The sequence below is a fragment of the Toxorhynchites rutilus genome, chromosome 3 (assembly GCF_029784135.1).
Source record: "Toxorhynchites rutilus septentrionalis strain SRP chromosome 3, ASM2978413v1, whole genome shotgun sequence".
NCBI lineage: Eukaryota > Metazoa > Arthropoda > Insecta > Diptera > Culicidae > Toxorhynchites > Toxorhynchites rutilus.
In genome coordinates this window covers 2,210,894-2,355,072 of record NC_073746.1, presented here as the reverse complement: position 1 = coordinate 2,355,072, position 144,179 = coordinate 2,210,894, and the positions used below count along the sequence as shown (strand labels likewise).

Sequence of the window (144,179 nt, the reverse complement as noted above, 5' to 3'; positions counted from 1 at the left end):
AAAGACCAGCTTTTTCTACTACTCCTTTCACCAGCGAATAAGGAGTAGTAGAAAAAGTAAAAGTAGTCTTAAATGTTGAAACATCAAAATAAAACTGAAAACATTCAGAAAAGAAAGTGTTTACGAAAGTGAATTTTAATAAAGAATATTAAGTTTACATTGCAATGAAATGAAAAAATCAAGCTTATTGTTGATTTCAAAAAAAGTGTTCGAACCTTAGATTTAGCTCCATTCATCAAATTCTGCACAGTAGTTGTCGCGACTGAAATGCAGTGGACTGTAAAAACTGCTGAAATTATCCCGCTGCGCGATTCCAAAGCTGTCTCAACGCAGCTTGCCCAGCGAGAGAACCAAATTCCTCCCGTGGGCGCGATGCAAATTGCCTTCATTGCAGTGATGCAGCGGGGATTTTCCATTCGCATGGAAACTTTACACTTCCTTGTGGCGGATTGAGGGACTCGTTGTTTTGGAGACTAAACACAACACACACTTAAACTTAAACTATGTACATTGTAATTGTCTTAACTTTATACTACAAAATATACATGAAATAATACAACTTAAACCACTTAAATGTCTTCTGCCGTTTTCGTTCAGTTTCTGACTTCAATTCGTTTGCTGTTGCTTACGCTTCGCTGTCTTAAATCGAACTGTGTGCCGTCCTTGTACAGCACAAAACTATCCTCCAATTCGTTGGAGGAGCATGTTCGATCCTGTTTGCGGGAGAGCAGAGGATTGCGCTTTAGGGTGTGGTGTCGGGGGAACATATCGCATGCATCTGTACTCTCTTCAATGCCCTTGCGACTGAACAGTAGTCTTTGTGCACTTTCTGGATGCTGCAGACCAATACTTTCCTTCTTGAACTTGGTCTTGACAATTGTCCAGTAACGTGCGATTGACCGCAGCTGGGGACAGTTAAGTGGGTCGAGGTTTTTTTCGACGAATATGATATTGTTTTCCGAAAACCATTGTAGAGTGGATTTGGCATAATATGCCGATGCCAAATCCGCCCAGAATAGAGGAGGAACCTCGTGCTTTCTATAAAGTGGAAGCAATCTCTTCTTCAAGCATTCTTCCACATCAATTTGAGCATTCGCGTTGACGGCGGAATGGTGCCGACATCTGGATACGACATTAGTTTGTGTGAAGCCAAACATTCTCTATCAGATTAGTCGGCCCTAAGGCAGTTTTAAATTGTTAACTTTTTATACTTGCTTTTACATATCCCTCCACTGTACAAAAGAGTGAGTGAACTGCTCAAAAGAACTAGTTCACTTAAGTGAATGGTTGGTCACTGAACGGTTCATTAAAGTGAACCTTTTTGCCCACCTCTAGTGTAAACTCATTCGACATATAATCCACACGTATGTTTCAACTCGGTTTATTTTTTTCAACGAACAACAGCGTTAAGTTAATTGAAAGCCACCTCTGTTCTTTTACCTGTGCGCATCTATCAAAACACCAGCCAGAGCGCACATGTAGGAGCTCATCAAAGTATACTCTCCAGTGAATTTATCCGCTACACTGTAGAGTTTGTGCGCTCTCTGTGAACGCTAGTGAATATTTCACTTGAAGTGCATCTGGCAATTAACACAACCATCCGAGCCATGGCAAAGAGAAAAAAAGAGAAGAGTGCAAATGATTATAGGTCGCTTCTAGCCATCAGTGTTTAGTTTTGTATGTGCTGATTGTTTTCGTTGCACGAAACATGTTCTAGGTTTCATTTCTTGTACATGTGAATAGCACAACTTTAATACTTTTAGTTGCCATTCGAATTTGCTCTCGTGCGTATCGGCTCTGTTCTGTTGCAACAAGCTCCTAGCTTTGACGGTTTTGACCGAGAGTCGAGAAACGATTTTTCATAAACGGTCATTCTCGCGAAGTTTCATTTTTATCGCTGCAACTGTGTGCATCTGTTAGGCGCGTGTTTGATGCTTGTTGCATGGCGATGCACGGAAGATGCCTCTCGTTAAATACTCGTGCAATGCGTGCATTGATATAAAGAAACAAATTGCGACATATGACCAATTAAAGGGTGTGTCACATCAAATTGCATCACGGAAAAAACGCTGTAGAAATTTATTTTGTTGGAATTATATCTTCAGCTTTCGCTTATAATCAGATAAGAGTGTATAGATCACGTTGGCCATGCTTCACTGTCAATTTTTCGTAAATTTGGAAAAATGTCGTCGAACGAAAAAGAGCGTCGTGAACTTATCCTGTGCACTCATTTCGAGAATCCGGAGTTGTCACATCGGGACATCGGTAAGATGCTGGGAATCGTCCAATCCACGGTCAGCAGAGTACTAAAACGATACTTCGAGAACCTAACCATCGACCGGAAGGTGAAGAACGGCAAAAATGGATGCTCCGTCAGTGAAAAAGATCACAAGCGCGTAGTTAAGCAGTTTAGACGTGATCCGAGAAGTTCGGTCCGAGATGTCGCCAATAAGCTGAATTTGTCAAGTTCATTCGTTCAGCGGACCAAGCAGCGGGAGGGCCTGCGTACATACAAGGTTCAGAAGGCTCCTAACCGCGACGAAAGGCAAAACATGGGCAAAACATGGTGAGGAAGACGCGAGCCCGGAAGCTGTACACCAAAATGCTGACGAAGCCGCATTGCCTGGTAATGGACGACGAAACCTACGTCAAAGCGGACTTTCGTCAGCTGCCGGGCCTGTTGTTCTTCTCCGCAGAGGACAAATTCAGCGTTCCGGAGGAGATTCGCAAGCAGAAACTATCCAAGTTTGCCAAAAAGTACATGGTGTGGCAAGCGATCTGCTCTTGCGGAAAGCGGAGCGCACGGTAACGGTAAACGGGCAGGTTTACCTTAAGGAGTGCCTACAGAAGCGCTTACTACCACTATTGAAGCAGTACGAGGGCCCGACCATCTTCTGGCCGGATCTCGCTTCGTGCCACTATTCAAAGGACATGTTGGAGTGGTACGAAGCCAACGGGGTCACCTTCGTGCCAAAGGAAATGAACCCGCCCAACGCGCCGGAGCTTCGCCCAATAGAGAAATATTGGGCGATTATGAAGCAGGCCCTCCGGAATAACCCAAAAGTTGTCAAATCGGAGGCGGACTTCAAGAGAAAATGGATTTCTGTTCCAAAAAAACTACAGCCTGACGTTGTACAGAACCTTATGGACGGGGTAAAGAGGAAGGTGCGAGCATACGGGCTTGGGCTCGAAGTATGAATAAAAAGAAAATGCCAAAAGTTGTTTAATAGTTTTTATTTTACTGTCTAAAATTTTCAAAAGGATCGGTCTACTGGGCGAATTTCTACAGCATTTTTTCCGTGATGCAATTTGATGTGACACACCCTTTAGTGTATTGTTCTCGCAATAGCAAGAAAGAATCATTGCTTCTCGAAATGATTCTACAAAACCACGCAAGCCATTAACCCTTTCTCTACGAGCATCGTCTTTAGACGACATCAGGATGATACTGCACATCGATCACACCAGCGCGATGTGCATACTTCAGCGGTAGTAATCCAACGGAGCACACAGCCGTAGAGAAAGGGTTAAACCTTTTCAGGGTTCCCGGATCATTTTACTAAAGAGTTATTCATGAAATTTCGACGTATTTGCAAATAATATCCGAAATTATAAACCAACAAATTAAAAAAAAAGATTGTGTAGTCCTACGGCCTAAGTGGTCGTGTCTCGGATACAACCCCTTCGAATTTTACATTCAAAATTCCATTACTCTTATTGTGGAACCCATTATTTTCTAAAGAAAGATGCGACCAAAGATTTAACAATTTCAACAGCGTCGGTTCAAATTTTACCCTAATTTTAAAATTTAACCAGCAGCACAAACAAGCATCAAATTCCACCTTATACTCCCATCGAATACCGTGTGACCGACATCATCATTAAACCCGTGCCGACCGCATCGATATCATTCGAAACCCAGCTGAGACAATTCACGTTCATCAAGACTCAACCCTGCCATCAGTTTTCCATAACGGTACTTATGTTTCAAGTAAAGAACAAAGTTGTCCTGCTGTTCGTTCAATGATGCATATCTCGATACCTAAATCTCCACACCGTGATGATAAAACGACTCCGGATTCGTGCAACATTCACGACCATCCAAATAACGAATTTAATGGCGCAATTTGTGAAAGTCAAATCTCACCCTAACGAGTAGACCATTTTAGAGGTTGTGCATGTTCGATTTCGAAAGTTTACATAATACATAATTGATGTTGCATTTTTATCACCAATAATGTATTTTGCAATAAAGCATAAATACAACTTTGGTAAATAAATGTCAACAAAAATTCAATTAAAACATTTATCGTCTTCTACCCCAGTCTTTCATCTTCCGACAGTTGATTACTTCTATTTTCTCTCCATTCATCAATTCATTCGTTTTCGTTGTTCACCTATACATCACAGTCTTTTAAATCTTTGCCTATTTCCGTGTCAGTTAAAACATTATTTCAAGGAAAACGCATTATTAAGAAACTTTTTTACGTTTCTCCCAAGTGGCGTTACGGTCGTAATAACAACGCCATCGGAATGAAAGAAATGTGAATATCGCCACACGCAGAAGACAAGTTTTAACAGCTGTTTTTCTTTCGGGCGAAGAAAAAGAAAAAAATCTCCTCTCATCATCAGCGACTTGATTCCAGATGTGCGTCTTGGAGGATTGAAAGGCCAATCCAGTTCAACTGGGATTTTACTATTAAAATTACTCAATATTATGCGATCAAATGACATACATCATCGGATGGTTTCTAGAGAAGTCATTGGCAAAAATGAACTTAGCCTTCCTATACTCGCGCATAGGTCTGACAGACCGAGAATGAATAAGGTGGCTGAATTAAATGACTATTAAAACTGGATGGAGTTAAAGAAGAAATATTTTCTCTTTCTTTGAAAAAATACACAATAGCAATATTACAGAGACCCGCACAGTCTGTAGCACACGAGTTACCATTTTTCGCGCGAGTATGGGAGTGTTAAACTAGCTCAGGAAAGCTCATAGTGCAGCAGCGACAAAAACATTATGCCCAGAAATATCTACGTCTTCCCGAACGTTTCGCCAATTTTTTTATTTCCTTTCAAAATCTTCTAGTTTTTTTTTTTGGCACAATCCCAAATGAAATGAGAAAAGAAAACAGAAAGAGATGTCTGCACGCATACATCAAACCATTTTTAAGCTTTTAAAACAGCTCATTATTTGCGCATTTGACTCTTCAGCACACAAAATGGCATCATTTCTGCCAAAGATGAAATGTTTTCTGCCAACGTCAGTTTGGGTGTACTCATAACCAATTATATCCTAAGGTGGGCCAACTTAATAAACCACTCTTCAGCCATCTTGGAAGTCTACTGTGTTTTGTTTGTAAACAAAACACAATACGCTAGTGCCGAAGCTCGTTCCTGATCAGTCTGTCTCTTTCACGCTTCAAGCAAATAATTCCCCTTCTGCTTTCTTCCGTACCCTTAGAAAAATCCTCGGTCGAAAACTACTAAATACATTTGGTAATGCAAAATTAGTAGAATGTACAAATTTTTTGTACAAATTGTCAACAAACCCGCATCCCTACCAGAGATTAGTATATTTTACTCGATAACATTAGTAAGCTTGGATATTGTCATATCTGAAAATTGGTAAGAAAAGCGCGTATTAACCATTTTCATTGTTCCCATAAGGCAATACGGAGGTATAATAAGGATATAATTCTGATACGTGCATTTTCGGCGAGAAAATGTAGCCGATATTGGGCTTCCGAATCATGGTTCTGCTTGACATATGTGTTCATTAGTACGGTCGAAAATGACTATAGATTGGTAGTATTTACCAAAAAATTCGTTATATTTACTAATTATTTCTCTCAGTGTACTGTTTTCATATACCGCTCCCCTAACCAACTTAGTGACGAAACGGCCTCACCGAGTACCATAGACCCGTCTTGCTCATAACATTTGTGGGCGTAAATTTAATGGATTTGACATGTTTTTGATATGTTTCTAAATAGAAAAAAGTTAGCAGAACATAATTTATACATAAAAATGTGACGAGTTAAACATTAATAGTAATTAAGTTGTTGGAAAAACTGTCTCCCTTTAAAAGTGCCCATTTTTAGATGTATAGGTGACTTGTTGGAAATTGCAAGGGCTATATTCATATCTATTTTTTTCAGAATTGATTTTTTTACGAAATATTTGATATCATTACATATCATTTTCTAACCAACAGTTTGTAGATCTTATAGTTTTTAAGTTTACATTTTTCTATTTATAAACATGTAAAGAACATGTCAACATTATTTTTAGGAGTCTCCATACAAAAACGCTTTGTATTCCACAAAGTATAAAACATAGAAAGTTGATGTCTTCGATGAAAATTCGTATTTAAATAAAATCTAAAATTTTGTCAAATACGCTATATTGCTATCTCAAACAAGATTAGGATCAGTAGTATTTTTGACGTAGAGCTACGTATTTCATTAAGGGTGCCAAATCAGATCACGTTTTTATGAAATAAAGTTAACGTCAATAACTATTTTTGCCGCGAACGGATTTCGGCGATTTACATACTAAACGAATCGGAAATTCCGTAAGATTTGTTTAATACGCTATACATTAGAATCCCCTGGTTTGTAAATAGTTAAAATTCATGAAAACTTTAAGCGTTTCCATTTTCCCATACATTTGTTCTGTCCATTTGTGTGCTTTCCCGAACAGAGCTGTCAATAACGAGCAACTTATCGACGACCAACGGAGGGGAAATCCTAGGATTTAAAGTCTCCGTGAACAGAGGAAAAGTAGTAGAATGAAGGGGAATACTTGCCTAGAGTATAAACAGTGAATCTCGCTGAGGCAAACTTTCATTCGGCATCGGACTGTTTAGTAATCCAGTTCACTTTGCTTTCGCTGCGATTCGATCTAAGATTGGACCTCACCAGTAGTAATCCAACTTGGATATCGTCATTTGGTTTTTCCAGTTCGTTTGTCGCGTTATTCGTATCGTGTGCTTTTCTTTCCGCGTCATAAATTGGACGCTTCGCGTAATGTGTGATGAGCAAGAAGAGGAAGGCAGACTCGAGCCCTGCAAAAAACGAACGCATTTCGAGGCAAGCGTCATCTAATGATGCACGCGATGTGGGTGTAGTGATAAGCACTCGCACTGAACCGAGCCTTTGCGAGTGTGACACCGCATCGAACAACAGCGAAATAGGCGATTTCGGCGCGTTTGTCGAAAATGTAAACGCCGTTACCCAGGCAGCAACTAAAATCAAGCTCCCCCCGCTGGTGATGAAGGCGGTCGCTCTTGACAAACTCATCAGCGAATTCGCATTAACATTGTTTGTTTTCTGTCATCATAAGGGCTTCGTTGGTGCCTTTGACAATACATCAATGCATTAAATTGACGTTATGGCGAAGCAGGCGTTAAGGCCAAAAAATTATTTGGGGAATACCAAGCATCTTGAATGTCTTACTGGAATGTTATAAGTTATTTGGGTTCGCGTGCCAATCGCAAAACTGCTTTCAACTAGGATTGCATTTGCGCTAATATTGATTATAATGAAGCATTGCTACTGTTATCGAGGTTGTTATTAACAAAAAGAGTTTATTTCGCTTGTTTAGTCACCAAGAAAGCAAATGTCGTTCTGGAATTTTATATGTGATTAGGTTTCGCTTGCCAGTAGCAAAACTTCCTCCACTAAGGGCGACAGCTGCGCTCCTCTCGAGCATGAGAAAGTAATGCAACTTTTTTCGAGGCCAGTAATATTAACAGAAGCGTTTCTTTTGAGAATAGCACAAAATGATGAGAAGTGTTTATATTCCTATGGCGAACTCTTGTTTGGCGCTTGGTTTACGTTGTACGAACGATGCCTAGAGGTGCGATTCCTTTGAGGCAATACTAAATAACATGTAGCATGATATTTGATACTTGCAAGTGTTTTCATTGTTGTTTCTATGCGGTGCCAAAGATATATTGATGTAGTTATGAGATGTGGAATAATGGTGCTGGTGCAACATGTATATAATCGACTGTAGCCGAGTCTATGTCAATTGCGAAAAAGGCCACCGGAATAGCGTTCGAGGTAAATTTTCAATGCATTGGCCTGAAATAAATTGCGACAAACGATCAGCAAGTGTATTGTTTTGCGAGGGCAAGAATTCGTCAATTATCGTCAACTGATTCTACAATGAAAAAACCATTTCAAAGATTATTCTCCCAAGCAGTTGTTTCTAAAATTTCACAGCATTATAGAACAATATCCGAAGGTATAAATAAGCGACTTATATAGAATAACAGCGTAGTTCTACGTCAACAATGCGGTCGTATCTTGGACACAACCTCCTATAATTTTTGACGTAGGACTACGTCTTTCATTTCTATACCGGGGTGTAAAATCAAAGTTTCGAAAACGAAAGCGTTACGCCGGAGACCGAGATTTTGAGTGTTAATAGCTCCTAAACAACTGAACGAAATGGTATGATAAACACTTCATTCGAAAGATAAAATGTCTACGCGTTCTATACTTGTTACTTTCTGATTCAAAAACTTGTTTCAATAGTCTTAAATTTGCTTTCAAAACAGGCTATTGAAATCACCAATCGGTATATAAGCGAGCGCCGCTCGGAAATCCACTCAGTTCTAATTGAACAGCGATTGGAGCATGTTGTCGCTGTTATGGTGAAGCTTATCATGAAAGCGCGGATGAACGGTGTCACCAAGAGCCTGTTTGTGCACCTTAGGCCAGAAGGGAATCCATTAGGAGGAGAGTGATGCCACAAACAGTTCCCCGGGAAGATCTCGAAGCAGCCGCTACACACACACACACACACACACACACACACACACACACACACACACACACATACACGCGCGGAATTCTTTCCGTTTGGCATTCTTTGTGTGGACACCGACTGGACAACATCGTTGCTGGACGAGCTGGACGGCGAGGGATCGAGTGCCTTTCTTAAGGCAAGAGGGTGGAGGTGGTAGCGCTGGATTAAATAGAGTAGAGTTTTCAAAGGGCCTTTCTCAAGGCTAGAGACGAATGAACTGCAAATGTTTAAAGTCTCTCTAATACAAGACCTTCCTTCCTTCCCTTCCGTTTGGATGCCATTCAGCATCCAGAAAGATCCGGAAAATAATCTGCCAGTTCCTCTAGGAATTTAAAAATACATTCATGTGAAAGAGTTTATTTGAATGTTTTCTATCCATGTAACACTGTGACCAAATATGTTTGCATCAAGTGCTATTAACAGATGGTTATCGAGTTAGCATAAACCACTGGTGGGCTTCCAGTATCGAGGAAAATGTGGAGATATCAAATCGTTACTGAAAATAATCTGCCAGTTCCTCTGGGAATTTAAAAATACATTCATGTGAAAGAGTTTATTTTAATGTTTTCTATCCATGTAACACTGTGACCAAATACATTTGGTTTTGTGATTTTTCAATCAATCGCAATTAACAGGATAGCTTCTGAAGATTATTCTTCCCCATCAGTAGGATATTTCCGTATCCAATATTGGATGCATAAAACCTTGTGTCTCCAACGTAACGCTCTCGTTTTCGAAGGTCTCCAAATATTCATTCATTCAGAATGAATTCAGATTCAACTTCAAACAAATGATCTCTAAATCAACGATAGTCCTACGTCACCCTTGCGGTTATATCATAGATAGAACCCACTTCCTGTTTTTTCAAAGAAAACATGAAAAAATTGTTGTTAGAAAAACATTTTTTCTGTAAAAGTGCCGATCTTCCAATGTATGGGTGACTTGTTGAAAATTGTAAGGGTTATTCACATTTTTTTTTTTGAGAATTTTAAAAAATACTACAATTTTTCAATTATTCAAAATACTTTTTCTCGTGTAATTTTTGTTTAAAAATTTTTTGGTTTTTTATGAAAATTTAGGGCCTTATTATATAAATCGAATTTCATATGTTGCGATTGCATATATTTGGGCGTTTCCGAAATGATTCTCGAGAGAATATATCAGGAACGTAAACCAAAACAAAATTAATTTTCTGAAGGTATGCAACAAGCAAACCAAACAACTGAAAAAATTCTGAAAACTGCACCGATAGCTATCACTAGCTCGATGCTATCGAATTGCTCACAAAATAGGACTAGGCAAAATTCTTATCGCCTTGGTTTCTATAATAGGGTCCTTAATTTCCTACATTACATCTTTTGACCAGAATTTTGTAGATATTATAGTTTTTGAGGTATAAATTTTTGAAAAAAAAAGAATATTGCTCTTTTCAAAAAGTTGTATAATTCTTTTTCGAAGATTTCAAGTATGCGAAGTTGCTTTAATGACCAATGCCTTTACACGGATTTTCTAATTAACGCGGTTTTTTTTTACAATAAACGCGGATTTTTTTACGAGGTACGTATCCTGTAAAAAAAGTCACAGGGGGGTTGTGTCCGGGACACGACCGCATAGTTGACGTAGGATTCCGTTAGGCTATCTGTTGATTTCAGATATGTTTGGAGAATTACATCGTTAAACCTTTTGATAATGATTTGGTGACCCTGAAAAGGGCCGTTTTGTTTGGTTGTTGTTATGTATGGATGAAATAAAGAAAAAAAACTCACCAATGCAATATAAAATAATTACCAATACCGAACACAATTATCAATTTTTCTCACCAGTAAAAACATGTTACTTTAATATAGAGAAAACATAATTGATTTGGAAAAGGTAATTTTCTTTTATGACTTTTACTTTCTGAGTGTTTATTCAACCCAATGCGAATTTTGATTGAACTAACAAAACCTTATACTACATGTAGAGCATATGGGAAATCACTTTTTCTAACATTGTGCTAAATTTTTCGCAATACACGATCGGTCATTGATATGAAATTTAATGAAACAGCAAACTCTAAAGTTCCAAATTTAAATTTTATTTACTAGAATTAGTCGTATCACTCACCTTACTTGCAATATATAAATGCCCCCGACTTGCATATATTTGCAATGTCGATTTCCCATGGGCACCTTGGTTTTGATGTCTCTGTTAGGGAATACATTTCGGTAGGAACAAAAGCTTCCCCTACTTTCATGTAATTGCAATGCCGATTTCCTCCAGGCAGCTTGGTTTTGATGTCTCTGTTAGGGACCCGCCGTATGTGTCGTCAATATCGACCAATCAGAAGTGGGTATTTCCGTTAGGATAGGGGTTGAGATTTTCTAATTGTTCGATAGTTTTTTTCATCACATATATTATTTTCTTCAATATAAAAAATTGTTATGGAGTGCCGAAATCGATTGACGCAAAAATTTCATCAATCCATCATGAAATGACTGAGCAATAAGCGTTTGAAATTGGACAATTTTCACGACGTTTTCGATTTTCGATTTTCAATTTGTGCCCCAATATGTTCCCGAAAGACGTAATCCTACGTCAAAACCTGGGTAGTCTTATAAGGTATAGCCTTTTCACCAACCGCCAACTGCGTCATGATACATTTGTGCCGCTGACAAGAGAAGATCCTAAGCCACTGGGTGCTTTTTCGCCAAAAAGCTTATGTTTAGGATTCATTTGAGCTTTGAATTACCAACTTAGGAGGGCGAAAGTATAGATAAAGTTTTGCGATGGGATGATGGTGAACATGAATGGTATTTTGTAGCTATTTATTTCAGTTGTTATTGTAATTCAAAAATATAAGCTCTTAGCTTTCAGTATATATGAATAATTACAGAAATTATCACTTATCACAGTTTGTCTTCATCGTTTTGTTATAACATTTACTAATAGCCCATCTATTCTTAGAGTGTTAATCAATTTTCAAGACGAAATGATATTATTTTTATTCAAGTTGTTGAGAATCGTTTTATGCCAAAAGCGCGGGAGCGCGATAGCGCTTCTATTGTTTTATGTTAACACTAGTTGACCCGGCAAACTTCGTTCCGCCAAAAAATTATTTTTTGTCATCTATACCCTCAAAAATTCACATTTTCTTACTATGCGCACGTTCATGGGTCCAATCGCAGAACTGTTCATTGATTGATCTTATAATCGACCTTTTAAAATTACTCTCTACTATAAAATTCCTAGTACTTCTACCAAAACTCGTCATTATAATATCAGATTATTTTCAGACACAATTCTAGTTCAAGATTTTTCAACCACTTACATGTTTCTCCGTTACATGGAACAAATGTTGGATACAAAAAGTACAAATACAAAAAAAAATACATAAATAAAAAAAAGGCCTAAATCGGACGATTCCTTCCTCGAGTTTTGCTCTTATCAACACATTCAGCGATCCATTTTTATTCATATAGATAGAAGAAGATATAGGAGTGCGTTTTATCGAGCTATGCCGAAATTTGTGTTCCATTCGTATAGCAGCCCCCGCTTAGAGAGGTGGGACGAGTGTTGAACCACCATAGAAACGTTTATCGATCCCTAAAACTTCTATATGCCAGATTTCATTCCATTTGCTTGATTAGTTCTCGAGTTATTCAGCCCCCTCCTCTTTAGAGAGGGGGAATGATTGTTAAACCGCCATAGAAACAGTTATTGCTCTTTAAAACCTGATTAATTCTCGAGTTATGCTCGTCTCGACAGTGACTGAAGCCGACACGAGACGAGGCGAATTGCTCGTCTCGTTTTCTGGAATAGGCCCACAAGCTCAGCAGAGCAGCGGAACGACTCGATGCCCTCATGTTTGGGTCGTGCTTTTGGAAATCAAATCGTACGGCAAGGTGTTAGCACCAGCATCAATTAACATGGCATGTTCAACCGTTGGACGCCATCAAACCAAATATCATGACACTAACAGGATAGATGATTTGAAGCTTTAACTTCACTTTTTTGGAACAACCTCAAAATGCTTCCATGAAATGAACCGATCTTTGCGGCGTTTGAGCACAGCATCGATGCTGATTTGCTTTCCATCGGAGAACAGGACTATCAGTTTTTTCTCTTTTCAACAATGAAAGCAAGCTCACTCGTAGGGCCCTATTCTAGAAAACGAGACGAGCAGACGAGCGCTCGTCTCGTTTGTTTTCATATTCCAGAAGCCGAGCTCGACTAAAAACATAATTTAAAAGAATTAATTATTAAAAATTGCATTTCTCCACCGGCAACATTTGAAAAAAATCAGCAATAGTTTTCGTTTGAAAGCGTGCTGGTAATCCCCCGGACCATTTCGTAAAATGGACGAAGAGTACGATGACCTTTTTCGAATTTGCAAGAATTGTTCAGGTGTCAGTCCATCTATGATGAAACCAAACGCGGAAAAAGTGACAGCTGTCAAAGTGATACACATATCACTACACTACACGATAAAAAAGACTTTCTTTCAATCCATTTCTCTAGGAAAATATATTTGTTGATAGCAGTTTTTTTTATTTCTTTTTTTTTTTTTGCTTTCGTGTTGATCTAAAATTTTTTCTAAACATATTTCTCACAATAACAAATATCAGGTACGATGATTTCGGTCGTTTTCACATCATTAGCTTTTTCTTCGTTTCCTTGTCTTATTTTGCTTACTTCTATTTGAAATTATAGGAAATAAATTTAGAACCTTTTTCCTCAAAACACTTGATTTTTGTTTTTTTTTCTCTTTTCACAAATCAAAGCCAATAAAAACTGCTATCCCGGGATAGAATGACCACAGATGACCATTGACTGAAGTGTGCTTGCAGGCAAGCTTTGATTGGTTTGTTTAACTATTGTCGTTTTTTAATTGGTTGCTTGCTCAGAAGGTTTTTGGTCGAATAAATTTGACCAATACTGGGGAATAAAGTGTTCACGAAAGTGTTGAGCAGATGTTGTGATATGTGTAAGTCATTCGACGCGGCGAAACTTGGCTTTGATTTGTGACGAATCTCCGTTTTTGTTTTTGTTTTTTGATTGTTTTGGACGTTTTGTGTTGGTGTTTTACGTCTTCCGAATGGTTGTAATTGCTGTTTCATCTTTATGTTCGTGTAAATAACAGGTACTTTGAAGTAATTGTTCTCTTCCCGAACTATCTCTATTTGCGAATCCAATTGATGGTTAGAACCGATAGAATGTTTACACACAATGCTATGATACGTTTTGATGCTGAACATAAAGGCATGTTTAGGACTAAATAGAATCCTGTACTTGTATAATCTGCTTAGTACGGAGCATGGCAGTCAATGTCCGAATACTGAAAATACGAATCTAAAATTGCACAATTTAAAGGAGTACTATTTGAATCGGTTTAAGGGAAATTTTACGCGAAGGGGAAGAGCACAGCAAATCTTCTTTTTTCTATCGTTTTTTTTTTATATTCAGATTTCATTTCCCTCGATAGAGATCATATTGATTTTTGCATGAATTGTTCTCTCTTTTCGAATAGTTTGAATTGCTTCATTAACTAGAAGCAACTGCGTAAAAAAAGTTACATACGCTTGATTAGCTCCCCTCTTTTTACTGACCGCTCTTGACAAAAAATATCCAAAGAGGATGAAACCTTATTGATTGCAAATTCAAATTCACATACCGGAGATTCTGTTCATAATGGTCGTAATATATACATAAACTTGAATTACGAAAGGATATTCTTCGAAGCAGCAATAGTAGATCTCTCCCTCTGTGGGCTCTCTATGTTCCTTTTTCCAATTCTGTCAAGAGCGATTTTAATTTTTATCACATGTTTTTTTTGCGTCACATCCTTATTCATTTTCTTTGCTTTCAATTGTTACGCAGATCGACAGCATCTCGATCTCACTTTCATACGTTTAGAGGATTGAGGTTTCCGAAAACTGTTTTCATTTCTTATCCGATTGATGAGCGGGAAGGTGAGGGATCATATTTGTTTGAAAAGGAACTCTTTCATTTAACATCATCGAGAATTAGAGAATGTTGTTCTAATCGTGTGTGTGATACGTTATTATCGTTTTATTGGGCTTGAAGTTGGTTTTCGAAGGCTTATTTTTGATAGCAGCACCCATGTTTTGGTTTTGTACGAGGCACACGAGAATTCTATGGAAGGTCGGTTCTGCTAACAGGCGAATCCGCTGATTTCGGTTTGGTTGAGCTCAATAGCGAAAAAGCGCTGGGCGGATTCGCGCATTATTTACTGCTGCTGCTGTTCGTGGCATTCTCGTGTGCCCCTAACCGTTTTACTCTAGAGAACAAATCCTTCTTAAACGAAGGATCGTTTCCCCATATCTTATCCTACTACTTGTATTTGTTACGGAAACACGACAGTACGGTATGTGTGTGTAATGAACTGTGCAGAGGATGAGAAAATGTCTATTTACGTAATTAAGAGCTCTAATATGCTAAAAATGTAATTTGTGTTGTACTTACAAACAGAAAACCGAATATTACCTTCTTCAACGAGTCGAATAGTGATGGGAATAATCTACGCTCAGTTCATTTCATAGGTCGGTTCCGCAACGCTCATTAAGCTAAGATTGATCTGAGAATTGATGAAAGTTACACCACTGTTTCCACTTGATTCTGCCGCTACCAATGGTACTCATTGATCTTCATGTTTTGTCTAATCAGCAGATAAACAAATAGAACCACATGGTCTTTTTTTCTGTTTGACGGTTTAATGGAGAAAAGTTTGAAAAAGTAATACAAACAAAACGATGAGTATAATATAATCAATCTTGTCTTTTCAGTACAAAATTAGGGAGACAACGATGGAAGATGGAAGATGTAACACACGTTTTATGATTGTAGTAAATGCAATTAAACTGAAAAAATATCTATTCAATTGCCATTTAAACAGTGCTAATGGATTGTTATTATGGTTGCTGTTTTCTTCAATCCAAAAAAGCACTTCTTCCATCGTGCCAACTATTTTGTAACAAAACTGATAACGGTGGAGTGAAAAAAAATCATTGAAAATAAAGGTCAATGGCTGATTGGTGAGAAATATTAATCTAACTTTCTGAGGACCGCGAGAGGTACCTTCTGACAGAAGAGTGTCTAAGATATTGCAGCTTTCAGCAAGATTTGTTTCATACCTCGCCTCTGAAGACAGTCTCTGATTGACTCTTTATCGCTCAAACCAATTTTCTTTGCACTTGTTTACAGAGTTGATCAATCTGTTCCGATCTTTGAAGACTGTTTGTTTTTATTTCCTCCTTGATTTGTAATTCTGCTATAAAAATCGTTCTCATTTCTTTACAATGTTGTGTTGCAGATATCTTCTATTCATTCTTGTAAGTGAGTGGGTGTCTCTCAGATTGCTGCAGCGCAAAAGGCAGTCCTCTTCTTACCGACTAAAAAAAAGTCTAACCCTTACACGATTCTGCTATGGCGAGGATTGGGGGGAAAGAACCGATATCTTGGCGACATTTTTGTCGTCCTTCTGCCCATTCAGATTTATCACGTCGCATTTTGAAAACTTCTATATACAAAACGTTTTTCGTTCATTTCCAATAACATTCCTCTGCATCTGCATCCTACCACTCTCGTTTCATTTCCCCCCTACACGTAGTAGCTTATTTCTAAACTCACCTTTGCCGCCGCTGCAGTTGTTTTCGTTTGCCCGATATATAAAAATGTTGCAGTTTTTCCTAGCTTTTCAATGTTCGCAACATCATATTGCCTCAATGCTTACAAATATCTGTGTTGGATCCACACGATGCACCCTTCTCTCTCTTTCTCGTTCGTCCTTCCACCGCGCTGCCGCCATCCATACAATTCGCGTTCATTCTTGAATCCTCTTAGAAATTCTGATAACTGCATTTTTCTCACGATAGTTTATAGATTTAGTTGTGTTGTAAGTTGTTTGGGGATGTGTACTTGTCGAATTCATCAATCCTTTTCTGTTTTCCAATAGAACGATTTAAAAAAAAAGTTTCTCTTGAACAAAAACTGTAATAATTTGAAGACTCCATTCTGATGTTGTAGTTGTGTACGATACACACACACATAGCAAGCTTGAATTCCCATCTTTTGTTTTATTTTCCATGAAAGTCTTGATGTAGGAGAGGTCGCATGCTTCACACACTTGGAAGATGATACTGTTGTATATTCCGTTTTCGTATATTAAAATTTGCTTTTCCCTTTGTAGTCTCACTCTCTCTCTCTCTCTTTCTCTGGTCGGTATACGATGGGTTGTCCCGTAGGTCTAAATAGTTGTTCTTGTTGGCGTTGCTGTTGGAATAGTGTGTGTGTGTGTATATGTACGTATGTATGACGGTAGTGACTTATTTGCTAATGTCTTGCTCCTCATTTGCGTTGTGCGGATCGTCCGGCCGGGGCACATAAAGTGCAGGATCAATCACCTTGGGTATGGGCTTTATCTCGGTACCAAGCTCCTTTTCGATGCGATGAAGATCGAATCGATCTTCGTAGGTGATTAGATTGATCGCGATACCTGTGTGGGTTAGAAAGGATGAAGGAAATCAGTAAAAGCGCGAAATTATTGAGAAAATTTGTCGAGAAATTCTTAAGCGACTTTTTTTTTGCAGTTTTGTCTCGAATTCCGAACACTTCATTTATAAATGTATATTTACTTAACTTTAATGTTATAATCGATAGAATAATGAAAACCCCAACATTCTTTTGGTCTAGGCTTTTTATCATTTACAGATATATATATAGGACTGTATAGCCTATAGTTTATACAGAGCGGACTCGATTATATATTATATATTATATATTACACTGTATATAATCAAATACTGTATATAATCGAGTCAAAAAAAAATATTTTTATTTGTTTTTTATGAACATATTTTTTGTTTTTTGAAAATAGAACGTAAATGAAAATTACTTCTTTCTGCAAGTGGCGAAAAAATGCTCTAAAAAAATTTGTCTTGAGATGATTTCATATTATAATTATAAAAGTTGTAATGGGAATAACAGAACATTTTAAAAAAATAAGTTAGGATTAAAACCACGAGCTTTAAGCAATTGAATAAGGCCAAGTAAGAATTTTAATTCAAATTTTAGCAATTTCACTGTAGACTGCATCGTAAAATTGGACAAACAAAATATTTTCACTAAACAGTTTTGCATTGAGTGCAAGAACAGGCATGAAATATAATATTTTTCCTATAATTTAATTGATGTATTGTCATGCGAAAAATACCTCTTACAGAAAATTTTACTTTGAATATAATTTCATTTATTTGCACATTCACACATTGGTTTGCTTCCGAGAGACGGTCGCTACCGACGGCGGGTCGGCAACAATGAAGGGTAAGTTCGAGTTATAATTTCGCATTCCCTATTTCGAACGTTTTGACCATTTAATATTCAAAGAGAAACAGATCGAACGGAATACAGAAGTCGTTCGAAATATTTCGAATCGATCGAAATACAGAATAGGGATGATAGTTTTTCGAAATGAATTTTATTTATCCAATTTGGAATAAGCTTAATGATTGTCATTCCTTTTTAATGACAAAATGTTATCCCAAAAGAAACAAGCATCCTTGCGTTCGATTACAGTGAAGCTAGTAAAACCCGGGTTTCCGTGGAATAATCAATATCTCCCTGAATTTATTATCGAAATTCTGAATAATTTCGATCGCAAAGATTCGGAAGACTTTGTAGAATGGGAGTAGTTGACATATGATTCCTTTTTATGACATCAGTTGGATCAATTATCGTCATGTTGATGATTAAAGGATCATATAAATTAAATCGTTTCAGAACTTGATTGCAGAGTGCGATATAAAAACTTATCGAATCGGTCATGAATTCAGCTACTGCGTTGTCTGAAATTTTACATACGGATAAATATTCATTGATCAATTCCTGTGGCGGCACCTACAGAAACATTATCCAAACTGACATAATTTTTCTGATCGAATTGTACCTTGTTCAGATTGGTTATATTTTTCATAGAGTCTGTCCTCAAAAATACTCCTGAGTAATCTTGGAATGCTCGGATACAAAGTGAATACTTCTGGACATTTGCTTTGAAATAATCTGTTCATATTGTTCACCATGCTTAGAGCATAAAACAAGAAGGTCAAATAAAAATCGTCGAAGAGTAGTTTAAACCGTCATAGATCGATCTTACTCGAATCTTCTCTACATGATCACCATTCAAAATAAATCCAAAAAAAACATCGGAGCGGTTCGTAACGCTAAAATATACGTTTGACGACACTTTCTAATGAAAGCCAACGCGTGGCTGACGGATGCATCATTTTCAGGGGTTTCAACTCTAAGAGAGTTTGAATCACAGCAAACTTACTGTTTTATAAAGGACTACAGATCAGATAGGAGTAGATGTACTTATACAGCTGCTCGATTGTGTTCGTGTTTACATGCATATGATGCAAACATGATCATACACATTTTGGTGTGAGCAAATCTGGGCAGTCTTCCCATAGATACGCTCCTAATGACCTTCCGAGACCGATCATATTATTAGCTCCGTAGGACGAATATTGAATTTTTTTTGTTAATTTGTGATAAGAAAAATTAATGCCATACCTTTTTTTTTGGGATAAAATACTACCCCAAGTCATCCTGGCGTTCACCAACAGTGAAGTCAGTAGAATCCAGGTTTCCCTAGACCTCCCTAGATTCATTATCGATTTCCGGAATATAATTTCGATCGCAAATATGTGGAAGATTTTGCAGAAGGGGAACAATTTACATGTGCTTCCATTCTATGGCGATAGTTGGATTAATTATCGTCATGTTGATGAATAATTGATCATTGGAAACAAAACGGTTTGAAACTTGATTACAGGGTGTAATGTAAAGCTTTATCGAATTGGCCTTAAAATCAGCGACGACGATGTGTTAAATAGCTCATTGCAGACAAATATTTATTGATCATCATTTCAATAGCGGCACCAAATATTATCCAAACTGACCCACTTTTCCTGGTCGAACTGAATGTCAATTGAAGGGAGCCAAGTTAATGAAAACCCGACATACCATACTTCTGCGTGCCAGTAAAAAATTTTAAAATGTTGCAAAAATAAAAAAAACTGGATAAAACTGTGAAAATTGAAAAAAACTGGAGATTTTTTGCCTTTGGCTGTTTCACTGGCATGGTTGAAAAAGCTGGCAATATGGTATGCGGAGATGATTTGTCGCCAGTAGTTAGGAAAGCTATTTTCTGGAGCCCTAATAAGTATTATCGTGAATAAATTTCAAGTAAAGTTCGCCAACATATAATCATACGAATAGCTGTAAACTCTCCATTGTATAACTTTGCATACAAATCATTTCGTTTTCGCCGTAAAGTGTCTTTCATGATCAGGCCCTTAGTATAATTTTCAACGTTAAGCAGCCAAACTTACCAAGATGTCCGAAACGTCCGGATCTGCCAATTCTGTGGAGATAGGTCTCCGCCATCTTAGGAAAATCAAAGTTAATAACAACGTTCACAGCCTGTACGTCGATACCTCGCGTGAAGAGATCGGAGCAGACCAGGTTCCGGCACAAGCCGGACCGGAAGTCATGGAAAACGCGATTTCGATGCGCCTGCTGCATCTTGGCGTGGATATAGTAGCAGCAGTAGCCAAGCTCGGTAATCTTTTTTGCCAGCAGTTCGACACGCTGTGTCGAATTGCAGAAGATGATCGACTGATTGATCTGCAGTTTGGAGAAGAGCGTGTTGAGGCAGTGTACCTTCTGTCGCTCCTGCACGAACGCGTAGTACTGGGTGACACCCTTTAGGGTGAGCTCCTCCATCAGGTTGATCTCGTATGGCTCGCGCAGATGTTTCTCCATGAAGTTTTTCACGCTCAGTGGGAATGTCGCCGAGAACAGCAGAATCTGGCGCTCTTTTGGCAATTTCATAATGACATGATCCAGCATGCCCTTAAAGTCTTGCGATAGCAGCTTGTCCGCTTCGTCTAATACTAGCATACGGCAATTGGCCATATTCGCCACCTCCTTATCCATCAGATCCAGTATACGGCCGGGCGTGGCGATGATCACTTGAACTGAAGAAACACGAATGAATGTCAGTTTATTTTTGAGGAAACTCTGTTGAGTTTAATTCCTACCTTTCTGATATATTCTCATAATATCATCCTTAAGGTTTGTGCCACCTGTGGTGACCATGACACGAATGTGCATATGTTTTGCGAGTTCGATGCAAATTTGTGACGTTTGTAGTGCCAGCTCACGCGTTGGCACGATGATCAGTGCCTGAATATAATCCTTCGACGGATCCACTTGCTCGAGTACAGGGATACTGTACGCGCCCGTTTTGCCGGTACCGTTCTTGGCCCTCGCCAAGATGTCCTTACCGACTAATGCGATTGGGATGGCTGCCTCCTGGATCGGCGATGGTTTCTCCCACCCTTTTTCGAAAATGCCCATCAGCAACTCGCGCTTCAGACAGAACTCTTCGAACTCGTTTCCTCGAGTGTCCGTTACATCCTGCGCGACGAATAACATGTGTTTTTTTTCTATGGATTAAATCCGACAGATAATGCACAATAATTTACTTACACTAGTCTTAATCCTAGTATCTTTGGGCGGTATTTTGAGTTTGGCTTTCCATCCCATGTCATCCACTTTGTTCTCGCTGTAGAGCAAACAAGGGAAAAGTGTAAATAAATTTTTTTAATCTGATTATCGAGAGCGAAAGTGTTGCTTACCCTTTCTGGCTGAGGTGGTTATTAGAATTCATCGTTTCAGTCATCATGATGATTGTAGTAGATTGCGTCTGGCTTGCCTTATCCTCTTCGACTGGTTTTGTTTCACAATTTTTTACACTTATTCTACAACTTTACTGCTTTCTTCCTCGAAAGTATAAAAATAACTAGTTGTGATCAGCTCCCTCCCGTAAAAAACTGATCGCCAGATTCTTGTTTCGTTTTTTTTGTTTTGCGTTAAAAACTATCTCTTATTCTTTATGGATTTTCTTACACTTTATATTGATTTACTCACTCACTACTTAAAGGTTTTTGCTTGCTTTTGTGTGAACTTGTGTATGTCCTTTTTGCTTCTTAGTTTCATTTGCTTCGCATTCGTTTTCTTCTTCCGGATACGGTAATCCCCTCTTCCAACTTTGTTATTTTACAGCTAATATATAAATAATAAATTAAAAAGTCTTGTTCTCTTCTTATTTTGCTGTTTCCGGGATGTGTCTCTTCTTATCACTTGAATAATTTTTTCTTCAACACCATGCACTTTGAGTAATGCTAAGTCTTTTCTGTACAGTTGAATGCGCTAGTTTTATGTTATTTATTGTTTTCTTCCGGCAAGCAAGCAAAGTCGCCTGGATTGTATCGTATTCGGTCCAATACGACACACAAACCGTCGAATGGCTTTCGCCCGAGTGTCTTTTTATATATTTGTGTTTGATTCGACAGAACTTTGCTTCACAGGATCACAGCAGATTTACCACGGCTCATTCGGAGTGGCACATGAAACTTGTTTTCGCGTAATGCTCCGACCGAACGCAGCTCGGAACAGAGTTTTTCTCTGGCACACAATTTTCTACGCGTAGCTGCTTCCTCCGATGGGCCCTTCTCTTCTGTTTGCTCGATGAACAAATAACCTTTGGTAAGAGAGAAAGAAAACATTACAGAAAAAGTTGAAACTTGGTATCTTCTGTCCGGACGGCTTTATCTTAAACCTATCACGTTTGCTACAACTTCGTTCTAGCCATGCAGTCCGCAAGGCTAAAAGTGATAACAGTCAACAACAGTTACAAAATAAAAAAAAAAAGAACTAAGCCTAAGAAAAAGAAAACAAGTGTGATAACCGTTCGATTATTGATCAAGTTCACGGCACAGATTTTTCGGGATAAGTGAATGAAATTACATTTGTTGTCCTCGGAATTGTTCGTTACCTCAGTGTCCCAACTCGGCTTCTTTTGATCGTTAGTGCCAGTCTTGCTTCATTTAACACCATACAATAAAACGGATTCAAGCTGACGTAACCGTAAATTATGCAATAATTACTATCCTAAATAAACTATCCACAATCTCTCTACTATGGAGAACAATTTGAATTAGTGATTGACCTCAAACAAGATTGTGTCACAAAAACCTAAATTTGAGAATCTTTCTAGAACTGAATTACATCGCTAATGCTGTACCATTCATCGACAGATTTATTACAAATATACCAATAGTACCTCATTACAAAACTATTACACATAATCAACAAGAAATTATTGTGTTATGCACAAAACTGCCACTACCACTGTAAAAATTGAGAGGTTATGTTTCAGCGTCGAAAATGGAGTACAACAGAAGCTGTGTTGCAGATGACTTTGGGAAAAATAATAAGAAACCCCCTCCTATATTGGGTACATTGATTCAAAATTAAAAGTTAAATCAATTTTCCGTCTTTTTCATGTAATTGTACAAAAAAAATCAACTCCGTAGGGGATAGTGTTTAACCCGCGCGATGTTTTCAACGCTAATCGTGATGTTATTTAAAACGTAATAATCGTTCGTTCTATCGCTTTCATCTCCCTTACTCACTGATAATGTTCCGCGATCACTAGATACAGGTTAAATGGTAAGTTTCCAAACCTTTACCGATTTTCTTTTGTATCGAACTTTCTTTGAACGAGTTTCTTTTTCTTCGTGTTCCTCCCAAGACAAAAGAAAATGTAAATCCCAATGCCACACTTCTCCATTATCCGGAGATGGGACCAATGTTGAAGAAATACAGATACAAATCCGTTCTGCCTAGCGATAAAACCATTATTCCATCCGAAATAGCCATTACCACGCACAAAAACATTTGGAAATTTTACGTCGACGAAATTAAATATGGCCTTCCACTCGGCAGTGGAACTCATTTTTTTTCGGCTGCCATGTATAGCCATTATCGAAACGTGTTCCATTTTCTCGAACGCGTTTTTCAATCGCAATTTTTGCGGAAAATCACCGGAATTCCACGCGGAAACATTCGCCAAAATGAAGAGAATACTTTACGGCATCGAATTTACCTTATTTCCGTTTGATACTGCCACTATTCAGCTACCTGGCTGGATTTTTCTTATTTCAATTCAACTTGCAAAAAAAATCACGTCTTCTCTCTTGCGTTTTCGCTTCTTAACTCGATGCCAACATTCGTGTAATGAACGGTTGCTGCCTCTTTGGCTCTGCTTTCTGATGAGTCCGGCTTTACGGTAACGCGATTCCGTTAAGGGGAGCTCAGTAACGCCGTTTCACGATTACAGGGTGGCATCCAATGGTGTCATGTTGACGCAATCTCACTAAAAATAGGTGGGAATAATGGCATGATAAGATTTAAAGAAAACTTGAATTGAATACCACACTCACAGGAAAAATCGGTATATGTGACGGTTTTTTTTGGTAAATATTACTAATGATTAGTCAATTTTTGCAATACAAATTATTCGCACATATTACACGATAATATTGGTAAACGAATGTCAAACCGTTTCCATAGAGAAACAATTCATCAAAAATAAAGAAAGTTAATGTGAGAAAAAAAGTAAAGGTAAATTCGATCGAATCTCGAAAGGGCTATCCACATACCACGTGGACAACTTTAGGGGACCGGTAGGAGTTACGAAAATGTCCAGGCTTGTCCACGGTGAGAAGGGAAGGTATTTAGACAATGTTCACGTGGACACGTTAAATGTCTTTTTACATAAAATATTCATGTTTAGACGATGTTCTCATTGTAGCGGGACGTCAGCGTGGCTTTGGCGGGGCATGTGAAACTTAGGCCATGTTCTCAATGCAGCGGGGTGTCAACGTGGCGTGAGCGGGGCGTGTTCACTTCTCGTCACGATATTTGAATTCACTCACATTGCACCGTACCAGCGGCGTGTCTTCGGCGTGTTTTATGAAAATTGTCAATGTGTGTTTTTGAATGAAAGAGTGAAAATTGGTTTATTTTTAGACAAACATATGCAAGAGAGAAGCGGAGAAGTACAAATATCGCCGGCGTGAAGTGTTTTCGTTTGCACGCCAGTCACACGCCAAAACCACGCTCACGACACGTCAGACTGGTGTGAACACATTGGTAAGAACACACACGATTAATCGTAAGCGTCACATGCCCCGCCCAAGCCACGCTGATGCCCCGCTGCAGTGAGAACAAGGCCTTACGATTAATCGTATGTACTCTTACCGATTTGTTCACACTAGGCTGTCGTGCCGTGAGCAAGGTTTTGGTGTGTTGCTGACGTGCAAACGAAAACACTTAACGCCGGCGATATTTGTACTTCTCCACTTTTTTCTTGCATATGTTTGTATGTAGTAGTGACCTAATTTATAACTGCGCGCATTTTGGCTAGAAGCAAGTGATCGATATCTTTTGGATGTACGTGTATCGTGAAACCCTTATTGCTTAACTCAGACACCAATTGAAAATACGTTTTTTTCACTGTCGAGGTTTTTACCAGACACGTTCAACAGTACTGAAATATTTCGAAACAAAACCAAATGTCACTCTTTCTTACACACATACATTGACAATTTTCATAAAACAAGCCGAAGAAACGCCGATACCACTGTGCAATGTGAGTGAATTGAAATATCGTGGCGGGAAGTAAATACGCCCCGCTGCAGTGAGAACAAGGCCTCATGGCCAAAATTAAATGAGATCTGCTCTGTATTTACGAGATTTTTTAAACTATACGCGCACCCTGACAACTCTGAACCCTGTATTCATCAATAAAAAGACTGAGTTGCTTGAGAGTACTGCCCCGTCAAACATCCATATGTTTCACATGGCTGAACTTCTTCCCTGAAATGTATATTCTGAATGAAACGCACATGAACTGGGATCGATCAATTTATTCCAATCGGTAATATAAAGGGTGTGTCACATCAAATTGCATCACGGAAAAAACGCTGTAGAAATTTAATTTTTAGGAATTATATCTTATATATCTTCAGCTTTCGCTTATAATCAGATAAGAGTGTATAGATCACGTTGGCCATGCTTCACTGTCAACTTTTCGTAAATTTGGAAAAATGTCGTCGAACGAAAAAGAGCATCGTGAATTAATCCTGTGCACTCATTTCGAGAATCCGGAGTTGTCACATCGGGACATCGGTAAGATGCTGGGAATCGTCCAATCCACGGTCAGCAGAGTACTAAAACAATACTTCGAGAACCTAACCATCGACTGGAAGGTGAAGAACGACAAAAATGGATGCTCCGTCAGTGAAAAAGATCACAAGCGCGTAGTTAAGCAGTTTAGACGTGATCCGAGAAGTTCGGTCCGGGATGTCGCCAATAAGCTGAATTTGTCAAGTTCATTCGTCCAGCGGACCAAGCAGCGGGAGGGCCTGCGTACATACAAGGTTCAGAAGGTTCCTAACCGCGACGAAAGGCAAAACATGGTGGGGAAGACGCGAGCCCGGAAGCTGTACACCGAAATGCTGACGAAGCCGCATTGCCTGGTAATGGACGACGAAACCTACGTCAAAGCGGACTTTCGTCAGCTGCCGGGCCTGTTGTTCTTCTCCGCAGAGGACAAATTCAGCGTTCCGGAGGAGATTCGCAAGCAGAAACTATCCAAGTTTGCCAAAAAGTACATGGTGTGGCAAGCGATCTGCTCTTGCGGAAAGCGGAGCGCCCCCTTCGTGATGACCGGCACGGTAAACGGGCAGGTTTACCTTACGGAGTGCCTACAGAAGCGCTAACTACCACTATTGAAGCAGCACGAGGGCCCGACCATCTTCTGGCCGGATCTCGCTTCGTGCCACTATTCAAAGGACGTGTTGGAATGGTAGAAGCCAACGGGGTCAGCTTCGTGACAAAGGAAATGAACCCGCCCAACGCGCCGGAGCTTCGCCCAATAGAGAAATATTGGGCGATCATGAAGCAAGCCCTCCGGAAGAACCCAAAAGTTGTCAAATCGGAGGCGGACTTCAAGAGAAAATGGATTTCTGTTCAAAAAGACGAGTGGGTAATGTCGGGGACATAACCGGAGTGACGTAGGACTATACAAAGGGGAGACAGCTTTTGCTAAATATATATTTTAAATATATTGCTTTATTTTCTTCTCCTACGTGAATACCTACCTATATAACTGAAAAATGGATTAGTTTAATGTTCTTTATGAACATGTTGAAGATTCTGAAAAGAACTTTTGATGTTGTGTTTTTGCGTTTTTTTTACAAACTTTCTCAATTTTTTCTCACTATCTTATAGTTGCTTCTTGATATTTTTCTGAAGGCTTTGTACTTTTTAAATGTTCAACGCCGGTCATCTTTTGGCGTATGCACATATCGTACAATCAAAATGATGGCTATGATAGGGAATGCATAGTGGTCCTCAGCTTATTCACTATCATATATTTCACTATTGAGCACATTACCGTACCTTAAACTGTGGCTTCGGAGACGAATGAATTGTAAGATTTGTAGTCTCCGCATACAAAATAAATAAAAATGAAAAAGAACTGAAGTTTTGGAGACGAACTCTACGATCTATCGAGAAATAGACGAGCTATAAGCGTTCTGAAAAACCAACAGTGAATACAGGGACGGATGACCTTCGGATTAAAGTCCTTTAAAATAAGAACAGAGCAGCAGGAAATACATAGCTCATCATGTTGCTCCATAACTTCTTGACAGCAGAAACATAACTTCTATACAATGCAGATGTAACCTCAGTCAATTTTCAACATCAGTTATTAACCAAAGAAAGCAGTTCTTGCTACCATGAAAATTCGTGAATGCCATCATGCATACAATGTGTTGTAATTTGAAGCCACTTTTAATTCGGGAACCATGCATGGGTTTGTGAAAACTGAATGATCAATTTAAAAGACCTCAACCACCAATTAGTTCAAAAACAAGCATAAACAAAATAAATCAGTTCATTTTATATATCATATTATGTCACTTTAGAATGCATTGGTATTGTGAATAAAAAATGGCCCTGAAAAGCGCGGTGTTTTACGGTGGCTGGTTTTGCCACCAAAGCAGTCTGTATAAACAAACTTTTTCCTTCATCTACCTGCTGCCGTTTTGCGATTACGTTTGCCACTCGCTGAAACTAGTTGTTGCCTCCGAACCGAATGTGCTCTGTTCTGTAGGCGGGTTTTCTTATTGTCGTGAGCAGCTTTGCAAGCCAACTCGAGCACTCCGGCGGCCGAAATTCTATAACTGCTATTAGGTATACTGGTGCTCCGGCACCAATCCGTTAATGCAATGTGATGTGAAACGATGCCATACAACCACACTGATTTACGGTTTGAAATAGAATGAGATATTTTTCAGCGGATCCGCGCGTTTTGTACTTTAGCGGTACACGCTCACAGGATAGAGACAAATCGGCAGACTCAGTCAAAGGGGCGAGTCCAACGAGACGATCGAATGAGCGTTAAAAGGCAGCGATGGCAAAAAAATACATTCATTACGATTTGTTCGCTCGTTGGATTTACATGCAGGCTAAAAAGGGTCCTTTTCAGGATCACAAAATTATCTTCAATCTAAAGAGTTTATTGTTTTGTTATCACTCGATATCCCCATTTTGTTCGGCTAAACCTTTCTGTTTAGCGATTGCGTTTGCCACTCGCCACAGCTTTCACAGTTGGAAAATTTCTTCCCATCCAGCTTGTGACATATTTTACAGTAAATTACATTCAATGGCACGTCGCATTACCACCACTCAGTATCGGATTGGAGGTAATTTTAACCTGTAATTGAACATTTGCGATGACAGTGGTACAGTGTCGACTTTCAATGTGGGGTCATAATTTGGATCTCTATGTTTACAAAAATGTCCAACTAAATAAGTCGCATTACATGTCCGTCCAATTAGCTAAATGTCGAACTAAATTGAATAATCAGGAAAGTCCCCAACTATCAATAAGCTCAGAACAACTGCCAAATTCACAACTCATCAGATCCTGGCAAACAAATTATGAAAAAATCAATTTGTGTTTTATTATTATTTTGGATAATGTTTTAGAACAGAATTGAACTGTATTTCCTAAACTCTTTTTTGGAAGGTTTAATGGCCCTGAAAAGCGCCTTGTTTTATGGAAAGGTTCCAATTTAGTAAACTTTGTACTCGTGGTTTTGAAAAAAACCATTTCGAACGCTCTCGATGCCGCCTTGTTCTGGATTTGCCACCAAAGCAGTTTGTATAAAGAACAAACTTTTTTCTTCTGCTACCTGATGCCGTTTTGCGATTGCGTTTGCTGCCTGTTGTCTTGAGGTCCACCGAACCGAATGTGTTCTGTTCCGAATGCGGGTTTATCGTCGCGAGCAGCTTTGCCAGCTAACTCGATCACTTCGGCGGCCGAAACTATATAACGCCGGCTAGGTGGACTGGTGCCCTGGTACTAACGCGCTCGGCCTAGCTACCCTTGCGGGGAACTCCAGATCAACACGGTTCGAGCGGGATTTTGCCTTTCCCTTCACTTTTCCTCCTTCACCATGTCCAGACATGGCTGCTTGGGTTGGTTTGTTGATGTGTTGTGATGCGAACCGATGTGGAGTACGATTTGAATGAGAATGATCGTTACGGCAGCGGAGCGGGGATTTTTAAGCTGACTGGCTGGCTCGAGAGTTACGCATGTGTGAGACTGCGACCAATGTTTCGTTCATTTTTTTCTTTTTCCTTTCCAATCGTGCTTCATTCTGTTTCGCTGCTGCTCTGGTTGCCCGTTTTGGTCGGTACGATTTGAGGAGCACAAAATGGACCAATCAAAAATGGGCACATAGTGCATTTTGGCAATGCTTGATATTTCACAATTATTAAATTATTTATCTCAAGAAAAATGAAATGTTATTCGTTATGATAGATGCGTAGATATATTTCCTATCAATTGATGCAAAAACTTTTGCGATCTATTGAGAAATGCTCGAGTTATAAGCGTTCCAAATCTTGCATTTTTTCCTCCTTGTTCAGTGCCTAGATTCCCATTTCACCCCCTATATCTTCCGGTTAGACGTAGTCCTACGTCAAAAAAAACTACAACCTGACGTTGTACAGAACCTTATGGACGGGGTAAAGAGGAAGGTGCGAGCATACGGGCTTGGGCTCGAAGTATGAATAAAAAGAAAATGCCAAAAGTTGTTTAATTTTTATTTTATTTTATTTTATTTTACTGTCTAAAATTTTCAAAAGGATCGGTCTACTGGGCGAGTTTCTACAGCGTTTTTTCCGTGATGCAATTTGATGTGATACACCCTTTAGGACCATGAATTCCGTCAGGATAGAGACATCCAAAGACACAAAGAAGGTTGGAATTTTGTAGTATTGGAATCCACGACTTATGTGTGGGTTTCAGCTTCAGCTCTTGAACACAAAATTGCTTCGTTTTTATCTTTCAAGAACTCCCAAGGTTTTCCAAAAATTCTTGCAATGATTTTTTTCTTTATTGATATCTGGTAATTTTTGGAGTGCGCTTATACGGTTGTCTAGGAAGTCCGTGCTAATGGCAATCAAATCGAGACACTTATCAATATAAATTCTCGGTACACGACACATGAATTAGAAGATTCACTACAGATGTCTATGTTCAATAATCAGATGAAATGAACGAACTATTTTTTTCCTTAAATCAATGCTAGCGTCATAAGGGCCCAACTGACATTTTAATAGAAACTGAAATATTATTATTATTGACGTGTTCTAAACTTAATTTCAATTCAACTTTCTTCTCGTTACTTTTTGCCAAAAAAGTAAATAGACAAAGTCAAAGTCACAGAATCGTTTGTTCCTTTGACGGAGAAAATTTTGATAGTACATGGGAAAAAAAGTTGCAAGTTTTTTTCATGTAAGATGGATTTGGTAAATAAATTTGATTGACTCCATATGACCTAGATTGGAACGAAAAGCTTTCCGCTTGCGTCCTAGTTCCAGACGAATGAAGTGTTCAACACTCTAATAGTAAAAAATAAGTGTTTACAATTGCAGACAAGCGATAAACTTCCATGAAGTTGCTATAAAATCCAAACATAGTAGACATTAAAATACTCATTCTGATATAAGAGTAAATCAAAGAAAAAATGAAACATTTTAGTTCGTGACATGTTTGTTTTTTTAAATGATGAATATTATTTGGAAATATGTAATTGCTTTCAACGTTATTCATTGATACATTCAATTTTGTACCATTTGAGTAACTGACTGGTATGCGAACTTCCTATCTTCCTGCCTACTAATACAATCAAACTTTAACACAACTAAAACCCGTGAATCTTCCCACCTTGTATTCTTCATCTTGGTCCACCAGTATTCTATTTACCATGGAGACTGTCGTGTCAAATGTCTCCAAAATAAAATATTCATATTTGGCATCCCCGCCGTGGATCAAATTCATACGTCAAAATTAGAATGATTGATATACACTGAGGACTCTTTTTCGTAATTTTGAATATGAAATAATTTGTAGTCGAAAATATATTTGAATTATATCTTGAGAGAAGATATAAACTTATCTTTAGTACATGTTATTATATTTTGACATAAAACTATCTGAACGCATTTAACTGATTTGTATATTTTTCATATTTTCGGTGTACTAGATTTAGAGCAAAATTTGTCTCGTAGAGAAATGTAAAATTTTTGAGTTCGTAAACAAAGCTGGTCAAAGGCATGTCAAAATGGTCGAAACGAACAAAAATCACTCGTTTCGGAATGCGCAATGTCACCCCTGTAGTCGTAAAAAACTAATAATGGATTATTTTGTTGAATCGATAGAAATAGAAAACTAGTTTTTTTCAACTTAACCAATTTATTGAAATTATTGTCGCTATAGTACGTCATAAAATGTTCTTATCTAAATATTTCGGAAAAGGCATAGTATCTCAAAGCAGTTCTACCCAAGTGGCTGCTTTGGAAAAGATATCCTTGCCATCACTCATTTCCAATCCCAAGGTATACACATGGTACCATCTGTTAACACCGAATAATATGTTGTAATATTCAAATGAACATTATTCAACTCCAATTCGTTATTAGTGATAAGCTTTTCTAAACATTCAATCATTCGATCCGGCGTCACGGAATCATCTTTGCTGAGTGACTGTAATTGAAATTTCTTAACACAACGCGTGTGCAGATCCCGTTCAACGTATTTATGACGATGGTACGATTGTTGCTTTGCGAGGGATTCCTCCAAATGGTTTGTGAGAAAATCGACTAGTAACGTTCCTGGGCAAGTGGCAGGGACGATCAGCTGCCCCGTAGGGCTCACCATTAGTGGGCCTGCTTCCGATTCAACAACAATTTCGAATTTAGATAAATCCGCGGGCCAGCTTTTGGGATATTTAGCTTTACCTAAATAATCAAGTAAACTAGTAGTAATTCTACGCAGATGAGAAGCGTAAGCCATTGCTTGTGCCTTGGGCATAAATTTACGACGCCCTATCCGTATGTTACGTAACACCTTAGACAGAGCATATTCATATGCCGGAAGCTTCCCTAAATATGAATCATGTTTCTTGATGTTTTGTATAAGCTGAAAGGACAATTTACATTACCAATGACATCCGTAACATTATATCGCATTACATACATCCAACCAATTCTTTTGTACATCTCCAGTAAATAACATTATGTGTCCATCTAAACTAACTCCAGTGAAATTGCCAAAAACAACCACCCTATCATTAAGTGACTCCATCACTTCAGGATGTAATGCCGCTAATCGTTCCAAACTCTTCAAACATCCCCGGAAATGCTCTGCGTTCCAGCCACAATCATATGCAATTTCCTTCACCTTCAGCTGCTTAATCATTGACTCCTTCAGCTTCTCAACCTCATCTTTCATCTCCTGCAAGCCTTTTGTTCTCACGCTGGCGGTGACAATGTGTTTCTGGAGCCAATATTTCAACGATTCATTTTCTCTCGCCTTCTTAATTCGAAACTGAAAAATATCAAATTCACTCTCGAATGGGGATTCATTCTGGTCTGTGCTGTCATCTGTTTTCCTACGAAACGAGTAATCTTGGTCGTTTACAGCGTTTGACCTTGAACGTTGACCTTTTCCGTTGGTTCCAGTGGGACTGCTTGGTGTCATTTTATCGACATATTCAGTGGATAGCTTACAGGATTGAAGAATTTTTCTCAAAACCAACGCTGTATTTGTCGTTTTTTCTAATGGCACTTTGATGAGGGTAAATGTTCCTCTGTGCTCGGGTGCATTTGAAGCCCTCACATAAAAAGGTAACGCTTTTGGTGTGGAAGCAAGTATTCGTCTTTGGTTTAGTAGCGATTCTAGGTGGGCGCTGAGATGTTTCAGGGAATCTTCATTCACCTGGCGCTGCTCGGGATAGCGCCCGAACAAGTCAGGATGCACAGCGAAATAAAACGGACGTAACGCCGTCGCTACGTCCGAAGAGCTGATCATGCGGTAAATTGTGGTGGCACATGGATTGCGAAATGTACTGAAATATACGAATGCTCAACGTAAATGGCATCGATGTGGATTACTGCTAATTACTTACCCATTTTTAAGATAAATATTCATATTACGTTATAATTTGACTGGGGTAATGTTGTGTTTATCTTCGATATCAACAAAAACAAAAACATTAGACGAGCAGTGCTGTAAGATTTGAATTTAAAAAAATCGAAACGAAGTCAAGATAGTTCAATAAACAGGTTTGGCGAACCGGGAACGGGGAGACGGAAATTATAAGCTGGGAAGATTTTTAATTGTTTGTGTTAGGCCTTCTACACATTAGGCAACCACAACCCGATCTATGTTGGCGATGTCAATCGCATCGCCAACTCAGCTCTGCACATTGGGGCAACTCAAACGTGATGTAATCGTTAAGTTTTCATCTGTTATCATAACCTGCATAATCGCTGGCAGAGATGGCATTTCATTAATTGACAAAGAAAATCTTATGAAAGGCGATCTACGGGAAATGTATTAGAAAAAAAATCTACTTCAAGTGAGATTTTTCTTAGCTCTAGCAAAAAGAAAAAAAACATAACTAACTAATTTTGCAAGTGTTACGGACGGAAATGTCAAATCAGGGCCGGTGGTAAAATTTGTTTACGATCTAGGGATAATAAAAGAAATATGTGTTTCCCTATCTCGAGCAACGGCGAGAATAGGAGAAACTGAATTATGAAACACATGTTTTCCCCGTATCTCGTATAGGAGCGAGAAAGGGAGAAAACAACTAGAAAATAGGTACTTAGAATGACGCAGGCAAAAAGAGATTGCCGGATAAGCAGGTAGAACACATGGCAGGAATAACTGAAATGACGCAGGCAAAAAGAGTTTGGCACCAAGGCAAAAGAGAAGTAATGAATACCCTTGCGCACCAACAGGCAGTTATTATTGTGATAAGATGTTCAGGTAGCTTATCGCTATGTGTGGTGAGGGTAGAATTAAGAACTGGGGAGATAGTTTTAGTATAAAAACTGTAGAAATCACAGAAATAAATTACTCTCGATTCGTCCACGGAAGAAGCGTTTTCTTTGTGAGTAGAATCCGAACCAGCTAGTCAAATTACTAGCATCTAGGGAATTTTGACATTCCCTAGATTAACAGCAAGTTTCATTAAAAAGTATGCACGACTATTGAAAACTCTACAATAAAATCAAAATGCGTACATTTAAAATAAAGTGCACCCGTGGCCGAGTGGTTAGCGTCTCACATTATCATGCCGGGTGTTCGGGTTCGATTCCCGTTCTGGCCGGGGGATTTTTCGTCAGAGAAATTTCCTTCGACTTGCACTGTGGTCATGCGTATTCAAGAGCTTGCCCCTCGGAATACATTCAAGGCGTGTTATTTGGCTTAAGAAATCTCGACCAAGTATTAATAAATGACGCTAGTTAATGCATACGTTGAGACGGCAAAAGTTCCACAAGGGAACGTTAACGCCATTCAACAAGAGAAGACATTTAAAATAAAATTTGCACCTTTGCAGAAAAATCAGCACATCTGGCATTCCTTGTTGATTCGAAGGCAGTCAGTTCAATTTATTGAAAGAAATCATTCTGATTAGCTTCCGTTCGTGGCCGGTTCCGTAGGGAATTAGTGCGAAGGCAGTGAATTCAGTTTGTTCGAGGTTAGGCTGATTCTTGCGACGCTTCTACTTCAAATCTGTAAAGTGTCAATCCAGACTCATTACGGTTGATTCCTTCGCTCAACCGAATTTGCGCATTGGGCAACTTTTACAAATCTTGTTTGTCTGCTTTGCTTTCTCTGCTGAGGCTGTGCGTATGGGGACGCGCTGTTGTTTTTATGCTTAGCTTAGAACGAGCGAAGACAAAACGGGCGCTAGAATTTTATATGTGCGTGTGTATAGAATGAGGCTTGCACCACACAAGTGAGAAAGGGTGTTTGGTATCTGCATTATGCGCCGTGCTGAATTTGGGGTCACTTGTTCCTGATTTCGGTGCGCTTCGTATCAAGAGAGTATACAAGTTTTCTTTGAGCGCGCGCTGGTGAAAATTGAGCTCGAGTGCAACGCAGCGCATGTTTTCTAAAGAATGGTGATTACAAATGTACAGTGGCGATGTCTGCTGGCAACATTCGTGTTTTGGAGGCAAATTACTCTCTATGATATTAGAATGCCTAAAAGCAGTTTCATATTGGTAAAATATAAATGAAAATTTTCTACTCAATGTCATTTGAGCACATAAAACACGTACTCTGTTCCAAAACAGCTCCTATTCGCTTTGACGGCATTGAGCTTCGTGTTCCGATTTTGGAAAGCGAAAATGAAAATAACGGATTTTCAGGTTTAAGAAATATTGGATTTTTTGACGTAGGACTACGTCTAACCGGAAGATATAGCGAGTGAAATGAAAAACTAGGCACTGAACAAGTAGGAAAAAATGCAAGATTTGGAACGCTTATAACTCGAGCATTTCTCAATAGATCGCAAAGGTGTTTGCATCAATTGATAGGAAATATATCTACGCATCTATCATAACGAATAACATTTCATTTTTCTTGAGATAAACAATTGAATAATTGTGGAATATCAAGCATTGTCCAAATGCACTATGTGCCCATTTTTTATTGGTCCATTTTGTGCTCCTCAAATCGTACCGACCAAAACGGGCAACCAGAGCAGCTGCGAAATACAACGAAGCACGATTGGAAAGGAAAAAGAAAAAATATGAACGAAACATTGGTCGCAGTCTCACACATGCGTAATTCTCGAGCCAGCCATTCAGCTTAAAAATCCCCGCTCCGCTGCCGTAACGATCATTCTCATCCAAATCGTACACCACATCGTTTCGCATCACATCACCAACAAACCAACACAAGCAGCCATGTCTGGACATGGCAAAGGAGGAAAAGTGAAGGGAAAGGAAAAATCCCGCTTGAACAGTATTGGTCTCCAGTTCCCCGTAGGTGTATCCGCCAATTGCTCCGCAAGGGTAGCTAGGCCGAGCGCGTTAGTACCAGTGCACCAGTCCACCTAGCCGCCTTTATATAGTTTCGGCCGCCGAAGTGATCGAGTTGGCTGGCAAAGCTGCTCACGACGATAAGAAAACTCGCATTCAGAACAGACCACATTCGGTTCGGTGGACATCAAGACAACAACAGGCAGTTGCAGCGAGTGGCGAGTGGCAAACGCAATCGCAAAACGGCAGCAGGTAGCAGAAGAAAAAAGTTTGTTCTTTGTACAAACTGCTTTGGTGGCAAATCCAGAACAAGGTGGCATCGAGGGCGTTCGAAATGGTTTTTTTCAAAACCACGAGTACTGTTTTCTAAATTGGAACCATTCTTCCATAAAACACGGCGCTTATCAGAGCTATTAAACCTTTCAAAAAAGAGTTTACGAAATACAGTTTAATGCATTCTAAAATATTATCCAAAATAATAATAAAACACAAATTGATTTTTTCATAATTTGTTGCCAGGATATGATGAGTATGAGAATTTGGCAGTTGTGCTGAGCTTATTGATGGTTGGGGACTTTCTCGATTATTCAATTTTCACCAATTAAATTGCTTCCAGATTGAAAGTACAGTAATTTACATTTAGTTCGACATTTAGCTAATTGGACGGACCTGTAATGTGACATATTTAGTTGGACATTTTTGTAAACATAGAGTTGGGGGCCAAATTATGACCCAACATGTCCCAAGGTGGATGGGAAGAAATTTTCCAACTGTGAAAGCTGTACCACTGTCATCGCAAATGTTCAATTACAGGTTAAAATCGCCTCCAATGCGACACTGAGTGGTGCTTCGGCATGTCGCATTAAATGTAATTTACAGTACAACATGTCCCAAGTTGGATGGGAAGAAATTTTCCAACTGTGAATCCTGTGGCGAGTAGCAAACGAAATCGCTAAACAGGTTTAGCCGGACAAGATGAGGATATCGAGTGATAACAAAACAATAAACTCTTTAGATTAAATATGATTTTGTGGTCCTGAAAAGGACCCTTTTTTGAGTTTGCTTCCGAATCTTTATTTGGTGCTAGTATACTTCTTCACCGCTTTGGTACCTTTGGAAACCGCATGCAAGTTCACCGGGCAGCAACAGACTGATTGCGATCTGAATTTCCCACGCCGTAATGGTTAACCACTTATTGTAGTGGGTCAGACCCGGGGCTTCCGCTACGATACGCTCAAAGACGCATTGACGAAGCTCATGACGCTCATCGCCTTCGATGAGAAACCGATGTCGGAATGATCCTAATTCAGCACCTTATGATGTAGATAGCATATGATTCCTTCTCCTTCTTCTTGTCGGTTTCCGAGATATTCTTCTTCGCCGTGCCGAACTTTTTGGCGGCTTTTCCACTATTCCACTAGTCTTCGGTGCCTTCGTGTTTGTTAGAAACAACTGCATGTGAATCCAACGAGCGAACAAATCGTAATGAATATATTTTCTTCTTCTTCTTCTTTTTGGCTTTAAGAGGGTTTAAACTTTTCAGTTCGTTCGCCTCTAAGAATATATATATATATATATATTTTTTTTTTGCCATCGCTGCATTTTAACGCTCATTCGTTCGTCTCGTTGGACTCGCCCCTTTGGCTTAGTCTGCTGATTTGTCTCTATCCTGTGAGCGTGTACCGCTAAAGTACAAAACGCGCGGACCCGCTGAAAAATATATCATTTTCTTTCAAACCGTAAATCAGTGTGGTTGTACGGCATCGTTTCACATCGCAGCGCATAACATCAACAAAGCAACACAAGCAGCAACGTGGATGTGTGGACGTGACAAAGGAGGACAAGTTAAGGGAAAGGCAAAGTCCCACTTGAATCGTGCAGGTTTGCAGTTCCCTGTTAGTCACTGACTGCTCCGCAAGGGTAACTAGGCCGAACGGATTGGTGCCGGAGCACCAGTATACCTAGCAGTGGTTATAGAGTTTCGGCAGCCGGAGTGCTCGAGTTGGCTTGCAAAGCTGCTCACGACAATAAGAAAACCCGCCTACAGAACATACCACATTCGGTTCAGTGGCAACAACTAGTTCCAGCGAGTGGCAAACGCAATCGCAAAACGGCAGCAGGTAGAAGAAGGAAAAAGTTTGTTTATACAGACTGCTTTGGTGGTAAAACCAGCCACCGTAAATCACGGCGCTTTTCAGGACCATTGACCCTTTCAAAGAAGAGTTGTTAAAAGTTATTCACAATACCGATGCATTCTAAAGTTACATTATTATATGACATATAATATGAACTGAATTATTCTGTTTATGCTTGATTTTGAGCTTATTGGTGGTTAGGGTCTTTTAAATTGATCATTCAGTTTTCACAAACCCATATATGGTTTCCGAATTAGAAGTGGCTTCAAATTACTACACATTGTATGCAGGATGGCATTAACGAATTTTCTTAACAGCAAGAACTGCTTTCTTTGGTTGATAACTGATGTTGAAAATTGACTGACGTTATATCTGCATTGTATAGAAACATAACTAGGGAGCAACATAATGAGCTATGTATTTCCTGCTGCTCTGTTCTTATTTTAAAGGACTTTAATCCGAAGGTCATCCGTCCCTGTATTTACTGTTGGTTTTTCAGAACGCTTATAGCTCGTTTATTTCTCGACAGATCGTAGATTTCGTCTCCAAAACCTCAGTTATTCTTCATTTTTATTTACTTTGTTTGCGGAGACTACAAATCATACAATTCATTCGTCTCCGAAACCACAGTTTAAGGTACGGTAATGTGCTCAATAGTGAAATATATGATAGTGAATGAGCTGATGACTACCTATGCATTCCCTATCACAGCCATCATTTTGATTGTACGATACGCCAAAAGATGCCCGGCGTTGAAATTTAATAAGGAAAAAGCCTTCAGAAAAAAATCAAGAATCTTATGGTTGATTCTAGATTTTTTTTCTGAAGGCTTTTTCCTTATTAAACTGTAATTGTGACAGTGAGAAAAAAATTAGAAAGTTTGTGAAAAAACGCAAAAACACAACACCAAAGGTTCTTTTCAGAACTCCCAACATGTTCATAAAGAGTAAAAAGTAAACTAATCCATATTTCAGGTAGATAGGTAGGTATTCATGTATAAGAAGAAAATAAAACAATATATTTAAAATATATATTTAGAAAAAACTGTCCCCTTTGTATAGTCCTACGTCACTCCGGTTATTTCCCCGACATTACCCACCCGTCTTTTTTCTTTTTCCGTTTCATAAAACAATTTTGTTAATCAATTTCACTATTCGAATAACTTTATTAATTTTGGTACACATCGGAAGCTGACCCGACGAACTTCGTCCCGCCCAAAATAGATTTTTTGATTTGAGTACTTTCAAACAACCACGTTTTCTTACTAAGTGAACGTTAAGAACGATTGATTACGTGATTGATTACCCTTTGACCCTTTACAATTTCCTTTTACTATAAATTGTCTAGTACTTCCACAAAAATTCGTTCTTTTAATATAAAATTATTTTCAGACACAATTCTAATTCAAGATTCTTCAAGCATTTGGAAATAACACGTTTCCGTTGCATGGAATACATGTTTGATACAGAGAATATTACAAAATAAAGACAGCTCAAATCGGACCATTCCTTCTCCGGGTTTTGCACTTACCAACACATTTGGCCTTCCATTTTTATTTGTAGATATAAGATATGGAAATGCATTATTTCGCCTGAAAATCCATTTCCACTTACGACCAAACATCAATTTCGATAGCGCAAACATCGAATGGACTAACAATGCTTATTATGATGTAATTTTCGAACATGTGGGAATTCAATTTTTCTACGTCAAAAATTAAATCGGGAATAAAAACGAACAAATGGACTCACAAACAAAGCATTACTAGAAGTTTGAACACCTTTCCCAAAAATGAATGACAACAACTTGCCTGATTGAAACTGTCCGATTTGATTTGATGAAATAATGAAATTCTTTATGAAAAAAACCTACAGCGAAAAAAAAATCTGTCATTCAGCTGACTCCTTTCAAAGTACGTGGAATATACTTTGGGCTCCTATCCCTCAGGTTGATACCTGATTCATTTTGTTTTCGTGAGAACAATGCCCGAGATTGTGTGTGTGTGTGAGAGAGAGAGAGAGAGGCGGCCGTCTTTTATGCTCACTATCATCTCGTTCACCGGTGGATGGTTGGCAAGCTTTTCTAGCTTCTTGTATACCATGTATACCATTATAATATAAAACAATTCGTGGGGTTGTATCCGAGATACGACCGCTTATGACGTGGGACTACGCAATTCTTTTTTTTTTGAAATTTGTTGGTTTAACATTTTGGATATTAATTACTTCGAAATTTCACAAATAAGTCTTTAGTAAAAAGTTCCTGAAAATGTTTAATGGCTTGCCGGGTTTTGTAGAATCATTTCGAGAAGCAACGATTCTTGCCTTTGCGAGAGTAATAGACTAATTAGTCATGTGTCGCAATGTGTTTCTTTATATCAATGCACGCATTGCACTGAGTATTTAACGAGAGGCATCTTCTGTGCATCGCCATTCAATAAGCATCAAACACGCGTCTGACAGATGCACACAGTTGCATCGATTAAAGTGAAACATCGGGAGAATGAACGTTTATGAAAAATCGTTTCTCGATTCTAGGTCAAAATTGACAACAAAACTAGGAGCTTGCCATTGCACTCTTCTCTTCTTCGCCTGGTTTTGTTAATTACAATGCCAGATGCATTTCAAGTGAAATATTCGCTAGCGCCCACAGCTCGAGGGGAAACATAAAATACAAAACGAGCAGAATAAGCGACTTTTGTTGTTTCGGGCACAGAAAGATTCTGAGAATTTTCCTCAGAGTAGATGCAATACTTCAACGCGACAGCTTACTTACTATGCAAGGTGGAGTTTGCTTCGCCAATATTCTCTTTTTGCTATCCCTCTTCGTTGTTTCTATTCTAGCGGCTGCATAAGTTGCCCATTATTGACAGCTCTGTTCGGGGAAGCACACAAATGGACAGAACAAATGTATGGAGAAATGGGAATACTTCCAATTTTCATCAATTTAAACCATACAGCAATTCCAAATGAAATCGACAAATGACAAAACATGAGTATTTTTGATTCGAATGAAAGTGTGTATTTCGTTTGGGTTAGAGGAAATATGAGTTTTCCACAGCAATTGGGAATTTTTTGACTCAAGCGTAACTTTTGAAAAGGGCGTATCGATTTGAGTAAGAGAAATCTTTGATAATTTTATCTCATAAACTATGAGTCGTACCGAAATAGTGTCTTAGAAAGAGTTATAGAGTATTGATGGTTGAATATGAAAAAAATTCATAAAATTTCATGAACATGATGGTATAACACGACAAACATATTAAAAGGGCCTATTTACTATAAACTATAAAGACAATAAATTACAAATATTTTTTTTAAATATCTCGAGAATGGCTACATTTAAAAGGAGATTGGTAATAACCTTTTTTGTTTTAAATCACATCAGGATTTATAATTTGTGGCTAAAAATGATTGTTAACATACAAAAATTCGATGTTTCGAAAATTCCTAAAAATTCGATGTTCCACAATGTTCGTCAAAAATAGTTTTACCATCTTGGGCCCATTTTTTAAATTTTATGCATGATTTCTATTTGGTATGAAAAAATTAAAACAAAAATTAAAAAATATGTATTTTGGATATTGCAAATTGAATTTTTATTTTGTAAATAAAAACAAGAGTACTATTTTTTTTTCTCAGTGTACATTTTTTTCATATTCAGCCATCAATACTCTATAACTCTTCCTAAGACACTATTTCGGTACGACTCATAGTTTTTGAGATATAAATTATCAAAGATTTCTCTTACTCAAATCGATACGCCCTTTTCAAAAGTTACGCTTGAGTCAAAAAATTCCCAATTGCTGTGGAAACTCATATTTCCTCCAACCCAAATGGAAAAGTGTGTTCATTGGTGTGTTCATTGGAATCAAAAATACAAGTTTTTAAAATCTGCATTTTTAGGACGATTTCATTTGGAATTGCTGCATATACAGACTATGGGATTGTAAAGTATAGCATATCATACAAATCCTAGAAAATTTCCGATTCGATTGATATGCAAATCCTAAAAATCCGTTCGCAGCAAATATAGTTACTAACGTTAACTTTATTTCATAAAAACGTGACCTGTTTTCTGATTTGGCATCCTTAATGTAAGACGTAGTCCTAAGTCAAAAACAAGTTTGTATCATATGTTTTCACTACTTGCAAGGAAAAGTGATTGATTTTAGGTTTGGGAAAAATAATTTTCATTCATAATTGTTATTTTAAAAGTGTGTTCTTTTCTTCTGCAAACCCACATTGTCATGCCTACTCCCCCATTTCGTAATACGCAGCTCAATGTCGTGAACGCGGATTGGGCTGTATCTAGCAGAGCTCCTTTCTCATAAGGGCAGTAGTGTAAAAAAAGGCGCCTAGAAGTATATCCTAAGGTGGGCCAACTTGCTAAAACCAATCTTCTTCAGCCATCTTGGAAGTCTACTTTGTTTTGTTTGTAAACAAAACACAATACGCTAAAGCAGAAGCTCGCTCGTGATCAGTCTGTCTCTTTCACACTACAGGCAAAAAATTCCCTTTCTGCTTTCTTCCGTACTGTTTTCATATACCACTCCCCTAACCAACTTAGTGACGAAACGGCCTCATCTTAGGATATACTTCTAGGCGCCTTGGTGTAAACGAAAACCATACAGTACCACAGAGCGTGGTGGGTGATTCCTCGGTTTTAGGAGCCACACATACCTCTTTGCCTTTGCCGTTGAAATCACACAAATCTGTATATAAACGAATGCTCGCTCGGAAATCCACTCAGTTATGATTGCGCAGCGGTTGATGTACGATCGCTGAAATCTCTGTTTTTCCTTAACACAGGTTTCAAATCCAATTAGCTTGGAGAAAATAGATGCAAAGTATGGGTATGAATTTCTACAAACCGGAATGTGTTTCCCTAACGCCGATTTAGAAGCTAATGAGCCTGGGGAAATCGGCAATGCAAAATAGATGTATGGGGCGGGTATTTATATACACTGGAGGAAAACATTAGTAAATGCAGCTACCAAATCTTTAGTAATCGAAACATTGGTAAAATGTACACATTTTTTGTACATATTACCAATGTCTTGTAAAACTGATGTCAAATTCAATGTACAACCCTACCAACGTTTCGTAAATTTTACTTCATAGCATTAGTAACCTTGAGTATTTTCCTGCTTAGCAACTGTGTGTGTGCATTCGCCATTTCTTTAGTGGAAGTGGAGCGATTCGGAGGTATACATTTTGTTTCTGTTGATTCATTGTACCTAAATATTTATTTTATTTTGTAGAAATACCACTATTCCACGTGTTGCTGGCGGTTGTTACAACGTAAGCCACATCAAGGAGAGCGGAGAGCGTACGACATGCATTGTCGAGGAATGATGTTTCGATGTCTCGTCCGACTACGCTGATGGCCCAACTGCCGCTCACAACAAGCTTCAACGAAAACGAAAAACTGCAAAGGTTTGTGTGAATATTAATAAGAATAAAATTATTTGAACACAGCTTTCGATTCGAAAATTTATTATTCGATAAATATCGTTATTACTGTTATTATCCCTTTACAAATGAGGGCCAACATGTTCATTGATATTGCCCTGAAATTGAGCCAACATTGGATTTACAAACCGTGGTTATGTTTGAAATTTATGTCTACCAATTTGTTTTGGTAGAATGTACTAATAATTAGTAGGGTCGAAAATGACTAGCGAATTGGTAATATTTACCAAAAAATTGGTCATATATACTAGATTTTCTTCTTAGTGTACCAGCATGTTTTTTGCACACCGGAATGTGTGCGGACTTCAAAAGCGCTATGAATACAACGCTTTGGCTCGGTTATTCAAGACTGCATTGGAAGATATGTCTTCAGCTCAGTATATAAGTTAAGATCCCTACAATCAGACCCATCGGCAGGTAGCAAATATATATATATAGAAGCAAGACTGAGGGTGCTTTGCCAGGTGGGTAGACATAGAACAAGTACAATGATTAGATGCAAGGTAAATGAAGGATTAGCAGTTGATTGATAGAGATATAGGAATTTCGCCTGTAGCAAAACGGGTAAATAGTAAATAGTTTCTTGCCGGATATAAAAATGTGAAACTATGTGAAATAAACTAGTTCTAGTCTAGAGCTCAAACTTCTAACATGTTTCCATTTAGCACAGGACCTTAAGTCTTAACTATTTTCAAATTCAGCTACCATGTGCTATGCAAACAAAGCCCTTTATGTGGCTAATGACTTTTTCATTCCATGTAACCCGTTAAACCTGATAATCATTTTGATTGTCCTGCTTCGAAGTATCTTTTGAAGATGGGTTGTGCTATTCGAAGTATTTTCGGTCTGAGTATGTCACAGAGTGTCAAATATTTCTTTCTTTCCTCCAGAACAACATAGCGCTGTTTACCATACCTTGAATCATCTTTTGCTCGTAACTGTCGCTGTATCATTACAGTATCATCAGACTTTAATTAGCATTTTCGCGCGCCACGACAGTTGTCTATGAAACGGTGACCAGATAAGGATAAGGGGAAGTGCAGGGAGCGGGAGTAGAATAATAAACAATTTCTTCACTGGATAATGTAAATTCTTTTATTTTCGACATTTGACTATGTATGTTAAATGTGTGAGTGCGACTGTGAAGATATTCGCTGCTGTTTTAAATATTATCATTATTTTAAAATCTACTACAATACGATATAAACATTTTACACAGTCATTATACTAGTCTTTGCTTACTCTAGTATCTGTTGGATTATCCTCGATTGTTATTCCTATCTTACTATATTCATTAATCTTACGATAGCTAAATGGAAATTTCCCTCGATTGGATTGTATTTTTTAAATCTCTCTCTGTCGACAACATGATTCGCTAATTGTTAGTAATTAACCACAAAGCACATCAATCGAGCCATTAATCAAAATACATCCGCCGGTGCTGCTACCGTTGTGTTTGACACCTTATTAAAAATCAGTCACTTAATAAAGGCTTATCATAATAATGTAGCATATCTCGAATCATTGTTTGGCAAGTGTGATGGCACGATCCTTCGCTTCGATGATAGTTAAATGTATTTATATATTTGAAATTAATTAACACGACATCGTTACTGCCCGACTCTCGCTTTGATTTTATCATAATTAAATTTTAATTATCGGGCTTAGTCCCGTGGTCTGTTTTGTTTGATTTATATGTGGAACAATTTCATTATCTAGGTATTAACAAAGAGTTACCTCAGCATTGACTAGTTGTGATGATGTTACTATTATTCTGAATTCATCCTTAAAGTGTAATAGATAAAATAAGAAAAATGGAATCATAATCGTTTCCCTTCAAAATAACAATACTTGTTTTGTTTTTAGCACCTAGCAGTGTGAAATGGCACAATAATATACACAGTTATTTACTGGTTCGGGGCGATACCAATGATGTTCAAAATCGAAAACAAATATTTTTTGTGGTTGATGTTGTGAACAAGTACACAACATGGAATAACATAATTTCACGTTTGGCGATAGTGTGGGGTAATAAAGCTGCGTTTCATAAATAAATCATTTTCCGAAAGCAGGATTTTTATTCGTTTCATCTCAATAGGAGGAGAAAATTAAATGACTGGAACTTATTTATCTGCGTTCCTAGCCAGGATATGTGCTCATTGATTCGTTTTGTACCGCACACACGGCCAATGAATTTATTGTTTTATTTCAAAATAAAAAAAAACGCCGAAATTGTCCAAATAACAACCAAATAAAAACAATATCTCGTGTGCTTCCATGTGGATTGCTTTTTATTGCAAACTTTCCATTCGTATTTTGCCCAAGGGCAAATTATTTTCGATTGGTTGAATTGGTCGGAAATTTCAACTCGCCTCCATCGTTAGCATACAAAAATACGTTCAATATTTTTTTTTATCTTCCACACGTTCATCATCATCATCCAATTTAGTTTATATTCCAACGCATCGCATACTTTCGACCTGTTCCGCTGTTATTCACCGCACGCGCCGTTTTTGATAAAGGACGCAACAGCAACAACAACAAGTAAAAAAATGCAATTTATCATCGCTCGATGTTTTTGTGCAGTTTTCCGCATCACAAATTTGCGTCATGACATGCTGCGCCAAACAAATGCTGCAAATATTCGGCAGCAACACACATATCCGCAGGGATGATGCACGGTAGGCGCGTTAGAGCATATGAGCGCGATGGAGGCGCTTCATTGTGCACAACATCTCGCTGTAGGACCAGGAATGGAGGAGGATGATACGCTTTCTCATCTTCTTGGATGGAGTGTCATTTGCAGATTATAGCCATACACAGTGACACGAAAGGCTGGCGCTGATGAGATGATGCTGTGGCTCGTGCTACTTCGCTTATAGCGGAAGGGTTGATTTCATATGCAAAGATGAATTGTTTGATAGTGACGACAAAAGAAAGAGTAGAGTGACCGTATTCTAGCGGTGTCTGAAGCCTTGTTCGAAGCAATTGAGGATTGATGTGGCTTGATTCGATTAACATAATAAGATAGTGAATTAATTTTGACGTAGGTCTTTCATTAAGGGTGCCAAATCAGATAATATGTCACGGTTTTATGAAATAAAGTTAGCGTTAATAACTATGTTTTGCTGCGAACGGATTTTAATCGTAAATTTTCTAAGATTTGTTTTATATACTATACATTACAATCCCATAGTCTGTATATGATTTAAATTGATGAAAATTGGCAGCATTCCCATTTACCCATACATTTGTTCTGTCCATTTGTGTACTTTCCCGAACAGAGCTGTCAATAACGGTCAACTTATGCAGCCGCTAGAATAGAAACAACGAAGGGTGACAGCGAAAAGAGAATATTTGCGAAGTAAACTCCACCCTTGCATAGTAAGTAAGCTGTCGCTAGCGTATAAGTATTGCATCTCCTCTGAGGAAAATTCTCAGAATATTTATGTGACCGAAACAACAAAGGTCGCTTGTTCTGCTCGTTTTGTGTTTTATGTTTCTCCTCGAGGTGTGAACGCTAGCGAATATTTGACATGAAGTGTGGTTCGATATTTATTTTTTATCGCTGCAACTGTGTGCATCTCTTAGACGCGTGTTTGATGCTTGTTGAATGACGATGCACGGAAAATGCTTCTGGTTAAATACTCAGTGCAATGCGTGCATTGATATAAAGAAACAAATTGTGACATCTGACCAATTAGGGTGTTGTATTCGCAAAGGCAAGAAAGAATCGTTGCTTCTCGAAATGATTCTACAAAACCACGCAAGCGATTAAACCTTTTCATGGTCCGCGGAACTTTTTACTAAAGAGTTATTTATTAAATTTTGACGTATTCGCAAATAATATCCGAAATGATAAACCAACAAATTAAAAAAAAAGCGTAGTTCTACGTCATAAGCGGCCGTGTCTCGGATACAACCCCTCGTTTTTTTTTTGAGGAGCAGTCAACTGAATTCGGTACATATTTTATGTTGAGCTTTAATGGTTTTTTTTCTCTATTATAGTGACTTTCAACACATCCCGGCTGGTTCGTCACTTTAACTTCAATTTTTGGAAGAATGTTGGGAGTGAGAATTGAACTCGTGATCTCTACGTTAGAGGTCCTGAGCTTTAATCATTCGAGGCACGTTTTGAATTCCCAGTTTGTCTAGAAACTATATTACATTGGTCTTGTCAGTACAGGCAAAACTGTTTTTGTGCGATCGTTTTTTGAGTGATTCCTCATTGGCCCTTTTTGTGCCATTTTATTATTTGTGCTATTGGTTTGTGTGATTCAACTCCCGATTTAATAATAAAATCGCACAAAAAGGGTCGCACAAAAACAAGTTTACCCGTATCTCGTTTTTTTGTCACCATGGGAATACTTATTCCAAGTGTTATTCGGCAAAAACTAAAAAAAATCTAATCACTGAATGTGAACAGAAGTCGACCAGTTACTTGACTTCAACCCTTTTAAATGTCCTAAATATACTCGTTGATTTATTTTTTCAAAATTCTTTAACTGGAATGGACATTGAGAGAAAAATATGCAAAACGAAAACAAAAAAAAATAAACACAACAAAATTTGGAGGAACTTAAAGAAGAAATAACTCGGATTTTCAACAGCATCGAAGTCGTAATGTTAGAGTTGTGCATGAAGAATTCTGTTTACTGTTTAGAACGCGTTATCGAAAAAAGAGGTGGCCACATCAAAAATGTCCTAAAATAAGTTTTATTTTCGTTTGTTAAAAATTAAAATCGGTTCACTTTTGTATAAGTTATTGAAATTGGTGCGTGGGCGTTTAATCTGAAAGACCCAGTAGCATGTCCGAAGAAGAATTTGAAACCATTGAGAACCAGAGCAGAGGATTCCTAAGCTCCTAAAGAGGATGATTGTAATAGCATGTTATTCTCTAAGCTAGGAATTTCCTCTGTGGCCTTCTCAGGTTGTGAAATTGTGAGTTTCTCGGCGACCTTCTCAGGTCGTCACAATAATCTCGGTGACCACGATTGAAAAAGTGATGAATAAAAATATATAGTTCGAGAATATTCAAAGGAGTTTTGTCTTAGGTCAGGAAAAATACATACGCACTACGGACGATGAATAACGAAATGTATGACCGGTCCGATTAGAATGGATATTATTTTCAAAATCTCGTTTCGCCAAATAGATTCTAGAGTTCCCGTTTTCAGAATCACATCACTTACCACAGTGAATCCTGATTCTGCTTACCCATTCCCATTAACAATTTTTCTTTCCATGATGATCGCAAGGGAACCACGCTATAGAGGCGACCCTTTTGGCCGCGAATATCATACTAACATTCCTTCCCTTCCTCTGGTGACCTTAAGGACGTGGCCGGCGTCGTTATTGACCATTTAACGCTCGAATCATCGAAACACAATGCACAATGAGAATGATTTGTCATTCCCAAGCGTCATTTAGAATGTTCTTTGTGCAATTTCACTGGTTCAGGTCAATCACGGAGAGCAACTACAAAGTGTGCAGTTTACCCAAGCTTAAGCTCAGTTATCATTTCAGAACGTAAATCCTGTAGCATTAAGGAAGCCCCTAATCATCCCGACCCAGTCGAGCTTGCAGTTCGTACATGCCCTGATACTATGGTCGGCGAAGGTGTCGAGGTCCTAAGTCTCTCAAACTGGCAAGTATGTAACTTTGATAATTTTCCATTTTCTGATAGTTCATTGACGTACAGAACTCCTGCAATAGTTCTGCAAAACTGCAGCTATTGACATGGAACGTCTCTGCTAATAATCATACTACCATTGAAGTTCTACTTTCGAACATTCCGGCTCCCAGCTGTACAGTTCTGGAAGGTTTCAGTCTACACAACCTATCAAAAATTAAAACATCTCTCCGATCCATGAGAACACTCCTAGATGGCCTTTCTTAAGGCCGAGAGTTTAGTTTAGTTTTCCAAATTGTTTTTCAAACTATGATCGTCAACACTGAATCTCGTTACAATCTCGCTCCAGCTAGCAAGCTGCAGCCTTTCTCATTGTTGATGTCAGACGCAGATATTTTGCCCGATATAAAAGAAACATGGGAGACAGGTTAATTCCTCTTTGTCGGCTAAGAGAAGTGGAATAACAATCACTTAACCCTTTCATTACGAGTGTCGTCTATAGACGACATCAGCGCGACGAGTTGTGTGTACGAGCGTCGTCTTTAGACGACATCAAATTCATACTGCTCCTCGATCACACCAGCGCGATGTTCCTTCTTTTTCGGCGCAGTGCTCCGTACTTTGGCGGAGCACACTACCGTAATGAAGGGTTAAGGATGGTGAATAGTATATGAGTGATGTTTGCGATTTATTGATGCAAATTTTCCACAGCTCAAAAATTGCATTGAAAGCAAACTATTGAAATCTCCAAAAACTTAAAACATTGATGGATTGCTCATCCTGGCTAACCACAGTTCCTATTTTGTGTGTTGAACGAACGTGAAAAATTTTTCGCCTCAGAATGCATTGTCTGAATCAGGGCTCGGTATAGTTATATTCAACTGAGGATAGTCAGAGGACTATGAAAAAATTCCTCTTCGTATTCAATCGGAAATGACTTTTGGCTTCCTCTTGCAGTTCCTTCGTCAACATGCCTCAATAGTCAGTCGGGCGTTTAGTCGCTATTTCACTCTACGACTCGACTATCTCATTTTATTCTTCCCCGTCAAATAGACTCCAGTGCATTTTGAAATGACTTAAAATTAATTCGTTTATCTCTCTCTTATAGCGTAGCAAGATTCATGCCAGGGGCAGTAGAAGTGTGGATTGAAGTCAGGTTGAATGGAGAGGCAGATTTGTCATCATTATTCACCTCAATTAGAATAGTCATTGGCTAGAATAGTTCAATAGTCATCCTCGCTTTCAACGATCGTCAATTCATTTTCTAGTCAATTTAAGTTATGTTGACGGCGAATGTCGAAGTAGTCCTAGTCGAAGCGAATCTACTGAGAGGAGAGCCGATTTTCATTTATCATTTTCGAAGATTTCGGGCCCTGCTCAGCATTTATTGATGTAATGATGATGATGTTCAGAAATCATAGAAGCTTTCTCAGACTCTCAGACTTCCTCAGTTATTTCGCCTCTCGCCTTAAAAAAGGCCAATTTGGGAAACTTCCTTAACATTCGGCCTTAATAAAAGCCATTTGGAAAGCCTTGCAGGCGCTGCCATCTGGAATACTGTTACCATGATTCATTGAACTAATTTTGCATGGAAAAGTTTTTTTTTAAGTTACCATAATTCATTAAACTAATAATACAAGAACGGCAACAAATGTTTCATAGCCTGGGCCAGCTGTTAGTATTTAAAAAGTAATACTTCTCGTGAATATGATATTCATATCTAGACAGTCAAGTCGCTGTGTGGTTCAGTTTTGGTATCAGGCATTTGAACAGAATACCTATTGAGTCTCTACTCAGATAAGTGATAATCAAGCAAATGAGAGGAATTGAATTTGAATTTTGATTTTGAATCCCGTGTTAGGGAAACACAGCTCGGTGGGAACAAAAATACCTCCTACTTGCTTGTCGGGGAAACCGTAAATCGGGCCAATCAAAACGTGGCAGTTGGGGCGTTCAGATAACGCATGACATTTCACAGTTATTGAATTGTTTATCTCATGACAAATAAAATTTTATTCATTGTGATAGATGCGTAGAGATATTTCATATCAATTGATGCAAACATCGTTCCGATCTATTGAGAAATGTTCGAGTTATAAGCATTCGAAATCATTCATTTTTTTCTTGCATATTCTGCGGTTAGTTTTTCATTTCGCCCCCATATACTCTGGTTAGACGTAGTCCCACGTCAAAAAACCTATACCTATGATATAACCGCAAGGTTAACGTAGGATTGCCGTTGATTTAGTAATCAATTGTATTTCTTCAATTAACAATAATCCCACCTCGGATGTTTCTCATTGGGTACGATATCGCCGCTGCGCAGAGCTATCTTTTGTTTGTATTGATTAAATTATTGATTAAAATAGTGAATGAATGAAACTATTTATGAATTCAATTGCCTAAAATCCCAATTTAAGTCAATTTATGCATTATGGTAGTAGTTATCGCAGCAAATAGTTATCAACATTTTGCCTAATCATCAAACGGTATGCGTAGAAGTTCAGTGATATGGCGATGTCTTCCAATGCAGTCTTGAACAATCGCGCCAAAGCGTTGCATTTGTACCCGCTTTTGATGACCGTGTTAGCAAAATGAATTTCGGAGTGTAAAAATACATGGGTATAAAAGTATTACCGACTTGCAGATACATTCCGGTTAATAGTATAAACTAATCATAGTAATAGTAATAGTAATAGTAATAGTAATAGTAATAGTAATAGTAATAGTAATAGTAATAGTAATAGTAATAGTAATAGTAATAGTAATAGTAATAGTAATAGTAATAGTAATAGTAATAGTAATAGTAATAGTAATAGTAATAGTAATAGTAATAGTAATAGTAATAGTAATAGTAATAGTAATAGTAATAGTAATAGTAATAGTAATAGTAATAGTAATAGTAATAGTAATAGTTATAGTTATAGTACTATTAATAGTAACAATAATAATAATAGTAATAGTAATAGTAACAATAATAGTGATAATAATGAAGTAATTTCTTTACTAAGTACTACTAAGTTATTAATAATAACAAGCTACGCCAATAGCACTGACTGAGTGTATCCTATGGCTTACCTTCCCTACTAAATCATATCCTAAATTCCCGAGGTATTTATGAGAGGTCGTAGAGTTCTCTGCATCTCTCTTAAGTAAATATCGAACTAACTTTCCTTCCCTTTCCTTAGCAGTTGCAAGGACGTGGCCAGGACAATGCTTAACTGTCCGGAGAAATCCTGCCTTCATCTAAGAGATATTACCAATCGTCAGTAACGGATGAAGGCGAGTTTTTGACGTAACAGTTCTGAATTCGTACCACCTACGATATTGTGCAATTTGCTCAATGCTAATGCTAATGCTTATGCTTACAACTCGAATTTGGACACATCAGTCCACAAAACAGTCTTTCAAAATTCTTTGACTTTGAAAACTTTCCACCAATCTTACGATGTGATTCACTTTTCTCGGTGTCACGAATAACAAGTTTTCGGATCTGCGTTTTCGGAGTTTTGCGTCCATCCATGGCTATTTAGATAATTCGTACTGAATCTTTCTGACCAACAAATGAAACCAGCAACGAGATCAACCAACACTTGGAAATGTCAAAACAATAAAAAACGAGGGGGGATTCATTGAGAAAATTACATGAACAAGAAATATTTTTATGTGGGTACTTTATTATGAAACACCAATTTTACAACACTTATCAGTTTCAAAAATATTTGGCAAATGGAATAAGAAGTCAATAACACAACCTTGGCTGAAGACGACGGTGATCTGATCACATTAAACGGTAGAAGCTGCAAATAGTGAATCCCAAGTAAGCAACAGCATCCACATTGAAACATCTGATGTCAATCGATGTCAAAGTGAATCGATGATCGAGTGAAAGAATCAAAGCTTCCCTCGGGTTGCTAAAATTCGTTCTCTTGGTGAAAAAGGTTACCTTCGTAGTTATCGATTTTCTGCACAAATTCAATCCGATTCACTTGCTCAGGTATGCAAATAATTTAATATATTTCTCCTCCATCACTGAACCCGATTGCAGCCGTTTGTGAATCAGAAACTCAATCAACAGAATAAATCAGGATGACGTCCGTCTCGAGCAAAGTAATCTTTCCCTCCGCCTGTTAACGTTAACGAGAAGATAAAGTTGTATCTATTATACCCGCACTGGAATTTCCTCCCTTTGAGGAAAAGTTAACACAAGTCCGAAGAACCACTTCTGCTATCTGATGAAGAAGACGACCGTTCGTCGTTTTGTTTAAATAAGCAACCAGCAGTATAGTTGTTGGAGGGAATTAAATCATTTGAGAGATTTCCCTCCTCGACCCCAGGAAACCGACTCAGCTAGTCATTTCGTGGCGAAAGTTTTCTCGGGATTGATAACCCTCAGTTTACACGACGAAGTTACTTAAGAAGCTGCAAAAGGACCAGTTCCGAGCAGAGGGAAGCTCAGAAAATTGTTTGCAAGCTGAAAGCAATGAGACGAAATAAGCCAATCTGCCCAGTCTAACTTTCGGTTAGTCGTTTCATGTTGCTTATGACAGGAGGAAAAAAAACCTCATCCGTCGTGACATATCCTGTCACATCATCCCACTTTATTCTGTCGTGGCCATACCCGTTGAGCGAAGGCAACATTTTGCCTGGCACATACTTGCATCCGACGGGGGACACGAGGACAGATGATACGGTTTCTGTGTGTGTCTTAAAAACGATGCATCCCACCGACCGACCATGTTTGCCGTCAAATTTGTGGAACGTTTCATCCGCTGCATTGTTTCGTGAATCGTTAGTTTCGGAAGTTTTGACGCGGATTGCAGCGACTGCACTTGATGATACCGGGCATCATTCTACCAAGAGACTGCATCCGGCAACAATGGAATGCGGTGCAGCTGACACATTGACGTGATTGCAACTGAATGTTGGCAGGTATTGAATTTTGAAGACAACCACTTGCACTTGCTTGTTTCTCGTTCGCTCTTTCGGCGGAGGAAACGTTCGCGCATACTGAATTGAATTTTTCATATGACCTAACGACAAGTGGACTCACGACTCAGCTTACGGAACATAGGGAAGAAATACGAAGAGTGCATGTGACAATATAGTCCCAATAGGCTCCAAAACAATTATCAACACTTCAAGCTTAGGGGCTGTCTGTCCACATACCACATGGACAACTTTAGGAAAGGGTATAAACTGAGTCCACGTGGACAGGAAGAATAATTAATTTTTTTAAACACAATCATCTGTAGAGCAATTCCAAATGGAATCGACAAATGACAAAACATGACTAATTTTGATTCGAATGAAAGTTTGTATTCCGTTTGGAGGCTAGATATCTTGACTCTTCGGGAGAAATTTCATGATACCGTGTTGGAGTTTATAGATAAATAGAAGGCTGGCCTAGGATAAACAGTCCCGCGTTTTAGAAAACCGCGCTAGATTATGTCCCGCGAAACGTCCTGCATTAATCAAGTCTTTTGACAAATAAACTTAACTGCTAGTTGTAGTTCGTTCTCTCTCCCGCTCTCTGAGCCAGGTTTTTTGTGATCTCATAAAAACGGAACCGATTCCAACGAATGTTTTAGCTCTGTGTTCTGTTAAACTGATCATAAACACCATGGAGTACAAGAATTTTCTCATTTTTTCCGATACTTCGCGACATCAATCACAAAATTCCGAACAAATATAATATGCAGAACAAGGATGCAGTGATTTGTGCAGATAATGCGAATGGCGGTCTTCTTAGGAAAGATACAAACAACGATTCAACATTATCAAGACTTTTCGTCACTTTTCAGTCGTTAGATTTGATAAACAGAAATATTTTAGTGAAAAGGCGGAGTTGGAGTATGTGAAAATTATGGGCCACAGTGAGATGAGACGGCTATGTTCGATGCCAGCAATGAACCGAATTTTGTTCATGTTCAGATCATTGAAATCTCTTATTTCGTCAATCGACAATAGTTCATCACGACTTTTTCGGAGATTAATGTTCTGAAATGTGGTTTCATTTCAGGCATAATCAGGCTATAGTATTTCACTGTGCTGTGGAGAATATCGAGAGTGAAAATATCAGAAACAGTTGTAAACTGTACCTGAGATTGAAGATCACTTGTTTAGCAAGCAAGTAATCACTTTATGCCACTAATTGTACGAACTCAACTGAAATTTGATTAGTTGGTTGAAAGCCAGTGTAAATAAATTTTATCAGAAATGTATTGATTATTTTGAAGCTCGAGTTGCACAATTTGATCATATTAATCAAAGGTCTAGTCAAGAAATTTTGAAAAAATTAGCTCAAAATTTCAAAAAACTTTTTCTCGAAACAATTTTTTCAAGCTGACGTTCTCAAGTTCTACTGAACTGATTTATTTCAAATATGATATGAATACATTTTTATCTAATATCTTATATGTCGCATAATCCAACAACAAAATTAAATTGTTTTTTTTAATCATTTTTCAAAAATTTGAATTGTCATAAAATAAAAAAAAAATAACCCAGAAGAACGGAATTTGAAGCACTTCCAAAATAAACATATTTCGTTCAGTGATTTTGAAGAAAATTGTAGACTTAGCATTGTGCTTGTCAGGTACAAATGCTATGACTGAACGATTTTTTTCATGGGTAAACAAAATGTGGTCGCCCGAAAAAACACAAATGAGTGTAGATAAGTTGAATGAAATATTACAGATAAGGTTTAATTTTCAGGTCACGTGCGAAACATTCAGTGAAGATATATCTATACTATATGTTTGATTTGAAGGTTTTTTGGAACTTGTTGCAATGTAAATATTTGTCATGTTATGAAATCCACCAAAAATGGGACTTGTAAAAATATTTTTGCGTACTACTTCAGCTTTCCATAACGTAGTTTTTTTGTGTTTAGTGTCCCGCGTTAGACCTTTAACCATCTGGTCACTTTAGACAAGGAGAAACAACAATATAAATGGATTGTATTAAAGTCCGTTCCTGAATAAGCAGAGATCTAAGGTATGCTGAATGAACACTGGATTGCCCAAGCAAGTCATTTTGACTGCTTTTCAATATCAATTAGAAAAAAAAAATTATGACACATTATGGCACAATTTCTCAAAATGTTGTGACTTTTTGTACATCTTATTGTTAAACGTATTAATAAGTTATACAAAAAGTCGCAACCTTTTTGAGAAATTGTGTCATAATTATTTTTCTAATTGAAATTGAAAAGCAGTCAAAATAACTTGCTTGAGCAAACTAATGTTAAAAAAAACTTCCTGTTCAGATTAATGAACCCATTTTGTTTGATGAATGAACCGTGATAAAATGAATTATTATCAATGAGATACAATGAAACTGCTACAGCTGCAACCCGTTGACCGTTATGTGCAAATATTTTCGAAAATGAAAACGAATTTCCAGAAGATAAGGTTTTCTTGAAGCTTATTGATTACATTTTGTCTGGTAGTAGCGCACCAGTTCAAAAGGTCATTTAACATTGAACAATATGTTTTCAACGAAAACTCAATGTAAGGACTCAATGTTGAAACCATGAAAACTATGGCCATTGGAATACAGAAATTTGATCTGGATTGTGACGAATTTTATGACAAAATTTCCAAATATCATGATCTTCTTCGCAAAATTTCCAAACATTCATTGTAGTTCATCTAAACATTCGTTGCAATGAACAACAGATGCAAATGTTCGATTGTTCGGTTTTATTCCATGTTTTATTTACTCAATAACATATTTAAAAAAAGTATTTTTCTTGTTGCGTCCGTGTCCCGTTTTTATTGCTGGACTATTTGGTCAGCCTAATCTAGAAGGATATTGCATCCCATTAACTTAAGTTTCTCATTCATTGACACGGTTAAAAAACATTTTTCGGATCAACATTGGATCAACATTCGGAAACGGTCTAAAACACGAGAAAATTTTGTTGCAGTCCATTGTGGTATACACTGTATAAGAAAGATAGTTTGACTGATGAACGATGTTTGAATCTGAATAACTTTATATACATATACAGCCATTCCATGTCGAACCGATATAGCGGTTCTCAGATTTTCGTCAAAAGTGGTAGTTTTGCTCTTTATCGCAAATTATTAGACCCGTATTTTTTATTTTTTTGTTAGGGTAACTATTCCCATTTTAGGGTGGTCCGAAAAATCCATTTTTTCGCATTATGCCAAAAATTGATTTTGAAGTCTGTTTTAGGGAAACACAGCTCGGTGGGAACAAAAGTACTCCCGACTTGCATGTATATTTGCAGAACGGATTTCCACAGGTACATCGATTTTGAAGTCTGTTTTGGGGAAATCGTAGATCGGGCCAATCAAAACTTGGCAGTTATAGCGTTTAGATAACGCTTGACATTTTACAGTTATCCAATTGTTCATCTCATGGAAAATAACTTTTTATTAATTGTGATAGACACGTAGAAATATTTCCTATCAATTGTAGGGTTAGCACACAAATCTGAAGAACAATTGTGTGGGAAAAAAGGAAATTCTTCCAGTTGTCATGAATTTAAACCGTTTAGAGATTAGTAAATTGTAATTTATAGCATATCAAACGAATCTTAGAGCATTTCCGATTCGATTGGTATGCAAATCACGAGAATTCGTTCACAATGAAAAAAGTTATTAACGGTAACTTTATTTCATAAAAACGTGACCTGTTTTCTGATTTGGCAAACTTCCTGAAAGACTTCCTGAATCCATCTAGTAGTTCAAAAGTAATAAATTTTTGAAAAAAGTCATTTTTGGGCAAAAAAAAGGGAAAAATGTTTTTTTGGATAACTTTGAAAAACCATAACTCAAAAACGAAAAAAACGCCTCCCTGGTTTCGTGATATGTTATGTGAAAAATTTTCAGTTTTCCATAAAAAATATTAAGAAATATAGCACCCTTGGTCCCGAGAGCATGAACACTATAAAAAACAAATACAATCAATAATGACAAAACCAAAACCTGAATTTTTAGCAAGCGTAGTATTTTTCCGAGAATTACTATCTAATTTGATATATCGACCGTCTAAATCGGTTCAGTAGTTCACAAGTTATGAATTTTTGAAAAAAAAGGGGAAAAAGTCGGTATTTCGAATCACCCTAAAATAAAAATGGGCACCCTAACAAAGAAAATGTAAAATACGGGTCTAATAAATGTATGCGATAAGGAACGAAAGTACCACTTTTTACGAAAATCTGAGAACTACTCTATCGGTTTGACATGCAATGGCTGTATACAGAGGTACCTTAAGGATACCTGACTTCAGGTACAATCCAGGCATAACGTAAACAAGTCAATTGTTTTTGTACCCATAACGTCCGGTTGAGCTTTGTGTTGTTTAGATTTCTACTTTGAAAATTGTTCATGTTTTGATTGTGCAACACGAATAATATGTTAAAAATTTGTATTAAGATTAAGAAAGATATTTTAATAGCACTACGTTTGTACTAAGCCACATTTATTCAAATGTTTTTAAGGTAACTCTTAAAAATATATTTTTCCCAATATGATGTATTTGGAATAGTTATTGAAAATTATAAGCAAATTCATAAAATTTAATGCACATGACAGTATAACACGACAAACGTATTAAAAGGGCCTATTTACTTTAAAAAGACAATAAATTAGAAATATTTTTTTAAATAGATGAGTTTTTTTCCGTTTTAAATCATATCAATGAATCAGAACTCTTAGTTTGTAAAATTGATTGTTAACATACAAAAAAAATTGATTGTTAACATACAAACATTCTAAGTTTCGTTATTTCATTTTACCATCTTGGTCTCATTTTTTGAATTTACTACAAAACTTCTATTTTAGATGAAAAAAATTAAAAACAAATTAAAAAACATATTTTAGATATTGCAGATTGAAGTTTGTTTTTTTTTAAATAACAGAAGAGTACTAATTTTTTTCTCGGTGTTCGTTTTTTCACGTTTAAACATCAATTCTCTATAACTCTTTCAAAGCCACTATTTCGGTACGACTGATAGTTTTTGAGATATAAATTATCAAACTAAAATCGATACGCCCTATTGATAGGTTACACTTGAGTCAAACTCATAATTTCCCCAACCCAAACGGGGTACAAACTTTCATTCGAATCAAAAATACATGTTTTTAAAATCTGCATGTTTAGAACGATTTCATTTGGAATTGCTCCTTATCAGGTCATATTTTCTCAGATTTGATACTATAGAAGATGATACAATACAAGGTTTAAGCTTTCGAGTGCAAAGTTTTTTTTTCATTTGATCATTCAAATAGTTCTCATCACAGCCACACTAGAAATAATATATAGTTTTCCATCATTTAGATTTATTGTGACTCTTCTGAAGCCTACCTCATACATAATTCACATCGGTAAACACACTCTGTCATTTCCAGTCATTTGGGGATCCCGAATAACGTTAAAACTTGGCACTCTAACCAAACCAAAACCTCCCTGCGAGATGTATATCCCTGTTCAAACATTCATAACTACTTTCATGATTACACGACACGGGTTTGGTACAGCTCCGCAGAATTATAACCATTTTATGGTTGAAAAATTTACGGTCGCCCTACCGATTCCCACCTTTCCATCTGGATTAGTGGATTTGTTTCGATCAGTGTAGCTACATGTGTTACTCCAGTTTAGTTCGACCCGAGTCTGAATGTTCCCATTGTAAATTCAGCATTCATCATCCTAGCTGGTACCGATGGGCAACCAGGTTTGCCCATCAATATTAAATACACGATTCAATCCATCACTCGCATTATACACATGCATACATTTTGAACGATACATATTAAACGATGAAAAATTCCCCGCAGGAGCTAAACAGCTTTCGGTTATTCCACGATTCTTCTTCCGTTGTGGAAAATTTAAGAGCGTTTGCATTTTCATTATGAAAATCCCGGAGCGATCTGAAGTCGCGAAAGTTTCTCACAGATGCTAATCTTTTGGAGAATTGAAGAATTGAAAATCTAGAAAACTGTGATTTAACCCCAAAAAAGGGATTAGGTACATCAGTGGAACTGTTTTTCAATAATTTGTGTACACACACCACAGAGGAAGCAACGTCACGTATTCCTCACATTTGCTAGATGTGCTAACGGAGGGGTTCATCCCGAGCGTGTTGAATAAATCATTAGTTTAATTCCGAGGTCGTTCCGGTCGTTTCATTGTAACTCATTTTAATTGCACGTTTCGTTGTTTTTAGTCATGTTTACCAGGATTTAGCGCCGGACCACAGATGTATCACGCTTTCTAAATGAAACAATTTTGACACTGGTAATCCACAAAAAATTAAGCAGTGATTATGTTGTTAGCACAGAATTTAAATGAAATTTCTGTGGCAATCGCAGCTTATCTTTCATTCATTTCAGAATGTTTGTGCTGGTTTTCAAAACTCTTTCCGCCCTCTTTCCGCCACCATGACCAACGGAATCCAACTAGGGAAGCTTAAGGGCAACACATTGCTGACTCAGATTCTCCCCCTTGTCGGGGTGTGTCACATCAAATTGCATCACGGAAAAAACGCTGTAGAAATTTAATTCTTAGGAATTATATATTCAGCTTTCGCTTATAATCAGATAAGAGTGTATAGATCACGTTAGCCATGCTTCACTGTCAATTTTTTGTAAATTTGGAAAAATGTCGTCGAACAAAAAAGAGCGTCGTGAATTAATCCTGCGCACTCATTTCGAGAATCCGGAGTTGTCACATCGGGACATCGGTAAGATGCTGGGAATCGTCCAATCCACGGTCAGCAGAGTACTAAAACGATACTTCGAGAACCTAACCATCGACCAGAAGGTGAAGAACGGCAAAAAGCTGAATTTGTCAAGTTCATTCGTCCAGCGGACCAAGCAGCGGGAGGGCCTGCGTACATACAAGGTTCAGAAGGCTCCTAACCGCGACGAAAGGCAAAACATGGTGGGGAAGACGCGAGCCCGGAAGCTGTACACCGAAATGCTGACGAAGCCGCATTGCCTGGTAATGGACGACGAAACCTACGTCAAAGCGGACTTTCGTCAGCTGCCGGGCCTGTTGTTCTTCTCCGCAGAGGACAAATTCAGCGTTCCGGAGGAGATTCGCAAGCAGAAACTATCCAAGTTTGCCAAAAAGTACATGGTGTGGCAAGCGATCTGCTCTTGCGGAAAGCGGAGCGCCCCCCTTCGTGATGACCGGTGCGGTAAACGGGCAGGTTTACCTTAAGGAGTGCCTACAGAAGCGCTTACTACCACTATTGAAGCAGCACGAGGGCCCGACCATCTTCTGGCCGGATCTCGCTTCGTGCCACTATTCAAAGGACATGTTGGAGTGGTACGAAGCCAACGGGGTCACCTTCGTGCCAAAGGAAATGAACCCGCCCAACGCGCCGGAGCTTCGCCCAATAGAGAAATATTGGGCGATTATGAAGCAGGCCCTCCGGAAGAACCCAAAAGTTGTCAAATCGGAGGCGGACTTCAAGATAAAATAGATTTCTGATAAAAAAAAAACTACAACCTGACGTTGTACAGAACCTTATGGACGGGGTAAAGATGAAGGTGCGAGCATACGGGCTTGGGCTCGAAGTATGAATAAAAAGAAAATGCCAAAAGTTGTTTAATAGTTTTTATTTTACTGTCTAAAATTTTCAAAAGAATCGGTCCACTGGGCGAATTTCTACTGCGTTTTTTCCATGATGCAATTTGATGTGACACACCCTTTATTGTGCCGTCGTCACCTTGAATATGCGGGCAAAAACTGACGATTGAGACGGCGATTTCGCTGTACAGACAATCCACTGGAGGCGCCATGATGCTGCCATGAAGTCATTCAATCAATTTATCGGGATGGAATAAAACGATGGTAGGCGGATGGTGTGCTTATGTGGGTTGAAAGGCGAGAATGTTTTATTCACTTTTGTGCAGGATAACAAAAACGACCAAGGTTAACAATGTCGGCAGAATTTCCGTACAATGTGAACATATTTAGGGAAAATGTGATCTCAGAATTCTCTTTTTTTTAAATTTCAACCTGAATATGGAAACATACTTTAAAATAAACGAATAATAATTTAACAAGATGAATTGAGATACAATAGAATGTATAAAGCTAAATTATTAAAATAATAAGTTTTGCCTCGTATTTCGAAAAAAAAGCCCCAGAGTGTCGATTTTTGACCAAAAAAAATCGAAATGACAGTAGATCTCGACGTTTCATGCAATTATGAGACATTTGGTATAATTTTTTTTTGAAAACCCCGATATCCTTTGCTCGACTTCATTTGATTTTTTCGATTTTCAAAAAACTCAAGCTCTGACCGGTTCGCGCCACTCTCCCTTTATTCCGATTGTGCTGATATATTGCATAGGGTGTGATGAACATTTTTTCTGGGGTAACTCTTTGAAATTCGAGAAGACCATTTTCATTGGCCCCCTACTACTTCCCTTACGCGTTGACCCAGATAGGATTGCAATTTTTCAATAAACCGGAAGGAGTGCTTTTAGAAAAACTGGAAACGGGATTCTTTAAATCCGCCTCATTTAAAAAAAATCGATTTTGATGCATCTAAAATAATTTTTATTACCAGTTCCAATGCTTGAGAAACATAATCCCCTTCAAAACTTCGGGTTGTATTTTGTAGTATATTTTATTCGTCTCAGATCATTTCTCTAGCTTGCACTGGTTCAGAGGAACTGTCTAGGGTGTGCCGGGATGAGCAATGGGCATTGTTAGTCCCCAACAAAAGCCACAAGAAACCGGAAACAGCTCCTCTACGCGAATTGACGCCGTTAGAAGTGTTTTTGTCCAGTCCTGGTGGTTCTTGAGCCGTAAAACAGCAGTATCACAATGATCCACCTGTGAAACAGTGTGGTTGGTCGCAGGCCTTGCAATCCGCACCACGAAAACACCAAGCAAGGAACGATTGACAGGAAAACTTCCAGAAAAAAATATAAAAATTATAGTACCTTTGGTCCCGAGATCATGTAAACCATAAAAAACCAATACAATCAATAATTATGAAAACGAAATGTAGTTTTTTCGCCAGTGCAATACTTTTTCAAAGAAGACTAATTGGCCTCGATTTAATATGTCGGTCATCCGAATCGATTGAGCAGTTCAAATGTTATGAATTTTTGGAAATGGGCACCCTAATACAAAAAATACAGATCTAATATTTTGTGATAAGGAACAACACTACCAATTTTAAGAAAATTGCGAACCACTGTTTCGGTTTGGCATGGAATGGCTGCTTATAAAAAATCAGTCGTCGTAATTAAAATTGGTCAATGAAAGTTGTGATTTTGGGTAGCTGCCACCTTATGTACAAAGTATAAAAAAAATCGGAGGCGGTCGTGTCAAAATCCGTTTTTTTCGGCTGATTTGGCGTTAAATTCTTCTATATAAACTATAAAACACCAGATTTCTATATTTGAATTACTTTACTGTAAAAAAAAAGGTTCTATTGAACTCAAGAACTGTTGAACTATATCCTGTGTCATTATATTGTGGAAAGTTGATGGGCGAACGGTGATTTGCCTTCACGAACATTTCAGCCCAACCACATTGATTGTATTGGAAATCGAAACAGTGGAAAATTGGTAATTTTTGCTGCTAGTGATGATTAATGGTTCATACGATCTCGTCGAAATATTTGCCAAAGCATTGCGTTGTTTGTTTGTCAAGCTTCGTTTTCGGTATCGTCAGAAAAGAAAAGATGTAAGACATATCTGAACTGCGTTAATATTAAATGATATTAAGCATATTTATTTGATACTTAGACGATAGGCCTAGAGTCGGTGAGATTCGGAAACTGCTCGTTTCCCAAGTGAAAACGAGTGTGAGTTACCGTGAAATCGCAGAAAATATGGTATTTCGGAGCGATTTTCGATTTCTACAGAGCTTTTTCATAAAGAGAAGGCCATTACTACGGAATTCCAATATTAAAAAGCGCCTTGATTTTGCAAAGAAATATGCTTCTCGCCCTACTGACTTTTGGAAGAAGTTTGTTTGGACCGATGTGAGTAAGTAACAAGTAACAGTTAAACACGGAGGAGGATGTGTGGGGCTGTTTTTCCTGGAATTGTTCAGCGGCAATACTGGAGAATCCTACGTCAAAGTCTTGGAGTAAAGCTTAAAGCCGACACTCAGGAAAATAAATATGAAAGGCCATATTTTCCAACGAGACAATGACCCCAAGCACACCTCGAAGGTTGTTAAGTGCTGTTTCCAGTCCAAAAAGTTTAAAATCTTGAGTGGCCACCCCAGTCCCCAGACTTCAACTCCATTGAGCATCTATGGGCAACGCTGGGTGAAAAAAATTCATTGAATTCGCGGAGAATTCTTAACGGTTTTTAGAAGGATATGCAAATAGCGTGGGATGGGATTCCTCAGCAAATGATGCATATTTTGGTCCAAAGTATGCCCAAACGACTCATGGCAGTAATGGAGGACATACCAAGTATTGAGATGTATTCCCTTAGCTAAATCACTGATATTTGAAACAAAAATGAATTGGAGTAATATAAATTTGAAAATGAATACACACAATGGTTTGTTTACATCCTTTTCATTGTAAAAACATACTTTCACTGCAAATTTCACTGCAAATTATGCAAAATTTTCCAAAATATCAAGAAAAAGTATTTTGCGTGATGCTGTTCACTTTTTTATTTACAACACTGTAGGTACCCTGTTCACAAATGCATATAGCTCAACGGCAATTAATAGATTTTTAAAATGAAATAAAAACTATGGAAATAATTCGTGGCTAACATAACAGATCATGTTGATAGTAAAACTCGAATTGTTGGCGGTTAACCTGACCCTCTCCGATTTTTCGGAACTTGGTTCTTTACGATGGGAACTGCCCATAATTTTTATTGACGACTGATTTTTAAAAGGGCGTATTAAAAACCATTGATCTTTTTTTCAAAAAATCTTATCTCAAAACCCAGATGTCTGATTAAAATACGATATTTGACGAAGTCAATTAACTATTGAGAGAAAATAACATTCCAAATGCCCTGTTAAAAAATCTTACACAGAAATTGTATTTAATATTTAAAACTTTTACATCTCCAAACATCCCCCTCCCTTCGATATTTTCTTTGTATATTTTTATTTACACTTCTAATTTAACAAAATTTGACGTAAAGTTTGCTTACCCAATTGTAACTATATATACAACCATTCCAGGCCGAACCGATATAGTGGTTCTAAGATTTTCGTGAAAATTGGTAGTTTTGTTCTTTATCGCAAAATCATTTGACCCGTTTTTTTTATTATTTCATTAGGGTGACCATTTCCATTTTAGGGTTGTCCGAAAAATCAACTTTTTCCTTTTTTTTTGTTTTTCCAAAAATGATTTTTTTCTAAAATTCATAACTTTTGAACTACTAGACCGATTCAGATGATCGACATATCAAACTAAAGCCTGATTTTCACCTGATTTTTTGAAAAAAATACTATACCTGCAGAAAACTCGAATTCTGCTATCGTTATTATTGATTGTATTCGTTTTTTATTGCTTTCATAGTCTCGGGACAAAGGGCACATTTTTTATATTTTTTCTGAAAAGCTGAGGATTTTTCACAAACAAACAAAATATAAAAAAATATAGCGGCCTTATTGAATTGAACTTCTGCGATATCTTAATAAATGCTTTATCATTGCCAGCAGGAGAAGCATCATTACTAAAGTGTGTAAGTACCATCCAATAGGAAGGAGGGCGATGTTGTATGATGTTTTATGGGTAGAGAAGGGTGTGTGTTATGGTCGAACATGATTTTGTTATTTTTTTTCCAAAATATATATTTTATTAAGGCACATAGGGCGTTAGCCTAACGGGGCCGGGAATTCAATATTTTGACAATTTTTGTCTTACGACTATGTTAGTAATATGTAACCGATTACTCGCGGTTGGCTCGAGGTTAGTATTACAAAGATTCTCATAATTAGGATGTTGCAGTCTCCAGTGCTCCGTATGTGTGGCCGACACGGGATACTTCCTATTGGGGTGCAACTGACCATTAATCAGCGACGGCCCCCTAGTCTGTACCTCATATCAATCGTGGTGCATCTCTCTTGACTCGAGGGTAGAATGGTCACTGGGCGGATGATTTTGTTATGTGTTGATTGATTCTTGGCACCTAGAAATATGATAACGGGCTATCCACATACCACGTGGAAATTTTCGGGAGGGAGGAAACTGACAATATAAAATATCTAACAATGTCCAACATTTGAACCAGAATTCTTGTTATATGAACAAAACATATTTATAAATACATAGTTACCTTCACCTGATTTATTTGAAACTCATTTTATTTCTCAAACTCATTTGAAGTATGAGAAAACATAAACGAAACATAACCGTTGTTGAATAAAACAAAAAAAATATTTTTCATTTGAATTTCATTTTGAATTATTTTATAAGCAATTGTTTTTTTTATCTCATCTTAGATTTCGGTTCTGAGGATTCCGACGCTTTACCTTGGAGCGCTGTTGCTTCGTTGCGCTGTTGTGAGGTTCGAATAGACAGACGATGTTTCCTCATGAAGCTAGAAGCCCAATTCCTTCCTGCCAGTTTTGCAACTTGGTTGAATTCGTGCTGGAGGCTGTTGGCTTCCGTAGAATTAAACGCCAGGCGCCGTAAATCTTTTAGAGTCATACCATAGAAAGCTTTATCCAGTGCTCTGCAGTGCTCTGTTTATATGTGTGAGTAGCTGGTGTAATAATGTGTCAAGCGGATACATTGTTGCCGAATTTTCATACTCGTTTGTTTTGAAAAGACCAATGCGCACTTTTGCCCCGCACTGCTCTATAGGAGTATTTAAAAAATTCGGAAAGGGTCGGGTCAAAATCTGCTGTCTTTTGGTCGATTTGGCGATTTAGCATTTAAAAACTGCCTAAAATGTAATAATGTTCAAATCAAAAAACACTCAGCCGTGCTTCTGGCAACAGATTATCTCTGCAAACATCTCTTTTAGTATGTGGAGCTTCGTCAACATCGCCCATCCATTCACCACATAAACGGTCGACAGCATCAATTTTCATGCGACAGACCCTGCTATAGCCGTTCATGATTATCGACTGAGCTGCAACGCTGAAAAAAATACTCTCATCTGTCCCAGAACTGCAGCGTTTTTGCAGCCAAGTAATCATACAACAATAGAACCCCCTGATGAGCCTCGGTTGAACGGTACTAGGAAGGATGCAACCAAAACAATGCAGCCCAATCACATTGATTGCACTCATGAGGTTTGGTTGGATGAGATTCTGCGGAATACATTTTCTTTTATGCGATACGACCAAATCATTCTGATATGGATCAAAATGCAAGAGGCATTTCAAATCGTAACATTTGAACCAGCTTCATTTTTATCATTGATCATATAGATTGAAACGAATGGAATTGTCGCATAAAGCATCGATTCGAATAACAAATTGCAAACCATCTTCCTCCAGAGGGAAACTCAATGTTATAACAAGAACATTGTATTATAATTTCCGAGCCGCAAGCGTTTTCAACAAACAGATGTCAAAGACAATTGCAACTTGTAATAATGTAGATGCCGTCCTGTTGCATACAAATTGAAAACCAAGTGCATCATCGTATAGAACTTACTCTTATTTACCTTCTGGTTCGGCTAGTTTACAAACTATGAGAGAAATATTTTCCGGGATGATTTACGGGATGTATTCGTTCGGCTTTGGTTACACCAAATGAATATCAGCCACCGGGAACAACTTTGTTCATAATTTATTTTCATTTATATTCATCAAATGAAAAATAAATCAAACAAACAACCGTTTTTATTCGCTATCCAACTCTTGACGAGTAAAGTTCAGTGTCGGTATTGTGCGTTGCCACTTTTGCTATTGTGCTATTGGTACGAGTGGATCGTGTACGAGTGAAGGTCATTGCTGTCCGCTTTCGACCTGACCTTTTGTGAAGTGGAACGAAGGAACAAAGGAAGCAGCGCTCTTGCAGCGAGCCGGATTGCGGCTGTTGAACTGATTCGGCATAACGGGATCGCCATCGCGTGACTGTCGCAAACGGGATTCATCATCACGTGGCTGCGTAAGCTATTCTTGCGCTATTGTGTTGTCTCCGTAGCGCGTAGCCTCTGTCTCTCCCTGATTAGGGCAGTAGAGCGCATTATTGGAACAACTTATATATTAAGGTACACATATTTATTATTAATATTATTATTCAATTCATTTGTTCATTGTTTGATATTATTATTGATTATTATTATCATAATTTTATTGATTATTATTATCATAATTTTTTTTTTGCTATTTTTTTTAAGATTATTGTTAAAATCAAAAATAATTTAGAAATAAGACAGAAATTTTTGTAAAATGGAGAATAGTGGAGGATCTCCAGAGAAGGAGATCTCCGATAATGAATCTCATATAAGATCTGGGAAAAAACATAAACGAGTCCCTCATAAGGAAGATAATTCTTCTGGGGACGAATCCGCTCATCCTACCAAGCCCCCCTCTAAGAAAATTGCAAGCCTCCCTTCTCAACCCACTGTTACTTCCACTCCCCCTCTCCCATCATCGATTTCACTTCCCCCTTCTGATGCTTCCGATCCAACCCAATCCTCGTCCTCGTCCTCATCCTCATCCTCGTCCTCGTCCTCGTCTTCCCCCTCTGTTGTCTCCGCTCCACGTGTCAGAGTTTATCCAGAAGATGCACCTGGAACTGGCCCTTGGGTTGTTTTCCTCCGGCCAAAACCGAAAGGAAAAAACCTTAACGTGATTCAGATCATGAAAGATCTGGCCAGATACACTTCTGTATCTGAAATTCGCAGGGTTAGACCGAACAAATTGCGAGTTGTCGTGAATGAACGGAAACACGCAAACTAGATTGTTGCTGATCAACATTTCACTCTCGAATATCGAACATTTATACCCTCCCATAACGTAGAAATTGAGGGGGTGATAACTGAAACGGGTCTGACGAGCGAACAAATAAAAGCAGAAGGAAAAGGCAAGTTCAAGAAGCTCCCCTCAATGGAAGTGAAAATCTTGGACTGTCGCCAACTCGGGAAACTTTCCCATGATGGGGACCAAACTAAATTTACGCCGTCCGACTCGTTTCGAGTCACCTTTGCTGGTGCCGCCCTCCCTGACTACATTATGGTGGACAAATTGAGACTACCTGTGCGACTCTTCGTGCCAAAGCCCATGACTTGCAACAAATGCAAGTCAGTTGGTCACACTTCGGATTATTGTGCCAACAAGGAGCGCTGTGCCACTTGCGGAGAGCAACATGAGGGGAAATCCTGCAGTGCGACTGAGCATAAATGTCCATATTGCGGGGGATCCCCACACGAGCTCTCAGTTTGTGAAAATTACAAGAGTCGCTTTTTTCGCTAATCAAAGGGAAAAAACGTGCTTATTGGCGAAATTTCGTGGGAGGTTTGTCACGAGAAACGTCAATGAAAAAATTATGGAAAGTGGCTCGAAACATGAGAAATCGCTCTTCAACGAATGAAAGCGAAGAATATTCACATCGATGGATTTTTAATTTTGCACGGAAGGTTTGTCCTGATTCCGCTCCTGTGCAAAAAATTGTTCGAGATATACCACAAGATAGGTGCGATCTTGATTCCGAGTTTTCGATGGTAGAATTCTCTCTTGCTCTGCTCTTATGTAACAATTCTGCTCCGGGATCGGATAGAATTAAGTTCAACTTGCTGAAAAACCTCCATGATGTGGCGAAACATCGCTTGTTGAATTTATTCAATCGGTTTCTGGAGAATAATATTGTTCCAGATGATTGGAGACAAGTACGAGTTATAGCTATTCAAAAACCCGGAAAACCCGCGTCCGACTTCAATTCGTACCGCCCAATAGCAATGCTGTCTTGTATACGGAAATTGTTGGAGAAAATGATCTTGTTTCGCCTTGATCGATGGGTTGAAACGAATGGCCTACTCTCAGATACACAATATGGGTTCCGCAGGGGCAAGGGGACGAATGATTGTCTTGCGTTGCTTTCTTCAGAAATTCAAATGGCTTACGCCGAAAAAAAACAAATGGCTTCAGTATTCTTGGACATAAAGGGGGCCTTCGATTCTGTTTCAATAGAGGTTTTGTCGGACAAATTACACTCTCGGGGTCTGCCGCCTCTATTGAATAATATGTTATATAACTTGCTTTGTGAGAAACATTTGAACTTTTCTCACGGAGATTCGGCAGTAAGTCGGGTCTCTTACATGGGCCTCCCCCAGGGCTCATGTTTAAGCCCCCTTTTGTACAACTTCTATGTAAGCGACATCGACAATTGCCTTACACAAAATTGCAGCCTAAGACAACTTGCAGATGATGGAGTGGTGTCTGTCGTAGGATCAAACGAATCCGACCTGCAAGGACCCTTACAAGATACTTTGAACAATTTTTCAGCCTGGGCCATTGGTCTAGGGATCGAATTCTCCACGGAGAAAACAGAGATGATGGTTTTTTCTAGGAAGCATAGACCAGCAAAACCAAAGCTTCAACTTTTGGGTAAACCGATCACTCATGCTATGTCATTCAAGTATCTTGGGGTCTGGTTCGACTCCAAATGTACTTGGGGGGCCCATATTAGGTATCTGAGTAAAAAATGCCAACAAAGAATAAACTTTCTCCGTACAATTACCGGCACCTGGTGGGGAGCCCACCCAGAAGATCTTATAATGTTGTATCGAACAACTATTCTCTCAGTGATGGAGTATGGCAGTTTCTGTTTTCAATCAGCTGCCAAAACACACCTCATTAAACTCGAGCGAATTCAGTATCTTTGTCTCCGTATTGCGTTGGGATGTATGCCCTCAACGCATACCATGAGTCTCGAGGTTTTGGCAGGCCTACTTCCACTAAAAGATCGCTTCAATTTATTATCTCTTCGGTTCTTCATCCGGTGTAAGGTCATGAACCCATTGGTGATCGGAAATTTTGAGCAGCTGATCGAGCTAAATTTTCACACCGGATTCATGAGTTCATATCATGAATTCATCTCCATGCAGGTTGATCCTTCTTCGTATATTCCCAACCGTGTTTGTTTCCCTGACTACATCAATTCCTCTGTGCATTTTGATCTGTCTATGAAGCAAGATATCCATGGATATTCAGATTACCAACGATCGAGGATCGCTCCAACGATCTTCGATGAAAAGTATGGGGGTATCAATTGTGATAATATGTACTTTACTGATGGGTCCACTATAAACGAGTCCACAGGATTTGGAGTGTTCAACGAATTTTTTAGCACCTCACACAGTCTTCAGAATCCTTGCTCAGTGTATATTGCTGAATTGGCAGCAATTCATTGGGCGCTGGACAGCGTCACCTCACGACCTGTTGAACACTATTACATTGTAACGGATAGTCTTAGCTCTGTCGAAGCTATCCGTTCAGTGAGGCCGGAAAAGCACTCGCCGTACTTCCTTGAGAGAATACGAGAAATTTTGAGTGCTTTATCCAGACTCTGTTATGTCATTACCTTTGTGTGGGTCCCTTCTCATTGCTCAATTCCGGGTAATGAGAGGGCTGACTCATTAGCAAAGGTAGGTGCGATTGAAGGCGATATTTATCAGCGTCAAATCGCCTTCAATGAATTTTACTCTTTAGTCCGTAAAAATACCATCGCTAACTGGCAACGCAAATGGAACGAAGATGAATTGGGCCGGTGGTTTCACTCGATTATCCCTAAGGTTAGCCTCAAACCATGGTTCAAAAGTCTGGACTTGAGTCGGGACTTTATTCGCACCTTCTCCCGACTCATGTCCAATCACTGTTCGTTAGATGCACTACTCTTCCGTTTCAATCTTGCCAGCAGCAATCTCTGCGTTTGTGGCCAAGGTTATCACGACATCGAGCACATTGTTTGGTCGTGCGAGGTGTATCTGGTCGCCAGATCGAATTTAAAAAACTCCCTTCGGGCCCGAGGAAGACAGCCCAATGTGCCGGTGAGAGATGTGTTGGCTCGGTTAGACCTTGATTACATGTCCCATATATATGTTTTCCTTAAAGCTATAGATCTTCGTGTGTGATTGCCCCTACATCCTTATACCCTCCTTTCCTTCCTTTGCGGGTAATTCGTCCCCTTGCTATAAATAGTAGAATAAGTTGAAATGTAAATACACTATAGATATACGAATAGATTTATAAATTGAGTGTTCATCAACATTGTTACAATTTCCTTATATCCCATCCTTCTCCTAAAAATATGTCACCCTCCTAAACTCGAGTACACCGCGAGTAATCGGTTTTCCACCTTACTAACCATAGATGTAAGAAAATTGTTTATATATATATAGTTTTAAAATTATATTTAAGAATTCGGCTCCTTTAAACTTAAGTAACTGAGCCTGTAAAAATAAACGAATTAAAAAAAAAAAAAAAAAAACAACCGTTTCATTTGTAAATTCGCCTGAGGAGTGTAAAAACGGAATAGGACGTGTTGAGTAGCGACTGGAACATCTCCAATGTCATCGGGTAAACATTTCCCACTTTTATCTGAAATGATAGTGATGAGTATTTATTGTTATTTCAACCATAATCGACCGCTACTGACTTCCAGAGGCCGTTGGGCACGCATAATAACCAACAAAAGCTTCTTGCGGATACTTGTGTCCATCTCGCGCCAGTGACCGCTATACACGGCCTGTGCGATGGCTATACTTTCCTCCCGAATCTCATTCCCGTGCCAATAGAAAGCGAATATTTGGGATAGTATCATAAAAATGTACGAGACCACAATCACGATTTGGGCAAATTGTTCGATCTAAAAAAAAAGCCATAATTTTAAAACTCCACATTTGCCACATGAAACCACTGAAACGTTACAATATTCGACAGAAACAGTAAAGCGCACAGCATCAATCCGAACGATAAGAACTCTTCCATACAGATGTAGGTCACCAAATCATTCAATTCATGCACATAGGCGATTATCGTGGTGTGTTCTTCGATAATTGAATTCAGCTTGCCGTTCAGACATTCGTTGCCTCTCAGATTCCTTAACTGATGCTGCACCTTTTTGATCATGATCAGCCCAAACAGAGTACACGAGGCGAAGAAACTCGTAAACGGAATGTACATACAGCAGCCGGGAAATGTTAGAACTGCCTGAATGACGAACAGCACCTCATACTGGGGCGATTGCAAATTGTTCACTCCAGGAATCCACATCCCGTACGGAAGCCCCCTTTCCGCCGTAAACAACGGATACACGACGAAACACGTGCTGATGAATGCCCCCAAGCCGAGGTTTGCGTAGGAGATAATTCTGGCTCGTTTGGTGAGAGTCCGCAACAGATGCTGAATTTCATCATCTTCCATTGCCTGGCGGAGGAAACGCGGTTACATTATCGACTGTTTCTAATGTTGGTCTCATACCTCAATTTCACGATAAATGGAAGCGATTTTTCCCAGAAACTTCTCGTAAGTCTGCCGTCTGTACACCAAAATTACCGTTCGCAGCTAATGAGAGCGCAATTAGAACAAATGGGAACCGGATGTCCCGCACAGGAGTTACTTACCACCGCGTTGAAATACAGCACTGCGAAATAGGCGTTGATAATCAGCACATCGATGTTGCCCCACGCCCGATAGAGGTCAGCAAACATGAACACATTCATCACGCTCACCGGGATGATGCTAATGTAGCGCATGTAGTCATGCTTCAGGATAAAGGACCAAAAGTGCCAAACGCGCAAGTTGACCGATATTATCGGACAATTTAGCAGTTGCTCACTTGTCGGTATCATTGCGCTGGATGGACTGAATTGAGACATTAACTCAGTTCAATGCATCAATCTGCTTCGTCCTATATCGGGGCGTATCACACTGGAAAAAGTGTCCCTCGAGGTGTGTTATTACGGTTGTAAGTATGTTATTGATTCACTAGAAAATTATAGCTTCCGAAGGTGACAGGGAAAACATTGCCATTGAAATCTTCCGTTATACCTTAAACGCCTTCTTTGTCCTATTGAAACGGATTTATTTCCTCTTTCAAATTACGTCTTGAGTGTGAGGATCCTTTTGAATGAATTATTCATTCGAGTTGTTATTCAAATATATGTAAACTAATGGCTCGAATCCCAAAATTCTTCATATACAAATTAGTACCCCATCATCGAAAAATGAGTAGCTTTAATGTCTTTCATTGCATGGGTTAATCACAGGACAAATTTCTTTCTATACGCATATTTTTTATTAGGCTAGAGGAAAAGAAATCTTGTATGAAAATGAACACTTCATCAATTTTGTAGAAAGATAGAGAAATATGCACCATTTGATTTTGCATTTATCTCAATCGCACTTAAAAAAGTTGAATGCAAAAAAATCCGGATACACGTAAAATGCATTTACTTACTTGTTTTATGAATAATATTATATTTATTCTGATATTTCTCCAAGAGCTGTTGTTAGTTTTTGAGAATTACTCATTCCATTCTCTATCTGAAACCCTGCAAAGTCCTGCAACCTTTCGGAAAACTCCATTCGGATGTTTCTTGAACATGTTTGATCTTTTTGTCATTCGATATTTAAGTGTCCTACGAACAGTTCCAAGATTCGTTCAATTTGTTATAAGTATGAAGTTATCTTCGTACAACAGGATTTCTAGATTGGTTAGTATAACTCATAAATATTGATTGCATAGCCACTAGGAATAATGCTACGGACAAGTGAGCATTGTCGTACACGATTATCGACTTACTTGATGTTTCACCCTCAAGATCTGTTGGCAACTCTTAAAAGTATTTCTGATTAACTGGAAACTGGTTAACAAATTTTGATTTAGTCTGTTAAAGTGTAACCCGCGACGCCGGGGAAGCGCGCGAGTTCGTCGCGACCGGAGATTTTGCGCAGATAAGCGGTAGGCTTAAGCGCCACTCCCGCGAGGGAGACCGACCGCCGTGTTTTATCCTTGCCCGGCAATGAGACACCCACTGAGGGCGGGTTTGTCCTTTTTCTCACAAACCTGGTTATTTCCGCGACTCTTCTGCGCTCTCTGAAGGACCCGCGACACAGTTGGTCCGCGGTCCGTGATACAACCACAAAACTGAGAACCACGGCTGGTTCCGAGAACACCGCCTAGGCCGAGAATCTCATCATAGGACCAATTTCAAATATCGTTAATCCCACCCACCTTGAAACTAGCTTCAGAGAACGTGAAGCGGGGGTTGGAATATTACTGCAACAGAAAAGGAGCCCCAACCCTGGACTCAAGACTTATTTCCTGAAAAAGTTTCGATTTGTCGGTGTTTCGGCTACACGCCAGCCAGTAAAGATGCGTCCGAGTTCTTTTTCTAGACCTCTATAACTTTCTCAACAACATTTATTCATTCGTTTTTTTAACTCTCTTACACATAGAACTCAATAATCATATCAAACATAACAACCATCATTATGAACATTCAAACATCAATTCAACAGCAATTATATTTTTTTTTATAAATCACATATATACGTTGGTTTTGAACCTCTACCCATGGGATTTCTAATCTGTTGCTTTTCTAACTAACCTATCATTTCATCTGCGTTCATGCCCTCCTTTACCGACGATATTCTATCGTCGTCGGTTATTGCTCTATATTTAGCATGCTCTATTTTGTGTGTGGCATTGTGGCTTTGTTAATACGTGTGTGGCTTTTCAAATTTATTTCTCTACATGCGCATGTGTTAGAAAGAAACGAAAAGAGTACTCACAACCTAGGCATTACGTGAATAGCCGGCGGCTCTTGCGTGCATGGGAGACGTGGGCGATGAATCCGCCGATGAACTCTGGTATTCGAGCCGCGGCTGGTTTTCCTTTTCCGCGAGTGTTGTAGCGCTTACGAATGGGATGCGCGGTCACCTTCAATAGCGTTCGGGGCTGGATTCCAACGATGGACGTGGAGTCGAAAACGGCTCTTCCTCCTATTTTACACAACAGAAAAATTCCACACAAGAGCCACATTTAGTTTACACACGCCACGTGCCACATTTGAATATAGAGTTAACCTATTTATCGTTTGACGGATGCACTGGAGGGTATTTCTTGTTACAATTATTTGAACAACCTAATTCACTCTACAAATAGAAAAAAAGAACTCTTAACACACTAACTAACGTGCACCTAGCACCAACAATACCTTCCGGTTTCAAACTCGCGATTTAGACACAAACTACACCGCTTTCGCCACGGCCAAAGTTGAAATGGGCGAGTATCTGATTTGATCCTCAGATCAGCCCGGCATTCTTTAGAACCGGAACTACGTAATTATTAACGATGTTAATAATTCCATAGTTTTAACCGAAGTTCTTTATGGTTGTACCCGTCTCGTTTTTTCCACATTCGCGGTTTTTACGCTCCCGAATACAGTCCAAATCGAGTTCGCCGGGTTTGGAGTTTCAAGAACAAGAAACCCGCCGAAAGACTCTGCTTTTTTGGGGGAAAATGTGTTAACAAAAAAAGGAAAGCATGAGTCTTCTAAATACGTATTGGTCAGTGAGTGTCTTCGCTAAACTCAGCCGCCGGATCCCATTCAGCACCCATTATGGCTAGTCGCTCAAATATTCAAAGCGGAGAGGCTCTCGCTCTGCCATTCACCCAACAAACAGAAGGGAGGAACTCAGATCCACACATACGAGATTGTGTGGGATCTGACTTCAAATTTAAGAAACGAGGGGCTTCCGTATGTCGAAATCAGTACCGTGCTACATCATTCCCTGCTTAATTTTTTTGGCCTGAACCAATCAAATTTTCGAAGGCGAAAATAGAGTCTCCCTTTGCAGAATTGTTTAATAACATTTTCGGGGTCATATGTGGTCATCGTCAAAACTGAATTGACTGACCATCAACGCTTTACAGCTCCGGTCTCCAGCGAAATGTCATGTGAACCACTGCAAAGGTTAACTCTAAACGCCCATCATATTACAGAGAACTAACTAACAGAAAACTACTGAACTGAGAAACAAGAAAAAAAACTCGAGAAAAAAAAACATCAATCGATCTGACCTTCAAGAGCTACTATTAGTTGACAATCCTATTTACACAAAATGAAGAAAAAATATACTCGAAATTACCCAAAACTATAACTAAAGTCTTTACATACTCCACTTCTCATTAATAGTCGTCGAAGTAGAACTGCTGTGTTTTGTTTTGTTTACGTTTTATTTATAACCGTCTACTGTGTGTTTTCCGCACCGTAAATTGTTCATATATGTTTTGCCGTATATCCTGTGGTTAATGTTCCCATTACCAGTGTTAGTGGACATTAAAGTGACTTGTATGGAACATTTTGTGGATTTTAAAAGTCCTCTGTAATTGTTTCTGTCTGCGCTATTCATTTGCGTTCGCATTGTTTATGTACATCAGCATCACTCAACAGAATCAATCGCAAACTCGTTGAACATACTGCCTACATCTGGGCGTTATCAACTACCGTCGTATAGTGGTGAATTGAACCGAATTGCTACAAATTGTCTTCATTACCACAACAAAATGGACACCTGCAATGTTTGCACGAGACCGCTGAACTCAGGTAGGGCAATAACCTGCAGCGGAACATGCGGTACGGCATTTCATCATACTTGCGTAGGACTTACTAAGGTCCAATATTCATCTTGGACTGCCAGTGTTGGGCTGTTCTGGTTCTGCAATGCTTGTCGCTTGAATTTTGAGCCAGCCGTCTACGACCGAGAAAAAACCATCATGAAAGCTCTACGTGAGCTAATGATTCGGACTGATTCAATGGATACTCGTCTAGGAGTCTACGGAGAAAATCTTCGAAAAATTAACTCAATAATTTATGGAAAACAGCAACAAAATCAACAAAATAAACCAACACATCAATCAACGTTTTTGCATGACCTGAATCGCCTTACTCTAGATGAGACTTTAGATGATCGCACAAATAATACAAGGTCCTGTTGCGATACATCGTTCTTCGAGGTTATTGATGAAATCAACGGCACAATTGCACGACCAACAGAAAAGTTTGTAGTTGGTCCCAACAAGCGGGTGCGGATATTACCATTTCAAACCACCAATATATCCCGTCCCACGAGCAGCATTCCACCACGTAATAACCTTTCGTGCCAATCCACTCCAACACAAACTCTGAATCGTTCGACTATTGTCGATAATATTACCACCCAAGATGCAGGTAATCGGTCTCGCATCGACTCTGATGCTGCATCGCGTGTTAAGACGGGATGCACTACAAGGCCCAACACCGCATTCCTGAAAGTGGCAAAAAAGGATCAAGCTGACAGCGATATGGTGTCTTTCTATGTTACCCCCTTCGCACCGGAACAGAACGAAAACGACTTGAAGAAGCATATTCATGATATTGTTAACATTGACTCATCTTTATTAAAAATCACCAAGCTAGTACCGCGAGGGAAGAGTCTAGAAGATCTCTCTTTCGTATCCTTCAAAGTTGTCATATCAAAAGCCGTATCTGAAATTGTTGGTGACTCATGGTACTGGCCTGATGGGGTAACCGTACGTATGTTTGAGCCTAACCAAAAAAACGGATCATCCATCCGTCACCTAACTGCAACTTAGATCATCGCATCACAGGACGCACAGAAATGAGCACTATGGAAGACTCCTCTCCGTCTGACACAGTCGTGCTGCATCCTGAGTCTAACCAGCAGTGTCCTAGTCGTCCTGGCTCTGTGTTCAGTTCTGGAGACGGGGTCTTCCGTGCTACCCCCTCTGGCAAGTACACTCTAAATACGAACATTTCATACGTTGAAAATCCTTCACATCGCAGCTTCTCCAACTCTGATAGTCTTCATCACCTGGGACGCAAACCGTTCAGTATTATGGGAGACTCTGAGCCCCCCAGCACAGTCGAGCATTTCCTGCCTGCGTTCAACAGTCGTCCCAGGCCTGTGCTTGGGTCTGGTGGAAGAGTCGTCCAGCCTGTAATATCAGGAAAGTATCCATTGTTTTCATCTTGTTCTCCACATAATGGATCTTCGCGTTACAGCGACCGTGTCCCGTGTAACTATAACACACTACTGGAAGATAACGTACTCATCTATTACCAGAATGTTGGAGGCATCAACACGTCAGTGGCTCAATACAGATTGGCTTGTTCAGACGCCTGTTACGACATCTATGCATTCACGGAGACATGGTTAAAAAGCAGCACACTCTCTAGGCAAATATTCAGCACGGAGTTCACAGTATATCGCACTGATCGGTCACGAGACACGAGCCCCAAAAGTAATGGTGGTGGAGTTTTACTTGCCATTCGGTCAACTTTTCAATCTCGACAGCTCCATCCACCGAATTGCACTGGTGTTGAACAACTGTGGATGTCCTTCACTCTACAATCAAAATATGTATTCATCTGTGTAGTATATCTGCCTCCCGACCGAGTAAGAGATTCTGAATTGATAAATCAACACATAAATTCTCTCTTCTGGATTGTATCGAAGATGAGTACAAACGACGACATTCTTGTTATTGGTGATTTCAATCTATCTTCACTCAAATGGTGTGTAAACGATGCCGGATACCTCTATACTCAATCCAGTTGCTCAAACATTGGACCCTTAGCGGCTGCCCTTCTGGATAGTTATAGTACTGCAGGTCTCCGTCAACTGAATAGTGTATCCAATGCGAATCATAGACTGCTCGATCTATGTTTTCTCAGTCAGGAGCTAATTTCCAACTGCTCAATTTTTGAGGCACCTGAGCCACTAGTGAAACATTGCATCCACCACCCACCTCTACAAGTATCGCTAAAATTGTGCCAGGCTTTTCCTTACCGAAACGCCACAGGAAGCATCTCATACGACTTTTGGAAAGCTGACTTCGTTAGAATGATCGCTTTTCTCGACAACATTAAATGGGATGAAGAAATGCGAGGTTGTGACGTGAATGTTGCATCGAATATATTTACAAGTATAGTTGGTTACGCAATCGACCAGTTCGTACCAAAGAAAATTTCGCTCTCACTAATTCACCCTCCATGGTCCAGTCATCGTTTGAAGCGCCTAAAAACCTCTAAGCGGGCTGCTCTGAAGAAGTTTTGCAAACTGCGAACAGAAGAATCGAGAAAGAAATACATACGAATCAACAAACAGTATAAGGCGCTCAACAAACATCTCTATCGCAATCATCAGTATCGTCTTCAACATAAGCTTAGATCTAATCCCAAAAGTTTCTGGAATCACGTGAAAGATCAACGTAAGGAATCCGGCCTTCCTTCCACGATGTCCAATGGAGATCGGGAAATGTCTACCGTTGATGGAATCGCCGATTTGTTCATGGCACATTTTCGCAGTGTTTTCGTTAGCGAAGTGGTTTCTGATGAACTCGTTTCAAATGCTGCAAGAGAAGTTCCCATGCACTTAGCCATTGAACCCCTTCCACATTTATCGATAGATGACGTCCGTAAAGCTGGTCTTCGTTTGAAAAACTCCACCTGCATTGGTCCTGATGGAATCCCCGCCTTGGTGATTAAATACTGTATAGACGTCCTGAGTACACCACTTGCAGCCATATTCAACCTCTCATTAAAATCTGGAATTTTTCCTAACGGTTGGAAGGATTCTTTCATTTTTCCTGTTTTTAAGAAAGGCGACAAGCATTCTGTTACGAACTATCGAGGCATTGCCGCATTGTGTGCTGTGTCCAAACTTTTCGAGTTAATCGTCCTAGACTACGTTAAACACAGTTGTTCCAGTTATATAGCTGCTGAACAACATGGATTCATGAAGAAAAGATCAACATCAACAAATCTAGTGCAATACACATCATTTATAATCCGCGAGCTTGATAACGGGAAACAGGTTGATGCTGTCTATACTGACTTCTCGGCTGCGTTTGACAAAATCAACCATAAGATTGCTGTTGCCAAACTAGAGCGGCTTGGCTTCCATGGTGCACTCCTCAACTGGCTTCGATCTTATCTCACGGGTCGTCAAATGTCCGTCAAAATAGGTGATCATGTTTCTCAATCTTTTCCTGTGTCATCTGGTGTACCACAAGGCAGCCATCTCGGTCCATTCGTATTTCTGCTGTATTTGAATGACATTCACTTCTCAATCAAATGCCAGAAGCTGTCTTATGCGGATGATTTCAAGCTGTACTTTGTCATAAACGATCGTACTGACGCAGTTTTCCTTCAACAACAGTTGGACATATTTGCTGAGTGGTGTCAAAACAATATGATGATACTGAATGCTTCGAAATGCTCTGTCATCAGTTTCTGTAGGAAGAAATCACCCATCTGCTTCACATACTCTCTTCGTGGGCAGTCACTAAACCGAGAGTCTATTGTGAAGGATTTGGGAGTAATGCTTGACTCTCATCTCACCTTTAAACAGCATGTGTCATATGTCGCCAGCAAAGCATCTTTTCTGCTTGGATTTATCTTTCGCTATGCAAAGGATTTCAGAGACATTGCATGTTTGAAAACCTTGTACTGTTCAATAGTCCGCTCAACTTTAGAATACTGTTCAGTAATTTGGGCGCCGTTCTACAATAATGCAGTCAATCGTATTGAGTCCATACAGAGAAGATTTGTACGCTTTGCTCTTCGAAAACTACCCTGGAGGGATCCCGTTAACCTGCCAAGTTACGAAAGTCGATGTAATTTGTTGAGCCTGCAACTTCTAAATGTGCGTCGAGACCTGTCTAAGGCAATGTTTATTGCTGATCTATTACGGTCAGATATAGACTGCGTTGCACTTCTCCAACAGTTAAATATACACATAAGACGAATAAATTTACGTTCCCACCCGTTTCTGAATATTCCGGCATCTCGTACAAACTATGGTGCAAATGAACCTCTGACCAGCATGTGTAAAATATTCAACAAATGTTATCATATATTTGACTTTAATCATTCTCGTGCTAGTCTTAAGTTTATGTTTTACAATATTTTATCACCATGACTATTGAATGTATAACTTGTTTGTAATAATGTAATAATGTTAGTGTTATGTATAAGATAGTTTAAGTAAGTTGTATCTGTTGGTTTGAATGTAATCTGTTGATACTTACCTTGTGCAAATATAAAAAAAAAAAAAAAAAAAGAAAAAAGACGATGTGCTGGACTATAGAAGTATTTCTGGAGATGTAAAAAACGTACTATCGACCTACGTCGAAAAAAATAACTCGATGGATATTGTTCATTCCGCCCTCAGAACTCTATCCGAGTAAAAAGGAATGAAAACAATATCCATCTTAAATTTGCCCGAAATTTCTTCGGATATGGAAACTACTTTGGAAAACTCCAAAGATTGCGTGCTTCCTCCGAAGAAAAATCTTAAAGTTCGTCAACCTCAATCGTTGGCATGCTCCAACGATGAGATGACCTTTTTCCTAAAAAATATCACAAAACAAAACTAAATATTCAACCAATCATACATTCATGCACCCCTCGCTTACAAGCGACGTACACTCATCCTCCCAATACACTCACACAATTCACTCAAGCTATTGCCAACAAAACAGTGTTTGAGAAGTAAACAAACCGGAGCGATGGTTTGGTCAGTGAAGTAATTTTTTAATTTATGTGTTTCACACGGACGATTCCGTGTTTATGAAGAAAAACCTTGTGAGCGATATGGACGACAATGAAAAAGGAAAGTAGAAATGGTGACCCAGTTTCCTATATTTTCGAGCGGTTATAGGTACAATGTGGACCGAGCGACGGAAACTACTGGAATCTAATCCCGATTTCCTTCCCGCAGGCTCAATTACCTGTATTGAGTGAAACGGCATCACTGCAGCGATTGATTTTCTCTTTCTCGCTGAACTGTCAAAACACGGATGCGAACATTATAATATTGAAGAAACAGTCTCAAATATCAACTGGTTTTTGTGTACTTATTTTGCAGTTAGAATACTTATCGATGCGGAAAATATTGCTAAAGTTTCTCTGCCTCGGAAGCAAGCAAATAAAAAAACAGCATAAGGAATTCCCAAATCGAATTATGGACAGGTAACAAAAATGCTTTATGTAATGTTTGTTTATATTATATATCATCTTACCTCTATCTCAACATAATTTCAGAATTGAATTCCACGATGGCACAATGGCAAAATAATGTTCCATTATTATTGAGAGTAGCAGGAACAGCGAAAACATGCAACTGATTTGGATGATTGAAAGAAGCTTATGTGTAGTTTTATCCAAAATTCAACAAACGGCGAACATCCTAGAAAATATAGCGAGTCAAAACATTTTTTTTTAATCTTTATTTTTGAGACTTTCAGCCTCCTGGGCTGGTTCGTCTCAGGAGTGTAAACATTGAAGAAAATTTAAGCATTAAATTTGACAATTTGCACTTGACGAACAATCGGGAATGGCGAAGCTCTAGGAAGCGAAAAAACAGAATGCTGGATGCTGCGTAAGGTATTTGGGAGATCATCGGTGCTCAATACAATACTGTACGTTTAGAAGAACAAGTGGCACTTGAATAATTGACAAGCACAAATCCATATATTATTTATGATTATGAGGATGTGCCACTTTACTTCAAGAAATCAACGCAATCTCTATGTTTCCTATAATCCCTATATAGAAATATATGAAAATGTAGAATAGGTAAATGAATGATTATATATTGCATTTATGCTTTTCTTCTTGACATACTTTGTATTTCAGGTGGTTTATTGCAAGTCTGTTTAACAGCAAACTGAATTCATATCCATGATTCAACGTATCCAACGTATCCCGTATCAATGATTTATGCTAAATGCTCCTGCTGTCGATATGGAGCACGAATGTGACGAACACAATCGAACGAGGAAATTTCTGATGAATGAAAGCACCTGTTGGAATTTCGTTTATGACGATACAAACGCTACGAATGGTATAGGATATCGTAACAGTGAAGATTAACTACTATTCTAAGAGGTCGTTATGTCTTGATTTTTGCATATGGATGCTGAGCATGTTTTGCTTATGATCGATGAGCTAGAGAAACGCCGGGCAATAGCGACTAAAACGCACAAACACTAGAGCCTTCAGATTATTGTATTTTTTATATTTTCATCTTTGTAATCTTATAATTTATAGATTTCACTATAATAACTATTATAACAAGAACAAAATAATTTTTTATAAACAACGGTGGTCTTCTTTTTTTTTGTTTCTTATTGCAAGAGAACAGATTAAGCCATAATAAGGGTCGAGTAGTACTTCCATCGGTCGACGTTGTGCCAGATTGGCACAGTTTTGGCTCGTAATTGGTGGTCGAATGCGAAGGTTGGGTCGACAGAATTATTGCAATATGGCTCGAAGTCGGCATCGTTGTCGACAGCATTTTCTGGGACCGATTCGGCACAACAATGTAGAGTGGGGAGTCGTTCCAATTTTACGATGTTAAGCTTTTTTCTCTTCTCTTTTTTTCAGATTAGGTTCGACAAGGGGAGCAGCATCATCGATTGGACTGGAATGTTGCTGGGGAAACGACCGAACGAAGGACGAGGACGACTAGGATGGGGACCAAAACACTGGAAAGGGCTAGGACAGGACAATTCTCGACAACAACTGGAGGAAACAGAGGACTTAACAAGGATATTCGAGAAATTAATCCAAGAAAAACAAATAGAAAACGGGAAAGGATGGCAGCAGCTATGGACAACAACTGAAAAATACATCACATAAACGGGAGCATCTGGGACAGGACACTGATTCGGGACTATTCTACAGGATGGGACAAAGGATGCGAGCTGGAGGACAGTGACGAACCGGAACCACAACGATAATAATAACAAGTAACTTATTAAATCTAAATATTTATTAATTTTTACATATTATTTTAGGAACTAAAGTGACGAAAACATAATAAACTAAACCGAGAGAATTTCTTCGAACAAAAACAAAAATAAACTGGAACGGAAAAATAACGAGAGAACAAAAACAAGCGAAAAAAATATGGAACACAAACAAAGAAAAAACCGTGAGTGACTATATTTTTAAATAAATTAACTAACTAACCTAACTAGATATAAGACTAATACTAGAAAATAAGGGTTAGGGAACTAGGAAAAAACTAATAAACTAATCTACTACTAATTTATACAAGTATTTACAACCCGAGTCGCGTTTTCCACTTGACTCGGTTCCGAAGGTGGAACTCTTGTCTGGTCTTTTCGTTGGGATTCCCGTTAGTCGTCACTTCGGATACATAGCTTTCAAAACAACTTGATTCTACGGAATCAACCAATCGAGAGGTTTATCAAGTCTCTTCTTCTTCGGACTGCTCTCTAGTGCTGAGGCGCTCTACTCTTCGTTTCTTCACAAAGTCCACTACTGATTGTTTCAAAAGTCATCATCAGTGCTCGCTTTACGCTTCACGGTACCATGACCGCTACTTTGCACAGGTCATAGCTCCGACTCGTTCATTTTCTTCGTGAACTTTGCTACTTTTCCCGGATCATTGTGAGCTCTCAACTCAGACTTCAAGCAATCCTCCAAAGAATCAACGATTCCTCAATCGATGGGATTCGACGTAGGACTTTCCACATAGGTGTGTTTTTGTTATTAGTTCCTTCATGAAAGGTATCAAATGCACAAATAAAAGAGCATTCTTGAACACTAGGTTTACGAACATTTCTTATATACTTATCTCTACGAACACGCAACACACATATAACTTAGGAAGAAATTTAATCATATACTATAAGTTAAAAACGAAAATATGTAAAATTGAGGTTTACAATAATATTAATTCAAAAAAAATTGTTGTATTTCTTTTTTCAATACTCGAACCAAGCCACTGAAACTTTCAAAATCTTTTCGCACTCTGACATCAATTGACATTTTGCGTTTCATTCTTTCTTTCTTTTTGCCTTTCGGCAACAGTTGTTTATCGTTTGTTCATTTGAGATAAGGATATCGGATAACGGAGATAGCAGATCGAGGTGTCGGTAGGGTAAGTGGGGGCAATTTGTGGCCCCAAAGCGAATCGCCTAATATTCCCGAACCAATACGGTCTAAATGAAAAAAGTCACATTGTGCACTGAGGTACACTTGTTTTCTCTCAATCAATCATGCTTAATCATTATATCAAGCTTCAAACTATCAAATATGTAATGAAATAAAAGAGATGATTTTTTGACATTAAAATTTGATGTGAGGTGATTTGGATCGAAAAAAACATACTTATGTTCATGTTAAGTAATTCAGCATAATATCACAATCATTAACCGTGTTCTGGGACCGATACCACCAAGACACCTGGTCAGAAGCCAAACCATCAAAATTGCACTGATATCATTTCGAATTCTGCATGAATCTATTAACTGTTGTTCGTGTATTTACAAACTGTTCCGATGCTTTGTACAAATAAAATCCGTCCTTAAAGGTGTGTGTTCACGCTCTTCCTTCTTCTAACGTTGTCTGTCCATTCTTTTTTTTTTTGTAATCCCGCGGCATCTGGAACCGATTAGGTCAAAGAAAAGTCTCATACATGTATGACCAATTCACTCCACCGAAACATGACCATATAACCCCACATTGCTTGAGCTTGGGCTTGATCTTGGGTAGACTGTACAATTCGTAGTTGCTCTCGTGATTGACCTGAACCAAGCAAATTGCACAAAGAACACACAGAATGACGCATGGGACTAGCAAATCATTATCGTTGTGCAATTTTCGGCGATTTAAGCAGGGAATCTTAGTATGATATTAAAGCTCTTATTCTTCAAATATTTTTATATTTAAAGACGAAGGATCCATGAGAAACCTGAGGAGGTCACCGAGAAAAACCTCTATATATATATATATATATATATATATATATATATATATATATTTTTTTTTTTTTTTTTTTTTTCACGTTCTAACATCAAAACTCTATAACTTTCTATAAGACACTATTTCGATACGACTCATAGTTTTTTAAATTTAAATTATCAAAGATTTCTCTTACTAAAATCGATACGCCCTTTTCAGCTTCCAGTAAGAATTTTTGACGATTTTAATCGAAGAATCGTCAGGAACTTTATGAAATGAAATTGCATTAGGAAAGATAGAAATTGGGTGTCAAAGAACAAATTGCAGAACAGTTAGTGAGCTTTAATTTGATTGATAGAAACAATCATTTTTTTTTTCATCTGTATTATAGTGATTTTCAACTCATTTGGTTGGTTCGTCACTTTTTACTTCCATTTTTGGAAGAATGTCGGGAGTGAGAATTGAACTCGTGACCTTTAGCGTGAGAGACATGGATGTTACCACTACGCCAGATCGCCTCCCAAGAAACAATCATATTTGTCATGCATTTTTGTGGTAAATTTAGTAATAACCACTACCTTCTGTGTTTTTCACTCCCAAAATGTTATTTAAATCAATTAATTCAGATATTTCACAACTATATCCTGTACTGAAATTACTATCTTTCGAATAGTAGCAACAGAATCCTCCTACATATTGTACTTCTTGATGTAGAGCCAGTTTTAGCCAATAGAGCTTGAAACAAAAAAGAAGTTCAATAACAAAGTTCGAACATATGCGTAGAAGGATTTTTTTTTCAAATATAATTCTCTATCACATTTTGAAAATCTGCGGATCCCTATGATCAGAAAGTACCGGGAATTATTAAATAAATAAAAATAGAGTTAAATTTCAGGCAAATTTATTTTATCTCCTTAAAAATATGATGGATGGATGACACATGTCCTCCGCATGTCCCGCATGCATGGTACGTATAAATAAAAAAAAACTGTAATTTCTGATCACAGGGTATGTAATTTTTTATGTGAGATCGACTCAATTATGTACAGGATTTAATTATATACAGTGAAAAGAAATTGAAAACAGTATAAAGTCGAGTCCGCCCTGTATTTCAAATATTAAAAAAAATCTTCTCATACTGTATATAATCGATTCCAAAATTGTATATAAACGAATCATATATAATCGAGTCCGATCTGTATGTGTTCATTTGCTTGCTGTTCGAGGTTTCGAATCTTTCCCTAAAACACTTTAAAAAAGGGAGAACATTTTTTTAATAAGTCACAAATTTCCAGATATGTAGACGCATCTCTACTTTCTTGTTAAAATGATCACGTTGAATAAACTAAAATGAGGCGATGTCAAGCAAGCACCTTTCTGTCATTTTTACATCTCCGAAGCAACTTCTCATCATTCATCTGTCAATTCCTGCTTCACTGCCGGTGAGCTAAAAGTTGTTATTCAGTCAACGTCGTCGGGAACAGAAACAACACTGGCAGGAGAAAGTATTAATCCACAGTTTCTGTCTTTACAAACAAATGAATGGCCAATAGTATTGAAACATGCAATCAATAATCGACCCAGAAGGTTTATTGCAAAATTTTAGAATAAACTTAGATGAACACTTTCAGTAGTCGGTGTAAATTCTGTCGAAAACTAAATTAAATGAGATCGTAATACAAGGAGAGACTAGAAAACACGGGGATTTGTCACGTCGAATGGCATTAATATTCCAGGGTGCTCCAACTCAGTAGATCCTATTCTCGGTGATTCCGTGGAAGGAATACTCGAATTTATGAAGAGGTTCTCAACATGGGGTTTAATAACTTTGTTAATTTAATTCTCAGAGCTAGATATTTTCTCAAATGAACCGGATGTGGAAGATCCCAACACAGATTTTAAACTTGTTAACTCAAGCGCACGCAGCACGGCAATGTGTTTTCCATGAGTAGTAGTTTGCCCACCATTTTGCATTAATGTGTAACAATGTGCGACAAACAAACAACATATTCAATAATGTCACTGCACCATAATCATATCAACTTCCAAGCTGCTCTTCGATGCACTCTTTGAACAAAATCCTTTCGAACGTAATATGATATCGAAAAAAGGAACACTCTCGTGTGCCCCTTTACCATAAGCCCACCCACATGAGCTTGCTCAGTCATTGCAATAGAACACGAATGAAACATCAGATAGTAAAACTTCTCATCTCGAGTTAAAAACAATCTTCAGAAGAAGCCTCATACTGAATTGAAAAAAAATAAAGTGAAGAAAGAAAATACAGGAAGGAAGAGAAACTTTTCATTGCCTTTTTTGCTCCACCAACCAGAAGCAATTCGTCCGCGCTCTTCAGAGAAGAAATACAAACCTTTGGGACAAATTGTGCATTTAGCGTTTTCTAGCCATCAGCAGTGAATTGTTCAAGAAACGAGAAACGAAACGACTAAACGTTTAATCTTTCCTATTATTTGCTCTTTTATTTATTTTCCGCCAAATGCTAGTGATGTTAAGACACACACTCGAAAGTCATGTTGTCACATACATACATACATTCAGATATAAATGTATCCCTGAATAAAGGGTGTGTCACATCAAATTGCATCACGGAAAAAACGCTGTAGAAATTCGCCCAGTAGACCGATCCTTTTGAAAATTTTAGACAGTAAAATAAAAACTATTAAACAACTTTTGGCATTTTCTTTTTATTCATACTTCGAGCCCAAGCCCGTATGCTCGCACCTTCCTCTTTACACCGTCCATAAGGTTCTGTACAACGTCAGGTTGTAGTTTTTTTTTAACAGAAATCCATTTTCTCTTGAAGTCCGCCTCCGATTTGACAACTTTTGGGTTCTTCCGGAGGGCCTGCTTCATAATCGCCCAATATTTCTCTAGTTCAAACTCAGGGCCCTCAATTGACCATCTTTGTGTTGTTATAGAATAACTACGTCCACGCAACCATCATTAGCGATGGAAATCGATCCACGGTCGAAATAAGATCGATTCATCCATACAACTGCTCTGCTCTGCAAGACACATCGGGCTGCTGTTCTATAAATAACTCAACAATGATCAATATCAACTGTCTCCGCTGTCCGGTCTGCTGAACAATGGATGAACAGAAAGAATACCCTTACGCCTAAATGGCTACTACTGTGTAATTTACCATAATGTAATGGAACAGAAAACTTAACGCCTAAATGGCTACTACTAACTTCTGTGTAATTTACAATTTATAGAAACATAAACATATGTACATGTACACGATTGAAACCCGGCTCTGTTACAGCTAAAATGCTAATGAGCCTAACAAATAAATAAATGAGATAAAAAAAAACTATTTCTCTATTGGGCGAAGCTCCGGCGCGTTGGGCGGGTTCATTTCCTTTGGCACGAAGGTGACCCCGTTGACTTCGTACCACTCCAACACGTCCTTTGAATAGTGGCACGAAGCGAGATCCGGCCAGAAGATGGTCGGGCCCTCGTGCTGCTTCAATAGTGGTAGTAAGCGCTTCTGTAGGCACTCCTTAAGGTAAACCTGCCCGTTTACCGTGCCGGTCATCACGAAGGGGGCGCTTCGCTCTCCGCAAGAGCAGATCGCTTGCCACACCATGTACTTTTTGGCAAACTTGGATAGTTTCTGCTTGCGAATCTCCTCCGGAACGCTGAGTTTGTCCTCTGCGGAGAAGAACAACAGGCCCGGCAGCTGACGAAGGTCCGCTTTGACGTAGGTTTCGTCGTCCATTACCAGGCAATGCGGCTTCGTCAGCATTTTGGTGTACAGCTTCCGGGCTCGCGTATTCCCCACCATGTTTTGCCTTTCGTCGCGGTTAAGAGCCTTCTGAACCTTGTATGTACGCAGGCCCTTCCGCTGCTTGGTCCGCTGGACGAATGAACTTGACAAATTCAGCTTATTGGCGACATCCCGGACCGAACTTCTCGGATCACGTCTAAACTGCTTAACTACGCGCTTGTGATCTTTTTCACTGACGGAGCATCCATTTTTGCCGTTCTTCACCTTCCGGTCGATGGTTAGGTTCTCGGAATATCGTTTTAGTACTCTGCTGACCGTGGATTGGACGATTCCCAGCATCTTACCGATGTCCCGATGTGACAACTCCGGATTCTCGAAATGAGTGCGCAGGATTAATTAACGACGCTCTTTTTCATTCGACGACATTCTTCCAAATTTACGAAAAATTGACAGTGAAGCATGGCCAACGTGATCTATACACTTTTATCTGATTATAAGCGAAAGCTGAAGATATAATTCCTAAAAATTAAATTTCTACAGCGTTTTTTCCGTGATGCAATTTGATGTGACACACCCTTTACAATTTTTTGCGCGAGACTCAATGGAATTTCTGCTGACATGTCGACGTTAGTAAACTACGAGTAGCGATATTCATTGACCATTTTTTTTATGTGGTTCCAAACTTCTTGCCTATTATTGGGAACGCGTGACGCAAAAAAACTACTGTTCTTCGGAACTTTCGCCTTCAATTTGCTATCCTAAACCCTTTGCAGTAGGTTTGCTCTAAAATAATTTAATTATGTTCGTGATAGAATCTACCAAAATAAGAACTGGAGTTAGCGATAAGCAGCTACTGTTCAATCTCAACGTATATTTATTCCTACTGCGATACAATACAATGTTGGCAGTGCGTCACATCGACTGAACTAAAACAAAACTTACTTCACACTAGCTCTCGTGGCGATGCTCCATTCAAATTCCAAGCACGATTCGCTCAAGGAGAAAACAAACTTTATCCTATTCCACTCCAATTTTCAATAAGAATTAACAGCTCCAAACAAGTTTCAACACAACAGCACTGGAGCAGAATGCTTCTCCAACTTTCAGTCGAAATACACTATCTCCCGAAGTGGAAACAAACAAATCCAACAGTTCAGTTTAATGGACTCCTCCAACGGCTCGAAACTCCTGCTATGTCATGCTGAAGTTGTTATGTTGCTTGTTTCATCAATCATTCCTATGACAGCGCGGAAGCCACTTGCGGGTTGATATTTGCATTAACACAATTGCAAACCACCAGCAATTAAACTGCATCGGCTCAGTTGTAGATTATTGTGGTTGACGTTGACATCTGCATTGAATCCAATCAATATTCGATGCTTGTTCGTTAGCTACTTCAAGAGACTTCTGGAAAATGGAAAACAAATTTGTCGACACAGGATTGATTATGTCACTCAGGTTCTGTACATGTAACGAAACACGTAATCAATATTCCAAATGCATCTTCTAATCTAGATCCACTCTAGAAACAAGTTATCTTACCTTGAATCCCTGGAGCTACCGATAACATCGACAATTTCTAAGCTACGTGCATGAAAACATAATCTTTTGTTCAAGGTTACGATGCGAGGAGAGATCTCCGATAATCTGATTTCAATTCTCGAAACATGGGTAAAGTTATCGCTAGCCAACACACAACAGCTAGAATATAAATATGCCCTGTCCAGGAGTTCTTTTCCTCGGTTTGTCACATCCCGTCCAATGGCGTTTTGATTGCAAGACATCCGTTAGGGAGAATTTCCGGGGAAACAGAATGGAAACGTAGATGAAAATGAAGATTAATAACAGTTGACGCCAGAGCTGACGCCTCGTTCGTTCATTTGGGACTTCCGAGAGTTCCACCGGTCCGATGATTGATTGGTGTTTGATGCGAAGAGAAGTGATGTGGAGTGATTTCCGTTTGAGATTTGGGGAATTGGTTAGCCGTAGATGTACAGCCTGCACCGACGGATACTGATTTTTCCTATTTTGGGACATTTGGCGTGAGCTGGAGATTAAATCAATGCTCTCGTAACGAACTGATTGGGAAGAATACGTAATGAGCTCCGTGCAGATATCCTTCATTTTGGTTTATTTTGATGTTGATGTCTACAGCTCACAAATCTACAAACCATGTACACACAGCCTGCAACAGCCCTTGAAATCGTCCATTCTGGTGACCATCATGACAAGTATTCTTCCCTCGTTCCACACCGAAGAACAGTTGACCACCTGCAATACATACTAATAAGTCCACGGCACAACAAGATAAACTACAGGAGAAAAGGTTGTATATTTTCAATGCTCTGTGTGTTCTACTTTCTATCTGGAGAATACAACCCTAGGTCGCCATTTTCTGTGATACCTTCGTCTAAATACACTATCCTAGCGAAACTAAAATGTCAACAGCATTTAAGTATTATAACAGGCGTTACGATAATGTAATTGGGAATTTTTTGGTATTTTTATTCATTTAGATTCAAAAATGATTTTTTGAGGTTTAATAACCTTTTGCTTGTTATGTTCTTGGAACATATTTCGTATACTATCGAAACTAGTCGCCGTCGACTCAATTTGTACCAACCCTATGTAACCATTCCTAGAAAATGCGGTCACTGTCCAACTTCTATGTGCACACAATTTTGACGTAGGACTGCGTCTTTCATTTCTGTACCGGAGTGTAACTTGAAAGATTCGAAAACGATAGAGTGACGCTGGAATGCAAGGTTTTGAACGTTAATACCTCTTTACCGGCTGAACGGAGTGGTATAATAATCACTTCATTCGAAAGATAAAATGCCAAAGAGTTATATGACTGTCACTTATTGGCCCAAAAAATCGTTTCAATAGATTAAAAAAATCTTTGGAAACAGGCTATTGAAATCATAACAATCTAGTAACAATCAGGCTGTGATTTCTTTTACTCACTTGAAAAAGCGCTCGGGCAAAGGAAGATTTGCGCATTTGGTTCCCGTGATGCAATCGTATCCAAAAGTTCCTTTTTGCTGTATTTGAATTTCATGTTGATAACAATCGTCCACTCATACACTAATAAGTAAAACTTTCAAACAAATGATCACAGAGCCAGCGGTAGTCCTACATCTACCTTGCGGTTGTATTACACACTTCAGATTTTTACTATTTGCAAGGCTTCGCATGGTTTTTATCCGTCTCTCGTCATGCTGACCCACATAACAATGTATTGAAAAAGGCTGTGCGTACCTACAAGCTTCCGAAAGGATGACGATTCGCGGATTGAAAAAGGCTTCTTTTCAGAACGGAGTTTTGATTGAGTATGCTGCAGTATACTCAATGTACATGTACAGATTGCAGATGCAGGTGGCCAACCTAAATCAAACTCTGTGTAGTTGGGGTCACACAATTTGTTATAATAACCATGTCTTTCAAATCTTCGATCATATTTGTACTTCCCTTGTTATCTACATATACAGCCATTCCATGCCAAACCGACATAGTTTATATATAGACGCGCATTTTTAAATTTTTATAAGGGTGCTCATCTTCTTTTTAGGATGGTCCGAAAATCATTTTTTCCACTTTATTTTTTTTCAAAAAATGACTTTTTTTAAAATCATAACTTTTTAGATTTAAGAATTGAGTGTGTGTGTGTGTGTGTTTTTTTTTTTTTTTAAAGAGGTGAGGAACGCTCTACCAGCCTTACCTGGGAAGGGTTAACCCAGACGTCGAGTGGGGATCGCACCCACAAAAACCAAGCCCTCTACTCGTTGCCTTATTCCCCCTGGGACCACATCTAGGCGACTACTTCAGGGGGCGGCTGTGCTCATGCACTTGTCGAGTTTTCAACGCTAACTAGCGTTGTCCTTCCCTTTTTCTCAATATTTTTTCCTTTCTATTCGTTATTAATTCCACTGCGCTGATGTCCTCTTCGCAGGCATCCATTTACCCGTCGAGACGTGAACCGATTAGGAATTGCCCTCCAACTTGACGCGCAACCCGTCACAGCCGCCCGGTGTGTGTGTGTGTGTGTGTGTGTGTGTGTGTGATTATCAACATTGTAATAATTTCCTTATATCCCATCCTTTTCCTGAAAAAATATGTCACCTTTCTAAACTCGAGTCCCCCGCGAGTAATCGGTTTCCCACATTGTTTATATATATATACATATTTATATATAAACACAAAATTGTTTATATATATACATATAGTTTTAAAAATATATTTAAGAATTCGGCTCCTTTAAACTTATATAACTAAGCCTGTAAAAATAAACGAATTTAAAAAAAATCATAAATTTTGAACTACTGGGCCGATTCAGATGATCGATCATATCAAACCTTTTAGCTAGTCTTTTTATTGGATTTGGTTTACATAATGATCGATTGCATTCATTTTTAGTTGTTTACATGGCTTTGGACTACAGGGCGCTATATTTTTTGAAATATTTTTTCTTGGGAGCTGAAGATTTCCAAAAAAACATATCCAAAAATCAGAAATGTGTTTTTTTTTTCGTTTTTGAGTTATTATATTTCCAATTTAACATGTTTTCAGTCTTCGTTCAATATTTCTCCACGACTCGACTTGATTAGATCTATGCGACAAGAATCTTATTTTTTCCCAAGTGTAATATTTTTTTCAAAATAGATAAGCCAGTTTAAAAGTTGTGATTTTTTGTAAAAATAAATTTTTGTTACATTAGAGCAACTATACTAAACCTGCGGCCCACCGGACTCTTTTGGTTGGCCCGCCTGGCCCGTAACCATTTCTGTATGTGTAACAATCACGAAAACTTTAGAAATCATCTAGAACACATGAGATGAGAAGAATGGAGTTTGACACATTACACATTGGACATTTACAAATTAGTCAGTTGTCTAGTTAAGTAGTATTAGTAGATGAAATATCTATTAAATATATTTAATCCGATCATTAGGGCTAATCCTGTTGACGTTAGTGAATAAAAATAAAAATATGGATATGAAAATAAAAATCATCTATTTTTCAATAGTTTTAACGTTAGTGCTTATTTTAGTTCTGAACTGATTTTGATGGTTTGCATTCCAATCAAATCGGAAATTCGGAAAAAATTATTTCGCTACGTTACAATACGGTTCCCATATCCACGAATTATTCAAAATAAGAAACACGGGAAGAATACACATTTTTTTTCGTGTTCCCGTTACGAGTGTAAATCGGTTGCACGAAATACAGATGCAGTATTCGTTCTACGGAAAATGTGGCTAGAGAAAATATTGCAACCTTAGCTCATCAAAATTGGAGAAGTTCCGGTCAACCAGGCCATGATGCATCGATCGAAAAAGATAATAATCGGACGGAGCAATGTCCTATATTTAGGATTCTATTTTCGTGATATCAGTTATTTTTTCCGGGTTAAAAGAGATTTTCTGCCGTTCTGCGGCTTTTGAGATGTTTTGTTCTACGTTGGAGATGTAATTTTGCTGAGAGACAGACAGTACAGTGCATATTAATGCTTAGAATTAATTTGAGAATCTACTAAAATTGCTTCACGAAACGTTCGCGCTAATCACTCAGTGAAAGCACTCATTTATCGGCCATTATTATTGCGATTAAAAATTGATATCGAAGAGTTTTCTGATTGGATTTCTTTAATATTTGTTCTAATGATTTCTTAGTTCTATGTTAACAATGCTGTCGTTTCTTGGACATCACTCTTCTTAATTTTTTTTTGCGGCCCGTGATACCATGACTAACACTTGTTTGTGGCCCCTTCGGAAAAAAAAGGTTGAGTGCCGCTGCACTAGAGTATTGTTTAGGCAGTGGAAAAACGTTAACAAGGTCGAAAAATAGATTCACTAAGACAATCCCAAAAGCAAAAGATCGTATACAAAGCTCGTGTAACAAGGAACATTAACCGAATGACCACGATGCCAAAGTAATGCTCTGTATTTGGTGGGATCAAGAGGGTGATCAGCTATGAGCTACTAAAACCCGGTCAAACGATCATAGGAGACTTCTACAGGTAACAATTGATCCGCTCAAGCGAGCTATTGCCGAAAAACATCCGGATCAAGCGAACAGACACGAGTCGATACTAGTGCGTCATGACAACGCTCAGCCTCATGTTGCTGTTCGAATTCTTTTTCTCTGTCGGTTATGTTCATCCCCTCAAAAATTTGTCTAAATAACATGATCTAGGCAACCATTTCACAGGTTCCAAATAAGAGATTAAATGCTTACCAAACCTGACTCTCAATTGGACCGTATGTAGCAAGTAGCGCCTTTGCGGTCGGAATTATTTTTAATTGAAAAAGCAGTGATGTCAAACTATGCACTTGTATGCAGAATATGTATAATTTGGGAGATTATGAAAGATGAACAAGATTTATTCATTTTTATGTAAACGTCAGGTAAGTATTTACTAAACATGTGTTCTAATGTTTTGTTTTGATATCAAAATAGTTGCTATAATTCGTATGATATTTTTCGAAACAGTCCCTAAACGGCAGTTCAGTTGTTTTTTTTTTTGAACATACAATGCTCTTTGCCGCACCTCAAGCATGGGTGACAACTTTTGTTTATACTGATTACCGTTATGTATTATTCATAGGAGCATCGTTTGGATTCTTGAACAGTATCTCTAGGCATTAAAATACTTCTTGAAAAAGAGTATTGTTGCAAAAAGTAAAAAATTAGTATACTTCTTGCTATGGTGGCTGAGAATAGACAAACGACCGCAAAAAGATAAACTTCGTAACAGCACTTGGGATAAAAAAAAGTCCGTAACCTATTATTCCAACTCGAGTTCAGAAAATGAGATTTATCAACGCTGGAATGGTAGTAAAGTTTGAAGAAAGAATTCACACAACACAATCACCGGTGAAGGTGAGTGAACTTCAATCTCAGAGAATTATTTTCAACGGCTGTTCCAAGCCAACAATCAGATTTTTATTTCTCTGAATGACAAATCTGTTTAGCCTATCTCTTGATCGTAGTGTTCTTTTGATGCAGGATTCGGTTCACTGGAATCTAATTTGTTGCCAAGTTCTCTTTGATATACTACGATTATTTCACAACAACGTTTAGGAGAATATGTCCTGATTTCTAACTCATTCAGAGCACCAAGTTTCCAAACCAAAATTCTTTCCGTCAATTAAATGGAATATGATGAATAATAATATAGAATGGAACAGGCACATGATGAATAATTTGAAAAAGAGTTAAACTTTTGCCAAGTCCATAGTTTGTGTTGCGGCAGTTCATTAGAAAATAAGTTATCCGCATATTGTAAACCCTATTCCCAATTTAAATCACATCTAGTACCATTAAACTGCGAGAGAAATATTTCAAAAGTGAAATTTTACAACAGTAGTTACTCTCACTACACATTTGCTCTCCCGAGATAAATCGCAAAATTAAGCAAGAAAATTTATAAACCTCAAGGGAGATAATTCTTTGTATCCGTTTCAGCATCCAGTTTAATAATGTTCATCTTCGGAATACGACATGTTTGAGCAGAGTCAACCTTCTTTTATTTTATACTTTGAAGTTGGCTTCCATCCAGAGGGATCCACTTTGGATTAAATTCATCGAGTTCGATTAAAACCAACCATTTAGAACACGTTCCAAATTTCTGTCCACTTCAATGATAGTTTGAAATAGCAATAATTTCACCTCTTATAGTTATTGACTTTAAAGTTGAGAAGAATTGGATAGCTTTCTTGTACCATGATAGAAAGAAAATTTCAGTAAGCGCTGTCGAAATACGACGGGATATATGCCCAATTATTCTGAAATCCTATCTGTGCAAATAAATCCGGAGTCATTGAAATAAAATGTAAGTCAAATGAACTACAAAACTCTTCCAGATTATAATTCTACACCATAAAACAAGAAACGGATGTATCAAACTCGAAGTAGTCGGTATTGTTTCAAAATTAAATTGTTAAAAATGAAAAAGAAAGCGAGCGCATTTCTTTTTGGACCGATTTTTTGCAAACGTATTCGCGTTTGTAGGAAAAAAGAACAACTCATCAAATTGCGCTGGAATCAGCTAAACTAATAAATTAAGAAGCTGACGTTTTGATTGTTATGTTAGTTGAGAACTTGCAAATATTTTCCTTCAAAATCAATAATTATGGAACCACTATTCAGTTAAATTTTATGTTACCTTATAAATTTCCTCACAGATCACCAAATGCATTCTTATTCAAAGCGAAATAATCATTATTCTATGTTTCATTCTTCAATTACATTCTTTCAACAGACTCTTCAAATGGAATGAATCAATTGAAACATTTTTATTTAAAGTTTCAAGCATAAGAGCAGTTGAGTGCAACGATTACTGTTACAGAGTATGTCTCTATAGAGTGCAATATTGAAAGTTAACAGGGAGGTACGGTTGACCCAGTTTAGGCCCCGAGATGAATTGTGCTTCGCCAAATCAACAACAACACAACCAAAGTGCGAGGAAACTGTGCAGACTTCAACTTTTTTTGCTTTTTTAATTATAAACGCGTCGAAGCAGGGTGAAATACGAGTAAGATGCATTCAGCAGCGATTGGAACATCTCCAAAGTCATCGCATACACATTCCCCACGGTGATCTGAAACGAAAACGAGGGATGGAATGGTAACTAGGATAACGGATAATAAATTCCACCGAGGACTGGATGAGTGCCACTTGCCTCCAGCGGCTGCTGTGCCCGCAGCGTTATCAGCAGCAGCATTTTCTTAATTGAATCTTCGAGCTCAACCCAAGGGCCACAATAAGCGGCCTCGGCGATTCCCATGCTCTCCTCGCGAACCTCGTTTGCATGCCAGTAGAAGGCGAAAATCTGGGAGATTATCATGAAAATGTAAGCCGCCACGATGATGATTTGAGCTTGATTATCAATCTGAAATGTGGATCTGATGAAAATATTCATTAAATCCTAAGGGGATAGTTTAAACCCACAATATTTAGCAGAAACAGTAGCGCGCAGAGCATCATTCCGAAGGAGAGGAACTCGAGCAGACAAATGTAGGTCACCAAATCGTTCATTTCAGAAACATAGGTAATTATTCTTCTATGGTGCTGTACGAATTTGACCATCTTCGCTTTCAATTTTTCCGCGTTGCCATCTGTCATCGATTCTTCCTTGAAGGTCCGCAACTGACGCTGCAGAGTTTTAATCTGCACCAGCCCAAATAAGGTAGATGTTGCGAAAAAACTGGTGAAGGGGATGTACATACAACATCCAGGAAATGTGAGCACGGCTTGCATGACGTAAAAGATCTCGTACTGTGGCGACTCGTAGTTGTTTATCCCCGGGATAAACATGCCGTACGGTAGTCCTCGCTGACCGGTGAACAAAGGATACACCACAAAACACGTACTTATGATGGCTCCCAAGGCAAGATTGGAGATTGAAAGCAGCCTCGCTCGCTTTGTGTAATCCCGGACCAGCTTCTGAACGACGTCATCATCTATCAGCTTTATGAGTGGATATTGAAACGTAGAAGATTATGAGTAGAGGTTAGAGTTTTTACCAGATTGAATCACTTACTGAAATTTCCAAATACACTGAAGCGATTCGACTCAAGAATCCTTCGTACGTCTCATGATTATGAACCAAAATCAGCGTTCGCAGCTGCAAAGAGTCGAAATAGATATGGGCAACGATTCGAAAGCACCACAAAAACTGCTCACCACCGCGTTAAAGTACAACACCGCGAAATACGCGTTTATAATCAGCACATCCATGTTGCCCCAGGCCTGGTACAGATCCGCGAACATGAACACATTCATCACGCTGACCGGGATGATGCTAATGTAGCGCATGTAATCATGCTTCAGCACGAACGACCAAAACCGCCAAACGCGAGCGTTTACCGATATCAACGGGCAGTCCAAAATGTCCATGTCCGCGTACAAGTGAATCTCCTCCAACAATATCGGGATGCAGAATGTACCCGCTGTGGGCATGTGGATAGCATTTGAAACCGATAATCGGTAGACCGATTTGCTGAATTATTTACGCTGTTTACACCCGCGGGGAATCTCACATCAATAATGCAGATCCATTTGGCAAACTGTTGACACTTGTGTAGCGCAATTAGGTGCCTAATTAGAATGGTTAAAATTAGTAACACTCTTGGAACCTTCTCGGTAGGCTTCAAAATTATACTGTGGGTATGGCTTAGAGAGCGAAGAATGGGCGCCAGATAAATTATTCATCGACGAGACAGTTTCTGTACACGTCAATTGATGGCACGATTTTCAAAAATCCTACGGAATGAATAAATGAATCATCTCAACCGGGACTAAATTTTCAAATGAGAAATTCCACGCCAAATTAACAGGTCGCTGCTTCAACCCTCTGAAATTTTTTCAAGCTTTTTTATAAGATGGCAACTACTCCAAAATTTAACTATTCATCATCATTCAACCAATTAAAATTGAGGAGTGCTTTTTCGCGTTTTTCTTAATTCGGCTTCTGAAATACAAAAAAGCCCATATATATGTTTTTTTCATAGCGACTTTAGTATTTATGTATAAACAATATCCAAATAACTAAATCGTCGTTCGTTTTTCACATAGAGCCAATCTATTTACGTTGTTAACACGTTCATCGCCCCGTCACCCAGATATGGATGACACTTTCATCGTTCAAATTGAATAGGATTTTTAAATGGGATTTGATAGGCACCTAAATGTAACTATAGCATATGTAGAAAAATAATAAAATGATAACCATATCATTATAATGTTTATACTATACTTTTTATTTATCTATAGTTCGGATTGTCTGTACTGCAGTTTTTTGCGAAACCCATATAACATGACTTTGGCATGTGTAATTGTTGTCAATTCGTCCTCAAATTGAGAAAAAAAATATTGCTAGATCATGAAAAAGTTGTCTGCAAACTAAGTTTGACCTTCATTTAATAATTTATCCGCAAATTGGGCTCCACTTAGAAACGTCGCGTTGGGAAACGAAAAATGTCAGATGCCGCAGCGTTCGCTTCATCGAACTTGCACAATTAACCTCAATTCTTCTAAAGCCAGACACATCGCGAGCACACATGGCGAGCTTTTTGAATGTGCACAATAAAATATAGAAAAACACCAGCTGAAGAACACGTGTATATATCCAATGCGAATGTTGTTGAAGACATTACTAGCGACTGCACAGCGACGCAAGAAATTGTGATTCGAAGATGAAACAATAATATAGAGTTCATCATCGACAAACATCGTTCATACGATGTTTTCTATCTTTTTCTTCGATTGTACTAACGTTCCTAACGTTTGCCGTCTCAACGCAGTGACAAACTCTACAATACGTGTGGCCACAGGGCAAGTCACAAGGAATCTCTTTGACGAAAACTGACCGTTCTGAATAGACCACACGAATATTGCACAAACTCTAAAAAACGGGATCCTGCGCCAGATACTTCATTCATTATGAACATAATTACTCATTTTGAATTATTATTTATGAACTTATGGTTAAAGGATATGAAACTAACAATGTGTGTTTTTACATGTATCGTATGATGATTCGACGTGATCAGGACAATGTCATTCTGCGATGTCGCTAGCTATGTCAACAATTTATGGTCGACATATACGCAAAGGTAGAGAGCGAACGACTGCGATTCATCCGACAGAAGCGGCGTGAAAAAGAATACATTCACTTGCGAGACGCTATCATGAGCAAAACCGACACAGCCTTTGCCATTGCCAGGCCAAAACCCATGCATTGTCATGATATTACAGCACGTGTATTCAAACAAAGAATGAAGTCTTCAAGGAGCTCCATTACCACATTACACATATTCGTTCCCAGCTGGATGTATGAGATTGAATGGCAAAAACGAGGATTACCTCATAGGCACATTTTTACTTTGGTTATTCGACAAAATTCGCGCTGAGGAAATCGGTAGCGTTATTTCCTCGAAATTCTAGCTCCGTCCACTGATCACCTACTCTCCTATGTTCTGAAATCCGATCGAGTCAGAATTACCCAAACGAATCACAATATTGCATTCTTTATTTCGCTCGGCTCAAATCAAATTAGGTTGTGCAAATTGTGCAACCTTGCAACACAATTCGACATAGACTTCACAGATATGAAGCTCTTTTCTGTGAAGAGAAAATGATAATGAATTTACGTTTACGGGTGGAATAAGCACGCTTTTGAACAAAAATTATAAATGAAAATAGACTCAAATATGTGTTCTGTATCACAGAGTAACACATTCTCTGCAAGTGGGGAAAAATCTTGAACAATAATTGTATCTGATAATAATTTTATATAATGGATAAAGTTTTGGCGGAATTGCAACGAGATTTATAGAAAGATAGTTAAGTTAGGTCAGCAGTACGTCTTTTAAGTAATTAAACAATTAAGAGTAATAATTTTCATTCCAATTCCAACAATTTAAAATTCTTTCGGGTCTAATAATCTGATAGAGATTATTTTGCACCAACGAGACAGCAGTTGAAAGATATTAATATTCATTTCCTTTATTTTTTTTTGTTCTGTTTGTTTTTTTTTATTTATTTATTTTTTCGTAGGTGGTCATCGTCTTGGTGCTCCATTCCTCGATATGTTGTTAAAACATTTGAACACTCTATCAATATTTTGATTTTTTTTATTAAACAAACAACATATACACTAGCAATACTTTATATGGCAGAACAACGTTTGCCGGGTCAGCTAGTATATATATATACAGTCATTCCATGCCAAACCGATAAAGTGGTTCTCAGATTTTCGTCAAAAGTGTTCTTTATCGCAAATTATGATACCCGTATATTTTTATTTTTTTGTTAGGGTGACCATTTCCATTTTAGGGTGGTCCAAAAAACAATTTTTTCGCATTTTTGCCAAAAACGACTTTTTTCAAAAATTCATAACTTTTGAACTACTAGACCGATTCAGGTGATCGACATATCAAACTAAAGCCAATCATCTGGTCTTTTTTGAAAAAATATTATACCTGCAGAAAATTTGAATTCTGCTCTCGTTATTATTGATTGTATTCGCTATACCAAAGGCGCTATAGTTTTTTATATTTTTTCTGGAAAGCTGAGGATTTTTTACATAAAATATCTCGAAAACAGGGAGGCGTTTCTTTTTCGTTTTTGAGTTAAGATTTTCTAAGAAACCCGATGGAGGTATAGTATTTTTTCAAAAAAGACCAGGTGATTGACTTTAATTTGATATGTCGATCATCTGAATCGGTCTAGATGTTCAAAAGTTGTGATTTTTTGAAAAAAGTCATTTTTGGAAAACAGAGGAAAAAGATAATTTTTCGGACAACCCTGAAATGGAAATGGTCACCCTACTGAAAAAATTAAAAAATACGAGTCTAAGGTTTTGCGATAAAGAACAAAACTCCCAGTTTTCACGAAAATCTGAGAACCACTATATCGGTTTGGCATGGAATGGCTGTATATATGAAACTCCTGTCACGGTGTTTGTTACCGAACTCCTCCGAAACGGTTCGACCGATTTTGATGAAATTATGCACAAAAAACATGGTAAACAACCTATACACGATACCGCTAGGATACCGATTACTAAATATTTAATACCGATTAGAGTGCCCCTATGAAGAAAAAAATCGGAATTTTTTTTCATAAATTTTGCTTTAAACAATACATAAAACCACAAATTTAAATTCCCATACCCTATTTTTAACCGTGATTTTAGTAGTTTTGCTCAAAAAATATTTCAATAATTTAACCATCGGTCGTTTTTGAAACAGAACGAATGTATTTATGTTGTTAAATGACAGATGGCGCTAGATCGAACATTCATCCACACATTCGCAAATAACCTCACTTCTTCTAAAGCCAGACGTATCACCGGCGAGCTGGAAGTATTTTTGAATGAGCACAACGAGTTATTGAAAAACTTCAAATCACACTCGCTCAGTTTACAAAATGACAATCACGTTATTGTCATCGATTCTGATAAAATATCTGCTGGAGAGTGCGTGTCTAGATTCAGTGCGCTAGCGTTACTAAAATCATAGACGGTGTCTGCATAACGATGCGAGAAATTGTGATTCTTAGAAAAAACTATAATCTGGAATTCATCGTTAACGCACATCGTTCATACTATTCTCTCCATGCTCTTCTTCAATAGCACAGACGTTCCCAACGTTTGCCTTTTCATCGTTATATTACTTGCATCATTTTTAGTAGTACTTGGTTGAGATTCCTATACTAAACAACACGCCTTGAATGCATTCTGAGTGGCAAGCTCTAGAATGTGTGTGGCCACAATGCAAATCTGAGGAAATATCTTTGACGAAAAATGACCGACCGTTATGAAAGAACAAACATTACACAACGTGATCCTGCCACAGGTACTCCATTCATTTTGAACATCATTACTTATTTTGAAATAATATTTATGAATAGCTATATCAGACGAATAAAATAAAGGAGTGCGCTCGATGGGTTTCATGCGTATCGTATGATGTCATTATATGATGTTATAAGCTGTACCAACAATTCATGGTCGACATGCACGCGTAGATAGGGAGCGAACGAATGCGATTCCTACGACCATAACCAACATAAATGGCTTGAGGAAGAATACATTGACTTGGGAAACGCTACCGTGAGCAACGCCGTAACGCCGTTTCATATTTCGAAATCCGTTCGACTGAAGTCCAATCGAGTTGTGCAAATGTGTCCACAATGCGATGCAATTCGACATGAAAATTAATCCTACATATCAAAAATATGTTCGATGTGAAAAAGCAACACATTCTCTGCAATTGGTGGATAAATCTTGAGCGAAAATTATGACTGACGATGATTTCATATTATGTATAAAGTTTTAATGGAAATGCAAGAAAATTTATGGACAAAAAAGTTAAGTTAGGGTAAGGACTATGTCTTCTATGTATTTAAACGACATTAACGACATTATTTCCTTTTTGAACTTTATAACTTTTTTTTCTTTACATTTAAATTTTTGAGAGATCAAACATATCAGTTACATTAATGAAATACATTGCATCTTGAAACATCATACCAACTTCCGTTAGAATCGTTTCATTCGTTCTTTTTATCCATCCCATTCGAATAATTCTGTAGATCGTTAAAACATTCAAACACTCTTAAAATACATTAGTTATGTTTTATTTAACACCCAAAATATTCTCTAGAAATAATATAAACGGCAGAACAACATTTGCCGGGTCAGCTAGTATGGTCATAAAATTTTCTCCGCACTAACAGTTAATACCTACGAATAACGTAAGTGAACATTCTCTGCTGAATCCACATTTCTTTGCAGCAAAAAGCTGCTGTCCTTGTTGGTCTCTCTGTGTGTGGTTCATCTTCATCAACTTTCTCAAATATGAAGAACGTAATTAGTATAACTTTTCAAATTTTCTATTTCCTTCCATCACATTAATACACACTCTCACTTTGATTAATGATATTTCGCCAAACCGCCTTGAGCATTGATGTACTTTCCACGAGCAACGTTACTGACAGGAAGTTTTCTCGTTAAGAAAGTTTCACGGTTCATAAAAAACCTTACACCTCCGAGCATCGTATTTACAAATGTAATTGATGTTTAATCATGGAGTGTGCCCTACAATGCCAATGCGTGGGCGGGAGTTTCAATTCTAATGATTTTTTGATAAGAGCAATTTGAATTTTTACCATTATAAATTCCAGCCTCCGTGGAGAATGGTGTTCGACATTTGAAAAACTGCATTGCACACAGTCAGAATATATACGTGTGTGCATGTGTGGTGGCGTCGGGACGCGGTTCATAAATTTTCTTCTATCTTTTATAAGGCATAAAACGCCGCAGGTGGCGAAGAAAATGAGGACACTCGGGCGCTGGAATGTGCTCATATGCGGCAACCAATGTTATATGGGGCTTCCGTGATACTCACGTTCACCGGAATACACGGAAACTGCTGAACTGCACAAAACTGCTGTTTGAATGGGTTCTGTGCAATAATGCACTCCACTCGGAAAATTGATATTTAATATTTTCCTATATGGTGGAACGGATCGAAACGGAAGACGCATATCGTAGATTCCAATATCACGATGTGTTGCGATGGTTACAGAAACCATTTCACAATGCCCGTTAATCAATGGTTAGTTTCTGGAAATTTTACCATTTCTATTTCTTGAGAATAATTTCGCTCGAGGGAAGTGCAACTAGTAGAATTCTCTCACGCTCGAAACGCAAAGGATTCCCTTAATTACTTATCCCATAAAAGGAGCTCATCGAATATGTTCAAGTGCTGCAAATGACTTGGCATTTGTCTTCTAGACATCTCAAGCTATAAATCTAGCAAGCAATATACTCCTCCATTTCAATTAATCTCGCAAAAAATCTGCTGACAATCGAAACGGAAGCACGTGTTGCTCATAATTCCGCCCCCCGCAGGATGAGGGATCAAACGAACGAACGGAGGACCGAAAAAACAAAAGAAACGATTTCCACTCGGCAATGTGGCGCCAATCAGCGTCCAACCCACTCACTTCTCATACCATAGCGACAGCTGGTGAACAAGACAAGAAGCATTGGCGATATTGTCTGTTGATCTCAACGCGCTTTGGTTTTCCCTTCGATTATTTCTGCTTGGATGGAGGGCGCGTTAAGGCGGCAAGAAAAACATCACAGCCGCAAGGGATCCTTCGATGGAAATTATATTATCAGCCGAGTTCGAGATACAAAGTAATTTACTGTGAGTAAATAGGTTAATTGATTAGTCGTCCTTTCCTTCGTAGGTCTGAGACGAACCAGCCCAGGAGGCTGAAAGTCTCAAAAATAAAGAAAAAAAAAATCCTTCGTAGGTAATAAAAAACTGTCATTTCGTCTAGTGCTGGATACGATGGTAATTCTCTGATCCATTTAACAGTATCCCATAAATATTCATCGAAGAACGAGTAGCTGTGCAAAGACAGTTCCAGAGAGGACGCCAACGCTATTCCCAGAGGTGAATGTACTGCACCGAGCGCATATTATTCATCCTTTGGCCATTCCGCAGTTGTTCGTCCATTAATTCCCCATCAAACGCAAATGAATGCAAAATTCTGCACATGCCAAGAACCAGCGCCACGACGAGTAACAGAACCAACCATCGTTTCGTCGAACCATCCAACAGCCCCACGATATGTTGGGCAATGTAAATAATTGCAGAAACGCTGAACTCACCCTAATGTTGGAATAAATTTGCTCTTCTTCTTGTTTGTGTTTGTCGGTCATCACCTTCTTGGATACATACTCGCAAAATGACGCTTCGAATTTCCACAAATTTGTGCTAGCAGACTTTGAAACTGAAACTACAGCGTTATTTGAAGTTGGTTTAGCGGCAAGAAGGAAAGGAACCGAATATCGGCTGTGTGTCATTCGCATTTTGCGCCCCAGATAATGCATCCGAAAAGAGTGGCTTCTTCTATGCTTTAGAGTTATAATAGTATCTAAGTTTATCCATGACTTGATACAGATTCCTCCAATTCAAACACAGGAAACTGCAGGATCTGCATAGTCAAATGACTGTGATTGAAGACCCCATAGAAACGTATTTCATTATTTAATTTATTTTTTTTATCCAAAATATATATTTTTATTAAGGCTCATATGGCGTCAACCTGACGGGGCCGGGAGTTCAATATTTCGACAATGTTTGCCTTATAACTATGTTAGTAATATGTAACCGATTACTCGCGGTTGGCTCGAGGTTAGTATTACAAGTGTTTTCGTAATTGTGATGTTGCTGTCTCCAATGCTCTGTACCTGTGCCCGACACGGGATACTTCCTTTTGGGATGCAGCTGACCATTAATCAGCAACGCCCCCTAGGCTGTACCCCATATCTAGCGTGGTGCGTCTTCTCGACTCGAGGAATCCAGGATAGAATGGTCACTAGCCGGCGCAAACATCAGCTCGTATAGAGTTGTCATGAGCGGTACAACCTTTGGCTCTTGTTGAATGATCAGTGGACTGCACAACCTTTGGCCCGTGTATCTGTAAAGAGTGTGTGTATGTATTGCCGCGACTAAGTAAAAGTTTATAGGTCGGATAGGAGGGATATGAAACAGGGACACAACGAAGGAAACATCATTAAACGTTGACATCGGCGTTTCTGAGGAACAGGTATAGATGAAGCAGAAGACCAGGATCACGGCTACCTAAGATATCCCGGACGGGGATATCCGATTGTCTGCCTTTTGCTCTCAGTGCTCTAGAGAGCTGAGAGCGAGCAGCATGGAACCGGATACACGACCAGACAATATGCTCGATGTCGTGGTAGCCATCGCCACAATCACAAAGATTGTTTGCTGCGAGCCCAATGCGATAGAGATGCGCGTTTAGGTTGTAGTGATTGGACATAAGCCGAGATATCACGCGAATGAAATCACGACCTACATTCAATCCCTTAAACCGAGCTTTCGTCGAAACCTTAGGAATAATCGTGTGTAACCAGCGACCGAACTCATCTTCACTCCACATGCGCTGCCAACTAACGAGTGTGTCCTGACGAGGAATGTGAAAAAAATCGTTATAAGCAATTTGCCTTTCAAAAAGTGTGCCTTCTGAAGCGCCCACCTTAGCTAGCGAGTCCGCCTTCTCATTCCCCGGAATCGAGCAATGAGAGGGAACCCATGCTAAGGTAATCTTGAATAATTTTTCGACCAAAACACTCAATAGATGTCTTATTCTTGTTAGGAAATAAGATGAGCGTTTATCAACTTTCATTGAACGAATTGCCTCTATTGAGCTGAGACTATCTGAAAAAATAAAATAATGGTCGATGGGCAATGTTTCAATGATCCCTAATGCGTAGTATATCGCACCCAGTTCAGCGACATACACGGAACAAGGATCTTTGAGTTTGAAGGAGGCACTGGAATTTTCATTGAAGATGCCGAAGCCAGTGGACCCGTTTATGAATGAACCGTCAGTAAAGAACATTTTATCAGATCTAACTTTCCCATATTCTGCCGAAAATATCGACGGAATTGAATCGGAGCGTAGATGATCTGGGATTCCATGGATTTTTTGTCGCATGGACAGATCAAAATTGACAGAGGAATTGCAAAAGTATGGGAAGCAAAATTGGTTGGAGATGCCCGGTGAAGGGTGCACTTCATGGGTAAGGAAATCATGGTACAAAGACATAAAACTTGACTGAGGAGTCAGTTGGAGTAGATTTTCGAAGTTATCAATCACCAATGGATTCATGATCTTGCAACGGATGAGAAATCTGTAGGATAATTCTGTGAACCGAAGAGTAAGCGGGGGTACTCCTGCCAAAACTTTGAGACTCATCGTATGTGTCGAATGCAAACACCCCATTGCTATACGCAAGCAACGATATTGTATTCTCTCCAGCTTGAGAATATGAATCCTGGAAGCTGATCGGAAGCAAAAACTGCCATATTCCAACACTGATAATATCGTTGTTTTGTACAACTGAATGAGGTCTCCTGGATGGGCACCCCACCATGTTCCTATATTTATATCATTATTTAATATCTTCATATTAAACAACGAAACACGTTTTTATTTACCCTGAACTCCCTGAACGGATTGTTATACCCGTAATATTGTACCTGGATCAAGATGTAGCTCCATAGTACATGTCGTACCAGTGACGTAGTGTAGGGGGGCGGTCCGCCCCGGGTATCATCCTCAGAGGGGTGACACCCATGACCATGACAAGTATATTATATTGAAAAAAAAAATCATGATCTTGAATGAAGGTAACCGGTTATTAATTATGTTATTATCTAACAAAACAAGTCACTATGGATGTTAAAAGTTGAGAATTTTATATTTTTAATTTCTACTTCACGATAAAAACCCTTCATGGAGAAAAGCGAAGTTTATGGCTCCAATTCTTCATTGTAACAGGACTCTATTCTTTCTTTTCATTTGAGGATTGTTTTCAGGATATGTAATGTAGGTAGGTGAGGTTGAATAAGGTGAGTATAAAAGGTAATGTGTGAACTAGGTAAGTATGATTATAATCCTTTCACCAGGATCCACAACATACCGGCCCCCTTTGAAGTGTTGACTTCAATGAAAACGTCATGATGGTGAACTGTAACTGGTAGATTGATTGACTGGATCCTGTGATTTGATGATCTGGAACCGATAGTTACGGTTGACTGGAACCGTTAGCGATGATTGACTTGAACTTGATGGTTAGCTGGAACCGATTGCGATGATTGACTTGAACTTGATGGTTAGCTGGAACCGATTGCGATGATCATCGATTGCGATTGTTGACTTGAACTTGATGGTTATCTGGAACCAATTGCGATTACTGACGATTGCGATGATTAACCGTAGCGATGATTGACGTGAACAATAGCCACGGTTGCGATGATTATCGATAGCGATGATTGGCTTGAAAGGTAGTTATTGGTTGACATGAGCTGATAGCGTTGATTAACCCTTCGAAGATGAACGATATAAAAGAGCGCTACTGTGTACGACTCGATCGCAAGATATTTATGTTCGGAACAGTCAGTGCTCTCGTCGGCATAGTCAGTTAAAGTAGAAGCTTTTGTTTCCAGGGAAGCTCGCAGGTTATGCGGTTTCAGAAAAATCATTAACTAAATGTCATCGGGTCGCGTCATCTTAAGGAACTAATGCCAATCTTATATGATTTGTGAATTTTCATTGAACTTCACTATTTTAAGGCAAAACAGAATTGGTACATAATGCGATTTGTAGTATTGGTCCAAAATAGAACAAGTGAATCCACCAATTGGCTGCACCTAACCTCAAACATTTTTCTTTGCTGCGAACAATTCGAGTCCCGAGGGTTCCTTCCAATGAATTGCGTCACCTTTCTTCCGCGGAACGACGACTGCTCCATTACAACGCTTTTGTATCCGTGATTTTGGTAGATGCAGCTGAATCAGATGCTGATGCTGCCGCTGGAATGATTACTGTTGCTGGTACTGGATGAATGTACCGAATTTATTTTCACAATATTCGCGTCTGAACGACTGCAAGGTTGACTACACTGCTACGATTATGAGACTGCAAGTCCCGGGTTTCGGCACCATGTTAAAAGTTGAGAATTTTATATTTTTAATTTCTACTTCACGATAAAAACGCTTCATGGAGAAAAGCGAAGTTTATGGCTCCAATTCTTTATTGTAACTGGACTCTATTCTTTCTTTTCATTTGACGATTGTTTTCAGGTTATGTAATGTAGGTAGGTGAGGTTGAATAAGGTTAGTATAACAGGGAATGTGTGAACTAGGTAAGTATGATTATAATCCTTTCACCAGGATCCACAACAATGGAAAAGTTCATGTCATAAAATATTTCTTGATTTTTTATGTTCATTATTTCGTCATACTACATCTTTCATTTCTGTACCGGGGTGTGAATTCAAAGTCTCGAGAACGAGGGGGTTAGGTTCGGTGTACAAAGTTTCGAGCGTTAATATCTCTGTTCGCGACGAACGCGACCCGAGCCAGCTGCAGACGAACAGGGGGAGAACGATGATGCAATCGGAAGAAACGAAGATGTAATCGGCTGCACTCGTCGATGCAGTCGTACACACATACATAGCGAGAAGTGTAGTTTTAAGTTTTTCTTTTTCTTATTCTGTTAGTGCGTAAGGATGTGTAGATTTAAGTTTTTCCTCATTCTGTTTGTGACAATTACAGGAGTAGGATCTTAAATTGAAATTGCCTTATTTTGAAGAAGTGTCCCAGTGAAGCAGCAGCAGTGAAATCCAATCTGGTCAACAGGGCGACCAACGTAATTTCCATCCTCCGTTGTCTTGTGAGTCACCGGGCGACAAACAAGCAACGAACGTGTTCGATCCTGTCGTCCTTTTGCCAGCATCGTGTTGTGCAGCGGTTAATGGCGTGTTTTAGCCGCTGAAATTTCTCTGCTGGTTCTGCTGTGTGCCGCTAAAAGTTAGGGTGAAAATTGACTTTATTTTGTGTTGTTTTACGGCGAATGTGCGCCGTGGTCCGACGAGTCAGAGCAAGCTGCGATCTGAGTGTGCGATCGTCAGCGACTTTGTGTTGTGTTGAGACAAAGCATTTGGTCCCATGCGAACCGGATAATTACCAGTGTGATACGTGTATTCGCGATTATTAAAGGATTTGAGTGTGATACATCCTTCCGCGATTAATAAAGTGTGAGCCTTCATACGCAGTGTGAACTTCCGAACAGTGTTATTTTGAAGTTTTGAACATTTGAGTTGTGTTAGCGAAAGTGTTACCATTTGAGAGCAATTGAGAGAAACCATGGAGCAATTTAAACAATTAGTTTATCAGAGAGGCCGAGTGCAAGCGCGAGTATCGGTGATTATCAACAAGCTAAGTGATGCGATAGAGCAAAACGATAATACCAACTTATCGCAGTTAAAAGCGTATGAGAAGAAGCTAGAGTTGCATTATGCGGAGTATATGGCGAAACATGATTTGATCATGGCTCAGTGTCCCAGTTTTGGGAAAACAGAAGACCAGGACGAAAAGTTGGATGAGTTTGACAGCATTCATACTGATGCTTTGGAAAAGCTCAATCATCTGTTGGATTTCTTTCGTGCCGATCCAACACATAACAACCGTGGATCCCCTCAAGTTATTGTGACCCAACAGCCTCTGAAGACGCCGATTCCGACATTCGACGGAAAGTATGAAGCGTGGCCAAAGTTCAAGGCGCTGTTTAATGATTTGGTAGGTAAGTGTGGTGATTCCGATGCAACAAAACTGCAATACCTTGACAAAGCGTTAATTGGTGAAGCTTCCGGCATCCTGGATGCCAGAATCATTAACGACAACAACTATCAACAAGCGTGGCAGTTGTTAGAGGAGCGGTTTGAGAACCCGCGAGTGATCATCGACACCCACATTTCCGGTTTATTGTCGATGAAACCAATATCTAAGCAGTGCTGGAAAGAACTGAGAAACTTGATCGACAATTGCAATCGTCATGTAGAGGGGCTGCGATTTATGGAGCAAAGCGTCGATGGGACAGCTGGTCTTATCGTTGTGAAACTGCTGACATCTTGCCTCGATGGAGAAACGAGAAAGCAGTGGGAGCAAACTTTGGAACATGGGGAACTTCCAAATTTCGATGAATCCTTAAAGTTTCTCAGGAATTATTGTCAGGTCCTCGAAAGGTGTGAGATAGATAAGACGTCCTCTTCAAACGTAGCCAAAAAACTTCCTATGTCGGGAAAGCCCAGCTGGTCACCGAGAACATCTCATCCAGCGACATCCGTTCCATCAGATAGTGTGTGTGACGTGTGCACAGGGTCGCACCTTAATTACAAGTGTCCTTCTTTCCTGAAAATGAATGTTGGTCAGCGTGTCAGCAAGGTGAAGCAAATTGGGATGTGTTTCAACTGTCTTCGTAAAGGCCATCAAATTCGAGACTGTCCTTCAGATAAGTCATGTTCGAAGTGTGGTAAAAAGCACCATACAATGTTGCACTTTGAGCGAGAATTTTGTACCGAATCTAAGTCGCAAAGTTCAAATACTTCGGAAAAGACAGCATCAGTGTCAGCTATTCCCGAAAGTCCAGTGTCTACAGCATGTTCCAGCATTCAACGACCAACAAAACAAGTTCTTTTGATGACTGCGTTGGTGAGTGTAGCATCAAAAAGTGGGAAAATATTTAAGCTACGTGCCCTTCTCGATTCCGGGTCTCAAGTTAACCTGGTATCTGAGTCTGCTATTCACTTACTGGCGCTTCCAAAGTATCCTGCGAACGTTCCAGTTATTGGTGTAGGTGGTGCCAAGTCTAGAATCCTACATCATGTGATTATGCGCCTATTTTCCGACTATACTGGGTTCCAAAGTGACGTGGACTGTTTAGTGACAAGAAAAGTGACAGGAAAAGTTCCTTCTGCTCCAGTTGACATTTCTGAATGGAATATTCCGCCAGGTATTGTGTTAGCCGATCCAATGTTTAATGAGCCAAGAGATGTGGATCTGTTGATCGGGGCCGAACTATTTTTCCAAATTTTGAAACAAAATCAACTGAAATTGGCCGAAGGTCTTCCAAGCTTGTACGAGACACAATTTGGATGGGTTTTTGCTGGTGCTCTCAAGTACGAGACCGAAGCTGTTAACGTGTTGTGTGCCACCAATGAGGATCCGTTGTTGAAAGAGATTCAAAGGTTTTTCGTGCAAGAAGAGCTTTTTGAGGAGAAAATGCCAACTAGTGAAGAACAACAGATAGAAGACCATTTTTGCAGAACGTATCGTCGTGATGAAGATGGTCGATTTGTGGTCCAATTACCTTTCCGCGAATCCATTAACCAACTAGGTAATTCCAGATCTTTAGCGATGAAGAGATTCCTGTCAAGTGAAAAGCGCCTATCCAATGATACAATTATGAAAGAGATGTACCAAATTTTCATCAAGGAATACCAGGACCTTGGCCATTGCCATGAGATTCACGAGGAGAACGATCCACCAGGACAGCAGAATTATTATTTTCCACATCATGCTGTACTCAAACCTTCAAGTACCAGCACAAAGCTACGTGTGGTATTTGATGGTAAGGCGAAGTCAAATGGATTATCCTTGAATGAAGTGCTAATGATCGGTCCCAAAATCCAAAACGATTTATTTGCCATACTACTGCGTTTCCGAAAACACATTTATGCATTTTCAGCAGATGTTGAGAAAATGTATAGGCAGGTGAAGATCGATCCAAAACAAACGAGATACCAAAGAATTTTCTGGCGTGACCAGCCCGCAGAAAAAATAAAAGTGTTAGAGTTGTCAACGGTAACCTATGGGACATCTCCTTCGTCGTTCTTAGCAGTGAGATCAATGGTTCAGCTGGCACGAGATGAGAGTAGAAACTTTCCTGCAGCTGCCGAAGTGATATTGGAAGACTGTTATATGGACGATATTCTGAGTGGTGCTTCAACGCTATCATCTGCGAAGCAATTGCGATGTGAAATTGAGCAACTTATGATGAACGGAAAGTTTCCTATTCGGAAGTGGTGTTCTAACAACAACGAGGTGCTCGATGGTGTTCCTGATCAAGATCGTGAGAAATTGGTGCACATAAAAGATTCTGGAGAGAGTGAAACGATTCGAACTTTAGGTGTTCTTTGGAATCCGAAAACTGACCAGTTCCTGTTTTGTAGAAGTCCGGAAACGATGCAATCCGATGCGAAAGTGACAAAAAGACATGTTCTATCCCAAATTGCCAAACTGTTTGACCCGCTCGGGCTCATATCACCAGTAATAGTGTCAGCCAAGTCCATTATGCAGCAATTGTGGGCTGCTGGGTTAGGATGGGATGAGGCCCTCGAAGGTGAGATGTTGAAAAGATGGATCGTGTTCCATCAGTCACTACCGCAGTTGAACGAGATACAAATTCCAAGATGTGTCGTAATCTCTGATGCTCATCGCATTGAAATTCATGGCTTTTCCGATGCGTCGTGCACTGCTTATGGCGCTTGTGTGTTTTTACGTTGTGTTCAAACGGAGGGAACAGTGTTAGTTATACTAGTGTGTAGCAAGTCCAGAGTTGGTCCTTTGCGTCGTCTTACTATGCCTAGACTTGAGCTGTGTGGCGCATTGTTATTGGCAAGATTGATCAACCTAGTGATACCTATTTTGAAAATAAAAGTGCATGATGTCAAGTTGTGGTCGGATAGTCAGATAGTGCTTGCGTGGATAAAAAAGGATCCCAATCAACTTCAAACCTACGTGAGAAATCGAGTTATAGAGATATATGGACTTACTAACGATTATGAGTGGAAGTATGTAAGATCTGAAAATAATCCAGCAGATCTGGTTTCCAGAGGCTGTCATCCAGAAAGTTTACGACGTTCTGAAATGTGGTGGAATGGTCCGCCGTTTTTGCAAGCTACCAACTACGAAATTCTGGAGACACCAATATTACAAGATGACGAATTACCAGAAATGAGAAGACCGACTGTTAGTAATCCAGTGGTAAATTTTGAAGATGAACCAATATTTGAGCGGTGCGGCACGTTTTCAAAATTGCAACGTGTTTTGGCACAGGTGGTGAGATTCACTCGACTACTATGTATGGCGAAGGAAGAGCGAAACAAATCCCAATACATTTCTGTACAAGATATGCGGGATGCGATGGGATATATAGTACGAGTACTTCAGAATACTGCGCTAAATGAAGAGATCCAGTGTATTCAGAGAAATAAGTTACCCAAGCGACTTGCAAATCTTCAACCTTTTGTGGACGAGAAAGGATTTCTACGCGTCGGCGGACGTCTACAAAATTCTAAATTACCGTACGATGCCAAACATCAATTGCTTCTTCCACATAATCATCGGGTGACGGAGATGCTGATTCGACAATATCATGAGGAGAGACTTCACGAGGGACCATCCGGTTTGCTGGCAGCGATAAGACAAAAATTCTGGTTTGTAAAAGCTCGTTCTGTTATTCGAAAAGTGACACGCAGCTGCGTGAAGTGTTTTAGGGCCAATCCGAGAGCAGTGCAGCCATTAATGGGAAATTTACCAGAGGAACGTGTGACGTTAGCTGCAGCTTTCGAGCTCACCGGTGTGGACTATGCTGGTCCTGTTATAGTGAAAGAGGGAAGATACAAGCCGAAACATATTAAGGCGTACATCGCATTGTTTGTGTGCCTCACGACGAAAGCTATTCATCTCGAGTTGGTTTCGGATCTAACGACCGAAGCTTTTCTTGCCGCTTTGGATCGATTTATCAACCGACGTGGAATGGTTCGTAAAATTCTGTCGGACAATGCAACCAATTTTGTTGGCGCTGCTAAGGAGTTACACCAATTATTCGTGATGTTCCGTGAAGAAACTTCAAAGACTAGAATTGACGATTTTCTACTTAAACGTGAGATAGAATGGAAATTCATTCCGCCTAGAACCCCTAACTTTGGCGGATTGTGGGAGGCAAGTGTTAAAGTGGTCAAACGTCATCTACATCGTACGTTAGGCAGCGCAATTTTGACGTTCGAAGAGTTCGGTACCGTTTTAACGCATATCGAAGCTATAGTGAATTCCAGACCACTTTATGCGTTATCTGATGATCCCAACGAAACACTTCCGATAACTCCAGCTCATCTGATGTTTGGTGAACCGTTGGAGCCAGTTTTGAAACCATCGTATTCTGATATAGCAGTGAACCGTTTATCCCGACATCAGTATTTAAATCATTTACGTGATAGATTTTGGACAAAGTGGTCCCGTGATTATTTGTCGACGCTACAGTCAAGAGCTAAATGGACCGAAGGTGAGCCGAATATGAAAATGGATACTGTTGTGTTAATTATAGAAGATAATCAACCCGTTCAATCATGGAGATTGGGTAAGATTGTTGCACTTTACCCGGGAGGAGATAATGTGGTCCGAGTCGTTGATGTAAAGACAACGACAGGAGTTTTCCGACGATCTATCCGGAAGTTAGCACCTCTTCCTATATCTGATAACGATAACGAAGAGACGAAGGTTTCCGATTTGGAATGATATTCCAACCGACGGGAGTATGTTCGCGACGAACGCGACCCGAGCCAGCTGCAGACGAACAGGGGGAGAACGATGATGCAATCGGAAGAAACGAAGATGTAATCGGCTGCACTCGTCGATGCAGTCGTACACACATACATAGCGAGAAGTGTAGTTTTAAGTTTTTCTTTTTCTTATTCTGTTAGTGCGTAAGGATGTGTAGATTTAAGTTTTTCCTCATTCTGTTTGTGACAATTACAGGAGTAGGATCTTAAATTGAAATTGCCTTATTTTGAAGAAGTGTCCCAGTGAAGCAGCAGCAGTGAAATCCAATCTGGTCAACAGGGCGACCAACGTAATTTCCATCCTCCGTTGTCTTGTGAGTCACCGGGCGACAAACAAGCAACGAACGTGTTCGATCCTGTCGTCCTTTTGCCAGCATCGTGTTGTGCAGCGGTTAATGGCGTGTTTTAGCCGCTGAAATTTCTCTGCTGGTTCTGCTGTGTGCCGCTAAAAGTTAGGGTGAAAATTGACTTTATTTTGTGTTGTTTTACGGCGAATGTGCGCCGTGGTCCGACGAGTCAGAGCAAGCTGCGATCTGAGTGTGCGATCGTCAGCGACTTTGTGTTGTGTTGAGACAAAGCAATCTCTCTACCGGATGAACGAAGTGGTATGAAAATTACATTATTCGAAAGATAAAAGATCTACGAGAGATGTTTTTTTTAATTATTGCCCATAAAAACTTGTTTCAATAGCTCAAAACTGCTTCAAAAGCAAGCTATTCAAATCATTATAAATAGCGCAGCTTCTTGAAATTTAATTTCAGTCTCGATTGGTCTGATGCATGATACGTCGCGTCGGCTGGCCAACCTCTGTCAGTTTCTTTTTTACTGCCGTGATGAACGGACATGCAAAATCGTTTGCACCCAAAATCGGATGCACCCAAGAGATAGAATATAATTTCGCACACATTTGGGTAGTTAACTAGGTGTTCCCGTGATGATTTTTTATATCACCGAAAGGACATTTCGGATGTACGGAGAGTTGAATAAGGTTGTCTTGATGATTTGAGTGTCGAACATGACTGTAAGTGAAGACCTCAAACGAAAGAATCGTATATATTTGAACAGAACGCGCGACAGTTCCAAGGAAAAACAAAACATCCATTTATCCATTAATTGAGAATTGATTTAGATGCAACTTCAAATGGTAGTCCTATGTTAACCTTGCGGTTATATTACAGATATAACCCACTTCTATTTTTTTCCTTTTTGGTAGAAAAGGCTGCAGATTACAATAACGACTTCCTTCAACAGCTGGAAGCTTCGGGTTTAGTTTTCATGAAGTCCCGTTCGCAGGTTATCGACCTCACCAATCATGTCGGGATCAAATCAAGGAGTTCAGTTTTTGTTGAGAAAGCAAAACAAAAAAGCCGTGTCCATAGGGTTTGTAGACAACAATTTGGGCTTATGAGAACAACACGGTTTCGCTAAGAATCTACAGTGTATGACATTATTAGAGCTGTTTAATCTGTTTACTCGTTTTTCGCAGCTTCAACTTATCGCTGAGAAAAGTTTCTGAGCCACACAGGTGTGTTGTTAAAAGATTGTCGCAAACTCGATGGAGTGCTCATTATACTGCTGTGAAACCAATTTATGGAGTGATTGGAGTATTTCGCAACTCAATTACTGGATAAAGTACACGGTCTCTCATACCAGAAGTTCATGATTTAATTCTTCTGTGTTATCTGTAATTCTGATGCGTTGTATCGCATGGAGAAGATCTAGCGCAGAATATTTGCAAACCAAACGATGTCTGAGTAACGTTGAGAACAGATTCAATGCGCTGGTAATTCTTCCCGCTGTTGAAAGAAACAGTCTAGACGAAATGGGCAATAAAAAGGTTTTATTAAATCCACTGATTAAAAATTCACATTTACATTTTTAGATAGCTAGATTAGATAAAATGAGCAAACCAGGCGAAAGATCTTCCGGACGGACGTCACCAATGAAAGCGCAGAGGCATTTCGGTATGAATACGGAATAGCTAACATCGTTAACTGTTACGTAGCTTCGATTCCAATGAATGTCTCGCTGATCTGTGGATCTTAAGATAAGCTCGACCCTTCCAACTTTGACCGTGGAAGAGGCAGGAGCGGATCCAGTTTCCTTGTTTCGCGAGTTAAATTTCAAGAGGTATACTTACGGGTGTTAAAGTTTCCTTTGTTATGGTTTTTTGTTTCATTTTTCGTTAGTAAATTAGTTCAATAGATGCTTAGTTCCCGAGAAATCTTAGAAGTTAAATTTCCCTCTTGTGCATCCGATGAGCGAAATTGGAGGTAAACTTCGGAATAACAGGCATGTGGCTAATATAGGGTTGGGGAAAAAGAAATGTCGTATTTCTGATCGAAATTTGACGCTTTATGTAACATACTTCAAATTATCCAATTTAAGTCAAATATGCGCCGTTTTGTTCGCAAACTTGTTGCCATTTAGAAGGCAACTTCATTATCCCCCTCTCATAAAACCCCCCTTCCTTATTTGCAAAAAAAAACTCAGACAGCTAGTTTTCGCAAGCCTCTTTTGAGGCCAACACCAAGAGCGTTTTGCATGGACCGGAAGAGATGATAATCAGTTGGGGCCAGGTCCGGACTATACGATGGGTGCAATAGGACATCCCATCCGAGCTCCCGTAGCTTCTGGCGGGTGGAAAACAACACCATTCCTATTGATCATTTCTGGCCGCTTCTGGTCAATCGCCTGCTTCAAACAGTCAACCTGCTCACAGTAGAGAACCGAGTCGAGGTATTCATATCTGAGCAGCTTATAGTGGATGATTCCCTTCCAACCCCACAGCAAAACCTTCCTGGTCGTAAATCCGGGCTTGACGATGGTTTGGGTCGGTTCACCGCGCTTCGACCACGACTTTTTTCGCTTTAGGTTGTCGTACGTGATCCACTTTTCATCACCAGTCACCATCTTCTTCAAAAATAAGTCGAGTTCATCCCGTTTCAGCAGTGCATCGAAAGCGTTGATTCGGTCTAAAAGATTTTTTTTGCGTCAACTCGTGTGGCACTCATACATCCAGCATTGTTTTGGAATTCAATCTTCTGCAAATGGTTCCAAACGGTTTTATGGTCTATACCCAGTTCCTGGCCAATCGAGCGAGTGCTCACATGCCGGGCTACTTGGATGATTTCAACGATTTTATCGGTTTCCACGACTGGCCTACCAGTACGGGGTGTATCTTCGACAGCCACTACACCAGAACGAAATCGATCAAACCAACGCTGTGCTGTGCGAATCGTTACAGTATCGGGTCCATAAACTACACGAATTTTTTCGGCCCTTCGTTGCAGTTTTACCTCGCAGGTAGTAAAAACGTAAAATATGGCGAATTTCTTGCTTGGTGGACTCCATCTTTGACGCGCTATAACTTGAGACTGAAAAGGACAATCACAACACTGCCAAAACGACACTTGTAGCACAGATTGCCGTCTTTAAATAGCCGTATAGTATGATCCGATGTGATAAGTACAACACAAGATATGTTGAGGTGTTGCCATTTATTGACAATATACGCCATTTCTTTTTCCCCAACCCAATATTATTTTTAATTGTGGCGTGTGTGTAGTATTTTTTTCCAGTTTGTGTGTGAGAAGAGCCCACCATCGTTATGGAGTTTGGAGTGGGCCACGACTTCCGTCAATCCACGTGGCCGCGCAGGTCGCCTATCATCATTCGCGTATTCAGCGAAAGAGCAGAAACGACACCCGCTCACGTCGTGTGTAGACTCAACGAGACAACGCCAATGAGCCGTCGCCTACGCAGGTCATCGCTTACAGTGGGAAGGCGATAAAGTAGAATCATCCACGTAATTCTTTGGAAACCTATAGTTTAAATTTCGAAACACGGACAATCGCGGGTCTCCCGTAGCGTAGGAACAAGTCGTGCGAAACAATCCGGTTTTGTAGTCCGTGCGGTACGAAAGTACGAAAGTACCCACAGGTTGCATGTATGTTTCATGTTTCTTTGTTTTTAAGAGGCTTTAAACTTGCATGTATTTGCAACATACATAAATCCTTGGTTTTGAAGTCCGTGTTAGGGAAACACTTTCGTTCCGTTTTGCAGAGATGCATAAGAAATAGAAGTGCCACCGGCTTGCATATATTAGCAATGTCGATTTCTCCTTTGTTTTGATGACTGTATTGGGGAAACCGTATTCCGCTGTTACTTTGGTTGCACCCTTGGTCGGTATCATTTGAGGAGAAATTCGTAATTCAAAAATTGCTTTTTTAGAATCTTTGGCCATATTGTTCAGATCCACTTCGCTATCTTTCGATCTCACCAATTCCATCTCATTGAGTCTTTGAAGTACAGGAACCATTCCACATGTTGATCATATTCATAAACATGACTATAAACTTCGATTTCAGAAGCAAGATAATCAATTGTTATACTTGCATGTTTTACCTAAAAAAAAAATTAAGAGTTTGAGACGTCGATTGATGCTTTCAAATTAATGTCACTGCCCAATTTTTGTTTTAGCTACGTAGACTGACAGTACTGAAACACAGATTTCTTCTTTTTTTGCCATCCAAACTCGTATTTGAGGATCCTAGAGTTGTTCTCAAATTATTTTAAAAAAACAGAACACAAACAAACATTGAGGAACGAGGTGAATGGACAAAAACATGAAAAACAAAAATGTATGGACCCTAGTGAAAAATAATATTTTTTTCAAGGAATCCATAAAATAAGAGAGAAAAAATATAAATATAAAAAAAAATAACTGGAAACATTAAGATCACAAAATAGATAGAGTACTGGCAAACATATAAAAAATCTTAAATCAATGGATTATTGTGGTTGATCGATCTATATTAAGAAAATATTTGTCATTGATTTGATAAATATTCTTCATTTCATTTTGAAATTATCAGATCATTCGGATTTCAGGAGGCAATACATTAAAACGAGATGGTCCATAGAATAACATGCGCTGCTGACCACAATTAGTTGTTGCTCGACTTCGCATTAAATTTCGTGCTAGCCGTGTGGTGTGTTGGTGATTTACTATAGGTATTGTCAAATTATGGTGAATATAATTGTCATTTATAACGCTATAGATAAATTTAATACTCTAAAATTCTCGTAGCCCAAGAGGAGACAGTATATTATGAGAAAGAATCGTCGGAATATAAGTTGGTAGCCTGTATATTATCTTCAGACATCATGTAAACATGTGAACTAAAATTTTTCTTTCTAAAGAATTTATTTGTTGTGTCCATGATAAACCTGTGTACAAGATATTTAAAACTGTTCACCTTGTCAATCGAAACACCATCAAAATATGGGTCGGGACAAACGAAGATTTTCTTGGAAATACTTACAAAAAACAGTAGGTTATTTTTTTTTTCAATATTTGATACAACTGTTCTAGAGTCACGAATAAAACAATGTTGTGTCGACAGCGAACAGTCTAGCAGTTCCTATCAATCTTGCTGTAACACTCACTGACACACTATAGTCGGGTTCATTTCTGGCAATAGAATATGAATCATACGCCCCGTGTAGTCCGTATGAAACTACTGCTTCAAGTTACACAGGGATGTTCGATATATAACGAATGAGAAAGAAAGAAGGGTATAAACATGCAGAGCCGAAAGCGATCATGACGTTTTAGTTCGCATGCTTATGTATCATAAAGTGCAAAACGAAGCAGAAATATCTTGTTCTCGTTTGTGTCATGATTTGTAGTATATAACCTGAGAGGAAACTTGCAAACTTGTTTCTTGCTTCGCTTGTTAATTTTTCTCCGACGAAGCACGAACAAGATAGTCGAGCTATGTTATATGTCAGGTTTCCACATGGTATATATTTAAATGAACAAACGAAGTTAAACCTTCAATCGGAAAACACTGATGGATACACTTAACTTCGAATATGAAAATCTACCCTCAAAAATGATAAATTGCCAATGGCAAAAAGCAATGGAGGAGGTATTAGATAATCTAACAAATTCGAAAAATTTAGTATCGTTATTGTATAAGAAAAATGTTATTATTGAAACCGACAATGTCGCTAAACGTAAAGTATTTAGACACAGAACGGCACAATGAAATTTCAATATGTTCAAGATGTTCGAGGTGAGCCGCGGAAGCTATATATTTTCGCACATCCTTTCTTCAGATAATTTCAAATTTAATGTACTTTTGGAAATTGATGGCAAAACAATTAAAATTTGTTGAGAAAATCAAATGCTATGAAGTTTTTTGTTTTTATATATTTTCTCATGTTTGAATTGTAATTAATGTTTGAATATGAATACAGCCACGTCTCGATTATAACACTCCAAAAAAAAATCGCGTGATATAATGAAAACGTGATATATTCCAAAAAAAAACATTTTTTTTAATTTAAAATATTTTTTGTATGTATGAATTACACTTCGTAAAAAATGCAAAATAATTTATAGAAAAAAACATTTATTTCATTATTTATTATATGATCACGTAAAACGACGCAATATAAAAAAAACTATCGTTGAAGTGCTATTATCATGTCAATTCCTCGTATTGTTCCTCAAAAACAGTATGGTATATAAACTAAAAACTAAGTCTAAGTTGTTTTGTTCTGCCCATTCAATCGTACCACTCATATTTCGAATGTTGATTTGTTGATTTTTGATGTTGATGTTATTAGTTCGCATAGAGCAAAGCTGTTATTTCAGGTTAATCCATTTTTGATTGACCATTCACTATACTGATCATTTGGCTGTCGGAAAGTTGAATACTATACTACCGATAAATCATACTTACACTCTGGGGGGTTTTTTTATTATCTTATTTCACCTAGTTGTTGCTATACCAGTATAAATAGGAATGAACTCTCAAAAGCTTTCACTAAAAATTATTACTTTATGAAACTTGACCAACTATCGAAATAAAATACTCCATCATTGCCTCTTTTACGGTTCACACCGGGGGAAACATATTGTTTTCTTCAGGTTTTGTTCAATAATTTAACTATGAATTGAACATTTCATATTATTTCTCAAGCTTCGTGATAAACGTGATAAAAGCGAGATAAATTCGAAAGTGATATAAACGAAACGTGATAAAAACGCACAGTAATAAAATAATGTTTATGTATTTGAGTAATGAATATTCGAGTTACACATTGAAAATCATCAAAAAGATTTCGATAAAGAGTGAAATTAATAATAACAATCAATGTCAGAATGTCAGAAAACTACTAATCTCACGACTAATTGAATGCTGATCATCTTTCTTGTCTAACCTGTTGAAACAGACAAAATAAGCTTCAATCCGTATCGTATACCAAATTGAACAAAAAGGGGTCATAAATCAATCAGACATTCCAATAGCAAAAATGATAACTTCAATCAACAGCTGTGAACAACTCGAAGATGCTTTTGGCACAGCATCCAATAAAGCGAAGAAATTTGTTGAAGCTCAATTATCTCGATAAAAAAGTCCCTTTTTATATTGTATTTCTAACCAGTTGTGCTGATAGACACCGGTCGGACTATGAAACACTGCGGAATGAACAAATCAGTTCGAAAGAAATATCTCCAGCAAACTGCATCCTTCAACTTCTAATTCAGGGAACCAGGAACCGAAAATTGATTTCATATTGTCGTGTCGAAACAATTTTAATTTCATGCAGATAAAGATAATTCTGCTTTCGAGAAAACTGCGTTTTAGACTTCGTTGAACTTATTTACAGATACTGTAAGCTGTTATGTTCAAGTTGATGATGATGGAATCTCCTTTTTACATTGTTTCATAAATTTCCAGAACACAGGTTCTACAGTGGAAATCTCACCTGGGGTAGCTTATCCATAATGCTCTTAAACTGTCATGTTAACCGATGTTAACAGTGGGCTCATAGTTGGTTGAAAACAGCAGTTCTTATTATTCTCACATACTAGTTTAATTATGGAACGTATAGTTTTTATACTCCATCAGGAACCAGGAGCCATACTTTCCCAGGATAAGAATGCGTTCGTGCCCGAATTATTATTCATTCCGTTCCTCGCATGACATGCGGCATGAGCGCTGCCGCTATTTTCCCAGATGTAATTAAAATTAGGTTCAAAGTTTTCCCGACATCCAGAGCAAGTAAGTCAAGTTACGCACACACACATTGCACACAGCTCTGACAACAGTGGCCTTATCTTTCGAATACCACATGATGCGAGTCAGGAGTACGAAGAAAGATCACACGCCATACATCTCAATGTAGGATAAATAATGTTTTAATGAGTTTGCCACAAAGTTAGTTGACTCGAGACTGCGAAGTTGATTGAACACACACTGCGAACCGCGAAACCAGAAGTGGTAATCATGGCGAGAAAAGCACCAAGCTGAAAGAATTATGTTATTCACTAACGAGGAGCAGATAGAAAATTGAATGACAACGTTAGACGAAAAGATGTTTTTTTTCAACTGATGAAAATCGTGGCCACGCAAACTGATTAAAATAACACCCTGATGACAGAGTTCATTTGCGAAGCGAAAATATGACAATTGTTTCAAAGCGTCCGTGTCGCACACAGTCACCAACTGAGAGTTTAACAATACCTTTGTCAGAACACCTGTTTTTTGCATGTGACATGTCGATAACAAAGTGCCAGTGCCAGCGGAGGGGGGGGGCGAGGTAATGAAGACTGGAAACGAACAAAGTGAACGGATTTCCCAGCCTTTTCCGGTGCCACAGCGATAACGGCGAAGCCGGATTCCATCCCGAAAAGCCACTTTTGTGACCCGAATCCGGAATGCAAAAGCCATGTCTGGGGCTGGATATGAAACAACGTTTCGCGGAGGGCTGAGCCCTCCAGATATTGCCATTCATACGGCGTTCGTTCAACTCACCGTGTGTTGCAGGGGTGACGGGATGTGTACCTTCCCAAATGATGCATTAATGCTATCAAAAAGGGCACTGCAGAGAGCACTGGGCTCTTGTTGCTCGCGAAGTGAAGTGGGAACGAGTTCAGGTATTATTTATGAAAAGAGCTTATTATGGTGCTGTAATTTTTCTGAAACGACAACGTGAACTCGAAATAGGGTTTAACTTAATTAGCCTCTAGAGACCCTGAGAAGACCTTCCAGTTATTCGACTGCAATGGGAATGTTTGGATGATGCGAGCATTGGTGTGCCATATCAATAATTATTTACACTTTAATGTTTATCCCAGCTCCGGAACCGATTGATTGCGTGTTGAATGCAAACAACTTGTTAACTTTCGCACATTCGATGAAATGGTTTACGGAATTGTGGTAGAGGATGCGGAATTTATTGAGTTGTAACGAACAGATAATTTGATTAACTCCTCACTGCATTCATGTTTGGCTTTTTGCGGCTTGGCAAAAATACGAAAGTGTGAAAAGTGAATTCATTATCACGATGATTGGTTTCAAATAAATATATTGTGTGAATTCTTTATGTGCATTAATGTCGATTAAAATGACTGTTGGGTTGGAATAATAGTCGGATGGTGCACCATCGGTTCTCCGTAATGTAGTATATTCAATAATGAATTTGGTTGAGCGATTTATGAATTGCTATGTGGGCACAACTGTTAGCAATGGCTAGCGATTACGGGCATCGCATTCTTTTTTTACTTCACTTATAGAAATGTGCTTCTTCACATGCACCATCAGACTCATATTTTGGTAGAAAAATACTTAAACAATCCTCAAACGCTGTTCGGTTCTTGAGATAAAATTGTGAATCTGAAATTCAACTAATCACATGTTTGATTACTTCCATAAGTTTCTTCATATTATCTTCCGAAGAATGAACATTCATGAAAAATTCTGGTTGTTTTCGTAAAAATGTTGTCGAAAATTGACTACAATTTTGGGAAAATTTCAATGGAATTTATTTAAACTTTTGATGAAAAATCTGTATACATCTACATGTTCGAAAAAAAATGAACTCATTCTATTTTATCATAAAACAAAAGCCATTTGAATTTGAATTCAAACGTATTTTTTGTATTTTTTTTATTTCGATCAAATTTTGCAGACGCATTCTTAATGACCAAAAATGACAATTAGTATCATCGGTTTTCCATATTGATTCTAGCTTTACTTTTAAGAAGGGTCTAAAAAATTGCTTGAAAAATAAAAAAAACTCAGAAACGGTTTGAAATATATTTCACAAATTGATTGCTTTTAATTCGTGATTCTATTATTTACTAGCTGACCCGGCAAACTTCGTCACGCCCAAAATTTGTGTTTTGTTATCAATACCTTCAAGCATTCACGTTTTCTTACTATGAGCTCGTTCATGGGTCCAATCGCAGAACTGTTCATTGATTGATCTTCTAATCTACCCTTTAAAATTATTTTTTTTTCTATAAAATTCAGTACTTCTACCAAACTTGACATTATAATATCAAATTATTTTCAGATACAATTCTCGTGCAAGATTTTTCATCCACCTGCAAACAACATGTTTCTCTGTTACATGGAATAAATGTGTTATACAGAAAGTATGTAGAATGAAAACAGCCCTAAATCGGACAATTGCTTTCTCGAGTTTTGCTCAATTTCGAGATCAATTTCGTTACCGCAAACATCCAATGGACTAACAACGCTTGTCAATATGTAATTGTAGAACACAAGCGAATTGAATTTTTCGAATTTTCCCATTTGCTTTCAGAGTTTTCCAAAAATTTTCAATTGTCATGTTTGGTTGGAATATGTTTGGTTGAAATATGTGCATTATTTTTATTGGACCCTCTCTCCTTTCCAGAGGAGTAAGGGGTGTAATACCGGTTGTGTCCCATTCACCCGAAACACGTTTACCCGAAGCACATTTACCCGAATGTAACACTTACCCGAATGACATGCACCCAAATGTAACAAATATCCGAATGCAACATAAACCCGAATAAACCCGAATGCGACAAACACCCGAATGTAAGAAATACTCTGATGTGACATTTTCCCGAATGTAATATTTACCCGAATTGAATGTTTACCCGAACGAAGAAAGAAAAAATTCGACAAATCAGATTATGAGCTTTGTCGAATCTCCTGTTACGAAGTTAAGAATCAAGATGAGAAATTGTAATAAGAGAATTCGAAAAAGATGTTGAAGAGATCACTGTGTTTATTCTGAGATCAATGTATTGGGGGCGAAGTCCCCATTCAACGAGGATAAGGACCCGAGTCAGCACCAAGCCGCCGAGGAGACGCAATCCGAGTCGGCCGCCGACCCGCCGTCGGAAGCGGCGGCCTCTTGCAAGCAAACATGTGTTCCACCGATTGCCCGGTTTGTTGGAAACATAGGTGATGATCTTTTAGTCAGCGTCGGATGGCATATGTTTACCTGGTGTATTACATTTGCCCGGTTAATTATGCATGTCATGTATTTAAGTCCAAGAATTTATATATTTTATTGCGAAAAAATAAATTCATAATCCAAATTGCACTTCAGTGCCATAACGGACTGCATCATACATATGAATGGAAAAAACTTCATAATACGTTATAGAACTGCATTCTTTCACTTTTCATTATTTTGAAAAGGATTTTATTCAACGCCACTATTTCTCAAATTGCAAATACTTTTTGAATGGAAAGGAACGTACGAGACAAATATGATCTTTATATAACTCTGATTAGAAATTAATATACAAAGACTTCCTAATAATAATATTTGCGTATTATTCGAAAACGTCTTTCTTTCGGGTAAGTGTCGCATTCGGGTAGATGTTACATTCAGGTCACTGTTGCATTCGGGTAATCGTGGCATTCGGGTAAACGTCGCATTCGGGTAAGCGTCAGCTCGGGTGGATACTACATTCGGGAAACTGTTGCATTCGGGTATTTGTTACATTCGGGTGAGTGGAATTCGGGTGAACACAATCGTCATACCATCATAGAATCATTTCTCGTACCCAAAAACCCTCACATCCCAAATTTGCTTTTTTTGCTTGATTAGTTCTCGAGTTATGCAGAAGTATGTGTATCATTTGTATGGCAGCTCTCCTTTAGAGAGGGGGAAGGAGTGTCGAACTACCATAGAAACATTCATTGTACCCTAAAACTTCCATATGCCTAACTTGGTCATACATCGGAAGATGGCCACTTTTACAGGGAAAGAGTTGCCAATTCCTAATACAAGTTGGCTTGAAATCCGTCATATACTATATACAAAATTTAAAAACAACTTTCTTGAGCAAATTGACTTTCAACTGTTGTTTTTTGAATTTACAAAATTTTTTTTAACAGTGCATTTTTACCCCATGTAGCTCCAATAATAACCTAAAAATATTTAAATTGATTTGAGACAATGAAATATGTTTAGATCGAAAGAAAAAACTTGATGAGTATATGATATATAAGGATGCTTCAATTGCCAAATCGATTAACTCCATAAAACAAGATGTTGAGAAAAATGATAAAATATTACATATTTTATTATTATTCATTATTCAATGGCTAAAAAGATTTTGTCATTTAATGGTGTTAATATTTATTATAAAAGAAATTTGTTTTGAATATATACAGTTAGGGGCTGATCAAGTGTTTTGATACTAAAATTTAATAATATTAAAAAAATGGAGTTAATCGATTTGGCAATTGAAGCATCCATATATGATTAATATATTAGGCCATATATCTTACTATAAATAAAATCGCTAAAAAATAAAGCGCGGTCGTCGTGAACAGTCGTAAACAGTCGTAAATGGTCGTATTTCTGACGTAAACACAAACAGAGTGAGAGAATGAGCAGTGAGCAGCTGCGATGTGTTTTTTTGTGTGAGGAGAGAGTGTGCGCGTCTGCGTGTGTTCGTTTGCGTACATGCATGTGCGTGTATGTGTTTGTATATGCTTTTTTTTAGAGTAGAGAGAAGAGAGTAGAGAGTAGAGAGAGTAGAAAGTAGAGAGTGTAGAGAGTAGATAATAGAGAGTAGAGAGAGTAGAGAGTAGAGAGTAGAAAGAGTAGAGAGAGTAGAGTAGAGAGTAGAGAGTCTCTGAGAGAGTAGAGAGTAGAGAGAGTAGAAATAGAGTAGAGAGTAGAAAGAGTAAAGAGTAGAGAGTCTCTGAGAGAGTAGAGAGTAGAGAGAGTAGAAATAGAGTAGAGAGTAGAAAGAGTAAAGAGTAGAGAGAGTAGAGAGTAGAGATAGTAGAGAGAGTAGAGAGTAGGGAAAGTAGAGGGAGTGGAGAGTAGAGAAAGTAGAGCGTAGAGAGAGTAGAGAAAGTAGAGAAAGTAGAGAGTAGGAAGAGTAGGGAGAGTAGAGAGTAGAGAGAGTAGAGAGAGTAGAGAGAGTAGAGAGAGTAGAGAGAGTAAAGAGATAGTAGAGAGTAGAGAGAGTACAGAGTTGAGAGTAGAGAGAGTAGAAAGTAGGGAGAGTAGAGATCATAGAGAGTAGAGAGAGTAGAGAGTAGAGAGTAGGAAGAATAGAGAGAGTAGAGAGTAGATAGAGAGTAGAGAGTAGAGAGTAGAGAGACTAGAGAAAGTAGAGAGTAGAGAAAGTAGAGAGTAGAGAGAGTAGAGAGTAGAGAGTAGAGAGTAGAGAGTAGAGAGTAGAGAGAGTAGAGAGTAGATAATAGAGAGAGTAGAGAGTAGAGAGTAGAGAGACTAGAGAAAGTAGAGAGTAGAGAGAGTAGATAGTAGAGGGAGTAGAAAGTAGAGAGAGTAGAGTGTAGAGAGTAGAGAGAGTAGAGAGTAGAGAGAGTAGAGAGAGTAGAGAGATAGTAGAGAGTAGAGAGAGTACAGAGTTGAGAGTAGAGAGAGTAGAAAGTAGGGAGAGTAGAGAGTAGGGAGAGTAGAGAGTAGAGAGTAGATAGAGAGTAGAGAGTAGAGAGTAGAGAGACTAGAGAAAGTAGAGAGTAGAGAGAGTAGATAGTAGAGGGAGTAGAAAGTAGAGAGAGTAGAGTGTAGAGAGTAGAGAGTAGAGAGAGTAGAGAGTAGAGAAAGTGGAGAGTAGAGAGTAGAGAGTAGAAAGCAGAGAGTGAAGAGTTGAGAGTTCAAAATAAAGAGCAGAGAGAAGAGAGAACAAAGTATAGAGTAGATAGTAGGAATTGAAGTGTAGAGAGTTGGAAATCAAAGTCAAAATTGAAATAGCAGCAATTGATCGCAGAGAAAGAGTAGAAGTTTGAGACATAGAGACATTTAGACTAAAAAAAAACAGTGAATAAAAGAAAAGAAAAAAAAGTTGCGAGAGTCTGTTTGAGTGCAATAGCAAACCTATTCCAATGACTTTGCGTAAACTAATAAAAACATAGAATTGGGCCGCTAGTGTTTAATATAAAAGTCCTGCGGTATTTTTTTTGAATTTTCATTTGTTCATAAAATTAGTTACAATCATCTGTTTTAAGTCAAATATGCGCCGTTTTGTTCGATGACTTGTTCCCAACGAGGTGCCAACTTCATAATACCCCTGTTATAGAAGCTCGCGAAAAACTCGGATAGCCAATTTTAACAGGCCTCTTTTGTGGCTAACTTCTTACTACCTAGCTCGTTCGCCATGGACAAAAACAGGTGGTAGTCACTTGGTGCAAGGTCCGGATTATACGGCGGATGCAAAAGAACCTCCCATCCGAGCTCTCGGAGCTTCTGGCGCGTCACCAAAGAAGTGTGTGGCCTGGCGTTGTCCTGATGGAAGACAATGCGGCCTCTGTTTATCAAAGATGGCCTCTTCTTCATGAGTGCTACTGTAGTATGATTTCAAACCCCGTTCCAAAGTCCATCTTAAAACTCCCAATATACAAATTATCTCATTATCTTCTCCTCATAAGCAATTGATTGTTTCAAAATAAATGACTCATGCGTGGTCACTTCAATTTACGATTCCCACGAAACATTCCTCGAGCGCAACTGCATTATTTCGTTAATTGTTTTTCTCCCACATTCGTCCATGTAAACAAGCCAACATGCGCGGGCGATATGAATGCACCCTTACATCATGTCGCGCGCAGCTAAAGGCAATAAACCAAAAACCAAAACAAACCCAGTTCTATTCTGATTAAATACGCGACCGTACACAAAGTCGTCGTGACACTTTACGATTTCTCATGAAATCGATATGCGCGCTTATGAGCGCAGTAAGCAATTCTATTTCTTGACACCATTCACATCGAACACTGCATTCGATTGATATGCTATTCCCCTTTGAAATCGACTTGGCTCCTCCCAATGAAACTCTCCACAAACTGTTGGCTAAGTTAGCTTAAGACTTTTGTAACTAGCTTTAAGAGAGTTCTTGTATGACACTCGACGCGGACGGCCGCGTGGAGCGACGAGAGATAAATAAAGTTTTTTGAATAAAAGTATAACTTAATTAATAGTAATAGAAAACTACCCTCAAGCGTTCCAGTTGTTGGCAGTACAGGTCCGAATTGAGCGTTTGGCCTTAGGGAAGCAGCTCATAATAGATTATTCCGTGACAATCCCACAACCAAACACACAGCAGAACCTTCCTGGCCGTTAATGAGGGCTTGGCCACCGTCTGAGCCGCTTCAGCGGGCTTCGACCACGACCGTTTGCGCTTCACGTTGTCGTAAGTGACCCACTTTTCATCGCCAGTCACCATCCGCTTCAGAAACGGGTCGATTTTGTTGCGATTCAGCAGTGATTCACATGCGTCGATACGATCAAAGATGTTTTTTTGCGTCAACGTGTGTGGCACCCATACATCGAGCTTCTTTGTGATTCCAAGCTTCTTCAAATGGTTAATAACGGTTTGATGACTTATCCCCAGCTCTTGGCCGATGCTACGGCTGCTACTATGCCGGTCTTTCTCGGCTAATTCAGCGATTTTGTCGCAATTTTCGACGATAGGCCTTCCGGAGCGTGGCGCATCTTCGACGACCTCTACACCAGAACGAAAACGTTGAAACCATCGTTGTGCGGTGGAAATGGAAACTGTATCGGGTCCATAAACTGCACAAATTTTATTGGCAGCTTGAGATGCATTTTTGCCTTTGTCATAACAGTACTGTAAAATATTTCGGATTTTCTCTTTATTTTGCTCCATATTTGCGACACTATAACTCACGAACGACTTAACAAAACAAAACACTGTCAAGGACTATATTATAGCGCGCAAAAATACCTTTCCAACAAGCTATAGTATGACTCGATACAATGAATACAACTAGAACTACGCGCTTTCAACGACACCTCGCGGAAATACCGCAGGACTTTTTTGACAGCCTAATATATGGCCTCTACTCACCAAGGATATATTTTTTGCAAAGAAAACATTATAAATTTAATTTAACATGTTGAGTATCTGAATCGGTCCAGTTTGAAAAAAAGTTTAATAAACTTTTTAAAATTATTAATTTTTAAAAATTTTTTTGGATTTTTTTTCAAATCAGACTATCGGTGAACTTTGAAAAATCATAACTCAAAAACAAATAAACACATCTCTGATTATTGGAAATGTTATGTAAAAAAAAAATCAGTTTTCAAGAAAAAAATATGAAAATATATAGCGCCTTTGGTTCCGAAACTATGTAAACCATAAAAAACAAATACAAATACAATTATGAAAACAAAATCAATTTTTTTCATAAGTATATTATGTTTTCAAAAAAACCAGCTCAAGTAATCAATTTTTGAAAAATGTCAGTTTTGGGAAAAAGGGGCAAATTGATTTTTCGGAATAACCAAAAATGGAGATGGGCACCCTAATTGAAAATACAAAATACAGATCTAATATTATACGATAAGGAACAAAACATTATCTACTCTTTTAGGGAAATTTAGTTCTAGGTTAAAGAGACTAGAAAAACATTCGAAAATTACCAAAAGTTCAGAATGTTCAGCAAAGTTTCTCTTAAATTCACTGTATCTCAGAAACGATAGCATTTAGCAAAATTTTATCCTGCACCTTTTGACTGCATATTATGCGTACTTTCATAAAATTGGGTCTAAAAACAATTACTAAAAACATTCCAATAATTTTCAAAAATCCCTTTTTTTTAATTATGACTTTCTTGTTTTTTTGTCTCTATTTTGGCGCACTGTTCAATAACATTCATTAGCTGTCTGCTCCAATATTTGATATATACAAAAAAAAAATAAAAACACCTTTTTTTGAGAAAATTGAGTTTTAAGTGTTATTTTCGGAATAAGATAAAAAAATAAAAAGTGCATATTTTTTCCATATAGCCCCAATAAAGACACCAAATAAATCGGACTAACCGTTTCGGAGTTTTTTTTTTAACTTTTTAGCAATTCTTGTTCAGGCCCTTCTCAAATATGAGACTAGAGTCAAAATGAAAAAATTATCCTTTTTATTCATAAACAACGCGTGTGCAAAATTTGAGAAAAAAAAATTAAAAAATCAAATGTTTCGAAAAATCGTCATTTGCGGTGGAACAGTTCACAGTGGAAATTGTCAAACGCCAAGATGGGAAATGAAAATTATGCATCTTCCCATTTCACCAACGTAAATAGTGAACCAACTCGTAAAACCATGCCGCTCAAAAGTCTTGATAATAATGTTGTAACACACACACAATCATACAGATTTGGGTTAATGAAAAAACTTTCCCCCTAGTTTTTCTCTCCGGCTCGAGAAGCGCAACAAAACTGAAACTACGAACATGAAGTGACATTTTCGCCTTTTCGGAATGTTTTTAATTGGATTCCCTTAAAATATAAAGTTTCTTTTATTCCCAGTGTGAGGCTTGTTGGAATTAAATTGAAAGCATCATCCCGAGATTGTACCAACTAGGAAACTTCACCACGGAATTTAAACGAAGTGTGGTCACAGAGCGTTAGGTAAGCGCACGAAATTCAACACAGCTTTCCCGGGGGGAACTTCCGGGCGTTGAATGTGGGCGGCAACAGAAAATGAGAAGTTTCAACAACAGAGGAGCTAAGACAAGCAAAAGCAATAAATAAATATGTCATCCACTGCGATCGTTCGCGTTCGCGTGTTTCGTTGGATCGAGTTCCCGAAATGGTTAAAGTTGGTGCCGAGTGTTGGGTTTTTCGTAGCGTGGAGTTTTTTTTCCTCTGCCGCACCTCGAGAGGATGTGACACACGAGAAACTTTCCTAATGGTTGATAGGAATCATTCTTTTCCCCACAATCATTCGCAGGCGCTACAGATAAATCAAAATTAAAAACAAACTTTCAATAACAGCTTTACTCTAATTTGTTTGTTCCCTGCTTTATAACCGAATGTTTAAATAAACTAAACAAGACTGGGAAACGAATCAGAGTCTATTGCTTCTGTTGCCAACATTTTCGGCCGGAAATTGAAGCGTTCCACTCGGTCAGAGTCACGGACATCTGACATACAGCAGCGCCATCCAGGGATCGTTTCCTGGCCATTATCATTTTCGAATTTTCACGCTCATCAGTTTTTTATTTCTCTTTGTTATTCATACGAAAAATTAATATTCGCTTCAACAAACACAGCGGAATCGATAAATATTGGTGCCTCCCAGTTTTACATGTGCGTTACGTTTGCATCGGTAATTGACTCGATTCCTCTTATTCCAAGTTCCAGTTAATCAGTAGTTCCACGCATTGTTTGCAAGCGATAATTGGGTTGCAACGAAAGGATGTTCGTAGGGTTATAACGGGGAGAAACGTATCAATAATGAGTCATATGTCACACTGTTTAATCTAGGAATTTCCAATATTGAAATTCATTAAATTATTGAAATAAATCGGATTTATTGTTTTTGTCAAATAACACAACATTAAATCATTCTACAGTATCTAATTCTTTTACAAGTCTAAACCATTCGCCGGATTTCATGGCATTCACCAATCTCGAAGGATGTATCCTGTAATCAAAACTAATAAGATTCACTCTTTCACGTGTCTCATTTCCATAATCAATCTTGATGGGGGAGAAATTGTTTTCGAGATGCTTCGAACACGTTTCTAGGTGCTAGTCGAAAAGTAACTGGAGCGAAACAAATACTGACGGGAACATTATAAGATAAGAAATCGAACCATTCGGCTTCATCTTACCGACAGCTTTAGTCATATGTCGGTGAATGATAGACAATTTGTGAAAGAGTGAGTTGCTTGGGCGTTCCTTTTGGAATAACAACTACTTAATTATGCGCATAAATTGAGTGGCTTCTGTTTAGGAGTTACATTTTGTGACACCAGCTCTAGATAACTCGGAAATTGATCAAGGCAGAGTCAAATTATGCTTGTTATGGGATTATCATGATAGAATTTTTAGCTTGAATTCATAATTCAGAGCAATCTATCTGTGAATCTGTAGGATTGGTGGTGATTTACCATAAACTAATCTTCGGAATTTTCGCTTTATTGCGTTGTAGTCGAATTGAACTGGATGAAAAATGTTCTATGTTTTTCTTCGTTCTTTAACTCTATTCCATTCAAGCTTTCCTCATCACGTGTTGAAGATTATACAGTGTTTGACCCAAGTTGAGCAACTAGACTGAGAGACATGGAAACGTGTTGCAAAATCACGAGTTCATCTGCACTCACGATTTTTGTGTTTGAATACACCCATACCTCGCTATAAGACCGCTCTTTATACGGCTTTTCGTTGAACAAGCTTGGAACCGATCCGATAGAGTTTGTATGAATTTGTATTGGAATAATTCATTCCTTATACGGCTTTTTTCTTAGCGGCCCAGGAACGTATCTAGGCCGTAATGCGAGGTATGGGTGTAATATAAAACTACTAGCTGACTCGGCAAACGTTGTTCTGCTATATAAATTAGTTCTAGTGAATATTTTGGTTCAACGGATTACAGTATGCGAAATTTCGATCCGTTCGGGTGATTCTGACTAGATAGGATTTCAGAATACAGGTGAGTTAATTTAATGTCAATAAACGGATTTGGAATTTCCAAGAAAATTGCACTGTCGATTTTCTCAGGGCGATTTTTTTCCACTAACCCAACTAAAAAATGTGGGTTTGAAGTGGTTTTCGCTTTTACCATTTCACCAAATACTTTCAGCATCGTGTGGGGTTGAATACGCATAATGTTGTTATAAAGCTCATTAAAGACTTAATTTTTTGTTAGAACGCACGTGCTGTAATGACATGTGCATTGCGTTTTGGGCTGGCAATAGCAAAGGCTATGTCGGCATTGTTCATAATAGCGTCTCGCAAGTAAATGTATTCTTCCTCACGCCGCTCCTGTTGATTGTGTCGTAAGAATCGCAGCCGTTCGCTCTCTACCTCTACCCTGGTACTGCTCACAACATCGTGGAATGATGTTGTCCTGGCCGCATCGAATCATCATTCGATAGACATATGATGCTCTGCTTCGAGCTCTCTCCACAATCTTGTTTGTTTCTTTTCCTTTAACCTCTAACCGCATAAATATTAATTCAATATGAGATATGATGTCCATAATGAATGAAGAACCTGTGGCAGGGTCTTTCTGTGTAATTTTCGTCAATGAAACCCTTCTGGCTTGCACTATAGTCACACATATTTTAGAGTTTGTCATTCAGAATATATTCAAGGCGTATTGGCATAAAATTCTAATAAGCACTAATAAAAATGACTCAAGTAATACTACGTTGAGAAGGTGAACGTTGGGAACGTTGGCGGCATTGAAGAAGATCACGGAAAGAGTCGTATGAACGGTATGTGTCAGCGATGAATTCCAGATTATAGTTTTTTCTTCGAATCACAATTTCTCGCGTCACTGTGCAGTCGCTTACCATGATTCCAACAACGCTTGCGCATTGAATCTACACACGTGTTCTCCAGCAGGAGTTTTATCAGGATTGATGACAATAGCGTGATTGTCATTTTTTTTTAATTCTAGCTATGTGATATGAAGAATTTAATTAATTTATTGTGCTCATTGAATAGGGCTTCCAGCTCCCCAGCGATGCGACCGGTTTTAGACGAATTGAGGAGGAAATTGAGGTTGAGGTCATATCGTGCACCTGTGGTCGAGTGGTTAGCGTCTCACATTATCATGCCGGGTGTTCGGGTTCGATTCCCGTTCTGGTCGGAGGATTTTTCGTCAAAGAAATTTCTTTCGACTTGCACTGTGATCACGCGTATTCTAGAGCTTGCTCCTCGGAATACATTCAAGGCGTGTTATTTGGCTTAAGAAATATCAACTAAGTATTAATAAACGACGCTAGTTAATGCATACGTTGAGACGGCAAAAGTTCCACAGGGAACGCTAACGCCACTCAAGAAGAAGAGGTTACCTGCGCAAAATTCGATGGAGCGGACGTAACGCTATCAGGTAAAATTATTTGAACATAGTTTATACAAACATACTAAAATCGCGAATCATAATAGGAGATGGGGGTTTAAATTTCGAGGTTATATGTATGATTTGAAGCCAAATTTTAGACAAATAAAATTATTCAGAATTTTTTTTTTGCACAGGGCAATCATAATCAGTACAGGGCGGACTTGATTATATACAGTCTCCGATATCTTTTTAAAGGGGTTTTAACCCGAAGGTCAAATCTTTGTTGCGAGTTTTTCAAAACCATTTATACTTACAGTGCAGGGCTGCCACGCAATATTTTTTTTAAATATAAAAAAATATAAAATTTTCGATATAAAATGTTATAAATGTTAGTATTTAGATGATATCAATACCCATGATACCAATTATATCGCAACGAATAACAATTCTATTGTACAGTAGCTTAACTTTGGTCCCACACTGTATTTCGATTTGAGCGTTTATTTTGGTATTACAAAACCGAATTCAATGAGATAAGCTATCGCGTTTTTTTTTCTAGAATTTGTAAAATTCGATGTAAAATATAGCTACAGTGGAATCTGTTCATCATCATCAAAGGGAGGTCATAATAAGTGGACGTCAATGAAAGCGTTTTGTGAAAAAAAAGTTTTTTATGTAAATATGTATTTATGCATGTAAAGAAGCCATTATATCCGTTTTTTTACAAAAAAAAAAATGAGACCCAAACTTCGTTGTGTAACAACGTCATAAGTTGATAAATATAAGCGGAGTCAAAACAAACGGATTCTACTGTATTCGTAAAACAACTCAAACGAATTTAAATGCTCAAAAAATTATTTTCACAAAATTATAAAAATATTCACATTGATTGGTAAATAACATGATTTAGTGATTCTCCTCAAACATGGTTTTATGAAGCTTATTGCACTAAATGTATTAAAAACATTATATTGTGTAACTGTTAGAGACTTTTTGATTAGAGGAAATATATGCATTTGGAAAAACAAATGCTAAACGCGACAAATGACAATTCACTGACACGTTCAAGCTTGCGTAATTTTTCTCACATTTGACTGAATTTGAACAAATTTCCATTGACAACTGCAGATCCGTGTGAATGTAAATAAAAAATCTAAAGAGAGAAAATCTGAGAAAAGTTACGCAAGCTTCAACGTGTCTGTGGAGAGAGTGCGCGGGCCGTCGTCGTGAACAGACGTGTTTTTCATTCGCTCTGTGTGTAGTTTCATGCCGGTTTTTTTTCTACTTGGAGCATCGGTGGTGTGACGGAAAAGAGTGCTGTTTCTAAAACGATCCGAAAACCTATTTCGAAAAAAGAGAAGAGATATTTATATTAGCATGATTATTGTGAAAAAAAGTAAACTGAAAAGCATTAATTGATGAGCCTAAGTTTTGCAATTTAATAAATTAAGTTCTCGGAAACGCTCATTCCTATTTCGAGAGTAGGCACGAGTAGCTATATGTGTTGTGCAGTACAGTTAATGAGATCCGTCTATATCGAGAATACATCACATTCATGATAGCGAATGCATGAATACGACAAGCTAAGTCCCCTTAGGTTGTATTAATAATATCTTCGTTGATAATAATTTCTCTGTCTCTAAAATTCACTAAAACTTCATATAGCATTTTGCTGTCCGATGAAAAGTGGAATGTAATGAAAATCCGATAGAAGACAGAAGCTCCGCGGCTGTGCGAGAGTGTCTATGGATCGTGTACGGTTGTGAGATTTCAGCTGCACGGAATGGTATTGGTGTGGGTGCAATGGGTTCGGACTCGCTGCTTCGGGCGGGTAGAGAGGTTTGTTTCTTTTCGTCAGTTGTGCAGTCAGGTTTTCGTGTGAGCTCGGATCGATAGTCAACGTAGCTTTGAGTGCAGTTATATTGGATCGGAGTACATACGATAGTTCGGTTGTATGATGGCTGACGAGGGGAGGCAGGCTATTTTGTTCGCTTGGTGTGCCCGATTTCGGGTGGGGCGCAGTGTCACTGGCAGCCACACCGATGCAATTCTGTGTAGCTGTTTAATTCTCGCGATTGCAATCGATCCGCTTGGTAGCATTTTCGCTCAACAAATCTTACCAAAAAGGAACTTGTATGAACATAGTTGCTTTAGTGTATGAATTTATATTATAAAGGACGATTGCTTTTAAATGAGTTCTCTTGGTTACCTTCTCAGGTTTCCCAAAAATAACCATCCGTCGCCGCGATTGGGTTAACGCATTGAAAAATCGCGCATTGAATAATTGAATATATCTAGATTGGTTCGAGAGGTGTTTTCTCGGTAACCTTCTCAGGTTTCCCACAGTTAAAGCTTCGCAAACGCGACTGGATTCCGACAACAAATACGTGCGAGAAATGGAAAATCTCATTAATGTTACAGGTTTTCCTTCTCAGGATACCTGAAGGTTCGTACTGCGTGCTTTGTGTTGTTGAGTGGTCGATAGTTCGCGTTTACATAATCACATCACTTACCACAGTGAATCCTTATTTTTACCTCTTCCCATTAACAATTATCCCTTCCATGATATTCGCTAGGGAACCACGCTATAGAGGCGACCCTTCTGGCCTTCGGGCGGCGAATATCATACTAACATTCCTTCCCTTCCCCTGGTGACTGTAAGGACGTGGCCGGCGTCGTTATTGACCATTCAAAGCTCGAATTACCGAAAATTGCACAACGAGAATGATTTGCTAGTCCCAAGCGTCATTCTGTGTGTTCTTTGTGCAATTTGGTTCATTCAGGTCAATCACGGAGAGCAACTACGAATTGTACAGTCTACCCAAGCTCAAGCTCAAGCTCAAGCAAGCTTCAACGTGTCTGTGGACTATTATTTATCGCTTCGAAATTCGGACGAGATGGAAGAAAATCCGCAAACCATTCGCTGGGCGCCAGGAGCTGGACGAAAACGGCGATTACTCATTTCAAACGGAATTCAAACATTTCAACGTGGGACCTCTTGATGTTACGGAAAGTTTCGCCCAGAGAGCCAAGAACCGATGCGGGTTGAAAACGTACAAGGTGCAGAACATGCCGAATTGGGACGAACGCCAGCTGATACCTACATAAAAGTGGATTTTAAGCAGTGGCCGATACTGGAATATTTCCAAATTCACTTCGCTTCGAGTACCTGATTTAGTAGGCCATACGCACCTATGGCAAATAGAGTGTACCTTTCGTGACCAGGGACACCATAAACAGTGATATCTACAAAACAGAGTGGGGTTTTCCAATGTTGAGACAGCACAATCAAAAACCACCTATTTGGCTTCATGCCTCTACTCCAAAACCGTGTAGGAGTGGTACCCACCAAACTGTCCCGAACTCCGTTCGGAGAACCACGACCAAAAAAAAAAGAAAAACAACAATGAAACGATATGGAAGTGAAAATAAAACCTGAGAAAAACTTTCCGGAAACGGCTATACATTCTGTAAAGTGCATTAATCACAAATGTCAAGAATTTTATCCAAACTCACACAGAACTGCTTTTAAAAAAATGGTTTTATTTCGATAACTAGCCGATTTACCAATCAATCTAAAGTGTCGCAAAAATTATCGACTCACCCTTTACGCACTCCAAAGTTTAAATTGAAATTCAGTGGAAAATATATAATGTAACATAAAATTGGTTTGGATCTAAAAAATCTTGGCTTTGAGAAGCGGTTACTAGAAAAAAATAACAATGTTGGCATATACCGAATGAAAATAGAGTTGAGTAAAAAACGATAGAAAACGTTTATGAAATTACATTGTGCTATGATTTGGGGGCTTGTGTTCATTTCTAACGTACAACATTTATTCCAATTCTAGCTCAGTCACAAAAGCTAAGCCCGAGTCACGAAAACGTTCGCTCCGTTTATAGGAGAAACGTTTGACGGCATGAAAAAACAGACAGCATGGGAAAAAAGTTTAAGAATTTTTTTTTTCAAGCCAGATGCATTTAAAAAATAGATTCGATTGAGTCCGCATGACCCAGATATAGCACATCACATTAAAACAGTAAATACATACAAACACAAAATAAATAGATCTTGTTTATCTTTCATAATCATACATGTTAGCATCACTGCTCTTTCCAGGGAAATTAATTCCGACCGTAACGACACCCATATCACAATTTAATACGATTGCAAAGAATTAAAAGCGCGACGATGGGTGGGAATTTCACGAATGATAAAACCGAGAGATACTGTTTGTTTGACAGTATATTTTGTTTGTTCATATTACAGCGTTATATGGACTGACCAATGACTGTCGACCCTATTGGCTTAGGGAACTATAAAAGGTTCTTTTTGATGGAACACTTGAATTGGTTTTTGAATTTCTATGCAATTTCTATGAATTTGAAAATTCGCAAAACTCTTTACAACTGTTTTCATTCCAATAAAAAAAATTAAAAATTTGTGTAGAGAAAAACACTAGTCTAAAATAATTAGTTTCGTTTTTTCATTCATTTCAACGAGTACAATAATAAACCATAGGGTGCTTGTTTACTAGATCAACTATATTTATCACTGAACTAAACTAATCTTAAATTTAATTACTTAGAAAAAAAAATGAAGTGAGTAAAACGAAAAGTAACCCAAGGTGAAAGATTTACATATCGAGATAATTCCCTCTAGAATGGTAATAAATTAGCGAAGCTTCCCAAACCATTTTTAAGTTGAATTGCAGGTGCGCGCCGTC

General features: G+C 38.6%; 4 protein-coding genes and 1 long non-coding RNA gene across 6 annotated transcripts; 2 read left to right on the top strand and 3 right to left on the bottom strand.

Moving 5' to 3' along the window:
* Positions 1-16,040: 16,040 nt before the first annotated feature.
* LOC129772816 (ATP-dependent RNA helicase me31b) lies at positions 16,041-23,995 on the bottom strand. Of its 2 annotated transcripts, none has more exons than XM_055776304.1 (6): positions 23,837-23,995; positions 21,525-22,429; positions 21,376-21,451; positions 20,925-21,303; positions 20,214-20,861; positions 16,041-17,317 (listed from the first exon to the last, which is right to left on the bottom strand). In XM_055776304.1, exons 2-6 carry the CDS (start codon positions 21,569-21,571, stop codon positions 17,148-17,150), a joined length of 1,320 nt encoding a protein of 439 aa, XP_055632279.1. In that variant the 5' UTR covers positions 21,572-22,429; positions 23,837-23,995; the 3' UTR covers positions 16,041-17,147. The 2 variants fall into 2 exon arrangements, with proteins under 2 accessions (XP_055632279.1, XP_055632280.1); XM_055776305.1 differs by having other exon boundaries at positions 21,525-21,951; positions 23,837-23,983.
* Positions 23,996-31,589: 7,594 nt separating this feature from the next.
* LOC129777148 (T-cell activation inhibitor, mitochondrial) lies at positions 31,590-33,388 on the bottom strand. Its single transcript, XM_055783229.1, has 3 exons — positions 33,285-33,388; positions 32,354-33,224; positions 31,590-32,296 (listed from the first exon to the last, which is right to left on the bottom strand). Exons 1-3 carry the CDS (start codon positions 33,305-33,307, stop codon positions 31,697-31,699), a joined length of 1,494 nt encoding a protein of 497 aa, XP_055639204.1. The 5' UTR covers positions 33,308-33,388; the 3' UTR covers positions 31,590-31,696.
* A 39,397-nt stretch (positions 33,389-72,785) lies between these two features.
* Positions 72,786-100,742, bottom strand: LOC129779308 (uncharacterized). The gene is given in 11 exon segments (XM_055786714.1): positions 72,786-72,887; positions 72,946-73,155; positions 73,218-73,715; positions 73,770-73,853; positions 73,913-74,153; positions 76,100-76,295; positions 99,318-99,432; positions 99,514-99,723; positions 99,783-100,301; positions 100,375-100,458; positions 100,518-100,742. Coding segments are annotated over 11 exon segments (2,472 nt in total). The 5' UTR covers positions 100,731-100,742.
* LOC129779000 (uncharacterized) lies at positions 82,991-83,929 on the top strand. The gene is made up of 3 exons (XR_008743544.1): positions 82,991-83,021; positions 83,082-83,332; positions 83,405-83,929. It is a non-coding gene; the product is annotated as an uncharacterized LOC129779000 (long non-coding RNA).
* A 12,353-nt stretch (positions 100,743-113,095) lies between the features above and the next one.
* Positions 113,096-118,306, top strand: LOC129779301 (uncharacterized). Its single transcript, XM_055786703.1, has one exon. The coding sequence runs from the start codon at positions 113,096-113,098 to the stop codon at positions 118,304-118,306; it is 5,211 nt and encodes a 1,736-aa protein (XP_055642678.1).
* Positions 118,307-144,179: the final 25,873 nt, after the last annotated feature.

What these genes read in the sequence shown, in the direction of transcription:
- LOC129772816 (XM_055776304.1), bottom strand. Translation starts at nt 21,571, where the DNA reads ATGATGACTGAAACGATGAATTCTAATAACCACCTCAGCCAGAAAGG. An exon ending in TATGAGAATATATCAGAAAG is followed by an intron (nt 20,862 to 20,924) that starts GTAGGAATTAAA and finishes GTGTTTCTTCAG; the next exon opens with TTCAAGTGATCATCGCCACG. An exon ending in CGGACGTTTCGGACATCTTG is followed by an intron (nt 17,318 to 20,213) that starts GTAAGTTTGGCT and finishes TAACCCACACAG; the next exon opens with GTATCGCGATCAATCTAATC.
- LOC129777148 (XM_055783229.1), bottom strand. Translation starts at nt 33,307, where the DNA reads ATGAATATTTATCTTAAAAATGG. An exon ending in AATATTTATCTTAAAAATGG is followed by an intron (nt 33,225 to 33,284) that starts GTAAGTAATTAG and finishes CGTATATTTCAG; the next exon opens with TACATTTCGCAATCCATGTG. An exon ending in TACAAAAGAATTGGTTGGAT is followed by an intron (nt 32,297 to 32,353) that starts GTATGTAATGCG and finishes TTGTCCTTTCAG; the next exon opens with CTTATACAAAACATCAAGAA.
- LOC129779301 (XM_055786703.1), top strand. Translation starts at nt 113,096, where the DNA reads ATGGAGCAATTTAAACAATTAGTTTATCAGAGAGGCCGAGTGCAAGCG.